At 34.1% G+C, this 144,179-nt stretch overlaps 4 protein-coding genes across 4 annotated transcripts; 1 reads left to right on the top strand and 3 right to left on the bottom strand.

The window, feature by feature from the left end:
* Positions 1-58,180: 58,180 nt before the first annotated feature.
* Positions 58,181-60,844, bottom strand: LOC147074946 (uncharacterized). Its single transcript, XM_085942922.1, has 2 exons — positions 60,156-60,844; positions 58,181-59,007 (listed from the first exon to the last, which is right to left on the bottom strand). Exons 1-2 carry the CDS (start codon positions 60,507-60,509, stop codon positions 58,624-58,626), a joined length of 738 nt encoding a protein of 245 aa, XP_085799048.1. The 5' UTR covers positions 60,510-60,844; the 3' UTR covers positions 58,181-58,623.
* Positions 60,845-63,205: 2,361 nt separating this feature from the next.
* On the bottom strand, positions 63,206-71,643 carry ATPsyngamma (ATP synthase, gamma subunit). The gene is made up of 6 exons (XM_085942896.1): positions 71,580-71,643; positions 71,097-71,261; positions 68,850-68,989; positions 67,096-67,259; positions 64,780-64,944; positions 63,206-63,923 (listed from the first exon to the last, which is right to left on the bottom strand). The coding sequence occupies exons 2-6, from the start codon at positions 71,258-71,260 to the stop codon at positions 63,657-63,659; spliced, it is 900 nt and encodes a 299-aa protein (XP_085799022.1). The 5' UTR covers position 71,261; positions 71,580-71,643; the 3' UTR covers positions 63,206-63,656.
* Positions 71,644-73,243: 1,600 nt separating this feature from the next.
* Aprt (adenine phosphoribosyltransferase) lies at positions 73,244-79,850 on the top strand. Its single transcript, XM_085942740.1, has 3 exons — positions 73,244-73,616; positions 77,415-77,652; positions 77,955-79,850. Exons 1-3 carry the CDS (start codon positions 73,522-73,524, stop codon positions 78,177-78,179), a joined length of 558 nt encoding a protein of 185 aa, XP_085798866.1. The 5' UTR covers positions 73,244-73,521; the 3' UTR covers positions 78,180-79,850.
* Positions 79,851-81,423: 1,573 nt separating this feature from the next.
* On the bottom strand, positions 81,424-113,860 carry Vps15 (vacuolar protein sorting 15). The gene is made up of 26 exons (XM_085942950.1): positions 113,618-113,860; positions 111,903-112,083; positions 110,223-110,393; positions 109,620-109,909; positions 103,619-103,825; positions 102,502-103,000; positions 101,417-101,609; positions 100,549-100,661; positions 99,971-100,079; positions 97,069-97,217; positions 96,840-96,983; positions 96,155-96,271; positions 95,503-95,637; positions 94,136-94,300; positions 92,908-93,062; positions 92,684-92,814; positions 91,734-91,943; positions 90,971-91,046; positions 90,433-90,528; positions 88,225-88,371; positions 87,165-87,275; positions 86,513-86,685; positions 85,493-85,648; positions 84,655-84,806; positions 83,870-84,051; positions 81,424-83,379 (listed from the first exon to the last, which is right to left on the bottom strand). Exons 1-26 carry the CDS (start codon positions 113,707-113,709, stop codon positions 83,157-83,159), a joined length of 4,377 nt encoding a protein of 1,458 aa, XP_085799076.1. The 5' UTR covers positions 113,710-113,860; the 3' UTR covers positions 81,424-83,156.
* Positions 113,861-144,179: the final 30,319 nt, after the last annotated feature.

The following is a 144,179-nucleotide window of genomic DNA, read 5'->3' as shown; positions in this document are numbered from 1 at the left end:
ACTGATGCTCATTCAATATTGGTGTATTGGAAGGTTGCACCACACACTATTGCACGTCTATAATGTGGGGTTCATTTTCATAGGACATTCACACATTCAAAACCCTGCGTCAAAATGTAGTGTATTGCCTATCGGAATTCTATGTATTAATCTGTTCTGTGATTGTAACTTATGAAATAGAGCTCAAGAATACAACATGCTCCAAAAATAAGCCTGGGAAGTTAAATTTTGAATAAAATTGAATGCTTACCAATACGGCTTAAGAAAATTTTCAATAGTTAATTAATACAATTTCACACAAAAATTAAGCTGACTGATTTGGTCAATTTGATCACGATTACAATAAAATTCACCTATTTACACTTCTTACCGATGTGTTATTTTATTACGATGGTAACAATAGTTCATTCTTTTATTTCCGCATTTTCGATAAATCGCTACCTCCTTATATATATAGAAGTGCCGTATATTACACCCAACACATATCCGATATCTCAATCTAATCTAGCTGTTATAATTGACTTGATCTGAAATCAAAACCACTTTAAAAAGTGGCGGGTTTGGCGTACCTACGATGTTTCAATCACTTGTATAACACATCAATATAATGGTTATTGATTTGAACGCGTACGTGACTTAAGACTAGTATTATATTTTACTAAGTAAACATTATTTATAGTAAGTAGACTACATACTCATTTTGAAAATGGATTTAATCTAAACTGATATTGTGTATTTCACTGTTATACAAACAAAATTATATAAGAACTACAAAGCAGGATAGTGGTAGTACCTGTCTCCGAGCCTGTGAACATAGGTTCGAATTACGCATCTAGAAAAAAATGTTTTTCAATGTCTGATACTGCCAATAAATTTACGCTAAAACAGTTTTCAATTAAAACTTCTTGGCTTTGGAGCGAACAAGATAATTTAATTTTTAAGATCGTCAAATATCTATATAATATAATTGTGTTATAAAATCAAGCGTTTGTCTACTTGAAACTCGTATTCTGACGGTGCTGCTTTACGGTGACAAGTGGTGATACCTTACTGACCCTTCAGATCAACTGTACACTGAGATTAGGGAACAAATGCTTGTGGCAGACATAGGGTGTGCGTATGACTTTAAGAATAATCAAGAGGGCGGACCATGAAACCTCCCATCATGTGAAACCTACCCTGTTCCCGAGGAGTATCAGTCCGGTAATTGAATGGCTTCCACAGGGTATTTACGGTGGAGCGGAATGCAACATTATGCGGCGTCATACTGCCAATGTGAAGATCTCTTCACTTAGATTTATCAGCAATTTTATAATAGCTTTTATTACAATTATAAGAGCTCCTCCCTCACCCATAAGCACCCTTAATTTAAAGTCATCTAAATTCAGTTAAATCCCACTTAAATACCTCACGACCTTGGTCTTTGGCAATTGCTCCTGAGAGATTTCTAGTTATAAAAATGATGCTTCACACTAAACGTAGCGTCCCGTGATACGCCCGATTAAGACCATGTGTAGTGAGGGCGGTTGTGGTTTGGTAAAGCCATTAAGGTCAGTGATGCAGCATGGCCTGCAAAGTTGCAAGAGCAACAGAAAGAAGAAATAAATGAACTTTCTTTTTTTCAAATTTAGTAGATTTATGAATGTTTGATTTTCCACGTCTCTTTTTGGCGGTTCATTAGGGTTGCTATTTTTGAATGGAATAATAAACTAACATCTGTTTTCGCTTTTTCTCTTGTTTATTATTTTTGTTTATTCATAAAACCGTTTGATTTGTAGAATTTCAATTGAATTAAGCTCTTATACTTCTGGGGTATCGTTTTGTTGGTAGAACCATTATTGAGTTATTACAATTTGTATGGTAATTGCAGAGCTTCCACTTTTGTTTATTTAATAATACATTTTTTTCTGAAAGCGCTGATTACTCAAATAGGCACGGATAAGGTATGGGGGGGTTTCAATTCAAAACTTTATTTATACTTCACTAGGATTTATTATAAAATAGTACCAGGACCGAACAAAGCAGGGTACATAGATGCTATTTCGTAGTATATATTATAGCCTAATAAAACCTATAAACATTACATCACATTACGTTCAAATATATTTGACAAAATTTCGTAGTGAAATTATGTTGCCAGCATTTATTTTGTCGCAAATAAAGACGCACTACATATTATTATCAACTATTTTTTGAATCGGTTGATTTATAATAATTTAGAATTTATAATCTTGTACACATTTAAGTAGTCTTCTGTGAAACAGGAACGATGTTTTGACGTAAAACGACTTAGGTAGGTACTACTATTATTCTACTTATGACTTCTTAAGTTTTTTTTTGATAATTTACATTAAAAGTTTTGTTATATTATAATTGAGTCGTTCTTTGTGATTCGGGATTCGTTTTCCGGCATCTTCAGGCACTATGCATACTCACCGATGATAAATGCACACTGACAACTAATAGAGATTTATACAATAAAAGAAGGTTAAAAACCTTATTACCTACCTGGTAAATGAACAATTAGTATATTACTAATATATATAATAATAGTATCAATTAGTATAAAAACAATTTTCAAATGTTTTGTAAAAACCCATAGTAGATAAATTAAATATATTTACTCATCATTAATATATTCAGTTAGTGCATTAAATTATCATTACCCATAAACAATGGAATCAAACATCGTGTGAAAAATTTAATAAAATTAGCTCATGAGAAATGTCACTAAATATATATATATATATATATATATAAATAATAAAAAAAAACAATGTTCATATTTATTTAATCTATAATCGGTTAACTGAATGCATTAATGGCGACACCAAACTGTCAGATTTTAATAAAGTATAAATATACGTATATCACACGCGTCTTCACATGCTTTGTATTTTTTTTAATTATTAGCATAATTTTATTATTATAGGTAGTAGGTACGCTAAGTAATATTACGGTTTAAAGTGTTTTAACTAATCAACATGAATTTTAAAAAAGTTTCATATGTATAATGTTATAAGTAAATATATAATAATAAATATTTAAAAAAAATATATTAATTTTTCGACCCACTCATTTCAAAATTCGAGAACAATTTTCGTGATATGACTTTTTTGAAATATTTCAAATTATGTATAATAATATAAGATTTAGAATATTATTAGCGTAATAATAATTTTAGCGAAATAATTAATAATTAATAACTTGACATTTAAAATTCTGCATGAATTTTTCACGTTTCAATGTAGTTAAATTCACTGGAATCGGGCATTAAGAATATAATTTGAATGCTAAAAACTCTCAGTCATTTCAAAAACTCCGTATACACAAAAAAAGCCAAACTGCATCCCAGGTCGGGTTTTAATAAAATGAACAAAATAAAAATCCAAGATAAAACATACTGTTAGTATAGCGTATTATTTTGTTCCACTTTTTAAAAAATACGTTTGTCTCCCTCGCCCGCGTTGGCCGGGTGATATTTTGTCGCGGTTTCGCTTCCTGTTTTCACTTATATACGTTGATAATTTTATAGCCGGACTTGGTGGAGAGGAATTTATATTGTGCGCAGGTCCTACGAGCCACAGTTTCCGAAACCTCCATAATCAAGTATTTACTATTTTTTTAAAAATAAACACAAGTCTTCAAAACATTTATTTTGTAAAAGGGAAATTTTTTATCCTGAATTCGACCGATTCTGACTCCTTTTCTATTAAGCTCTATTTTATTAAAAATATTTAGTAAAATAATTGACATAATATGTATTAAGTTTAAGACAAAATTGTTATTTGTTAAAAAAACAAATTAGGATTCTGAATTGGAGCCTGAGTGAAAGACTGTACCTATCGTTCTTTGTTGTATTAACAGTAAATTATTCGTAAAAAAAAATATTTTAACTAAAATAAAACAAAATATTTAGTGTTTAATACACACAATATAATAACAATATTTAAATTATAATTAATAGATGTTGATTTTTATGGATGATATATTGTGTACTTCAGTAGCGTGCGGTGACTTTTACATGTAGGGATTCTGTTGAAAAAAAAACAAATAATATGTACCTAACTACTATTTGTTTTTTTTTTAATAAATAATAAATCTTGAACGATGAAGTAGTACGGTGTGTATTATTGCAAAGTTATGCTTTGCGATACTCTAAAAATACTTACGTAATATTTTCTGAGCATGCTCCACATCTATAGCATCTGTTGACCGCACGCAACTGATGCATATACATAATATCTGTTATATTTTTAACGTCATTATCGAGGAAAGATGTTTAGTTAATTATATTTACATACAAACTAATCTCTTTATTCATACAATGCAAATAGAGTAGCGATTACCAAAATATACGAATTGACAGACGAATCTCCATTTTCATTTTATATCAATTATGCTTTATTCGGTATAAAGAAGATTCATAATCGAAATATAATTTCTACTGAGCATTGTTATTTTTCGTATAAAAAAGCACGAAGTTTGTACCATGTTTGTGATAATTTTATTTTCAAACCCTCGTTAGGATCCGGGGTTATCATTCAACTATCAATTATTATCAAAATTGATTTAGGGGTTTTCGTAGAAGTTTGTATAGCGTGCAAAATCATATAATATACTATTTTTATTTTAGTTGGTTGGCAACACTGCTCTACAGGAAGTGACGCCATTGTTCCTTCTAGCAATACTTACTCGGCACTCCCTTATCAGTGTTTAAAATTTACTCACGTAATAAATAAAAACACAAAAATAATCTAATAACAGCATTTTGATCACTAAGTCTCGATAGTATTATTTAATTTAACAGTTTCTTTGGAAAGTTGGGTAGTCGCAGCGTTGTACCGCAAGCACGGTTGAAATCCGGCGTAGCGGCGTAGAAGCGTAGAGGTTCGGCGTAGCACTGGCTTTGGGAATGCAATGAAAGGAAGGCACGGCGGGTGAGATTCGCGGAACGGCCTACTACAGCTGATAATCAGGCTGTTTTTGTCTGCCCACGAAGCCTAACTCGTCCTGGGTATTGCGTCGCTGGGAGATTTCCCTTCATTTCCTTTTTGACGATACAACGTTCAAACGACTGCAAAAATAAAATACCCTACTATACAAATATTTCATACAACTCACTCAATTGAATATGATCGACTGGTGCTGGTTATACATTAGATGACATTGTGCATTTTGCTACCTGAAAGGCAACAGTGAGATACAGTGAAAAAAGACGATTTTGAGATATGTATACCAATCGATTGCTGAAAGCAGTACATTTACAATGAATCACTGAGATTTAAAAAAAAATGTAATAAGTACTATATAATTATTTTAAAGTAAAAATGTCGCTGTTGCATTATTTATTAAATATGTTAAGTCTTTTCAAAGCAACAGTGAGATAACTGAGATACCACAATGTTAATATTTTTAACTATTTAATTTATGTAACACAAACATTAAAGTTTAATTATCCCTAAACTATTATTTTTGACTTCTCCCACTGTTGATTACGGGTAACGATTTGTAGATTATATAAAATGTAAATATTCTGTAGTTGGATTAAAATATGTTCTGTATTGTCTGTATAGCTGAAGGTAGCATAATTACATGGTCAAACATCGGGAACATCAGTTGTTTGTTCTCCCAAGGTGCAGAACTAACCTACCATTGGTGATGCCAATTGAGAGGGTAATAACTCTGATCAATAAAATTGCTTCGGATGTTGATATATTCCACCTACGTGAGGATTAGTGTAGGTGGGTGTTGTTTTATAAATTTTTAAAATAGGGTCCACTTAGCTCATTCGGTCTGCTGCCATGCTTTATAATTATTGTACCTTTTACTTTACTTCTCATACTGTTTTTTTGTGATACTGCTTATATTTATTTCTTCTTTAGACTGTTTTAATACTATTTATTTGTTTTTAAATGTCATATTGTCAACGTCTCAAAGACAACGAAATAAACAAGCACGTCGTTTTAATATTCTATGAGTGTAAAGAATATTTGCAACAAAAAAATACACACCTAGTAGATTATTTATAATATGGTTCCTACCTACTACCAACACGTAATTGTATCAGGATTAACATGAAATCCAAAAGAGCCGCCATTCATTTTCATTATATAAATTAGACAGTAGCGTGCGAATGTATTATTTTAATAATAACATTTACTATAATAAATAAAATTATAAATATAATGTAGAAGAGTAGTGGTAACTTTTCATTTCGCGAATTCATAATTGTGTAAAGATTTTTTACGGCACCCGGCACCCTAAAAACACCAACAATATCGGCAGTTATATTTCAAAAGACCGTTGTGGTGAGAATATTGTGTCAATCGGTGATTGGTCGTTCGGCTGACAAAGGAAAGTGAAGTCATATTATACGACTTCGACTTCGTGCGAAAAGTCGTAATTATTCTTTGCACGTGTTGGCAAAAGAATAATTTGAAAAGGTGCTATAACAAGGACACCTGATCTACTTACTAAAAATAACTTATGAAGACATTTACTACTATAGTATTCTTCAACGAAAAATTGAAAAATTCACTAGGTATACATGTTCATAATGATATTTACTGTTTATTTTTTCATTTTAAATAAAAATATTAAATATAAAACTGCCATAGAACGCTTATGATTGATTTTTCTTATATCTGGAACGGCCTCCATATTGGATTCAAAACATCATGTAGGCCATTTGTAATGGTTTCAAGCAGAATAATATAAGGATGGTAGCTATTCAATTTCTTTATTGGAAATCCAACGGAATAATATAATACGGCCCATGACTATAAGATAAATATGCTTCCAGGCGTCCAGTTGTTGGTATATAATTACGAGTCTAGGACGATTTGGCACAACTGGACGCCACGCAATTCGAAAATAAATAGACGTTGGTTACTTATACGTAAGTACTTAAAACTAAAAAATATAATTAATATTATTATTTATATTTAAATTATTATATTATGATTAGTTTGTGAGAATTTAAATACGCACACATAAATGATGATTTAATCGTGCATATGTTTAAGTTCCAACGAAAAAAGAGTTTTTTATTTTTATATAAAGCCTTAGGCATGGTAATTCTCAGTCAGCAATAAAAAACATTATGTTAAGAGTAAAATGAATTGAAACTACTAAGTAGTAGATAAAAACTTATTAAAATTCATCGTCTACGTTCTGTTTACGTGTCTACGACAGTGCGGCGTCCAATTGTCCTGGCGTCTAGTTGTCCCATTTCCATAATTACTTACATAGTATGAAGTCGAGCAGGATGCTAAACAGAAACTGAGTAAGGACGCAAGTCGTAAGACGCAAGTAAGTCGCAAGACGTACAAATATACTCCACGGTGAATTGTTCAACGAAGAACTCGTCATTTGATTAAATGCTACACGAACTCATGTTTCACGCACTGCGGCGCACGAATAAGTGTCCTGCGGTGAACTGTTTACGTACAAATTTTCAGATACGAGGTGAAGCTAGGAATTCTACACGGTGTTGCATGGATGACCCGGTGTCCATCGTCTTAACGTTAACCCTCCTAAAATATGGAGATCTGGGACTAAAGTTTGCTAAAATCTAAAAATAAAAACAGTTTAAAAATAAGTATAATAAAAAGAATAGGAATTTATTAATTACTAATATATCTATTTGTAATAACGCTAATTTCTAAAATCTGAAATATCAACAAATGTTTTATGATAATCGGTACCTTCATAATATAATAAATGGGATACTTATTGATTAACTCGGCTCCCGTTAATACCGAGCGGACGGTGATAGATGGGGATTGCTCTAGCTTTATCGATGTCTTTGAAAGAACCAAAGGGAAGGCTGATTCGTAGGAATCGTAGGTATACATATTGTATAAATAGTCACTATAATAATTATTGCTAACACTGTTTACACAGGTCCTTTCATCATCAAAGTAGTCTTTTTACACTATATTAATATAATATTATGTATCTACGCTATAAATATGTTAGTCTGTTACTAATAATTATTGTAAAAATGGATTCTATCAAAATGATAATAAGTATCATATTTTAGTCATATCATCATTAATCATAATTATTAATAAATTAATAATATAAAACTACTTACTTACTCATTTACTTAATTACTTCACCTTGCCACATCTCAGTACTGGGACATAGGACAAGTACAAGTTCGCGCTACTTCCGTCGGTCCATCGCCAACTCTCGCTCCTCCCGCGATGCCAGACCCGCAGCGCGTATATCGCTTTTGTAGCACCGTTGCAGGGTGAGGGAGGGCCTGCCATGGCGGTGGAACCCTTGAGATTGTGCCACAAGGGTATGAAGTGTTGCAATCTCTGGCAGCGACCGAAACTCGTGTTCCAGCCACGTGAAGCATTTCTTCGTGATTACTTCAATCACCGAGGGCTGCAATATACAATTAGGTTTTACAATTTCTCATTACAGTTCAACGTTAATTATATCAGAAACCGATGGCTGTATAGCATTGAGATCAAATTCGTGTCTAAATAAACTTAAAAAATCACCGAAATAGGTACAAGGGAAAGACAGAAGAAAATAGATAGGTAAGTAAATTAGAAATACAATCATTTCGTAAATATTTATATAACATAATTTTGAATGATTAAAGAGTAGCTTATCAAGTAGATGCTCGTGAAATACTCCACAAACATTGCATCATTTTTGTAATGCTATATTGTCATCTGTTTCTGATTTGTTTGATGTGTTTCTGACGACCGCTCATGGTGAAATGTGATACAGAAAATTGCCTACGTAAACTTACATGGAATTTTCTGTGCGGAATTAGCACTGAATCAAATTTAAAGTTACGCCACTGGCTATTGCAGTAACTTTACTATATTATATTTCCTCGTCTCGATCAAAATAACGGTTTAAGAAAGTTCTATTTAGAAGCTAAATGAGAAAGCTTTTCTTATAATAAAAGTTTGACATATTATTATTTTGTCCATTTCGGGCCATTTGCAGAAAATGTGAACACGGTCGGCTACACAATACGACTACATAATATTCGCGTTTGTACAGCCGCTGTGGAGTAGTCAGTTGTTAGTATGTACGCGATGGTAGATTGCCGCGTTGACACTTTAATTTCCGGGTTTGAATCCCCGCTGAGGTCGGATAGCATTAAAAGTTAAAAGTAGATGGCGCGAGCTGACAATTTGCTATTCGCACGCGGATCGAGGCGGCTTTATTTCTGTCAATTAAATTGCACAATAGGTAACCAAGATAATCACATCATTATACCAACCCCGACACCCAGATGCGTTGATTTGTACGCATTTCTAGGGAGTAGAGGATCAACGAACTCCAGATAAGTCAAGTCAGGAGTATCTTATCTAGAATAACATATGATTCGATAAATATTTTACATTTCATTCGTCATACTGGTAAAGTACAATCAGGATTAAAAATGAATTCTTACTTACCTACAAGTAAGGTAAAACATCATAGTAATAATAAATATTGTACTTTCATAAAGAACGCGTTTGGAAATTATGATTGCAACTATTGGACCAACACTTTTAGTTTATTAGTTAGTGTTATTAATTATGTGTCACAAATTCTTACCATTTGAAGCCGGTCCATTGGACATATTTTTTGTACCCGTTTGTTGTTAATTAACTTTATATAAAACGGTCTTCCTGTTTGCAATACACGTTGATTGTTGGATAATAATATTATACTACTAGCTGACCCGACAAACGTTGTTCTGCCATATAAATTATTTCTAGTGAATATTTTGGTTGTTAAATAAAAAATAACGAATGTATCGTAAGTGTGTGGGGATGGGATCTATGACAGAAAAAGGAATGGAGCGCTGTAGACAATGACCGCCATAAAAACAAAAAAACACCAACCATTCATTTTCTCAATTCAAAATGAGTAATGATGTTCATAATGAATGAATTACCTGTGACAGGATCTCGTTGTTTAATGTTTATGCAATATCCGTCTTGTCCCTATCAGAAAATTAGCGGATATTGGAGAGCGTCGTATGAACGGTGTGTGTCAACGATGAACTCCAGATTATTGTTTCTTCTTAGAATCACGAATTCTCGCGTCGATGTGCGGTCGCCAACCATGATTCCAGCAATGTCGTAAAAAACAGGTGCATTGAATCGACGCACGTGCTCTCCAGCTGATGTTTTATCAGGATTGATGACAATAGCGTGATTGTCACTTTGCAATTCGTGCATGTGCGCTTTGAAGAATTTCAATAATTCATTGTGCTCATTCAATAGGGCGTCCAGTTCGCCGACGATACGCCTGGCATTAGGCGAATTGAGGTTATTGTAGCCGCAACGTGCATCCACACGATTGATGTCCTCACCGCCCATGAAGTAGATTTGTACAAAAATATGTGGTTCGTTTGGCATTGGCAGCAATGAGCCTACTTTATGGTATACCTGGCCTTTGATTTTGAACGTAGAATGGAATTGTTGACCATTTGCCGGAGTCTTATGAACTATTTCTGTTGCTCCGAACGAAGTCATTTGGAAACATGAATTGAATGTGCGAATGGACTTCAGGAACAGGTTTGAATCTGGAACCATGTCAATGAGCAAGCCGTTCAATGGTTATGGTGCAGTGGCGCACCCAGGGGGTGGGCCAGGGGGCCCTGGTACCCCCCAAAAATGAAAATTATCATAATGATTTTAAACAATGGAATTGAAAGCCAATAAACTATAACCTTTGGGCTTAGAAAAATAAAAACACGGCATAAAAAATGATTTGTAATAATTCTCCAGCACCGTTTTTAGAAAAATTTCTTAGATTTTAATTTCTAACACAAAAATTTCGAAACATTAATGTCAGGTCTTTTTAGAAACCCAATCCCTAATGGAACTGTCAAAAAATTCTCGGTGTCCACCCGAATCCCGGAGTGGTGTAGGTCATGGCTGGGGAGGGCTGACAGGGCTCTAGTCTTGGGGGCCCGGGATGTGGGGGGCCCTGCGTGTTGGGTTGACCAGATAAGTGAGATAACCATACATCATAAATTAGCTTTAATAGTAAAAAAAAATCGCCTGCGGCGCTATCATACTTCATGACCATGAATATTTTCGATTACTCATATAATTGTGCAATATTTTTTTAATTTATTATGTGTCGATAGCTCCATTATTAAAGTAGATGTATTAAAAATCGCCAATAATTCACTGTAGAAGTACCCTTAATTTGAACTAAAACACAATTTGAAAAACGTTAATGTAGTGTTTCACACTGCCTTTAATCTTAGCGGTAGGTAAGGGGCCTACTAAATATTCTAGCCTGAGAGCCCGTTTCAGGATGTGGGGACCATGGTATAGGTACACCGAGTGCAATAGACAAAAGACCGATAAACGAGAAATTAGGCTGTGAAGAAGAAAAAGAGCCTATGGGAATAATTTACATTCTCCTCCTTGCCCCCCCCCAATATTAAGCCCTGGGTGCGCCACTGTTCTGGTGGTATCTCAATTTCTGGTAGTTGCACTTTTCCTGGTGTGCAACACATCCCGGCTGACTCATGTTTGAATTTGAGCGCATGACAATGGAGACATTCTTTGTCCATAGCACCAATCAGCACTTTCGGATGAGCGGAATATTCAATATCTGGCTCGTACTCGAATCCGAGACAAAGGAACGAAGCAGATGTAAATGCTTGATGTACTTGTTGGCGTTGTCAATCATTTGCTCTGCGTGTGTTGACTACGAACCGGCGCGCTTGGCTCCGTTCCAATTGTCGTTGTTGGTTTCGTTCAGCTCGTGCCTCTTGTGAATGAGATGCACGCAATTGCGACATGCTCACACACACGTTTTTGTTATCTTGTTGGATTTGTTCGTCTGTTCTTTCTGCTCTACTATTTCGCATGTTTGTGGCTTTATTCATTCGACGGCCCAAATGGCCCCCTTGCGTCTTGCTGGCATTGTGCACTGTAATACACGCACACAAAAATAGATAAATTAAAATAAATCGTACAAAATTTTGCACGCACTGCGTTGTGATATGCCGAATGAAATGTCAAAATGACGCGTTCTTTCTTTCTTGAATTTTCTTGATTTCTTCTCGGACGTAGCGCCATCTGTCATTCAACAACATAAATAATTTCGTTCTGTTTGAAATACGAACGACGGATAAATTTGTTCATACAAAAATAATAAAATCGCAATTAAAAAAATGGGAGGGTGAGGGTAGGAGGGTGAAAATTTGGGGTTATAGGTATTTTCTGATGCCAAATAATAAAAAAAATACAAAGAAAAATTTTTCTGGATAGAGATACCCTAATCACCTAGCGGTATGAAATATACTTGTTGAGCTATTCTCATACCTAACAAATATACATAAAAAAAATCATAAAAATCGGTCGAGCCATTTCGGAGGAGTGCCACCACAAACATCGTGACACGAGATTTTTATATATATAGAGATTATGTGTTTAAATTTACTAAGTAAACAGTTGATGGAATTATGTTAAATATTCGTTTTGACTACATTTTATAAAGTCAGTTACTGATGAATGAGTTTTCTAAATTTAATGTCATACTGAAACAATAATAACATGATAATTTTATATATATATTTTATGGTATGACGGCCACCTCTCTTTAACCTGATAGTGTAATAACTGATGTAGACGATATATCGTTCAGATTAGGCTACAAAATGGTGAAAAGGAAGGTTGAACCCTCGTCAATGGTAGGATCAGAAGACAACTGGAGCACGCTGGCAGAATTAGTATCTACTGAAAAGAAAAAATACCAAATATTTTCAAGAGTTTCAGCAAGGTGGCATCATTTAAAATACACCAATAAAACTGGTTAAACAATTCATTTATCTGGGATGGATGGAGTGACCGAAATCGTAACTGTCGAAATAAATCCAATGTATGTAAATTTGTACTGTCTCTCCCAGTGTCTACAAAACTTGCCTCAGACCAATTATGACATAATATAGGAGCAGAAACTAAATGAATGTTGCAAACCATATAACAGTGGGCACTCAGATACATCAGAGATCATTCAAGAAAATAAATGCACAAACCAAGATATTTGTAAAATTGTGGATGTACAATGGCGAAGATAAAGAAGACAAATAAAAAGTAATGCGTGTATAATAATTATATTATTCCTTATACACAGATACAACTATGCATTAACAGTTAATGAATAATAGGTATACCTACACTATACAGTAAAGTTACTGTATACCTACCTATTATACTATTTGTAAACAACTTTATTTTGATGTGGTTACTTATGCACCACTAAAAATCTATGTTTAACCTAATTTGAAGAAAACGGTAAATGAGAAATTGGACAATGGTTCACAAATAGCTTAGTAATATGAGTTAGTTAGTTAAACAACATGTGTATGTAATATAATACGTATAGGAATTATAAAAACATGCTGAAATTTCGTATTTCGTCGAATATCACATTACTGAGTTGTTGGCTTCTCTAAAATTTTAATAAATAGTATATTTCGAAATCAATCAAGTAGCATTTTCGTATATCATGAATTTGGCTTATGTGTGCTTAAGGGGGGACATGCTCGTCGAAGGTCAAAATTGAGTTTTTATTGTATATTCAAACCATGATCCTGGACACTCCTTAAACGTTGTAGATGATCTATTTATATAATTTTGAAGCCTTATTATCCTTTATAGTTATTTTAAACATTTAATGACTGCATGAAGTATTTTTGTTACATAAAATAGTATTCTTTTAAACCTCTCGCTCTAATGTTTTAGAATATAGTCATATTTCGGTACATAACTGTGCAGTGGTGTTAAGATTTTTTACATTTATTAATTTTTAAACGCATTTATAAAACCATTAGCATAATTTATTACGAGATAATTTTTGTAAAATATTCACGATAAAAAATTATATTGATAATCTCTGTGATCCCAAATTTGACAAGAATTAGGCATTTTATTATTCAAAAAATCGGCAAGATTAACACATTTCAAGATGATTCTAAAGATATTTATTATAAACTATGTCTTTGACCATTCAAGTGTGATAAACATCTTATGAATAATGATTGCTTTATAATAATTATTGACCTAAGAATAAGGTAGTGTTTTTTTGAAATACGCCATTTCTTTTGTCATTCCCTAGTGGTTAAGCTACAACATACGGCCGTAGCCATAAATTGACAAACTATAATTGAAGTAGAGAGTAAAATGATATTGACGCGCGTATTTGAACATGTACCGTTTAAAAAAAAATAAAAAAAAATTCGGTTAGGTACATGTTCAAACACGCGCGTTAACATAATTTTACTCCTTACTTTAATTATAGTTTGTCGTTTTATGGCTACGGCCGTATGTTGTAGCTTAACCACTAGGGAATGACAAAAGAAATGGCGTATTTCAAAAAAACACTACCTTATTCTTAGATCAATAATTCTTATAAAGCAATCATTATTCATAAGATTTTTATCACACTTGAATGGTCAAAGACATAGCTTATAATAAATATCTTTAGAATCATCTTCAAATGTGTTAATCTTGCCGATTTTTTGAATAATAAAATGCCTAATTCTTGTCAAATTTGGGATCACAGAGATTATCAAAATATTTTTTTATCGTGAATATTTTACAAAAATTATCTCGTAATAAATTATACTAATGGTTTTATAAATGCGTTTAAAAATTAATAAATGTAAAAAATCTTAACACCACTGCACAGTTTTGTACCGAAATATGACTATATTCTAAAACATTAGAGCGAGAGGTTTAAAAGAATACTATTTTATGTAACAAAAATACTTCATGCAGTCATCAAATGCTTAAAATAACTATAAAGGATAATAAGGCTTCAAAATTATATAAATAGATTATCTACAACGTTTAAGGAGTGTCCAGGATCATGGTTTGAAAATACAATAAAAACTCAATTTTGACCTTCGACGAGCATGTCCCCCCTTAATAGATGATTCAAAAAACAAGAAAAACGCTGACGGTGCGACACGCAGTCTCGAATCACCAATCTTTAGTTTGTTAGACAAACGCGATACCAAATTTACCATTGAGGCTATAGTAATTGTGAATTTAAAAAAAAACGCGAGGTGAACGAGATAAATAGCGTGGGTGGTTTTGATCACGGCCGGTCAACCGCGTAAATCGCTCGACACTCAAAGAAATGTTAACATTAACCAAACAGTAATCACCGCGTACCTTTAGGTATATATTACATCGAAGAACAAAAGACAAGCCATAATACCTACCCTACATATTATCACCTAGTTTGGTTATTATTATTTTTTTTAAATAATATTCCATATTGTGATACTGGGTTTATGTGAGTTTACAGGGAATGTAGTAAACTTCATAATATTATTTTGATTCGAGGGATAGGTAGTTTATAATAGGTACCTACTTCTTTTACGTTTAGGTCCAAACAAACACATTTATTATAATATATACACGGTTATGGATGACTATGAATGACAATGAACCGGCAAAGATAGTGATGTCCAGCAATCCAATAGGACGTAGAAGAAGAGGGAGGCCAAAGATTCGCTGGTTGGATGGAGCTGCCAGTGACTGCCGTATTCTGGGGATACCAAATTGGAATGGGGCTACAATGGATAGGGACAGGTGGAGGAATCTGTTGGAGGAGGCCAGGACCCACACCGGGTTGTCGCGCCCCTGATGTTGATGACACTGTTATGGAAATGACTTTTAACTTATTGGTGGTGCTCGAGGTTGTATCATGCTATCTCGCTAACTAACCTGTAGAAGCTACATTTTTAAATCGACTACTTATGAACAGCAACACGATGGAAGGTGGTGGAAGGACAACTTATAGAAGTATAAAAGAATTGGAGGAGCTAAACAACCGCTTTTGCTGGAAGACAGCGCATCTTGCTAAAATGGCGGCAATTTCAAACAAAAATTAAACTGCCTCTGCTTTGGTCAATAAATCTTTATCGTTGTTGAATAGCCATCTGAACGGGTTGCCCCACACCTATCGTCATTCTACGACACGCAAGGTCCATGGCTATTGAAAAATCCGTGGCATTGGGTGCTAATATGTGGGGCATCCAATTTTTGCTTTAATTTTTCTATGCGGCATATCTAAAATAAAAGACAGCGCGGTCGATACAACCGGACACTAACGATTCTCATAATTATGACCGTTAAGCCACGCGCAATCTATAACCACTTGTAAATGCGACAGGTCTTAATAACGTGTATGCGAGCACCCGTAGTTATATCTACAGGACAGGTGTTTATCACGAGGTATCTGGGTATTGGGAATGTACCTGTAAAAGTGCGATAGTATGCGGAGCAAATGTGAAAGTCAGTGGCACCTGCTAGATTTTGTTAACCCCGCCCCATTCTGCCGCCTTTGAAATCAATGAAAAATATTATGGATGTTTTTTCAAGATGGACCACCCCCCCAAACCTTTTTCCTGTATGCGGGCCTATTGTACATTCAAGTTTATCTTAATTTAGATTTTAATTACTCTGAGATCATAATCGTATCTATCGATTCAACGAGCAATTTTAATGTGTATCTTACATGTTATGAAGTATCAATTTCTATTTATTTCAATTTATTTATTTTTTAACATATTGCGGACATTACAAATTATAAGTTTAAGACGTTTACAACATGACATTTAGAAACAAAGATATATAAAACAGTATTACATAAAAAAGAGATAGATGAATTAGATAGGTACAAGGAAGTACACCGGATGAGTTAATCAGACCCTATTTTAAGAATTTATAAAACAACGTCCACCTAAACTCATTCTCACGTAGGTGGAATATATCAACACCCGAAGCAATTTTGTTGAACATAGTTATCACCCTCCCAATCGGCATTACCAGTGGCAGGTTGGTTCTGCACCTTGGGAGAATAAACAACTGATGGTCTCTATTTCGAAGATAGTTATCAGGGACACACAGGTCTCAACACTGCCCAGAATCATTCACTTTTATTATGCGGGAAACTTTAGTGGAAATGAAAAACGAAGAAGTGAAGTTGTATGGAAATTTTTTGCACAGTTGCCATACATTCGGCCCAATCGGCATTACCAGTGGCAGGTTGGTTCTGCACCTTGGGAGAATAAACAACTGATGGTCTCTATTTCGAAGATAGTTATCAGGGACACACAGGTCAACACTGCCCAGAATCATTCACTTTTATTATGCGGGAAACTTTAGTGGAAATGAAGTTGTATGGAAATTTTTTGCACAGTTGCCATACATTGACGACGACGCTGTTGAAGATTAAATAAATGGAGAGCAATACAAAAAGTTCCACTTTTGACACGTGTGTTTACCATACACACACTTTTGTTTTTATTTGTTTCGAAATGCATAACAAATTTATTAAATAAAAACAAAACCCTCTAAGGGATGTTAATCGAGGGAGCAAGAAAGAACAGGAAAACGGATATCTTGAAAGTTAAAATATTCATAGCAAAATACAACTTACTTTACTGAGTAGTATTAACATTGTTAAACATTGAAAACTTCTGTTTACATTACGTTGCGAAACTTCAAACCACTTTATAGACTTTATAGCTACTGCCCCTAACCAGCCTCTAAGCTACTAAATTCGAAGCACAATGGGCCTTAACCAGGCGGCGGTTAAGAAAGGTATTAAATCATAAGACACAGACCCTGGACGGTGAAACACTAATTTGCATATTTTCAAAAATATGGTAATTATTTCCGGGGGATATTAATCACACTTCATCGCCGGAAGCCTCTTTTGTTTGCCGACCGCCATTTTGGAGGGAAAGCAAACCGGAAACGGTCACCGTGCCTATCTACATCGCCATTTTGTGGCTGCGTCATACACGTGCACTTCACTAACTTTTCTATTCAGCAACGTCTAATCTAATCGACCTGTAAGATTAAATCAACGCCGATTACGTGAATTGTTTATAACATTAACTATAATAATATTAGAGGTTTTGTAATAACGTAGAATCCCAATAAGATTATTTTTTTCTAGTTTGAGAATGTTACATTGTCAAATCTTGTGAATTATTCGTTTAATAAAAATGGTTTATTAAATTATTTTAGTGCAAATACGTTATAACTAAAATTTGGAGAAATTTAAAGTTTATAATTAAGGTAATTGATACTTTGACTTAAAAACACAAAAGCCGACTGCCAAAATCAATGCAATTTGTGATTTTGAAAAATGTAATAAGTAACTCCTATTTAATTTCGTCGTAATTAGACAGGATGCCCATCATTGGTAAGCTTCATTGGCGAGCGGGTAAAAGATTTTTTCTTTTCTTATTGTATATATCTGAGGTGTTTTCAAATTATGTAAGTATGTTAAATAGTTAAATAGTAGAAATTTTGTATTTTTTAAAAGTTAACTTGTACCATACATAATTTATTGGCTCTTAATTTTAAATCCTAAGGTGTATACATTGCCTACTAAGGGCATCTAGCAACAGAATACGACGCATATACCTAACATGTAAAGATAACCCTTATAATTTAAAAACCGTTTAAAATATACGTTTGTTACAGGGTCTGATCTTATTATGACATATTATTTTATGGTTATGTTTTCCATACAAATTTAGTTTAACAAGTTCTTGGATACGGATGTATTGAAGATATTATTGAATAATTCATAATTTTCACATACTATTGTATATTACATTTAATTTAAAAACCACCGATTTATCAAAGAAAATGTGTTTTTCTTTGAATCTTTTTTATTTATATCGAAAATAGTTTTGATATGTTCAGAATATTAAAGATTGGCTTAATTTAAATATACTTACTAATTTTCACATAATATTATTATAAAAGTGGTCACAAGTTTCGGCCTTGACGCCAACTCAAAGAGACATTGAAAACTGTGTTTTATTGTTTATAACTGTGTTTATGTATGTGACCAATACCTCGTTGTCTTGATAAGATACTCTATTTTAACTAACACACTTGGTTCAGAACCGATAAGAATGAAAACACCAAGAAAAGCCTTTTATCTAGCAGTGGGTCGAGATTAGTTGAAATTGCATTGTTTCCATTCTATTAAAAAGCTATAATTTCTTAACATGAACCTATTTATGTTTATTTAATTATTAACAAGGTATCTAAATCTTTTTATATACTCTGCGATGGAGCGTAATATTATATAGATACCTACACCTTTATAATGCGAAGGACCCTTCTGTAGTATTTAAACTCATGACCTACCTATCACAAGCCTGTCGCACTTAACCATAACCCACGGCATATGTCTATAAAAATAATACTCATAAATTTAATAGCTTCTTTATTGTTTCAAAAAATTCAACTTCGACGGTACCAATTAATTAAGAAAAAGAAAACGGTATCTCTAACAAAATATATAAAAAACGCTTCGAAAATTCCTCCGATTATAAAAAAATCCGACGCAATTTAATTGGTATTTTTTGCAACTTTTTTATTGTAGGTAGAGGTTATAGTTAATTAAATGGTTTCAACCCTTTTCGGATAAATAAAAATAGCTGTTTGCAAAATTAATGAACGTTATTTTAAAACGAAAATGTAAACATAAAAGATACCTACGTGGAAGTTTTTGTACTACACTGAATCGGTGGCAAAAGATGGATGCAGGCTGTGAAGATCCGACATAAATAGTACATACTAAATACGTCAGTCATACTTCTTTGTTTTCATTTATATAGATTACAATTTGTAGATAGTTTTTTAAATTCAATTTAGCCCTGCATAATCCAAGCCACAATAGATATAAAGAAAATAAATTTGTTTATCTATCTATAAAATATCTGAAATGATAGATATTTTTTTATCGATTATGGTGTGGTTAGGCAGGGCTTAGTGAATTAAAAAAAAATAACCAACACCATCTATAATAATTATGTATTCTTAATTTAACAATAAGTATGACTAAAAAAGTGTGCACTGTTTCTGTCGGATCGCCTATTAATAGCATACCTACGTTTGGAATACGTAGGGTTTAATTGAATTTTAAAAACTAACCAGCACCAATCTGCAAATTGTATTCTTAATTGAATGAAAAAAAATAATTATAATTGACAAAGTTTAGTGTGCACTATTTATGTCGAATCTGCACTGAATAATTGAACGCATTTCGTTTACGAATAACCTATTGATATAGGTAATCTAGTATTAATGAATAATACATAAATTATATAATATACATTATATTCTTTTAAGTAGTATATGCTAAAAAGTCATACTAGTATAATTGAAAAAATTGCATAAAGACTCAGGTTTTGAGAAACTCAAATAAATATGTAAATGTATTGTGACCTTATCGGCAATCGAATCCGAAGCCTCCGAATAAAAACCCGGTGCCTAACACATTGTACCTACTAGGAGGGCCACCTGACGGATTGATGTTGTCGTAAATTACCATTTTTGCTCCTACAATGAACATAAGGACAGCAAAAAGAGGAGGTGACATTAACAGACTATATTTTACGGGGAATGGTTGCTGGTCATTCGTTTAATTATGCATTATTTGCAGTATTTACATGAATCACCATTTCTCTGGCTCGCTGCCCCTACCCTACCTACTCTACCATGGGCAATAAATTTTATCAGAAAGTCTCTGTAAACTCAGTTAAAGCACACTTAAGAAGTGGTAAACTTAGTCTTGGGTATTTGCGTCTGAGATATTCTAAGGCATAAAAAACTGCTGAGTTTCATAACCAAACATATGGCCTCGTGATACACTTGATTAAAACCGAGTATGGTGCGGGGCAAGTTGGTTTGGAGGGGTCTATGTTTGTGTTGCCCCTAGCGTTTGTCTCTCGCGCTATGAGTCTACACGTATAGATTGCTAAAATACGCCAATATATACGACAACCACAAAACAAATTAATAATGAATAATGTTAAATTCTTAAATCATGTGAATTCACTGAAAGATAAAAATGGCTTACAGACAATATGAAAATATGAGTAATACATGAAGTAGTGAGTGTATAAACAGCACACCTCTCATTCAGGCAGCATGCGGGGATCCGTCAAGTTATTTAGTATTAATTGGTCCTGTTTTATAAGACTTCATTTTACCCAAAAAATATCGTTAATAATTGATTGTGCAAACTATATCATAATTTTAGTCAGTGTGTTGCTATTTTACCAATTTTCGGAACATATTACCACATCCCTCCCATAGTTTGGCAGTTGAGTATCTTTGTTACAGGGTGTGATTGTTGGGTACTTCAATAGGGTGAAAATAGGGAGGTATAAAAGGACTTACGACTACGTACACCCTTGTCCTAGGTAGATAAACACAATATATTGATTTAAAAAATGTGATAGATACCTACTAACCTCATGAAAGAATAAACAGGGATATAATTTTATTATTATGAGGTAGGTATATTATACAATATCTATACCACTAACTTTGTATTTAGTAAATATTAACTAATACTCTGAGCATTAAATACATCTCACATACGTAACTACTTTATATAATAATTACAAGATAAAAAGAACTTTTTATATACAACGTTTTTAAATTTTCTGTTCAATTATTATGCTCAATATGCTCAAACTTGTACTTGATGTGAAGTAAATAAAAAACAAACAAACAAACAAACAGATATAGAAAACTGAAATGTCATTTTGACATTTCATTTTGATGTCCATAGTAACGCACGTATATATTAATAATTTAGTTGCTAGGACCACCGCCTTAGCAACCAATAATAGTCTTTTACTTTTGACTGATTTTTATGAAATAACTTTCCATACAAAACAGAATTAACTGAAAATGAATTCAATTCTGCTTAAAGATGGCATCGTGTTCTGATATATTCTAATAGTTTCAAAATGTCTAGCTAGTCGGGAAGTTAATTAAAAATCGATTGCAAGATTTGTACCGGACGAAAAACCACCGGAAAAATAAGAATACAAGCTAATAAAAACGTTGTAGAATTCAAAAGAAAAATAGACTAAAATATACTACTAATAATAATATTAAAAATAAAATGTTATAATCAGGTTGAATATAACAAGTAGATATGAAAATACATTTCATCAGTTAATTTGAAATAAGAATAGAAAAATTACAGTAAAATAAAATCAAAAACAAGTTAAGTATGTACACCTCAAACAAAATCATTTGATACAGTCCTTGAGTGCCTGTATTGAACATGTCAATAGAAATTCGAAAGACAATGTAGCATTGGTATTGGCGAAAAAATAGAGAAGGTGGCTTTTAAAAAAAATCATCGTGAAAAGGGTTACATTTTTTTTGTCTTTCTAGTGCGGACACGAAACTGGATTATGCTCAATAGTTTGAGGCAGTCAAAAATACATTATATTTACAACTTTAAATATAACTAAAAGGTCAACGGTTTGTCGCCTTGATTTTAACGTGGATAGATTATTAGTCAGTAACAAATTACTGTACACAATATCAAGTTTAAAGTGATAAAACGTAAAAATTTACGTTGATATCTTTCAATGATTTGATATGAAGTTTCTAATATTGTAGAAATGTATTCCAAAAGTGAACGCACAAAAGCAGTTTGTAGGCACATATTATAAATATAAGAGTTTAGATTTTTTTTAAATTAACAAAAGAACCACATGGTAGAACCAAGCATTTTATTAGCTATTATATTACCATAATTACATAATTTGAAGATTTCGACTTTGCCTGTCCTCCTAGAGGTACCATAAACGTTCATAAACATAAAGAAATTCCAATATGATTTCGTGGAATAGTAAAACAGAATCATTCGAGAATAAGGTTTCATTTACATAATGTTGAAAACAGTTATACAAAATTTACAATTGCATATTTAACTTAGAAATCGTTTTAATAAAATTGGATTCATTCAATCCTAAGCAAATTAATTATATGTGATGTAATTAACGTTGAGTCTCTTGAAAATCATAACTACATACTATCATATGACATAAAAATAATGGTTAATTTACTTTCCATGTCGTAAGCGCCATTATTTCAATAATGCTGTATCTCTTTCTACAAAATCAAACGTCCTACGTTTTCACACGTCTTTTTACCGTCCGATTTATTAAAAAAAGAGTTCAGATGTCACTGATTTACCCGTAATCTCTATATTGCTCAGCATCATTCTATTTTTACGTGTGTGACGAAAAGAGAACACATTCTAAGAGTAATAATCCTGCTCGTTGAGCATCGATCGATGAGCAAGAACCTGATATACTTTTTAGTGAAGTGATAGAGGCGATAAAGAGACTAAAAACCCACAAGTCACCAGGTGGCGATGGCATATCTGCAGAAGCCTTAAAAAAGGTCAATGATGACGGAAAAAGAATCATACATCAATTATGCAACATGATCTAGACAAGTGGTGTATGACCCAAGGACTGGACAGAGTCAATCTTGATCCCCCTGCACAAAAAAAGTTCCTCACGTAAATGTGAAAACTATCGAGCAATCTCACTTATTCCACATGCAAGCAAGATCCTATTACATATAATCAGCAGACGTCTGAAGCATTTCATCGACCGACAAATACCTAAGGAACAAGCAGGTTTTTTTATGGGCAAGGGAACTCGAGAGCAAATTCTAAACATCAGACAACTAATTGAAAAATGCAGAAAGTTTAATACCCCTATGATGTTATGCTTTATTGACTATCAGAAGGCATTCGACTGCGTAAGATGGAACTGTATGTGGAAGGTACTTCTGGAAATGGGAGTTCCATCACACCTTACCTGTCTCCTCAAAAACTTATATGGCAATAGTCACACAAAGGTAAGAGTAAATAGTGCGTTTTCTGAGAGTTTCCAAACCGAGAAGGGAGTTTGGCAGGGATGTGTTTTATCTCCCCAGTTATTCAATATATATGGAGAGCATATAATGCAAATAGCCCTAGATCATTGGCAATGCGGAATAACAATTGGTGGCCAGAAAATGAACAACTTAAGATTCGCAGATGAAACCACACTAATCGCTGCTGATGAAAGAGAACTCACAGAGCTGCTACACCGGGTAGAGGAAGAGAGTCGCAAGTACGGCCTCCTTATTAATAGGAATAAGACCAAGTTAATGGTTGTTGTTCGGGCCAACCTTCTACCAACACCAAGTACACTCCAAAACCTCGAAACAGTCGACGAGTTTGTATATCTTGGATCGACCATCAGTGGAAAGGGCGGATGCGAAGCAGAAATAAGAAGGCGCACACAGATTGCAAAAAATGCGATGACACGCCTTACCACCATATGGAAGGATCGGGGAATTTCGATTGCCACAAAAATGATGCTTGTGCAAACATTAGTGTTCTCGATATTCCTATACGGAGTCGAGTCGTGGACCCTGAAGGCAAGAGAACGGAAGGCAATTGATGCCTTTGAGATGTGGTGTTGGCACCGAATGCTTCGCATTTCTTGGACGGAGCACAGGACGAACCAGTCAATCATCCAGAGACTGAAGATAAAAGAACGGCTCTCGACGATATGTCTGAGAAGAATTCTGCAGTTTTTTGGACATATTGTCAGGCGCGGACCGGACAACCTGGAGAGACTGGTAGTTTTGGGTAGCCTCCAGGGAAGACGAAGCAAAGGAAGAGCGTCTGCGCGATGGAGCGACCAAGTGAAAGAGCTGACTGGGGGCATCATCCATTCTGCCCTGAGAGAAGCGGAAGATCGAGAAGGTTGGAAAGTCTTGGTCGCTCAAAGGATGGCGAAATTTAAATGTGGTCACGATCCTCAGCCATGAGTGCACGACCGAAAAGAAGAATCCTGCTCGATTTCTTGATTCTGACGTCTCAGGATTAAAAATGTTGGAATCCCGAGATTTTCGAAATATTTTAAATACTATGTGTTTGATAAAAAACAATAAGTCATATTATTGTGAATTAGATAAATGCAACTTTTAGAAAACTATTGGTTTATAAATTTAAAAAATATAATAATATGTATTGAAAACTTACTATAATTATAGTATATGACATATACCCTCATACCCTTCATTAAATGATGGGATTGGAAATAGCATGCATACCTATCTACCTACCTATTTATTGTATAAACATATCGTCATGAGAGTGCCACTTAATATGAGATGTATGGTATGTTATATAATATGTATTATAAATAAATTGGTATTGTTTCGACACCAAACACGAAAAAAAATCGAGCAAATTTAAGATTTTAGTAATAAATTACCTATTATTTATTATTAGGGATTAAAAATTCTGTGTAAAAGTTCTACAATCTCTAATCACAGTTAAACGCAATGTAAAAACTACACATTATCATTGTTATTGGCATATGGAATTTAGAGGCACCGCCGACTGAACGACGCATTCTGGACACCAAGACAACTGGACGACGGACTCCTGAGCACCAAATAGATTTATCAAAAGTGTAAATCAATACACGCACGTTACGATTTCTAATATAAAGATCTGCCTGTAATAAAGTGAGGTTTTTAGTTGTTGGAAAAAATCAAGTCCATTGTGAGCTTTTGCATTCTAAGCTTTCACATAATTAGTGATATTGTGTAATAATTTTGTAAATAATCAGTCAATATTCGGATAATTGGGTTATTCATTTTAACGAACCTTCTATCGGCAAAATATATTCCTACAGAAGTATATCCTGTGAAAATGAGTGAGTAGCATAAACGGTAAAGCACAACACCCGGAATATGATAGTTATGAGTTCAAGACCCATTCGGTGCCAACATTTTTTTTCTAGTGATATGTATGTTTCTTAAGTGTAATGTGATATTTTAATACCTATCTAATTTATAATTTTTCCTAAGTTAAGATGAGATACATATTTTGTCAAAAATGTGGATACGTATGTGCTTAGCGACCCTGCCTGACATAATATTGACAATAATTTTGCATGTTGTATATAAATTAGCATCTGCCCGTATCTGCCCATTTTAAATATAAAAATACTTCAAGACCATAAATATTTTTTTTAAATCTCCATACAACGTTCCGGAAAACTTTTTTTTTACCATGTCTAATCGTTAAGATCATAATATGGGCGACCACAGAGTGGAGGTTTGTATTAACATGTTTTGTTTTGACGAGATATGGATGTTAACCACTTGCTCAAATTGTAAAACAATATGAGTACTTGTTAGACCAAGGATTCAAACCTGGGACCCACGACGTTATAGGCCGATGCTTAAGCCACACGACCGACATGGGTGGAAAACTTATTGAACTAAATTGTAATAATAAAAATAGCCACAGATTATTTTTAGATACCTACGTATTCATTAGGTATTTAAAACGAAAAATATCAGTAAAATATATTCAATTGCAGTTTTTTCTAGAAGCATTACACTCATCCTAATACATCGTTTTTCAACCTTCTGAGTTAGCGGCACACTTTAAATCTTATTATAAATTCAAGACACCAAAATTTGCACCTATTTTCTTAAAAAAAAATGCGACACATCGGTTGGGAAATACTGCCTTCAGCAATGGTTGTGCAGTCAAAAAATAATATTTTATGTTGAGGAATGCAGACCTTTTCTCAAAACACGACATCTTCATCAGACGCCGCATTTTCGCTCTACTATTTTATTTTCCTCTGTGTTCCATCATTATGACAATGTCAGCAGAATTCTTTTTTAACCATCTATTATAATAATATTACAATATAGGCCATCTGTAGGCAATATAGTTAAATGAATACGTGAGGATACGTTAGCAGAATATAACAACAATGTCGTAAAGACAATAATGCGAATTTGGAATATGCACCCTTTTATATTAATTTATTAAAGAATCAATACAAATTCTGTTAGCACATCCAGTTTTCTGAGAAAGATGAAATCAATGCCCTAAATCACGTTAAACTAGTGATTTTTGTTATTGATATTTTGTTTTGATAAATTGAATATTTATTAAATATTTGTATAACTTGCTATTATACCTACTTAATAAATGCCACAACTTAAAATTGAACGCAGTCAACCTTGAGACGTGATGTTTTTGAAGTAGTGCCTATATCTTAAAAATCGGTCGACCACTACTCTACAAGAGACCTTGTCCCATTTTCATATCGAAATATTATATTATTAAATTTAGAATTAGGCTAAAAGTTTGCCCCATTACACAACGACAAGGCAACACACTAATGTTTACATGCAATAATAAAGGGGTGACCATATCAACCTTAAGTCACCAGAGCGTAGAGGCAGCGAATGAAACATCCTGCCTGATGGTGTAAACAGCTTCCGGTCACGTTACGCCACGTGTTTCCGCTTCCGGTGCACGCGAACTCCACTTCCGGTCCAGGATCGCGTTTATCATCGCTCCAACTTGAAGTTAGGCCAGATACGTTTGTGCAAACGGGTTCAAAATGGCCCCCAGAAAGGGCACGTAGCAATATCGGCATCTAAGTTTGTGATTTATTCGAGTATTATTTACCCGCACGGCACAATGAATTGCTTCCAATAATAATTATTGTGCCTATAGGTTATATCTCAGAGAAGATGTACAAACCGAAATTGCTTTATTGTCTACTCACAGGCTTACAAATATTTTCTTATGCATTTCAATTTAGAAATTTATAAACTCATCGAATAATTTACAAGATTGAAGAATGTAATAAGTATACACATTTCTTTTATTGTATTAACTGTCAATTTATGGTGGAACTACATTGTATTTTTGATTAATTTAATAAAACGCAAAATTTATATTCAATTAATCAATAAGTAATACCTATACACACTTCGAAAACACATCAGAAGCAGACAATACCATTAAAAAAAAAGACTAAGAAGCAATGAAATTACTATTAGTATTAGTACCTACTGATTAGTGGGATTCAAACAACAAAATCTGGTCGCCAATATTGACAAAATTTGACAAACACCTCAGTTGCAAATTAGTACTACCCCGTTTACACGTGCATGAATTTACTGCTGACAGTACGTATTATCGCGACTATAACAAGAAAATGCACGTGTAAACACGCATCATGCAAGTTGCAAGATTGCAAGCATGGATCAAAAAAGTTCAGCAGCTTCTGAATGTTCACGCGACATTTGAAATGTGTGCTATATATATTAGCCTGTGCAGTGACAAGAGATTTAGTACTTGGTATTTACCACATATGCCTAATGATGGTTTAGGACGCGTCATTATGCTTTTTCTACATTATGTAGCTTTTTTTTTCATTTCCACGACCATTGACGTCCTGTGGGGGCAGGTTGCTCTTGCGTTGTTTACTGGCGGAAAATTGAGGTGAAGATGCATACAAATGGAACAACTGTTTAGAGTAGACTCCACGAAATTGAGAATACCTGCAGCGTTGACAATTACTACTCGCTCCAGTCACTATGTAGACAAGATTTTCATTGGATTTATTCATTAAATACAGCCATTAATTAATAAGAAAATAACTTCGTATCTCTTGGACAACAATTAATGTCAACCGACGCCCTATTGATATATGTATGATGAAATTTTTCGCAGAGCCAAACTGGGATGGAGCTCATTTGGGCTCCTAAATAGTATCTTTAAAAGTGACTTCCCATTATGTTTAAAGTGTTCAACTAATGCGTACTACTAATAGCTACTCGCGTATGCATCTGAAACATAGATTCTTAATATACCTGATAGTAATCCGACAACTATATTGAGAACAACGCGAAAATACCATTATGGGCCGAAAATTTGCTTGGTGCATGTGCAACCGCTGGACTACAATAGTCATACAATGATAATATCTTCATACAATGATTTACATGGCAGTAAAAACTTGGAAGGAGCTAGATGATGCCTTTATACAGTGAATCGACACCCGCTGATTATGATGGTGATGATGAAGTAACAAAATGTAGTAAGGAAACAATAAAATTGACATGAGCATTGAAACAAAAAAAACTATATGGGGCGACTACGTTAAAGTTCCCACCACCACCCATCATATATGCACAGCCGTGGATATGCACGGCCGCTTTCCATGACGCTTTAAAAGTGTCTGAAAGAAGTGATTTTAAGTGCTCATTCCGTCCCGAGACGGAGCCGCACGGGACTGATACTGCAACCATGCACCGTAGTGCTTAAAGAAGAAAGTTAAGAAAGAAATGTTTTTGTTTTTTGGATTGGCTCTGCTGTCCGCTAACGTTAAGCGCCCTGTGTACCCGCATGCTGAGTCTCACGAATTGAAATGGATGAGTCAACAGAGGAGTCGGGACTGTCCCGCTCCCCATACGACGCTGCAAATTTCTCGAATGCCGCAAAGTTGGCCTCGGTTACTATCAGATCTTCATGTCCAATTGGGCCCATGTGAGGATGGACCCTGGCAAACAGCTCCGCTCGTTTGAGTTCCATAAGCGGGCAATCCCAGAGGATGTGTTCAACATCTTGGTGGTCATGCCCGCAGGTACAACCAGGCCCATTTACTATCAAGCCAAACTCGTGGAGTCTGGCGGCAAAGTTGCCATGGCCGGTGAGGAACTGGCTAATCCAGTGCGAAGGTTGGAGTCTTCTAGTTTGGTGCCTGCAGAATACGTCTGGAAAAAAACGGTAAGTGTGCCGCCCCTTGGGGGAGGCGGTCCACCTCGCCTGCCATGCCGCAAATGCGGTCTTGTACACAATGCCGCTTACAGTCTTCCTGTAAGGAACGTCCTCGGATGTCTGCGGTGGTGTCATATGGACACCGGCGAGTGTTGTGCTGATCCCCCTCAAGAGGAGGGTGATTGATCCTCTGACTTGGACGTGTAGATCAAGGGGTAGCACCCCCGCGAGTACGGCAAGCGCGTCAGTAGAAGTTGTGCGGTAGGCTTTGGTAAGCGAGATCAGCGCAAGTCACTGCCCGCTTAGTAGTGCGCGTCTCACGTGAGTTAAGGAGTTTACTCGGGAATGCCAAATACTGGAGGCGTAACCGGCAATTCCCATGAAAATTGCGCCGTATGCAACTTTAAGGGCTCTAGGCTTAAGTCCCCAATTGCTGCCTGCCATTCGGGCCATTCTCTGATAGGCCGAATTGGCCTTAGAGACGGCCGTCTTGGCGTGGTAAACGAAAGACAGCTTGTCATCAAGAATTACTCCCAGATACGTAACCCTTTCGGAGAAACGCACTAAGGTGAGGCACAAAATGAACCGTGGGCGGCCGTCAAGTTATGTTGACCCGAGAACTACCCCTGAGGAGGACAGCTTCCGTCTTTCTCGGGGCAAAGGTCAGCTTGTTCAGCAACTCCCAATTAAGGATTCTGCCCAAGGCGTCCGTGGCTGCACGCTCAAGTGCCGGTCGGCTCGTCGCCCCAACAAGCAAGAGCAAGTCGTAGGCGTACGCAACGAGCGTGCAGTGGCAGAGACAGAACGTCGTCAAACAGTATGTTCCACAAAAGGGGACCCAGGACGGAGCCCTGGGGACGCCCCATGGTGGTCTTCCTGTGAATCAGGCTGGGGCCGGAGTCGTATTTGAAGCTGCATAAGGGCAACACTTTATCTATGGATGTCATCGTCTACACTCTAAAACAGTGGTTCCCAACCTTTATATCGCCGCGGACCGGTCAACGTTTGATAATTTTACCGCGGCCCGCTGACGGGGGGACATTGATTGTTTATATTTTAGATTGTTTTGATTTAATAATTTTATTTTAATTGTATTTAAACATGCCTTCAAAATAAAATACAGTTACACCAAAAAATGAATATAAAGTGATTTAACATTTTAACTCACTAGAACGTTAAATCAACGAGAACCCTGAGCTTGTTTCTTTGCAACGAGACGGTTCCATCTTGGGGTAATAGGAGACAATGACACCCGATGTGTGTTGCTTATGTCCAGTTTATTCAGTTTGTTTTGGTTGTTGTAATTGCGGAAAACCCCGCTTCACAGAGATAATATGTCGGAAATAGCAATAGAGATTTAAGTGCTGTAGTGGCAATCTCCGGTTTACCTCTCGTCCATGGAAAGTCGCACAAACCCGAGAGAAATACACCACACTAAATAAAATGGAAATAATTTAATGTTCCTTGGGCGGCCCGGTACCATTTGATCCACGGACCGGGGGTTAGGGACCACTGCTCTACAACACAGTAGTGAGAAAAATTATTATAAAGTTATATAGACCCAAACGCAAATGTGTATACTCATCAACGCGTGTCGTTAAATTTAATAATGTTTATTATTTGTTAATATCGAGTGATAAACCCTGTTTATATAAAGGAATAACTATATTTGGACTTGTTGTCATCCCGGTTCTAATGTACGTATTCTAACTATTAGTTTGTTCTTAGTTCGGACAATCTCGACTAGTCTGAATGTGCAGTACATACCGAAACGGTCTCAGGCGACAGATGGACAAAACGCATTGTGGAGCAGATACTGCGTCACGTAAAGGCCTCTAGGTCATCTATTCTGCCAACAGGATGGATGGACGACACGAAATAATTTTCGGGGAGATGTAAAAGTATTTCCATCTTTTTAGGTTGTCTCAAGAAGTTGTAAAATTATAGTAAGTATAATAATAATGTTTTCGTTTGGACGACTTAAAAATAATTATTTTGACGATTACACAAATTTCAATTAAGTGAAGGCAAACCAACAGTACGATACTTATACTTAAATATTTATTTATATGTATATCTTTATACTGTTTTTTTTTAATACTGCATATATTTCTGTGTTTTTAAATGTTGTGAACGTCTTAAATTTATAATTTGTAAAGATCCTGTAAATGTGAAAATAAGTAAATTTGAAATACTAGTTTCATAACACACACTAGTTATCGGTTATCTTAGGGGTCGTCCATATATTAAATTATGTACCTAAAGAGAGTCTCTACCGAGAGAATATACCAATACCGGTATTCATCAAAACATATTATAGAAAAAAGAAGCACCTATCAATAATTATTATAACTATTAAAATCCATTTGAAACACTATTTTAAAGCAACCTTTGTGCGACCTTTGTAAATATGTAGGTAGGAAATCATAATATTTTAGAACTAATAATTTTTACAAATGCTGCAAGTCCGGGTACAGAAAAATCTGTTTAAAATTCAACGTTGGATCAATGTAAATTTATAGAATAATTTGAAATATTTGATAAGAATGTTTTCTTTTTCGAAATATGTTAATTAATCGCGACAATTCTATAAGTATATTATTGAGGGATTTTATTTAATATTATTTACCTTTTGTTGGTTTCAGTCAGATATATTATTTGCATTTGGCATGGTTTGGCAGCATAAAACTTATTTATATTGTTAATATTGCTATATGGTAATAACATTAAATTCATTTTTAAATAATTACAAGATAAAAAGAACTTTTTATATACAACGTTTTTAAAATTTCTGTTCAATTATCATGCTCAATATGTTCAAACTTGTACTTAAAACAAACAAACAAATATAGAATACTGAAATGTCATTTTGATATTTCATTTTGATTTCCATAGTAACGCACGTATATATTAATAATTTAGTTGCTAGGACTACCGCCTTAGCAACCAATAATATTCTTTTACTTTTGACTGATTTTTCTGAAATAACTTTCCATACAAAACAGAATTAACTGAAAATTCAATTCTGCTTAAAAATGGCTAAAAGTATTAAAAGAATGTATTGGCATCGTGTTCTGATAATATATTCTAAAAGTTTCAATTGTCTAGCTAGTCGGGAAGTTAGTTAAAAATCGATTGCAAGATTTATACTGGACTAACAACCACCGGACAAACAAGAATACGAGCTAATAAAAACGTTGTAAAAATACATGCTTTCTACAGAAAATACCGGAATTTAGTATTTTTGAAACCGGTATTTTGGTATCGATAAATAATTGAAAAGCAGTATTGCAATCCCTAATCTTAGTAGGATCAGTAAATATACGAATTTATTGATTTATTTATGTAAATATTTTAGAAACAGAGAAGTTGAAAGTATTGAATCTATCTTATGAGAGATCGGAATTATTCCGTCATCCAAATTCATTATAAATGGATATAATTTATTATTCGTGAGTTTACCTATTCAATAAAGTATAATAAGTTTTATAAGATAGGTACGTTATTATATTATTCTTTTATCCATTTTTGCCATAATATCTTTTCAATACGTTTATCACCGATGTGATGAAAGATAGATGAAAATATCTCTCAGTTTATGAAAATCTTTATGGCTGCATCGTTCAATACAGTCAATCCATTTCTTGGAGGTAAATAAAAATTGCCTGAAAGAGATTTTTCAAATACTGTTGATATTGTGCCGCGTATATTGACAAAAATATCGATATATTTATGAGCCGCGTAATCTTCCGCGAAGGAATATTATTCACTATACAGCTTGATTCATTTGACAGGCTCAAAAATCATGTATTAAGTAAGACAAAGAGAATGACATAAAAGGGATGATATTAGGAGACAGTATTATGTGTAAATACTATATACACGGTGCTTATAAACGAATTGAAGTTGTGTTATTTGAATTCTAAATGTTACGATTCGATTTGAATTATTTTTAAGCTACTATATTATACTTACATATAACATTTCGTCGCTGCACAGTTAACAATGACCGGGTCCAAGATTCGTATCCTGGGTCTGGCAAAAGTACACATATTATTTTTTTTAATTTATGTATGCGTCAGAGTATGGACCTAATAGGTTGAACAAGTGGCTGACATCAATTTTTCATAAAGACAAAGTCTGTTAATACAAACCTCCTCTTTGTGGAGGTCCATATGATCTTCTTAGGATCGGATATGGTCGGTAATAGAATAATAGCATTGTGATAAAGAATCACGTGTTGTTTCTTGAACATTGCTGACAGTAATCGTCGCTATAGGATTGGTTTGTCGAATATCCGTTTTTGTCGAAATCGGCCTATTAATGCAGAATGTTTTTTTGTATCTATATGGACTAAACCATTTTTTTCTTTAAATTACTTTGTAATGACAAAGAATACATCATTTATAATATGCTGTAAAAATAACAATTTAAATATCTCCATGTATTTAAATATAGGATTATGAAGTTTGTTTTTCGTCTCCTGAACATTTGGTCTATTCGACAAACCAATCCTACAGCGACGAGTTATGTTCCGATTCTATTAAATTAAATAACAACATTAATTTGATATTGATTAGTTTCAAAATATATCAGTTAAAAAGTCTGTCATTATTATCAGATTTTTGACTTGATTCTTACGAGAGTCTACCAGAATTTTATATAAATTATACGATAATATGATTGTATTTTCAATTTACATACCTACTCATATTATTTTCTTCTGTCCTTCTGTTGTATTCCCGTGGTTTTTATTGCGTATTTTTAAGTGTTTTATTTAGGCGTGAATTCGATCTCGATCTCAACACTATTTCATGCGCATAATAAGGAGGGGGGGTTACAGCCCTGGACCCTCCTCACAGAAACAAAAAAATAATACAAATTATATAGGTGTATAGAATGTTACTTCTTCTTCTACTTCGTTAGGACTGAGAATTTTCCCTGATGATTTGGTTTCTCAATATACTATTTCTACTCCTCATGGCATCCTATAACACGCAAAACCTGTGGAAGTGGATGACCCATAGTACTTATAATTTAGTGCAACCATCTGGGGCACCGTTTGCTTTAGTATTCTGAGGTAGCATGTTAAATATTATTTTTCACTTGAAGACATTAACTCTTGGAGAAGGCTTCTGCAATGAGCCCGAAATATTGAGGAAATAACGGGGAAGAACACGTGGAGACAACACAAAAGTCAATTAGGTTGGTAACAAACCACGTAAGTCTCGAAAAATATAAAATATTTTTAACAGTTCCACGATTTCTTCTACTCATGCAGGTAAAATTGGTGATTTTTCCGAATCATGACATCTGAACTTGACTATATTTTGAATACTAAACATTTCTTCCGATGACCAAGTTTTTGGATCCTGCACATTCATTCACCCAGGAACAGATGGTTCGTCTGCTCAACTTTTTTCCCTGATAATTTGGGGGGACCCTGGAACTGAGGTATTTCCAGCCCCGATCGAGTATAAAATAGAAATAGAGTTAGAAATATTTATTTATTAAATACAAATACAATTAAAATTTATCAATTTTAAATCACTATCGAACTTTTGAAATTTCACTGATTTCAGTTAAGTATCTATATTTTACCTTTCTGCTCTACAATAAATAATTCTAAATATTTATGCATCCTGTACGTGAAGAATTTTTCATATCACATCTTATCATTTTTGATAGGTATTCAACTTCTCTACGAGTCGCTTACATACGATTTTAAGTGACGTAACAGTATCTCATAAAAAGGATTTTCATTTCCATCAAAATGATATATACATCTGCCAGTCTCAGAAGATATACAAACGTTTAGTTAGTTATCAAATAGCAATGCAAACAGCTCTCATAATATGTTATTTCATTAGAAAATTCTACAGTTTTACGTCACATGATGAAAATTTAGAGAGATTGTTTTCCAGTGAAAAAATCGGGGGTCACCCGGGATGGTCCCCTACTCGATTATTCGATCAAGTGAAGAGCGTTATGAACTACTTGATACCTCTATAAGTATATTAGGTACGACAAAAAAGTACAACGGACAAACAGTTCACATTCTAATATGGAAGTCGTAGTTATTGCATTGTCTTTAAGCTATACATATTGATTCGGTAATAGTACTAGGACACGAAGCAGGGAACATATAATTAATGGGAACTGAAATACCTAACGGGTGTGGAGTAATTGGCCACCGATCTAAGCTGGTCCTTCGTTATGACAACTGCTTTCGGTTAATGCATTGACGATCATTCAGTATTGGTATATTCGAAGGTTGCAACACACACTATTGCATGTCTATAATGTGTTTCATTTTCGTAGGACACTTACACATTGAAAGCCCTGCTTCAAAATGTAGTGTATTGGGGTATAGCCTTTCTGAATTATATTTATTACTCTGTTCTGTGGTACGAAGTGTCGCACTCTCTGGCGGCACCGGAACAGAGCCACGTGAAGCGTCTCTTTGTGATTATTTCAATCACCGAGGGCTGCCGTGTCCGCTTATGAACTCGAATAAATGTTACATCTGTCACATAAGCTACATATACGATCACTACAACACTGCAGGACTGGCACGGCGGGAGGCGCGGGGACCGAGGGAAGTGGCGCAAACTTGTGCTTTCCCTATGACCCGATGCTAGGGAGTGACAGGGTAAAAGAAGAAAAAAAGAAGAATAGTAGTCTATCACTGTGCAAATTATAATTATTAGTCTATAAATTAATGAGAATTCCGGTTGAATTAATTATTCAATTATAAATGCATACAATGTATATTGAATTAAATTTTTGGGAACGTTGCAGAGGCCATTCTCTTGAGAATGGGTCTTGAGGCAAAGCATTAATTGGCTAATATTTTAAATGTCTACTGTTGGGGTAATTAAGAGCCTATTTATTCCCTGACAATTGGGTTGGATACGTCTACAAGTTGAAGAATTGAAATTTTCGAATTGCTTAACCCTCTTCAACAATAATATAATTATATAGTTACCTACATCGTTATATAATAAAACAGGATTAAACATAATAAAACAATTTAAAAAAAATTAAATATCATTTAAAAATAGGTAGAAATATACATGAAACAGCTTTGAACGAATGTAAAACAATCCGTAAAAATTAAGATATATTATCTGAAAACAGTCATATTTATTTAAATATATGTGGCAAAGAATTTTCTAGTCGAATAATAATTGTGGGGATGAATTATTGGCGAAGAATATCCTACCAAAGACTACGAAATTATAGCTACACACGTCAATCAGACAATAATGTAATATTGTGAATTATTGTGTTCGAATTGTCGTAAGTAGTGTTATGTATAATGGGGTGGACGAATTTAATACATCGCCTCGGAGGGTATGTATTTAAAAAAGGGTATGATACGGTTTAGTAAATTTTACAATAATAATAATTATTCTATAATAGTAATTAAAAAAGGGCCACCCATCCGACGAGCACCGTGGTGCTGGACTGCCAGGTATCAAAGCGCATTCAGCGTTGACGAAAAGAAAGCAAACTTACAGTTGAATTATTGGATTTCGGTTTAAGCCAGGTACGTAAAATATTTGTTACAACAATGTTATTCTAAAATATACAACTAAATCAAAATTCTGATCTGTGAAAATCCTCAACGACAAACTAGCGCCTCTACCGGGGAAGCATGTGAAAGTCAAAAGCCTCCGCTACTTGGATGCGGTTGTAAAACGCGAAGCAGAAATAAAATTTCTTATACAAAATCAAAGCAGGTTGCTTACATAGGTTAGATACCTACTGCTTGGTTAAAAAATTACCCTCCTGGATGTTTAATTTTGCAGGCAAATACTGCAGAAATAAGAAGTTGCTAATAAGAAAAATCGCGATGAAAATAAAATATAAAACCGGTGAAATAGATTTATTGTCTAGTGCTCAAGGCCAGTGTTAGTCTCATATCCTGCACTTATTTTTAATATTATTTTCCTTATAATAAATATTTCTTTCCTCTTTGATAGGGTTAATCTCAAAACAATTCCTTCTAGGACGGTCAACGGGGAATTTCATATAAAAATATCGGCCCCGGGCACTATTGGGCCTATTCCAGTGGCGTGGTTCATAAACGGGTGTAATAGCATAATATTTTTTTCAATATTGATTGCCACTAATGAAATATGTTGTTAACATAGTAATTAATATAAAATAGATGAATATCTAGATTTTTAAAAAGTTTACGAACTAAAACTCAACAGAACATTAGCTGTTTCTTGCGTCTGACCATTTTAAATTCATCTGAGAAAATACTCGTTCGGTATAGCAATTAGATGTATACCAACATTAAAATAAATAAAATTAGCTTGAAAATATGTTTAGCCTTTTTTTTTCCGGGAATAACTTTAATAACAATTGCCATATCTGTGCAGCTAGGGATTGCAATACCGAACGAAAATAATAATACCAGTATTTAGATATTTCCTATTGAATACCGGTATTCAATAGGAAATACCGATAATCCCAAATCCGAATATCCCTGATAATTCCACCTAATGTTTTATTAGTTTATTATACTTTTTAAATGTACCTACATGTATAATGATAACGGACGTAAATTATATATCGCGTAATTCAACAAAAATGTACAGTCCTGTTAAACCGGTTCTTCATGTTAGTTAATACATTTTGTTTCCACTTTCAATACCGAATATATCGGTATTGTCTGATTTTTAAAACCAGTTTTTCGGTTTCGAAAAATACTGAGATACCGGTTTTGAAATACCGGTATTGTAATCCCTATGTGCAGCTGAGTCTTTCGAATTTTTCGCAATCACATCAATACAAGGTTTTAATGAGCTAAATTCTTCATACATCAGGTCCATATCTACCTAATTCAGTCAAATTTAATACAGGTAGATACCGCATCCTCTATGTAGATATACTTTTGAAACTTATTTTGTTCTTCAAGGTTATGAAACAGCTCTGCAAAAATCTTTTTCACGGGAAAAGTCGTAGCGCTGATCTACATATTGTTTGTATTTTTTATGGAATGTTTTGAAATCGTTAATAATTCTGTTGAATAATCGTGAATTTAGCTGTCCCACGCAAGACAATGTAATTTTGTTTAAAAATCGGGATGTCCCGTAAAAAACGGGACGTCTGGCAACGCTGAGCTATACGCTATATATACTTTATTGGGGCGTTAAGATCACGCGGACTATGAAAATACGGAAACTGCGCTGGCTGGACCGTGCGTAGAATACTAGTAAGGCGACCTACGTATCCCCTGAGGGCAAGAGAAACCCTAAGCGGCCGAAAATGAGATGGTTGGATTGCATCGCATGTTATTAAAGAATGTTTGGCCAAAGCAACAGTAGGGTATCGGCACTGGATCGTCTAGGGTGGAAGAAATTTTTGAAGGAGGACAAGATCCGCTAAGGGTTATTGTACCAAAACGGTGATGATGATGGTTAGTAATGTAGAAAAATAATAAACAAGCACGTCACTGTAATCATATTTATATGTTTGAAAAGTTTCCTCTTTATATAATATAACGTAATGTAATAAAGGCAAAGAGATAAAAATTGTTTTAGAGAGTGAAGTTTGGCAAGTCTATCAAATAAGTAATATATTTTTGGGATGGGAATTTATATTACTCGTGTACGGTAATCAATGTATATTACGCCGGAGATAGGATAACACACAATATGCTCTGCAAGAAATACGCTCGGTATTTTAACTGAAAATTAAAACATAAAAACTTTGATCTAGCTGGGAATTAAACCCATCCAGAGCGTCTCGTATTCTTAGGTCGGCCGCCCAATACGACGGAATTTCAAATGGCAACTCAGTTTCACAATGTTAGAAATATTCAACCGGTTACTTGATTGATAAAGTTGCATATTACCCGCATTATAATGGAATATTTTAATAAAAAAATGTAACCTTTTCTTTTCAATCATAATGAGATCTGTAATTGTTAAAGTTATTTATTTCCGAATGTATGTTAAGTAAACATTAATTATTTTTTATTGGATTTAGAAACACAGCGACTTGTATTTTCTAACTTGTTTATTGTAAGTATGACTGTGTACTTAATTTAATAAAATAGTAAAATAATTTAATTTGATTAGCTTGTGAATTTTAAATAAATTTGGTAGTTTTACGTATTTTGCGGATGGTTACTGTGTGCTTCGAACTACTCCTAAGCATAGTTTAGATAATGCAAGTATTTTAGTCAGTGATGAGTAATTTAGTGACTGAAGGTGTATGACATAATTATTTAGTCGAATCAATTTTTTTCTCGATCGAGAAGCGGTCCACACCACGCCTCATTAATTACCAAATAAACCGCGAGATTCATCTGAACATGTTATCTTTAGTTAAACTCATTAGTTGTCAGAAAAATGTCGTTTCGTTGGAGCGATGATATAACCTTAAAAATAATTGTATTGAAATATTTAAACCTTGGGTTTTGAAATTTTAAATCTCCACTCTATAACAATAAACAAGCCAAGCAATCTACTTAAGGCTTAATTATACCAGCAGACTCGCAGACCCAACCAGAGTCAACGATCGTCAACTTTAAATAGCAACTAACCAGAACGATTCAGCTACCAACTTGTCTCTTAAAATCATGAATAAAGTCAGGCATCCTTCATTCCATGATGTAAACGTCAAATTTGTGTTGTTATGTCGAACGCAAGACAGTACTATGACAGAATACGCACGTGCGGACACTCTTAGAGCTCGAGGTCAATTTCGATATTTTTGTACGTTCCCGGTAATCGACGACATTATCGTACCCAAAAAATAAAAATTATTCCAATTCGGTCACGAGTCCAGCAGACTCCAGGGAACGACCCAAAAGCGATCGGGTGGGATCATGGCAAACGGTTGACCTGAGAATCTGTCAAAGTAATTTGAGCTTTACAATGATCATCAGCACATTTTTTCTCCTATTGCCTCATTTTCTTATCCACATTATCTTGATAATATAGCCATTACTAATAAAATTGTTTATTTTTACTTTACATTGTAGGTACCCTGTTCATATTGACATGCCACTGACTAACGTATTGTGTTCGAACACTTATCAGTTACTAAAACATGTAGTAGTAAGTAAATCACTCGCCTCTTGACTAAAATACTAGCCTAATTTGAACTAGGCTTTATATTGATTGTGTTCGAACACTTATCAGTTACTAAAACATGTAGTAGTAAGTAAATCACTCGCCTCTTGACTAAAATACTAGCCTAATTTGAACTAGGCTTTATATTGAGTGTGGTCGTACTTGTTCCATTGCTACTTATATTTTTTACTGCTTGAGGTCGATGTCTCTATAGATATACCAAACAAGCATCGGTTCAGCCAAATTACATATTATTATTGTTAATTGTAGCCGTGTCAGATATTTTAATTCCTAAATGCGATGTCTTGAAATCACACCGATAGATGGCGATGATAAATCTCCTTAAACAATGCCAAGGAATTACCATAACGTGAATAACGTTCTTAAGGAGGTCGCAGTTGTTCCGCTAGAGGGAAAATTAAAGATTTTAGCAGGTCACGCGTAAATGGTAGGTCGAATATCAAGTGAAAGATAATCAAAGAAAATTTACAAAAGACTTTTCCTCAACCCTGTAATTACGGGCGTACAATTAATATTAATTTGTTTATTATAAAATCTGAAGGTTTGCTAACTGGATTATTAAATAAATAAAACAAAAAAATATTTTATTAAGATTTAAATAATATATAGGTACATACATATAAAATACTGAGTATTAATATAAAAAATGGAGGGAAAAAAACAAACGCTTTATTGATAAAATCTTATATAAAATATGATAAAAAAATATGATACCGAGCGGGACTCAAGCCGGCCATCCATCGGATTTCGGTCGATGTGCTTAACCAATTTACCCACCTGCACCCTACCTAATTACGATGAAATTAACTAATAGTAATTCGACTGAAACGCTTCTCAAATCTTTCAAATTAATGCTCCAAAACTTACGACTAATTGTATCTGGACGACTGTGTTTTTATTGTATTATTCTTTTCTTATATTGCCTGTCTTCTGTTGGTAAGGGTTGATAACTCCAAGCCTTATCAGCGAAACGCTGCGAGATAGCAGCAATGCGACAGTTATTATATTACCCAATTGTTACCCACTCAATAATAGCTTGCCAAAAGTTATCGCATATTAATTCCAATAAATAGCGAATCACAGTTGGTGGGATACGTCACTCTACCAACACGCCTCGGATAATAGTACTCTCTATCGTAACGTCTCGGACTGAATGGAACTCACCGCGTACCTTACACAATTAATTTTACACCTGCCATTGTATGTATTTATCATTAAATAAACTCTCTCCTCCATTCGCTCGAGAAACCTACCACCGATCTTTCGTCTCCAACGCGTTCACCGCGCGTTACACAAACTACCGTATATGTATGTACCATTCACTTCTATTACCAAATACACTACTGTCATTGGACTTCTAAGCCTGTTGTTGTGTTAAAAAGAATGTATATATATATTTACAAATTTATAAAAATAAATAAATAATATTATTCTCTCTTTCCAGCTTCAAGATGTTAATGAATTCTTCGTGTTCACAAAATTGTCATTTAGGGGTTAATTCAAAGGGTATCCACTATCCACCCCTTATCTGTATAACCTTTCACCAAGAACACGAGTGCATCACAAACTTTCGATTCAGTTTCTTTGTTTTCGGCGTACCCGTGAAAAAGTCCTCTCGCAGATAAAGTCTTCAACTTTTCTCATTAAAGTGTTTATCGGGGTAAAGAATTGTACGGGACAGAAGGCTTTTTTAAAAATTTCATTAAATTACAGAAAGTTGGTGAAACATTGGTGATTATATTACTCTTGTAACTGTACTACTATTGTGGAACGGGGAGAGGGGCATTAAAAAAGGACAAAAAACTTCGTAAAAATGGTAATTATTTAATTTTCATGGATATAAAGTGTCGTCATATTTTATACATGAATAGGTTACTACTGATCTATATTAGTAGCATATTATAAAATCCAAATTACGTTTTTTTATTCGTTCCAATTTTGAATTTATATCACACAAGATAAAGTTTGGACACCGATTTTAATTTAGTGTTCTTTTGTTTGACTTTTACCCCTGTCAGATTTATTTTCATTTCCACACATTTTATGCCTAGCTACAGATACAGCTATCTTGTTTTTTTTTTTTTTTGAAATAAGATAAAATAATATAATACTTATACCAATCAACGAAGCGACTCGTACGAAGCCGTGTACTTCTGCTACCATACTAATAAATAAAATTGATTTAAGTGTTTGTGAATTCGAAGTATTTGCTTTTTGAACAGCGTTTTAAATAAAAGTTTCAATGAATGAATACCCAAGCACAAAATATAGTTTTTTTTTTAAATTTCGTAAGTTTTTTACGCTTTTTCCGTTATAACTCAAAAACCATTAGACCAATATTGATGAAATTTACCCAGATTATCATCAACTATATTGTTGGTAACAACTTATCAAAGTTAAATTAATATATCCGAATAGGTTCTGAAGTTACAATACAAAACGTATCGAACATGACGCACTTGCAACAATTCACTACGAGTAGGTAGAATGGTCATGTAGAAGCCGTGGATTGTTGAGGTAAAGTGTGTATAGAGGGGAGCACGGCTACATCCAACCGATATCAAATAACACACTTACAACAATTCATCACGAGGAGGATAGTTGGTCAGATATCAACGATGTAGCGGTGTGATTAAAAAGATGCGCCTCTAGTTCCAACCGTTGTCTATATATCTGGTTAAATTAGATTCAATTCGAATCAGTATTTTAATTATTCATACTGTCTGTTATCTTTTTATTTTAGTATGTCACACGGACGGAGTCGAAGCAATCATTGATTTTCTAGATAAAAATTTCATAATTTTTGGATGCAGCATAGAATGTGTGAAAATGAATTGCTTTGCATTATACCCGGTCACGCGAGCTAGTTTATTGTATACGCGGATAGATTCACAAACATAATATTGAAAAAATACCATTACCTACACACTATGATATTAAATAAAATTAACAATCACAATTTCATAACAATAATGATATTCCCAAGTTTGTTTTAAAGTAAGAAATATAGGTAACGTTTAATTTTCCAAATAAGTGTAGGTATCTAATTTAAAATAATGAATAGGTACCTACTTCTTGATTATAGACAAAGATTAAAAATATTTATTTTCTTTCTTTTTAAACACAGCTAAATAATGCAGCACTCATTAATTAATTGGTAATAAACACAAAATATTATATTTTATAGTGGCAGCAGATTTTCTGCGAACCATTTTTCGTTCAAGATGAAATAAGTAGCTTATGAAAGCATCTTGTATAATTCGTGGGGTTGCTGCCAAAAGTTGGTAAGCCGATAATTTAGATATTTAAAGTTAACAATAGATTATGTGTATAATGTTTGCTAAAAGAAAATTCAAGGTCATTCGTTATATAGATTATAGAACATGCACATAAAGTACAAGAAAATTAGCATAATGCCTGATTTTAGAGGGGATTTTAAACTTCAAAATTGTAATTAATCCTTAACATGATTTCGAGACTTAACAAATTTTAGCAGTAACCGCACTGGTGTAATGATTTACTAATAATTTTGTAAAATCATATAAAAAACTATTACATAATATTAATATAAGAAGATTCAATAAACAATGTATTTATTATTCGTAAGTATATTACCTACAAAATAAAATCGGCAAACAATGTAACATTTTACAACATATAATATATAATTAAAAATATTTTATATTTGATTTAACGTGAAGCACGTGGACCACCATGATGTAGATTTCTTATCAGATTTATAAAGATGATTGGTTGTGAGTCATCGCTTTAATTCGTCAGATCCATGCAATGATTCTGAATACGCGTAATCTTTGGGAAAACAACACGCTTTCCCTCATATTATTTCAAGGTACCTGCCTACCTATTTGGGTTATCACCCTGTACGCTCGTCTTCATCCTTTCTCGACATATCGGGGTCATTACAGATACTATCTTATGTACGTTAAAAAGAAGAGAGACATGATACCATACATACACGATAATAAACACATACGAGAAAACCTTTTTCTGTAGAAATTAAATACATAAAAGTGAAACTGAAAAAAGATTACCATCGGTAATGATTAAATTCATTAAAAGTCATTTCTTATGATTTTTCTCATTAATTTGTTAGAAACATCATACTGTAATGGATTGATTTTCCAGGGCTGCACTACGATAAAATACTAATGTTATATAATTGACCATCAATATATTGAATATATAGATGAGCAATCATTAATAAACGTAGATATATAAGACAACCTAATCAAAATGACAAACACATGCTGCAAACGCAAGAAATATATATTTTATATAATTATCGTCACAACTAAAAATAATTAAATTAATACAAGGGAATGGACATCAAAACTAAATTAGAAATGTAATTATGACGTATTTAAATTATAAAGATGGTAGCGATTTATTGACAATATTTAAAATACCTCAGACAGAATGACAGTTGGATCAGTAGCTTAATTGGCTAAGAGCTTTTCTCCGAAAAGTGAAAGATGTGTGCTTGAAAACACTCTAAATAGGTATGTATATTTCTGCGATCTTTCAAAATATTATGTATTTTCAAACAAAATAATATTACATTCTTAAATTTTGTCTCAGAGTATGTAGGTAATATATCTAAAAAAGTTTTGGTTAAAGAGTAACTAACTAAAATCCATCTATAATTGCTATAAAAAAAAATTTCATACAAAAAGTCCATATTATGATTCCTTGAGATATAGTCTACTCTGGAAATAATACTTTTGCGATTTAAAGCCCCTGCTTTAAAACTATCAAAGCTTTCATTATTTAAAAACTGACTGCAAGGTAGCGAAGCATTTCTAATTAAGACGTCATAATTCATAATTTACGACAATAGGGAGTTTATTTAAGAAAAACGTCATGCAAAAGCGTAATTGAAAATTATGAAGCCATTTTCTAGATTTTTCCCAACTGTAAACTCCGAATGTACTTATCACCAGGAATGCATTTGCTAAAAGATGCGCTTTGGACGAAAATAAATTATTTTAATCGGCATATTGTAGATTTTACGTTGAGATTAATTGAATATAATTGCCTTCTAACAGATTCTAACTTTTTTGTCATTAAGCCTAGTGATTCCCAACCAGTGCAGTGTACCGTAACACATAAAAAACATCGATATTTTTACGAAATAAAAATATGTATGACTTGAAATCCTATTTATTTACGAATATATCAAATCGAGCTTTGATGTGGTCATAATAATAAAGCTGGAATCGATATTATTAAAGATAATATCGTCTCTGTTCTGGCAGAATACACTAACTGGAGAATACTAGTTTTTAGTAATTTGACTTTGAAGTTGTTAAAATGGTCTATCACGTGAGTTTATTAAGTAATCGTAAAAAGGATGATTTTAAAATAAAGACTGTTTATTTATTAAGAAGGTTTCCAGACGGTAAAGTTTGAAATAAGGAACATTTTGGTATAACTAACTCAATATGTAATTTTTTCGAATTAGTGTATTCTGCCAGAACAGTGACGATATGTAGGTACCTATTATTAATTTTTATGAAACCCGATGTTTAAAAAAGTATACTAATAATATGAATTATTACACCTTATCCTCCCTATAACATTCGAGAGAATTCATAAACTACATTTGAATGATAAAAATAACTATAATAAGACAAATTGATTCAATCAACTAACATTTAGTATAACAGTTTTTTGCAAGTTTATTTATACAGTAGGTATGTGTATTTCTTGTATAAATTCATCTTGTTATAATAATCGAATGTGTTTGCAAAGATATGACCATTTTCATATTATCTACGTCTTCTGGGTCAGAGAATAAATAACCTTATGTGTAGTTGAAAATATTTATAACATGAAGGCAGAATGTACTAACTAGTACCAGTGTATAATAATATTATGTGCATGCGTATCAGTGGCGTGCGGTTTATAGATGCTGTAGATACGTAGCATCCCAAGAAATAATCGATACAGTACTATGTATTAATATCATGTAGGTTGTGTGACTGTAGGATGAATTAAAAAAAATGTAGAATATAATCGTCTATTCAATTCTAAACTATCCTAAACGCCAAAATCATAAAATGTGCAGGAAAGCGAAATTTAGAAATTATGAACCTATACTTAATTCGATTTAGTTCTGTAATATCGAAATATTAAAAAAATATTTTTTGTGTTTCAAATTACAATAAATTTTGGGGAATTTTTTCCAATTTAAATTTTATGAAAAGAATATGGGTATGGAAAGAATATGGTTGGAGAACTGTTTATATTTTAAAGATAAAGACAGCCAGCGCACAGTTTAGAATAAAAATATTCTATAAATAAGAAAATTAATAAGAAATGAACTGTCCGGCAAAGGGTAAATTCTCGACTGAGTTACCTACAATAATTCCCAGGTAACAGCAAGTGATGATGCTCTCAATTGTCGTCGTCTCTCGGTGCCATCTTCTCGGAAATGGCTCATTGGCAAGAACATTCAGGTATAGGTATTTTATCACATTACAGCTAATTTTAGAAATCTAAATAAAATGTATTATTAATATTATTGTCTTTGTTGCAACCAACTCATTGTTATAATATCGTCAGAATCCAGTATCGAAGGGAATCAGGCCGACACTGGATTCCGGAAGGGATACCTATATTATATATATATTTTTATTTTTTAACAGAATTCATATTAAGAGTGGTTACGATCCTCAGTCACGATGAAAACGACGAAGAGCGAGAAGTCATGAAGTATTCCAAATTAAACCTACTTAATTTAAAAGACGTTATCTTACATTTCAAACATTTTTACGGTCTCCTCTGTTTACAGGCAGCATATTTCTCTGCATATTTACTGCAGAACGATCTTTTCACGTTGATTTAGTGACGTCCTTTGTGTGGAATAAAGTTTATCTCGCACTGTAATTCATTACGCGGATAGGTACTACGCCTATGACTTTTAATTGCTACTTAATAGAATATAAAATAATATAAACAAAACTAATTTTGGTTATATCGGTCTAACTTTGGTTCACATTTTTTACTCTTTAATATTCTAACGATTGATAACTCTAACGATAACTGTGGCCAATCTAATAATGCATTAATTTATGTAAATTTTTAATAAACCATTTCTTTTATTCAACGAGCAATTCACATGATTTGAGAATGTAACATTCTATATAATGAAAATATATAACTTGAAAACATACCCATTAGAAAATATCACATTTGAAAAAAAATACGACGCCCGACGGGATTTGAACCCATATATCAACTGGTATTGCGCCAATATTCTTTAACCAATTACGCTACAGGCCTCTTACTTAATTACGATAATTTTAACGAGTAGGTTCTACATGAAATGCTTATCAAATTCCGTTATTCTTGACTATAAGTCTTTGTGATTTAAATCAAGGAATCATTAATTGCCTTAATTACTAAACGACGCCCGGCTCTCGCCAAATATTTAGTTATAACGTCTACGTGTGCGTGAACTTGCTCACAAATTTTAATAAACCATTTCATTTATTCAACGATTAATTCACAAGGTTTGAGAATGTAACATTCTATATATTGAACATATTATATAACTTGATAAACCTTGATATATCTGTATACTGTATAGAGTGTATAGCATATTGGCGCGATACCAGTGGATATATGGGTTCAAATCCCGTCGGGCGAAGTTTTTTTTTGAAATGCGATTTTTTCTAGTAGGAATAAGTATATCTGAGGTATTTTCAAGTTATGTATATTCAATTTATGTAAAATGTTAGTATTATTATTTATATTTGGAGATTAATTTAACATAAGTGTGTAAGGGTTTGTTTGTTGTTAGTTAGTTTTCAATACGTACTAATAGGATTGCGTAAGTTAATCAGAAGTTAGCCATGTGGTCAGTGAATCGACACCAGCATTAAAGCGCTCGAAAGATTTTTTTCAATTAAATGTCTACTTCATTATGACGTGTGTCATAGGTAACTTACCCACGGGGAAAAAATCATTAAAACAATATTTACGTTGCATATGTGTACACAAATATTCACAGGCAATGTATATCATATTATTACATGTGGCTGTATTTTCTTCATGATAAATATCGGGCATGGATCGCTAATGATTAAAAATATATTGCTAAATAAACAAATATCTAGTATCAACCAATGATATATTTTATTGCAGCCCTTATTATTTTCAACATTCAGAAAGGCGGCAATATTGTCTGGATTTACAAAAGCGCGGGAAAATGCCGTGTGGTAACGAGGAGAAAAGTCTCGATTTTATTGTTTAAAATCACCATTCTCACATCCCTACTTGGTGCGCGAATCGGTCGCAACCATAGACAGTGGGTATCACTTACGACTATATTATTATGTACTCTTTGGTCGCTTGCCTACTAACACACGCTGTGGTTTTTTGATAACGTATCATAAAATGTCTAGTGATGTCCTCAAGGTTTCGTGGTGATTCAAGTTAGATACTTACAATAAATTGAAGTTATTATATTTTGTTATGCAATTTCAGTGATCAAAATTCGAACTAAATGTGTTAAGGCGAAGTCTTCACTGAGCCTTTTTTAAAGAGGCACCTAGCGGAAAAATACGAAGCTTGCAATTTGAGATATTTTTTTGATAATTTACAATTTCAACTGTATTAATGAATAAATATGTATCTGAAAACATTAAAAATAAAAATATTTTTTATTTTAAGTCAAAGACAAACTTACAATTGTAAAAAATGTAATAAAATGTGAATTTGTTCTATCGATCCGCACCCTATTATTACATATATTTTATGGTCATATTTATTATTAAAATTTAGTTTATTAAGTTTTCTAAGCATCACCTAAGCGATTTTTGACAAATTCATAGTTTTAATATTTTTTATATCTATTTTAAAAAACATCGATTTTTATAAAAAAATATAAATGTGTATAACTTGAAATCCTTTTTATTTATATCAAATCAATTATTTTTATAAATATAAATAAAATATTTATATTAATATAAATAAAAAGAATTTCAAGTTTTACACATTTATATTTTTTATAAAAATCGATGTTTTTTAAAATAGATATAAAAAATATTAAAACTATGAATTTGTCAAAAATCGCTTAGGTGATGCTTAGAAAACTTAATAAACTAAATTTTAATAATAAATATGACCATAAAATATATGTAATAATAGGGTGCGGACCGATAGAACAAATTCACATTTTATTACATTTTTTACAATTGTAAGTTTGTCTTTGACTTAAAATAAAAAATATTTTTATTTTTAATGTTTTCAGATACATATTTATTCATTAATACAGTTGAAATTGTAAATTATCAAAAAAATGTCTCAAATTGCAAGCTTCGTATTTTTCCGCTAGGTGCCTCTTTAAAAAAGGCTCAGTGAAGACTTCGCCTTAAGAGGATACTTCAGTGAAACGGCAAATAATTTTCAGCAATAGGTGGGACGTAATTTCGCTTGCGTTGCCAGTCGGAGAGCAATAGTGGACCTGTGAGCACGTCAATTTGTTTTGTGATGGCGTCGGAGGAATTATTTCTTAAATCGTGTAAAGATTACTAAAAAACATTACGTATTTACTCGAAAAACCAAACATGTCAATGTTATTATTACTTAAATAACAATAAACATAACATTAAATGGACGCATGTTGAATTTTTATGACAAATTATGTTTTGTTCGTCACGCGTCGTTTGCAGAATCTGCGCGTCACGTAGTCACGATCGTTTTAGACCATGCCTCAGCTGAAGTATAGCCTTAAATTTCTAAACTGAGAATATTTAAACCACTCATCTAAAGGCGAAACAAAGGGTTGGCGAGAGAGGCATCAGCCTTGGGCGCAGAACTGGAGGCAAAAATAAAGATTTAGTATTTGATCAATGATAAAAATATTTTCAACTCCAGGGAGGTTATTCTTACACTCAGAAAGAGTAAATTATTTAGCTTTATATATTCAGGCAGTTAATTATTACAATAAGTTAGCCGTCTAAACTGTCAAAAAGCGCTATCTTTTACAGCCTATCTTGGCTGTGTTAAGTTTTAGAGCGATATAGAGTACATCAATTTTACAAATTATTGAGATGGAAGATCCGACTGTTTTTAAAAATAATACGTCACGGCGCCGGTTTAATTTATAGTTCCCAGCGACCTGTCAAATATTAAGTGGCTAGTAGCAGTTAGTAGTAACATAATATTTTGTTTTACTACTTGCTGCAATTGCAATGATATGACTAATAAAATTGTAGGTTACGTTGATATGTTTGACGTTTCAATAAAAAAAAAATGGGTTCGGGTGTATCCGCTAGCACGAACATACCCGAATTTGACCGACATGTCTACCAATCTAAATTTTCGCCATATTACAAATTACTGTAGATTACCGCCTTGTGTATGGAATGGATTCCGTGTTAATTTGGATCAATGAAAATAACGGACACGTGCTAAAGTGCTAACTGTTAAGAATAGCTGCGCAGATAGCAGTTTTATCAAATTTTAATTCATTAAAAACTACCCTAGATCAACAATGAAACAACAGTGCTTATATAATATATGTAATAAATAAAATTCTCAATCACTAAAACTGCTAATTTTTTATTTTGGCGCGCTGTCAGGTGCGTTCAAAATTATTTCGAAGTCTTGTTTCAATTAACCCCATTGTTGCTATTCACCCCATTTGACGGTATTGAAATTATTTAACCATTTTCGAATTTAAAAGTGAATTAGTAAAATAAAAATATGCCTATAATTTCGTATTTTGTAAGTGTTTTAGGTACAAGTCGGTTTACAGGAAGCCAGGCGGGAACCGCGCCATTTTTCATAGCCGATTTTGGCAAATTTCATGAATAATTCAAGAATGAAAACCTAACCTAACAAATAATCAAGTATATAGGCTATTTTCAAAATTTTGCCGTGAACCGTGTTTTATTTAGACATGAATTTTATCTCAGTACTATACGACCCAAAGAGGTTGTAAGATCTAATTATTTGTGCGCCAATTTATGTATTCACATTTTTTTTTTAAATATACGTAGGTTATACCTATTATCTAAAACCGAGCACTGTTAAACTTGACATTTGTAGTTATTATAGTTATATTAAATTTCAACATAATTTATATACGTTTAATTTAAAAATATGGCTATCAAAGATTTGTATTACGTAATGGACGCATTTTGTTTACTACCCCCGGTGCTAAACGTGTCCGGAAACTTCTATTCGAGTCTTCTATATGCGACTACAGCGACTTCCTGTTATCGCCGATTCATTGTTGTCGGACAGTATATTCATTCAGCGCAATGCAAATTGCGATACACTAACCCTTATATAGCATGGAAAATAAAACTACAGGTGTTTAATTAAATAATAAAAAAAATGAACCACCTTAAAAAGTACGTAATGTATTCCCTTATGGGATATAAAATACCTAAAAGGCATTAACCCTGTGTTACCTCTCATGAGATTTTTTACCGCTTACACACCTAAACGGATTATTTTGCAATAAAACTATTCTTGTGTTAGTGTTTTTATGGCAAACCAATAAACCCGCCGTTAAGTATTACTTTGCATAGGTCGATACAATATACGAGAGAGAAATAGCCGATGAAAAATATGATATATTATGACGTGTAATAAAATAGTGGTTATATACCCACTTATTTTATAGCATTTATATTACATATTATGAGGTACTATAATGCAACCAGTTCACGTTAATTTCGCACCGTGTTTATCTTGGTTTTATATATACAATGTTTGTATGAATTTTGTTAATAGTTGTTCATTAGGGTGTAAAATGATTCGGCGCCGTCGACTGGACGCTGCCTATTGGACGCTGCCTATTGGACGCCGCCGATTGAACAATTGGTCCAACTGGCATCCGAATGAAATAAGCGAAGAAATATACACGTACGTGTCACACATCTAATATTTACCTGTAATAAAGCAAGGTTTACGGTTTTTGTAGACTCATATCGATGATGTGCTTTTATATTTTAATCTAACACTGAACCGCAGCGATTTTATACAATATTTGCACATCGAGTGTTAGTCCGCAAATTGCGCAACGAGTTTCAATTAACTGTCTATAAATACTGGTACCAGGGCTCGAAATAGACCGGAACGCACCGGAGCGCCGTTCCTGTTCGTGACATTCTAAAAGATACCGTTCCGGCTCGTGGATTCTTTGAAAATTGCGTTCCGTTTCATGTTATTGAGATAATATTGCATGTAGGTATGTAGTTTTTAAAGTTGTAAGAACTGATTCGTGGGGGAAAAAATTCGCCTTATTTTAGTCCTACAAGGTCTATAATATAATATAGGCTGTTCGGATTTCAGATGTGTTTAAAAAAGGGCTAATGGGGCTACAGGTCCAGGACCTTAAATTAGTAGGTCTCCGGAACCTGAAAAATAATTTGAAATCACAAAAGAACCTTGCAGCGAAGGAATACACAAATGTACGAGCTTCTAGAATTTTGAAGATAAGAGCCCAATTCTAAGAAAATTTACGAAAAATAAGTGATTTTGCAAAAATGAGTAGTGTACCGATTTTAAAAAAACTACATTTTAATGTTGTATTGGGGGGGGGGGGGGGGTAATCTGTATTATCGCAGAGCCCCTTCAAGTAAAAATGAAACCCTGATTAGTAGGCATATCGCCCTTATGATATCCGAAAAATATTTAACATATTTTGATATTTTTGAATGATTATTCAGCGCTCCGGTTCGTAAGATTTTCTATTTCGAGCACTGACTGGTACAATATATTGCACAAACATTCAATACAACAACCAAACTACCAATAAAATTGCCCAATATTTGAGTAGATTGCACAATATTGTTAGTGGATATTGTTAATATCAACTATTTCATAACACTGTTGATTGGTTCAAGTGTCGTTTAAATTCATTATGGAACTTGTTGAATACCTCAATGTAATATTTTTTACGTGCCTTGCTTCATTAATGAGTTCGATTGTGATTATTTTTGATATTAACGGCCCAACGATGGCCGAGCGTCGTAGGTCTCAGGTTTTAATCCTAGGTACAAGCAAATACACACATTGTATCAGATTTCACCCATGGGAGGACTATTTAAATTTATGAAAGTTTGAGAAATACGGTAAATTTTCATAAAATTAGATGTATTTTACAATCATTCGATGGGAAACTATACTGTGTGCATTGTCAATAGTAGACGCGTTAAATACCTAGTTGGTTTTTCTTTTTTTTAATAAGCCTGAGTAGATAATCAACCGACAACCAATCTGTATAAAAATCTGTTGGAGCTTTTAAGGATTCAATACTTCAACATTAATAATATTAGCAGGGGCGGCTCTTCTTTAAGGTACCAAAGGGACAGACCCCGCTCCCCTCATCATTCTGTAGTCAATATTCAATCGAATATTCATATTATATGTGCCTATCACAATACATTGATTTTGTATAAATTAATTAAGTATATATTTTATTTGAACCGTTTGCCCGTCCTTGTTTCTTGGCCCAACCCTATTGCTCTATGTGACTTTTGGCTCTACCTACATAGTACATATACAACGATACTTCTGGGGTCCAAATTAGGTGGCCCCTTTAAAATCAAAGCAATGTTTATATTATGAGATGCTATATGCGATTGCCAGTTATGATTCTCAAGATTCATAATGAAGCTGCATAATAAGTACGTCTGTAGGCCGCTTTGCACGTGCGATCCACATTTTACCCACATGTACCGATGCTGGACCAGGGACACCGTAGAAAATACCTGGTCCTGCATAAGTGTGAGTAGTTAAAAGTGGGCGTATTATTATTATAATATATTATGAAGTTATCTTGTCGGTCGGCTGTAAATTCATGTCCCATAACCCACCGGTTTAGTTTATTAGTTAGTTTGCCAGTAAGTGATCAAATATGTTATCTATCTCCTTAAGTTTTACAATAAAATTGTTAATACATACTATAATAATTTAAATATATCTTGAATAATAATAACAAAGGGTATGTGCTATTTCAGTTAATTAAATCAATATTAATTTGTATTACCTAAATATTAATTGTATAGTACTAGTTGTGGATAGTTGAATTTCACGTTAGTAAAATAATTTTGATAAACAATATTAGGTATTATGATAAATGACGTAGTTTATTTTGACATTTGAAGACAAACTAGAAGTGAAACGATTAGGACCTCACCAACCTAGTGATTTAGTTATTGTGTATGAACTAATCTAAACAAAAAAAGCATTTAACTCCGAACGGTTTACCAAAAAAACATGATTGACGGCGAGTGTATCCTTGAAAAGACTATTTTGTTTTCCTTGTAACGATAAGATTCTTTCGAACGCAGGAGGCATATGAAGATGAAGTAATAGCTACAAAAGATATGTTTTCTACGCTTTGATTAATATTGATTAGGTAGGTACTTATTAGATATTTCACGCCATCTGACCCCACTTACTAAAAAATGCTAGAGCCGCCACTGAATATTAGTAAGTAATAAGTGAGTATCGCCAGTTAAGTACAGTTTGCCACCAAAACTCCAGTTTGGCGCTCTCAACCCGGTCGCCTCCTCGCACACCTCCTGTTCTGCCGTTGAGCACTCTGTATTTTGTTTTATTGTAATTATTAAAATTTCTTTCCACCACTAACTACGCAGAAAACCAAGATGCATTGTAACTTTCTTCAAATAACTGAAATCTTAGAACTTTCCGAAGTAAAAGGGTTAACATTATTGTGTCGCATATTTTTTCATTTGATATCAAGACGAAAATAGCGCAAGGCAAGAAAACACGTCAAGAAAATATGAAAACGATTGTTGGAACCCACGCGGTAGAAAAACACACTTCATTACCTCCGCAAAGCAAGATAATATTATTATTCATTTCAAATCGACGTATGTTTAATTCAAAAATATTATTCCCAAGGATAGGCAGTGTGTACTTACATAAAAAGCATTAAGTACTCTTAAATGGTTAAAATCACAATTTGAGAACGTTAAATTTCAAACAAGTTAATGGCTTAGTATGGCACAGTAGGTATACTGCAGATATCGTTTATTCAGGTCACAAGACAGATAAGTCAAAATTTTAATTTGAACGAAATATGCAATCGAAAATCGTCACATTGCGAACATGTTAGCGCTTTGCATTCGAACATTATCAATAACTAGCACTACCATCTTACTTATCAATTCAGTGCCACGGCTTAAATATAATTTACCATTCCATTTTATATTGTTTTTACTAAACAACAATGGAAAATGAAGAATTTGAAGCAATTTTCATTTGTATTATGGCAGTACGTAAGCAGGGACTCAAGTATCTGTATTTCAGAGGACTCGAGTGGTAATAATGTACCTATTTATTTTTTTCACAATCGCTTTAAAGCAAATCCACGTTTAATGATCAAAGATAGTAAAAAGTTGGGTTAATTCAAATTTTGCGTGTTGTTGCTGCATTGGTTCTCAAAATATTGTTTGAATATCTATAATAAATGTAGTCCGGCCGCCCGGCGGGGCGGTATAGCTCGGGTCGGAAATTATTTCAATGAGTAGTGCACTTTGATATAAAACCATGAACTTTAGCATATCCTAAGGATCATTAAGATATTGAGCCCTTAAAATCCAAAATAGCGGAGAAAAATTCAATTTTCTATCATTACCATCTGATCTCCAGTTTAGATATGTATTTTATGATGCTACATACCAATTTGAAGTTGAGCTTGATATTTTGCAATCAGGAGCCCATAAAATATAAAGATGGCGGCCAAAACTTAAATTTTTTATAATTACCATCACACTTTATATTTTGCAATAGGAAGCCCATGAAATGCCAAGATAGAGGCCAAATTCTGCATTTTTGATCTGCTCGATGATTCTATCGCGTAGGTCCACTTATCTACCTCGTTGTCCATTAGTTTTTTTTGTGACCCTTATGGCCATGCATTAGTTGAGGCACGGTATAAAAAGATCGTTGCTAGGCGATGCGCGGATTGCGGGTGGCGGGTGAAAATGACGCCTGTCAAACGAAATATTATTTGTCATATAAATCCAACATACGTCCATTTTATGTTCTGTTTATTGTTCTATTAGTAACAATAATAATATATTCATTGACACGTTTTCTTTTTAAAGTAAATGGGTAACGTTTTTAGTCATCTTTACACGATTTTAGAATTAATTGACCCGTCGCCATCACGCAGCAAATTGACGTGTTCCTGGGTCAACATTCTCTCACTGAATGGCAGCGAGTCCAAAATTTCGTCGCGCGTACAGTTGAAAATTATTTGGCGTTTCACTGATGCGTCACCTTATGCCCAACATGCGCCTTTCCATGCCACGTTGCGCTACTCGTAATTGTTTGATGTCTCATACATTAAGGGAACATGTTTCACATACATACCTACGTGAGCCCTGATAGCACAAATTGGTTGAATACAATGGGAGGTCACTATTGAAAATATTATTCAGGTCCCCAAATGCGGTCGAAACCAGTTTTGTTGAGTTATTTATTAGTTTCGAAATCATAAATACTTTTTTTGTTCTCGCGAAATCAATGTTTATAGCTATAAAATTTTTTGAAATGATTGTTTTTATTTTTGAAAAAATTTGCATTTTTTGCCCACTAGTTTATTTTCATACCCTATCTGGAATATTTGTGCATTTATACACTGTCTGTACATCTATTTTTTTTTTTAAATAAAAACGAACAATCCGCGCTCGAAATAGTTTGAGAACGTATTTCTTTGATCTTACCTGCTCTCTGAAGTGTTTCCCAAAGTAGGAAATTATAATTTCCAATCGGATGATCATTGATCACAAATCATAGCGTGAATATTCTGGGTACATATTTGATAAAAAGTGGAACATTACGAAACCACGTTTTCATCGAAATTCGTGCCTACGTACTTCTCACAGTTAAAATAAATTACCCTTTACATTTTGTAGTACTTACTTTTTATTTTGATATAATCACAGGGCCGGATTTATCAAATAGCTAATGGGGATGGTTCCCGAATACGTAAGAGACTGAGGTCCAAAATCAATATATTGAAGAAAGAAAACTATTAAAAAGACATGATCTTTTGACAAAAGGGATGAACCGGGAACTGAATTGTCCACACGTAATAAATAATTTAGGGTGCAAAAGTTTTAAGTAACAATTTATTGACTGCATGTGTCAGAAAATGAAAGGAAGAAGCTGTATACAATATAATCGCGATATTCGCGAGTTAAGTATACGGGATATACTGTTATTGTACTTAGCCGATATAACGCGTGCGCCATAAGTCCCATGTTGCCGAAAATGAGTTAACTAGGTACCTACCGATCTACCTACAGATTCTGTAACTAATTATCATATTTTGAGTCTATTCGTAATAGAAACACGAAATCTTTAAAACCGTAAGTACACATTAATGACTGGCTACACACATTAATTAATTAATATAATATATACAATAAAAACATACAAATTATATACCTTCGTAATAATAAATATATTTACATGATTATGTATTCTGTTTTTTTTTATATTATAATTAATATATTTTGAATCTTAGTATGTATATATTTATATTATAATAATTATGAAAATATAATATTTTTTTTACACTCTTAAGATTAACAATATTTTTCGTCTTTTAAACATAATCAGGCAAGTAGTATGTTGAATACAGATGCGCACATAGGATTTAAATGGCATTTTTTATAATTATTTATTTATTTATCACATTTTATACAATACCAATACTTCTAAATTTATATACAAATATCTTTCCTATGTGGGTAACGTCTGTTTCGATTATCAGCAATACCTATATTTATTTTTGATTTATGTGTAAGTGATAATAATTATACTTACATTATTTGATTTATGCAAAATTGACAGATGGTGCAGACAATTAAGGACAGAACAAAGGGTAAAAGAGAAACAGAGTAGGTAGTCTTTTTTTCAATGTCGAATTGTGAGTGATTCGGTAGGTAATGTTTTGTTGAATAAACTTGTGAATTTCTTCGCGCGGTTAATTGCCTTTCTACGATTTTATTGCGGCCTATTCAGAGCTCGGAGGTTCTTTGACTGACATACTCGCAGAGGTCGTTTGAACAGGATGTGGTGCAGAAATTAGAGCATACGTGGGTTGAGCATTAATCATAACTGAATTTTTGGTCAGTAATCCGAGCCGCCCTTCAAACAGTACGTCATCGATTGCCTTTTTAGCATACATCTGCTGTTCGGGTGTTAGTTTATTGTATTCATTTTCCCAACACCTTGCGATTATTTCACTTTCTGTATTAACAAAAGGGCTTTCTCCTAATCTTATGCGCGGCTCGGTGACAGTTGTAACTTTGTAAGGCTGCTCGTGGAAGATGAGTCGTTTTTTCAGCTTCTTTTTCGGAGGTTGTATGGGGATATTGACTTCTTCTATGGTATTGTTCTGAAATTAAATATATTTTTTGTTTTATGGCAATACTAAAAATGAAAGAAAATATTTGGACAGGTGAAAAACATTGTTGGGTTACAATAAAATCATTAAACACACGTGAAATAGGTATTGAAAATAACAATTCCCATCTCAAACTTAATTCAATAGGTAAGTACCCACACTGTTATTTATTTTCAATTTTAAAACGGACTGTCACGGATTACAAATTTTTGTTGTAATCTACGACACTCCGTTTTAAAATTGAAAATAAATAACAGATATTAGATGCGCACACAAAAAAATGGTATGGGGTGTTGGTAATAGTATGTAATATATTCATTTATTGTTGCTTTTTACAGAGGGGATTGAAGTTATTATATACAGCTCAAAATTCACAACTATCCGGTGTCACGGACTTTTGCTTTTGCCGCGCTTTATCGTTTTGTCGCAAAGGACTCCCCCTCACTTTTCCGGGTACATTACACATGCCCAGACACTCTGTGCGCTGATTCCGGTGATTAATACCTGGGCTGCAACTATAACTACTGGTGGGATTCTCACTTACGAGTTTCTGCGACCTGTCGTACCCACAAGTGACTGTCGTGTGACTATTTATTAGAACTATGTGTGTCCGTTTGTGTCTTCCGAGCCGCGCTGTCATCATTTATATTAATATCACCACGGTAAGTAATTAATATTCTATTCACGTAAATAGTTTGTGATTTTGTTTCATGGCTTCGGACTAATACCAAAAAGATGTAAGTACTTACCTACTTACACGATATTATCTAAGAATATGATATTTTTTTTTAAAAGACTTAAAAATCCTACCGCAGATGTGGGGTATTTCTCGCGTTGTTCGTCGTGGTAGGTATGTGACTATAATTTTTCTTGTAACTAAACTACGTTTTTGGCGCCCTTTTTTTGATTTCTACTTTCTACAAATTCGAATGTACTTCTATTGTTAACCTTATATTTGGCGCCCTAATTCAAACAACGCGTATGGTAAATTTTTCCACGGCAATATCGCACAATTGCAATGCCTCTGTGGCATTTGCGAGCAAATAAAATAATTTAACATTGCGCAAATTAAATGTGTAAAAAGATGACAATCGAGCGTGGAACATAATATTCGGTAAAAAGAAATTGAAAATGCTTACTGGATTTTCTTCCGTATCTGAATCGATTGTTGAGTTCTCCTGATTTCGTAAGAAATCGATCAATGAAAAATACCACAATGTAGGCATGTAACTATCTCCTTTATCCTCAGCCTTTTTTATTTTTACTAATTCTCTGCGATAACTCGTTCGCATAGCGTTAATTTTTTTCTTTACGTATTCCCTGTCTGCAGTAGGAAAAGCTTCCTGTAATTTTTCAACCATTTCCTCATATCCTTCATTTTTTAATGCTCTGCTTTTATAAAATTCACTTTTTACTTTCCATAGAGCTGGTAGAGATTTGTACATTTCAAGAAACTCAATCCAAAACTGCTTGCTTGGGTAGTCATTCATCATTTTGGCAGTTTTCAAACAGGCAGAATAAAATGCGCAAACAAGAACATCACAAACCAATGCGATTGTCAAATTAGTACACAACTAACATGGCGCGTATTAACGCAACACAAACGCCACTGTGTGACATTTGATCATACATTTCAAAGAACTGTTTGCTTCAAAATGTAACATGACACTTTACATGATTTCTTTAAAATACTGAAAAATGTTCGAGTAAGTCAACCTGTCGTACAGTTTCCAATCCATGAAAACAAATAATAATAATGTTTCACATAAACACTGAACGCCCAAAAATTTGACACTTATTTATTGCGCAACGTGAATTTGACTTGGACAAACATACACGTGTGTTGCCAGTATATAACATTTAAAATTCCTTAAACTGCATGGAAATATATTTTTATGACAATATAGAAATTTCGCTGTAATAGAAATAGGTTTTTTAATGAAATGTTATTTTTTAGGGTTTTGAATGATTTCAAAATATATCACTAATAATAACGTCATGTATTTAAAAACTTTGTTATACAAAATGAATTATCAAGATTTGTCATTTCTTTACAGTAAACGATTATTCAGAAAAACAATGAGACAAGAACCCTGTTCTCCACCAATATTAGAAACTGAAAGGTAGGTAAGTATTACAAATGATACTTCAGCCAATTCATGAAAATGGAGTATTGCAGTTCTAGCTTAATCTCAAAAGAACTGGATATCGTGAAATTTATAAATATCCAGACTTAAATGATACAATGCACGGACAACATAAAGTGGTTCGATGGAACATAAAAGATTTCAAAAGGAATATGTATCACTATAGTGTTCTGCTTAGATTCAAATTTTTTCCGTGCGCATTGTATATAATGCGGTTGCTATCATCAACAGTGTTAATCCTTCGGTCACAAACTGGGTGTGGAATTCATAATTTTTCTCTAAAATCCAATATTGAAGGCACTGAATAGTTCTGTGTAAGAAAGGAAAGCGGAGATAGGACTTGAAAATTAATTGAATATTCCCAAATTAACAATTACTAAATTCCACACATGAACATGAGTTCTGTACATACTTCTCCAAAACTTAAAGTTATCTTCTCCTGGCTCTTCTAACATGGTGATTCTAGACTTACCTCTCTTTTCTTCATTTTGTAAATCAATACATAGTAATAATTGTAGGTTTCTAATGCAAAAGTGACCATTTCCATTTTTGCACTTTTTCAGGAATCAACATTTTCTATGAGAGACCTTTAGAAATAAAATACACATTCAATTTAAAGACATTGTGATAGGTAGAGTAATTTTCTATATTTCCTAAAAAAACTAGACCAGTCCATCAAACGTATTAATAGTTATTAAAGAAAAACCATTTTTTTCATTTCGAATTTTTCCAAAACTGACTATTTCCACGAAATAGCCGGTTTTGGAATATAAGATTTCGCATGCTCATAGTATTTTAACATTTTGGAATTTAATAGAGACAGTTGTTAGTAAAATAAGAACACAAAAATTACAAGGGTAAGTTATATGGATTTATTAGGAAAAATACAAAAATTAAAAAATGGCTAAATTATGATGAAAATAAAATAATTAATCTTCGTCTTCTGTCTCAGGTAGTTCAATGTCATTTGGCGCAAGCCCCAAGATGTCATCATAAAATTAGTTCGCATTTGGAGGGTGGTGAAGAACTTCATTAGCTTTATGACATCATCTATTTTAACCTTCTTAACATGGCTTATTTTATTCAATATTTGAGTAGTATCGGTAGTCATATGTAGTTTTGTTTTTTTTTTTTAAATCGTAGCTCCAACAAAAGACCGAGCATACGTCTGTGAAACACCAACAGTTGACTTTTTCAGAAGAAACTTATTCAGAAGAGGTTTTATTGCAGATTTGTAGTCAAAAAAATTTAAATTTTTGCCATACACTTTCAATGTACAGTATTTTTTAAAAACTCCGATACACTCTTATTTGTATTTGATATTGGTGGCAGAATAACAATCGGTTCATTATTAGACGTAATTAATTGAGCACTGTCGAAAAGTAAGGTTATGTTCATATTTTATATTGTGTAACTTTCTCCAACCAAACATCCAATGCATTAATACGAAATGATTTCATCATTGTTAATACCTTGGTCACTATGGCTTGCCATTCTACTAAATTAAAAACACTTTTACTGACGAATGAACGAAGACAAATAAAATTTCGAACAATACTTTTATGAATCTGACGTTTCATAAACGAGGAATTAGTCAATTTTGAAGGAAATCTTTTTTCTTTGGAATTAGTGCACTATGGAATAAAACGCGCGCTCTTAGTGTTGTAGTTTAATGGAAAATAGTCAGTTTTGGCTACAAACACAAATAGTCAATTTTGAAATAAAACAGAATAATGTTCATACTAGAAATAGTTTGTTTTGAAAAAATTGTAAATGTAAATTTTGGAAATAGTCACTTTTGCATTAGAACCCTACAATTGATTGTCGAAGATTTAATCATATTCAACAATATTGACATCCTATGCCTATTGTAAATTTATCGATTTTTAAATGAAAAATAATGATTATTTGCATGTCTTTACTAATTAGATGTAGAATTTTCGAAATCCTGTTAGTCTATAAACTCCACCTAAGGACCGAAACGAGGATGATGGAGATGTTGGAAGGAAAGATACATTTTTAATAAATAAAAACAAATTACATTTATTTAAATTACTGTTTATCTAACATTCAAGACACAGTATATTTTCATATATTTATTAATGGTACCTATGATCACAGGCGGCCATAATATGATCTAATAATGCACATGAAAATAACCAACACTTCAACTTATCTGTCTGAATACACCAAATTAACTGGAAGTGCCGAGCCATTTCATAAAACCGTTAACATGATCTCAATTTAAATAATAATTTACAGTACTTCACACTAAAAACCAGCATTCTAGCCCCATGCATATTATATTATAATAAACAAAAATAATAACATATTAAATACATAATATTATCATACATATCTGAATAGACGGGCATTTAAAAAACATAGGAAAAATGCTTTATCTTATTGAGAAGTACAAAAGAAAGCGGCTGCCAAGATGGCTCAAGATGGCCGATCGTTGTTAAGACGATGGTCGGCAGAGTGTAGTCGTATTTACTGCAGGGCGGCGGCACCGGAGATAATTTCAATAAGTTCTCTAGTGATTACGGCTTGTCGGGTTCTGTTGAAGGTGAGAGTGAGCTTGTCAATCATCTCTCCGGCGTTCTTGCTGGCGTTGTCCATGGCGGACATCCTAGACGACTGCTCTGAGCAAGCGCCTTCCTTCATGGCGTAGAAGAACATGGAAGCCATGGAGAACTCCAAGTAACTCTTGATTACGTCAGCGTCAAGGGAGTCGTAGATTGAGAGCTTCGGTGCAGCCTGTAATGAGAAAAAAAAAATTAATTTCATTACAATAATCATTTAGCAGTGACGACATCACAGTAGCCGAGGCATGATTGGAAAGAGTGTAGGCAAATCTCTCGCACAGACTTCTTCAGAATCCTCAACGCAGCAGAGATAACCATCAACCATTTACTATACCTAAATAATTCTTTCGCCCTTTACTGTATATGCGTACTGGTCCACAGTTATTATTCTATTCGCACTGTAGAAAACATTATACATACATCAGCAATTAGTTGAATTATTCTTCATCATAATAATATTATATCATTCACTGTAATTTTGTTTATTGGATTTTTAGTGCGATAGAAATAATGACCTATTAATAAGCGAAAAGGGCCCTAATAAACGACCCTGCCCAGTTATCTGGGTCTGCTCATACAATTTTTTTCTTCATAAAACTAGTGGTTGAAAAATGAACTATACCTGCATTGTAATAAGGGTGCATATTGCAAGTTCGTATTTGGGTCTTTGACATATTTTGCTAATGCATCAAATTTAATACATTTTTATGTAAGCCTGTACAATGGGTAAAAATAGTGAACCCGTAACTACTCACAATAGTTTTAATTTGTTGTTGAAAATTCAATGTATATCAGTCACTGACAAACTAGCATGGGAAAGATACTGGGTTTGAATCCCACTACGATTACGGCCCCACGTTGACCACGCGGCTTAAGCGTCGTCGGTCCCAGGTACGAATCGATCTAATAGGTTGAGCAAGTGGCTGACATCCGTTTCTTATGAAAACAAAATTTGTTGATACAAACCTCCACCCTGTGGAGGCCCATATGATCTTATTAGAATCAGACATGGTCGGAATGATTATTACCTCAATAGCAGACTGACTGAAGAGGGGCATATCAGCCTGCATGTACGACACAACAGTCCTGAAGCGATTGTACACAATCTTTCCGGAGGAGAACTCATAGCCGGAGTTGAGGATGGCGTTGGTCAGCTTAGCTGCGTCCAGGAATGTAGGAGGAAGACGGCCGACCTGTAAATTCACGAAATATACAATATTAAATCTATTTCAATGAAAAGTGACATTTGAAACTATTTGTTGCTTGCAAGTGGCACACATTCTAAAATGTAACCGATGTCAGCTGGATTTAATATTTGCCTTGGTTTGAATCTCGCAAGCTGGGAATCAGAACATGCATATTGTCAGCCTACTATGCAAACATTCTATGTCGGTTTTATGTAAATGTTCAGCAGAGAGTTAAAATGTATTTTTTCTACGATATTATTTAAATTTAAAAAAAAATTTTGAATTTAAAAGTTTTTTATTTATAAAATAAATGTAATAAATAATACGTTTTAAATCTCTCCTGAACGTTTACATAAAACAGACCTAAAAGGTTTGCATAGTAAGATGACGATATTGAGATTTGGGGTCCCAATCTGGAGTGGCTAATAACCAGTCTAAAAATTCGGTTAAGTTACAAATAATGGTGATTTACTTTTTAAGTTATAACTGTTATATCGTCGCTATAGGATTGCTTTGTCGAAATCGACCTTTTAATGCAGAATAATTTTTTGTATCTAAATGGACCAGAACCGTCCCTTTCTTTAAATTACTTTGTAATGAATACAGCATTCATATGCCTCTATTATACCTCCATGTATTTAAATATAGGATAATGTTTTTCGTCTCCTGAACATTTGAGGTTTGTAATTACAAAAAGCGACAGGTCCACAATTCGATATTTGCGGGAAACAACGTTTTTATGTTTCAAGCTTCAATTATTTGTTTTCAGATGAGATTATTTCTTCCGTTGTATTCTATGTCGAAATTAGAACCAAATGGCAATTTGTTTCAGCCGATAAACTCTTGAATGTAATAAATATAGGCAAAATAAAATTGGACGTAGCGCTACTTGTACCTCATTTTTTAATTAATTCCGCATAAGGCACATATTTCCGTGGCACTGTCATAAGTTTACTGGATGCTACAGCATGGGAGACGCCATTTCCAATATTGAACTTCCCTTATTGGTTGACTTAAACATGCGCGAAATCAACCAAGATTTAAATAAAATGAAACACGGACTTGGCGCTTTTTGAAATAAATCGATAAAAATAATTTTTTCATAGGGTTTTGTCGCGTTTTGGAATTTATAGATCAATACATATTGTGTAAAATTATACAAAGAAGACGTGCATATTTTTTTCTCGATTTTGACCAAATGTGGACTTATCGCTTTTTGGAATTGGATTGGAATTTTGGAAGCCTCATTTAGTCTATTCGACAAACCAATCCTACAGCGATAATATGGTAACAATTATCTTTCGTAAGTGTTAATAACATAATATTTCAAAGCAGGCTTGAGAGCGGGTCAATTATTTGGGACCCTTATCAGTTGAAGTTCATTAGGGTGGAGTGTGTTAAGTTTAGAATATTTTTAGAATTTATTTTACTTAGGTTGTACGGATACTACCCATGGCTATATCTGACTGACTTTCTCTTGGGCATAAATGAATTAAAGACAAATTTTATGTTAAAAAGATGTTGTTTGATCATTGCCTATCCTCAAATTTCATAATATCAAAAGCGAGGTAAATAAAAATGATCAATCACTATGGCAGAAATTATGTCAAATTTACAATTGTGTTATAAACTTGAAAATATTATTACAATACTGCCAAAATAAGTATTATTTTATAACTTTCTGTTCTTATCAGTGGTAAGTTCTTACATAAAACATAGAAGGAATATTTTCACTCAAAAATTATAGTACATAATATTATATTTGCACAATTTAATTGGGCCTAGTAAATTCTATTAAATCAATAGATTAAGTGACATTTTCTTCACTTATTGTCATCTTTGGCAACGTTTCAGTATTACATATGCATGATATAAGATGTGATGTTTGTGATAAAGAAACCATAAAATTATTATTATATTAACCATTTACTTCAATTTATAATTTGCAGTTGTCCTACTTTTACTTTCACCGTTAGGTATATTCTTTTACAAAATATTTTTTTAATTTACAAAAAATCAAAATATTGAAAATGGCAGCACTTTTGATGAAAAAAGCGACATTGTCTTTTTATGTATCGTTTCAACATAACTGTCAAATATATAAATAGTTTATAATTAGTTAACATGTTTCAATTGGCCCTTGGCATTAGTGATTACCTCGTTGGCGACGAGCATGATGTTCTTTCCGTAGAGACGTTGAAGAATGTTACGAGACTTGTCTCCCACGCACACCACTTTGGTGTTGGGGATTGTCTCAGGGGACGCGGCAAAATCGTTTCGGATAATCTTTGACACACCAGTGTGGACAGCACCGCAGAGACCTACAATAAATTGGACAAATTGTAATCACAAATTAATATTAATTACATGCTTGCTGTCTCAGTTATGTCCTACATCTAATCCTAAGGTAAAATTTTATTTCGTCTCTTACAAAAAATGGTACTCAGGTTGTATTTTCGAGCTTTAGAATTTAGTATATCGAACTGATGTGGAATAATTTAATACATAGCGTTGTGTGTACAGTGACACAATGACCTAGTTGAATATAGTAGGCGTACATTATAAAACTACAAGTAATAGATAGAGCAGGGTACACACGCGATATGTACGTCACTAGGAGCAATATTCAATTCGATGCGGAATGTCTGCGATTCACGGCTGTACTCGGTTAAAACCAAATGCTGCCTATTCAATGCTTACATTCTGTCGGTGCTGCTTTACAGTAGTGAATCATGGCATCTTATGAAGACTCAGAACAACCGTATACATAGTTTCAAGAACAGATGTTTGCGAGGGATACACTGGGAGTGCGGTAGTATGATTTTAGAAGTAATGAGTCAAGCCAATCGGATTCCGGCGTCCTGGAAGGCCTCTATAGATCTCTACAGTATATACGCCGGAGCTACGGTATGTTGGTTACATGAACAAAGAAGAAGAATGCATTGTTTTAAAGTTGAAATGGTGTGATATGTCATCGTCCATTCAATCGTCAAAGGAAACAAGACACATACTTATTGTAAAACTTTGTTAATATTGTAATAATATTGTTAATCTTGGTAGAGTTTTTAACACCTATAAGTGGAAATGCCAATACTGTGTTGCCTAAACAGATTCATATTATAGCATAGTACAAAACTTCATCAATCAGAATTTAAACTCAATTCCATAAGTACCCAGTCGATAGGATGCATTATTTATGGTAATTCAAAAGTGATTTTACAATGAGACGATCTATAAAAAAAAATTCCTTAAATACAATTGTTTGATTATTGCCTATCCTCAGATTTCAGTGAATCGAAAAATAAGGTAAATAAAAATAATCTTTCAATATGGCACCGGGATTATTCTGAGTTCATTTGAATTTATAAACTCAACATACAGAAATCGAAGTGCATGAATTATTCTATAAAACTGAATTCACATATTTACTATTAATTACATGCCATCAAAGCAAATGATTAATATTGAACGAACATAACCAATAAGCGAAAAAATGATCGTTTAAAATGAACTACATACCCTGTCCTGTAGCTACATTTCGTTGAATATACAGAGAATATAGTTATAGTGACCGATTATTTTGCTTAAATTAAGCAACTGAACTCCTCCATAATGGTCATGTGTAACAAAAATAATCACTGAGGCGAGATGAGCATCGTGAGAATAGTCACAGCATAATATATATTCTTCAACTGATATGACAGCATAAAAGTGTATACTAATAGCTGATAACAATAACTTGAGGTGCAACTGTTTGGAATATTACTATATCACAATACCCACAGCGTGTCCAAGGCCGTGTCTCAAATATCCTGTGCTATATTCTTAAATCTTGCTAATTTATATTGAATATGGAATCTTATTGATTGAAATAGTATTGTACTTTTCTTGAACACAAAAATATAAATTACCCCTATCGGAGGTGATGGCAACAATGAGCCTTTGAGGAGTCTCGGGAACTGAAGCTGAGACCTCGGCCCTTTCATAAAACTGCTTGGATCCCTCGCCGTATGGCCGCGCTTGCTTCAGGTCACGTTCGGCACGGGTATATCTGAAATAAATATTTTCCATGTTACACTCATTTCTTTTTAAGGTATACCGATTGTGAGCTTATGTCCAGCGAGTTACACCTTTCATAGACATTATATCTGTCTATGAAGACTGTCAATTTTATCGTTAAAAATGAATTTATCGTTAAGTGTTGCCTCACCTAGAGAGCTAACACAAAGACAATTTGTTTATCCATTTTGAAATTTGTAGAATTAAAGCCTATCCTCAGATATGAAAATTATTACAAAATGAGGAAAATAAATTTATTCTGTATTTTATCTGGCAAACTTGTTTGTATCGATCCACAATCAATGGATAGACCGATATGAAAAAAACAATTTTTGCAAAAAAAATCACTGTTAATACCAGGGAACAAAAAATATTGTTACAACAGGCTACGAATCTCGAGTGTGGAGAAATTTAAACACAATATGTTATTTTCGATAGTTATGTCTGTATCATAACATGCATTTAAGTTTGTCACGTAAATACACTTTCAATATTTGAGGACCACAGAGCACTTTGATTTACTTAGGTTTTATGGCCTGACTGTCATAAAGTACCTACCCTGCTTCAAAACTTTGGTTCATGGTGATGGCTTTTACATTATTCTATCTTATTAATCTGTTTTGTGGTTAATACTATGAAAAGACACCTGAAGAGAAGCTTGGAGTTTGAGATTCTACAACCAAAATGTCATTGGTCATGGTCATGTCATGGTTACGATTTTACAGCAGTGTATAATGGTGTAAAGAGAGAAATCAGGGGTAGAGGATAGATATATACGTGAAACAGTGGAGGGTGATATGTTGTTTTGCAGATCACCATTACGATATCCGCACCCTTTATATTTATGTATGTAGGCATGGCTATAGTACAATATTACATTATTTTAATGAAGCGTTTCCCAAACTTGTAACATCGATCCTCTTGGAGATATTGATTTATCCGATCATCAGTAGTGGAGGTAGGCTGTAGAGATCTGACATAAATAGTGTACATAAAATTTTATCAGACATACCTATTTGTTTGTAACTCCATCTGCAATTTATATTCTTAGTTCAATGAAAACAAATAAGTATTGAAAAAGTTTAGTGTAAACTATTTGTGTCGGCTCTCCACAGCCTACCTTTGCTCTTTGCCGCTGCTGGTCATAGATTTACTCGACTTCTAACTAAAATAAATCGTGAGGGAAAAACTATTATTCATAATTGATATAACGTCGCTGTAGGATTGGTTTGTCGAATGGACCAAATGTCAAATGTTCAGGAGACAAAAAATAAATATATCATTATCCTATATTTAAATTGTTGTTTTTACAGCATTTGAATGCTGTATTCATTACAATGTAATTTAAATCATCATCAGCCGGGGTCAATCCACTGCTGGATGAAGGCCTCCCCAAGCTTTCTCCAACTCTCTCGGTCTTGTGTCGTTCGCTGCCACGTATTTCCGCCGAACTTTACCAGTTCGTCAATCCAGCGGCTTTTAGGGCGACCCTGTGGCCGTTTCGTACCCCTTGGGTACCATTGGATGACGGCATTTGTCCAGCGGCCGTCCTTTCTACATTTCAGCTGTTTGGCAACAAAAGGATGATTCTGGTCCATTTAGATACAAAAAATTATTCTGCATTAAAGGTCGATTTCGACAAACCACTCTTATAGCGAGGATAAGGAATAATATTCTATTATATAATGTGAATGAAATATAACAGGTCACTACTATCTTAAGTCCCTTTACGTACCATCAGAGGTACATATAACAAACTTTAGGTAGTAATGCTCTAATAAGAAAAGAATGATATACGAATCTACAATAATTGAAGAATTCAAAAAGCTCGAATTGAATCTTTAACTACCGGCATAAAGCCTGTAAGCTCGGCAGGTAACGGACTTTGAGCACTTTGAATAATAATAACATGTATTGTAGCAGTGTGATATCAGAGCAAGCAGTGTATTATTATATATGCCCAGTGTCAATTTTAACCTTGTGTGATTTTAAAGAATCAGTCAAATAGTGTAATATTCTATGTCAATGTTATCACGATATTTTCTGGGGCCACTTTTGTTCCGCTATAAGTCAGTGGGAAGCTTATCAAATTGTCTTACTTGGCAGCTGACACCATCTTCATGGACTGCGTGATCTTCTGAATGTTCTTGACGGACTTCAAACGCATAGAGATGTGTTTAAGAGTCGCCATTCCCCTGTTCTGCTGTTGGTTGACCAAGCCCGTGGCCTGGCCACATACTGCGGGTGCAACGCGGCCAAACATTCTACAAAATTAACACAGAATATGTTAAAAAAAAAAAACATACATACGACTTATAATTACTTTCAACACTGAAAAAGTATTAAAAACAGCAGTAGAATCTGTGCAAATCCATCGTTTTCATCGCGATTTTGTGACAAGTTTCAACGACAGCCGACTCGGTAGTTACTATTATGTAAGATTGATTTGTCAAATGAGTTAATTTTTACAATTAAACAAAACTTGTATTAAACTGTTATTCACACAAAAATATTAACGCGTATTCATGGAACGGAAGACAAGTTAAAGTAGTATTAATAAAAAACAATTAAAAATTTGTAACCTTATGATCTTGACGGAAAACTCGATCGAACGAAGCAGAACTAGAAAATAAATTTGTCTATGGCACGGAATTTGACATCAGCGCTATGGAAGTTGAACTAATTGGGTATGGGGCTGCCAGATGTTTTATTTGCTTGACGTTGCATAATAAAATAAAACATACAGATTTAATAATTAAATTATACATCAAAATGTTTTATAATTAGGAAAGGTTTTTAGGACAATTTTAAGAAGACGTGAAGTGTGACACAAAACAAAGGCACACTTACCCCGCGCGTTTACTTTCGTGGGGAAAGTGTGTCTACTCGATTAAAGCTTTAAAATGCTTATCAATAAGTAAATCGATAACAACACGTGAAGCAGGGTATCAAAACACATATACTCACCAAATTTTACAACCATAATGTGCAGATTTCCGTGTTTTAAAAAATAGTTTAGTAACAGCTACCATCTCACTCATCGATTGAAAATGTCGTCTTGAGAATAATCCATGTAGTCCATAGATAATACACCACAATAAGTCACCTCAAAAACCATGGTATCGACACCATTTCTGATTATTTTTATAAATCAGTGACTTTGCTATCACCTTTCCATAGAAGGCATCATCCAATTTGTAGTAGATACTGAGATATCTTAGTAGCTACAATTACCCCAAAGTTACACTTACCTCGATTCACCTTACCTATTTGTACTATAATTTTTGTTCGCGTACTGCTGTGTGCGATAGTGATTTTTAAGCTCTTTTGTTTGGTGCAACCCTTGGTTTGGTACATTTTATAAAATCGAGTCACACACATTAATGTCCAGGCTGATAAATTACAAAATAGCCATGTTAAGCAGTAGTATGCAATGATATACCAGGACAGAGAGTCAACCATAAACAGAAGGCCACTCCTAAGTATTTTAGTCCCAAATAATGTTCATTGCCTAGTAAGTATTACAATGACTGTTTTCTTATCTTCAACGAAATATGTGCATAACAGTAGGTAGTTTCAAATTCTGATTTACACCTACCCAAACATTTTATAGAATTCAAGAATGTTCTTTATAATTTTTACGGAATTCACCATCATACGTTATACCTAGTGAGTATTCGTGTTGTTATCTTCATTTGGCATTCCTTTAGAGCTTAGAATGCATTTCCTTAAGCAACGCATGACTTACCTACCGACGTGGGATGTAGTTGCTGCTAATAGGGTAGTAAACAGTACCTACTTGGGAGGTACGTACTACTAAATCTTAAATTTTTGTTTCTCCATTATTAGGTTCTACCAAAATTCTCTTCTCAAGTACTTAGCTATAACTATTCTTTCTACTTCTATAATAGTTCTGATGCGATGTGTACATAAACATAAAGCTCAACTTTCAAAATAGGCACTTTATTATTTAAATATAGGTCGCGTTAAACCTTATTTTTTGGCAAGCTTTTGAGAATTCCTGTAGAACTCATAAAGCTATCGGAACCGTGGATGGAAATCACTGGTACCTATACCTACTAACTGATAGAAAAATTAAGCAATAAAAAAAGTCTTTGACTTTTATTTTTTTCAGCCGTATACAACGTGTACCATAGCTTTTGTGGAAATACTATAACTTCTTTATATTGTCGGCGATAAAAAGATGGCAGCACTGAAACTGATCCAAAATTTAAATCTGACATATAATATTATCTATGAAATTGAATACAGGTTCTGTCCAACTATCCATCAACATTTTATAATAGTGAATAATACATAAGTTTCCTAGCCGGCAAAAGTTGTCTTCCGTCACATGGTTGATTACTGAATACGCTCAATAAAAATAGAATAAGCAGGCACTAAACTAAACCAAACTACAATACGTTCTTATCAGGTTACCACGGTCTCTTCTCTTCATTCGCAGTTTAGTGCAGTTAGAGCTTTGATTTAATTTGTTTTAGCTATTTAAGTCTTGGCAAAAAGATGACGTCTACACAATCAATAGAAGAAAGAATTAAATTAGTCGAAAAACATATCAAAAGTTATCCTGATTTTCCTAAAGAAGGTATACTTTTCAGGTGAGTTCTCAACATTTTTTTAAAAGTTTATATAAAAGCAGTAGTTTGAAAACTTCTAGCTTTATGAGAAGATAAAATATTCCTGAGAGTAACGTATCTTTTATTGCAGCGTCGCCCTTGATGAAAACGGTATTCCTCATCGTTGTCTACAGGAGATAAACTGTTTTGAACATATTCTGTGTTGAAGGCTCAATAGCAAACAATTATATATCATTTAACGTTCGCCCTGACTCGTTAACAAATGTGTGATTGCGCAAAAATAACAATTTATTCATTGACATATTTAAATTACACCTGGATGGGAATAGATAACAATAAGATTACAATTTAAAATAAAAATTGATTAGATGATGGCATAAGGAAATATTCAAGTCTTCATACAAAATGTAGGAAGATAGTGACCATGAATGAAAATATAAAAATAAGAGTACACTAAGAGGGGTTTTATTCTTCTGCCACAAATATTTAGTTTGAAACTTGTCTAAGTTTTTTTCAAAAACGTTTTTACTTCACAGCACTATAAGATTTGTTTTGGTTAAATTATTTGAAATGAAAAATAAAATTGATGAAGGTACCCAGTCACAGATGGCTAACTTGTGACCCATGCTACTCACATGAATGTTTAGAAAGTATGTTAAAAATTATAATAAATAATACATCTATGCATAAGAAAATAGTAAAACATTAACTTGTTTAATCGATACAAAATCATTCCAGTGAAAACTTGATATTTCTATAATTGATTTGAAAACAAATGATATTCTTCATTATCTCCATGTCCCCACTTACTAAGAAATCTCTAGTCGATGTCACTTATGCTTCAAATAAATTATCATCACGTTACGTGCTGTCACTGCGGGAAGAAATGTGTAATGTCATGTTTCTTGGTATTTAAAATGTTATCAGACTGATGCTCCCATCTCGTAGCACATTTTAAACCTTTAAACAAACATTGTCGCATATATACATACTATCGCAATTAATTTTATGTACGCACACGTAGAAACTGTTAAAATTACGTGAAATTAGCATGACTGATGAATAATATTTCAAAATACTAATAATTGGAGTTGGCACTCTCCATCATTGAATTTATAGAGATAGTGATCATTCAAAATATTCTACGGAATGACGAAACCTTTAACCGAAAATTTGTCGCCGTGATCATAATGTAATCGCCGCTTAAGCCTTTTGGTTACTTTTCTTTTTTCACACAACATGCAGTGCTCTGACGTGTCGGCCACATTATGTAAGTCGCACTGTAGAACGTAGTCAGGAAATAAAAATTATCTTATCAAAGGCTAAGAGGTTAAGTAATATCAAGACTATGTACATACCTACTAATTTAGATTATAATTATTTTATTAGTCTTTTTGAATAGGTACCATTAGGTACCTACCTACTCATTGTTCAATACAATTGCATAATATGTATTACGTTTATTTTGTAATTAGATTCTTTATTAACACATTGATCGCCAACTAGTTTTACATAAAATAGTTAAAAAATGATTATTTGTTTCTAAGGTATTATTTGATAGGTTATGAAAGAATATAATATTTTTTTTCATTTGGATGATTTTTATACGTAAATATTGGTTTTAATGATGTGCCGGCCACATGTGACCGTCGCGGCGCCAACAAGTTAATTTATTCTATTGCGCCGGGCCGGCCATTTCGCCGGTCACCTGTCCATATGTGTTGACGAGAGCATGGTGCCATTTCGCGGTCGAATTATATTTAGATTTAGATAGTATAATAAACAGAAAAGGCACAAATACGGAATAAAAGTTTTCAAATTGGGTAGAATACCTGTATACACATAAGCTGGAAATATACGTATACATACCTTATAATCATTTTTGTTATTCTATTTTTTTATTATTTACATATTTTTTATAACTTACATTTTTATAATCTATTTAATTTTTATGTTTATATCAATAAAAACACATTTACAATTTAAAAGGAAAACTTTTTTTTTCATTATGTACATTCTTTACATTAGTGAGCCTATATTTTGTGACTGGGAAGACATATTTTCAGGCCAAGTGGCAGTAATATACAGAAGGGCCATGCCGGTCACCGCGTATCGAAAAATGCACTGCGCGCGTGCCCGCCGGCGCTGTAGAACAACTCTAAGGCAGGTCTTCTTTGCCGGTCACCGGTGACCCCCATGGCCCCCTGAACGTAATCCAATGCCGGTCACCGGTGACCCCCATGGCGATCAACGTGTTAAGAAGTTTTTTTTTAAATATAAATCTAGAATTGTGGTATCATTTTAAAATCCACTAAATTTTGAAAGTTCTAAGGTCCACCAAAGTGGAATCTTATTTATCTACATTTGCTCCTTAGATGGATCATATGGACACCATGACGCCTGTTAAACTTGTTTCGCAAGTCGTTCCACCATCTTGAAGGTTCTTCAAATTCATTCCATAAATGTTACAATGTATCAGAGAATATTAAAAGTTTTGTCTTTAAAGACGTCGTTACATAAACAACATTACATACTTGCGGCGTCTAATAACAAAAACCGATAAGTCTATTATATCATATATTTGAGATCCCACTGGCAGCGGTGTTAGCTATTAATGTAAGGAAATAAAATGCGCAAAACAATGGCTAATGCAGCGAAACAATATATTTATTATGTATTTACTCCCCCAACGGGCGGTTGGATGGCACGGCTACCCAACATTACCTTAGATCACCCGACAAAATTATGTCAACCGACGCCTACAGAAAACCCAATACTAACTAAATCGGTTTGAACGCGTAACCAAATCGGACAGTCTGGAAAGTATGTAACAGTGATTTTGCGGAATTTAAGAATATTATTTATTTTACTATAAGATGATGTTAAAAAGTGGTTTTGAAGAAAATTGTTGTCTTAAACTCATTTAGTGCTAACACCGCGACTGGCGCGTTTGGAGTCGTTAGCCATTAAATATAATTAACGTCTTATTTAAATGTGGTAATTAAAAGGTTAGCAGTGATTGTGTTTTAATGAAGTCTCCATTTTACAACGTTTTTCTTAGCTCGTATTCTTATTTGTCTGGTACAAATTTTGCAATTGATTTTTAACTAACTTCCCGACTAGCTAGACATTTGAAATTTTTAGAATATATCGGAACACGATGCCAATGCATTTTTTTAATACTTTTAGCTATCTTTAAGTAGAATCGAATTCATTTTCAGTTAATTCTGATTTGTATGAATAGTTATTTCGACACCATTATTGGTTGCTAGGGGTCTGGGGTCCTAGCAACTAAATTATTAATATATACGTGCGTTACTATGGAAATCAATATGACATGTCAAAATGACATTTCAGTATTATTTCTATCAAGTACAATTTTTTTTGATCGTTTAAGCTAATCAAGTCAAGTTTATATGATTCAACAGAAAATTTAAAAACATTGTGTATAAAAAGTTCTTTTTATCTTGTAATTATTTAAAAATGATATCTACAATCCATTAAGGATTTTGGCATCCTCACAAAGAGGTTTCTTAACAGGTCTTTATTTAATGTTGAATATCATGGTTACCATTGGACAATCAGTGCAGAATCATCTTTTTTTTATTTTCTTAATCCTCTTGATGTGCATTAATTATTTTATAACTTATTAATTGACTACGGTAAAATTTGATTTAAATTAATTTCGCTCATCGCAACATCGACTTGATTTGATCAGTTCAGCGTATGGGTTAATGTTGTAATTTTCTCTTTAAACTGGTTTCTAGATGGTTTTTAGAAAATTTTGAAATCAACTTTGTCAATGTTATTTTATTTTAGAGACATCTTCTCGGCTATGTTGAATGGTTCTGTTTGCAAAACTCTTCAAGGGGTGATTGTTGAATATACCAAATTACACTTTCCTGACGTTGAAGTTGTGGTCGGCTTGGAGTCCAGAGGGTTCTTATTCTGTTTCTCTTTGGCCGCTGAATTGGGGCTAGCCTGCATGCCGGTGAGGAAGAAAGGAAAACTACCAGGGAAAGTCTTAGCTTATGACTATACTCTGGAATATGGCTCTGTAAGTATTTTTAATATGTGATATTTTTCTTTGATTGTCAGTGTCGATGATTGTGATGAAGGCGTTCATTCCTATAAAAGGGTCTATATGCAAGAGCAATATTTTAGAGGAGAAAGGGAAAACGTTTGGTGAACTAAATATGCAACATGAATTTTAATGTTTTATGATTATATTTTTAACTCCTCCAATTATTCTTGATCCCATTAGGAATCAAACATGGAGTCAGATGCGCCTTAGTCTCATGCATTTATAACGAAACTAGTAATTTAGGACGGTATTTAATTAATGTGTTTAATTTTCAGAATACATTTGAAATACAAATAGATGCCATAGAAAAAACCGGTTTGAAGTGCCTAATCATTGATGATTTACTTGCCACCGGTGGGTCAATGCTCGCCTCCATCAGACTACTCAGAATGGCTGGTGTTGAGGTCATCGGATGCTTGGCAATTATGGAATTGTTGGACTTGAAAGGGAAAGACAAAATACCTGAAGACATTCCTTTCCATTCCTTGATTAAATACTAAACAGCCTACAGTTATGCATACAAAATGGAGAATTTAGAATCTGATATTAAGTAATATAATATAACACTTGCAAAATTCAATGAAATTGAAAATTACAACCATTCAACAGTCATTATGAATTGGACTCTTTAAGAGTCATGGCAGACCGTGTTATAATTCAAAATCCATTGTGCTGTGGTTTTTTTCAAAAGCATTTACTTAATAATTTTAACTCCTGGACCCAAAACTAGATTGTAAGAATTAAAAATATAACCCTAACATAACTTATTCCTTTTATTAAAGTGTACCATGTAGCCTACATTCATGATCATATTCTTTGTGCCATCCCTTATCTAAGGTCGTCAACTATCAGGGGAATCTTCACTTTGTTGACTCCTACGTGGAATACTTCAGTGGAGCTGCAATCGTACTGATTACAGGTTTCTAAGCGGTGTCTCCCTCTGCTACGTATACCATTGATCTATAAATAACGAGCTGGGGAATGCTATACATTTGTCCTCTCGTAATGTAGTTGTGGTACTGTGGATTTCTATTTTTAATATCAGTTAGAATTTTTTAGTAATTTCCCATTCATTTGAGGATATCAACATTAGTCACTGTGTCAGTCCAAGGGATCTTCAGTATAAGTGTATTTATACTGCTAAATTTCTATGATAATAACTCTCTGTGGTATATATTATTTTGGTTCAGTGTCCATACTTCCATACCATAGAAAAGGATTGAGAAGATGTATAACACCGAATCATCAAGTCCAAGTAGAGGTCCCTATCGCTAAGAAGGCATTAGGAGTGCACTCCTTGCTATCTTGTTTCATGTTTTAATATCTGGAGACTGCTCTCATTTTCATTGGGTCCTCAATCTGGATCTGAATTTGTCAGACACAGTATACGAACCTGCAGCGTTCTAAGAGACATTTGTTGTTCTGTTATGTCCACTATTATACTGTGGAAGTAAATAATCATGTCACATAGTCTATGGGGACATCTTTATGACCACGACTGTAAGATATCATGGTGAACTTTTGAGTTGGTCGTGTTTATAATTGCATAATCTTGAATTGCAATAAAGTTTTATCATCTGCTATTGCGCTATCTCGTTACTAATTGAAATAATATAATATATAATATGAAGGATTATATTATTTGAAGAAACTAGAATGACATACATAATAAGCAAGGCGTTAACTGCATAGTTCTTTATCATTTTCTGTTATCAGCTCACTCTAAAATAAAAGACCACTTTGCTGATTTGATAAACGGTATTGTGTCAACAATAGAAATATCAAGCATTTGTTCAGTTAAATAAGAACTACGCTTATTTATAACATATTATGTATTATAATTTATTACCTTCTTATAAGGGGTCATCCATAAATGATATGATTAATGTCAAAATTGAGTCGCATTTTTTAACCATCATAAAAAACATGTTCAATATAATAAGCTAATGTAGTAAACAAATGAGTTCATAGAAAAACTTCAGAAACATAATTACATATTCGAAAATATCCTAGAAAAATAGTGCTCTCGCTATTATCCTTCTATAATTCATGCGAATTATTTCTTATGATTGCGTTTTAACTGAAGTGCTTCAAATTCCGCCAATGTAGGTTATATAATTCTATTAAGTTTTTCAAAAGACATTCTTAAATTTTGTGTATATTCCGTATTGAATAAAAAAAATAATAAATTAGTTTATTAGCTTTGTGACGATATGAATGGTTCTGCAAGCCGGGTCTCTACACTTTTGATGTGTACCCGATAATTGTATACATATATATTTGTTTTAAGAAATATAATATTATGCATAATATATTTTTTTTATATGCAACCATATTATAATGCATTCCATAAGTGGTATTTTTTGTTTTGATATTTCATAAAACTTTAAGCTGCAGATAAACATGCGTCGAACATCAAATACTCATGGCGCAACAAAAAACAAAGTGGAATCAAATCATCTTTTACTGTTTCATGTCTATCTGCAAATAATTAATCTAATTAATCTAATTAATTTATTAAAAAAATAATTAATCTAATTTCACTGCTCACAATTATTATATGAGATCTATTCCAATTTTTAAAAGACAGTAGAGAGACAACTAATTTTATGAGATGCTTGTAATCTGTGCATACATACAGATGTATGTTTTTATACTTTTCTAAATGTGTTTATTCAAGTATTCTTTGTGACAGTGTATACAAATTTTATAAAGATGTATGTATTGCTCAATATAGTTTATTTATGTTTTGATTTCTATTTCTGTATAAGTATAATATAATAACATGTTATTACATACATAATATTATGCTAAAAGCAATTTTATAAGTGGTAAATATAATGTCATTGTTACTTGTTAAATTATCATGAAATCTTTCCAATATTGTTGTATTGAATATTTTTTATAAAAGCTTTATTTTCAAATAAAATAACATTTAAATAATGTAATAAAACTTTTATTTCACTTGATTAGTGTATCCATAATATTAAAAAAATGTTCCTATTATAGATGGAGAGAGCCTAAACATATGAATATGAAGATCCCTGGTCAACTGATTAGGTTAGCTACAAGTGATTTCGCATTGAAAAGAGCGAAAACAACTTCACATTTATATGTATGAGATTTGTTTGCCAATTTGCAGGATTTAATAAAACAAGCTGTACAATGAGTGGATATTCAGTTAATAAAACAACACTTTGGCATTATTATTTTAGTGGAGAACTTAGCAATGTTAATATCTATGCATTTACCTACTTAATAATGCTTCACTTATTTGGTAAATGCATACAAATGTCATAGGTAATAGAAGTAACATATAAGACTCCTATATCTTTATTCTCGCTCTCATAGACTAATAATATACTTGTATATGCTCTTCTTTTCTTTTGACCATGTCCGATCCTAATAAGATCATAATATGGGCCGCCACGAAGTGTAGGTTTGTATAATAAATTTTTGTTTTTATGAGAAATGGATTTTAGCTACTTGTTCAACCTATTAGGTCCATACTCCAAACACAAATTGAAAAACAATTGCGTATTTGCCTGACCCAAGATTTGAATCTGAGACCCACGACATTATAAACCAACGCGAAAGCCGTTCAGTCATAGTGGTATATGTCATTTTTCATCTTTTCAATGTAGTCCAATTAATAATTTTTATCTTTTAAGGATTCGGTGTACTCGAAAGAAGTACATATTATCTCTATTTTTTTTTTATTATAAATAAAACAACATTTTTGTTAGAAATATTTATTTATTAAATAATTAATCAATTACAAAATACATTCCGCCTACAGCAAGAATTTATTTCTGTTACCTCATTATCGATTGTCAAATCAAATTTAACAAAAATCACAGACATTTTACACAAAAATAATGGAAAGGCAGTAAACAATTTTAACATTATAATATTACAAACGTATCAACTACAAACTAATATGTAATCTTTAATTACATAAACGAAGAATACAATATTGTCTTTATCTGCTAGGATGTAATTATTACAATTTATTGCTTCTACCTGTGATCAGTGGAGAACAATATAAATTGCCATACTAGAGACAACTGAAATCCAATTAGCTACACTTCTCGAAGTATCTTATAAATAACCCCAATTTTAAGTTGAGACAGGTATTAATTAATATGTCAATATTTCCATATCATACATAGCTATTTTATGAAAATTTCTTCACTGTGGCATATTACAATATCTATAAAATTGATATTTCCTTCAAATATCCTCAATCGATTGTAATAATATACAGTGTTGATCGAGATGGAATTATCAATGAACAATTGGAGATTATTTCTTGGGGAGATCAATTTATCTAAAGATGAATGAATGGAAAATGGCTACTCATTATTTATGGATCAGATACAAACATTATCAGAGATACTATGCGAGTTATATTGTAGGTATTGAACAATTTTGTACTATTAACAAATTAAACAATTCACGATGTGTAAAGTGAAGTGGAAAATGTTGCACAGTGTAGTCCTATTTGTAAATTGATGAAAGATAAAATACACTGCTTAATATTATATAATGTTTTCATTTGCTACTTTGATGATTTAATATGAACAGAATCATACACTAAAATTATAACCGTAATAGTTTCACGTGTCAGTTTAATTAGATTCGAAAAAAGACTTAATTATTTTTACTACATACCTATATGTAATTATAATTATAATGTATTTTGGTTTTGTAGTATTAGGATATACATGTTAAAAAGTAGATTAATAAAATAGGGCCAGTGAGTTGAGAATTTTAGTTATAGAATTCATTTTGACAGTAAAGGTACAATTTATATCTCTACAATGTTCATGAAGAGTGAAGACTTGTTTACATAGGCTTAGTACCTATTAATCATTACTACTTGCTAGTCACTCTAGCCACTAAGTTACTTAAAACACTGAGTACAGTTTACGCGAGTTGACAAGTAAAAGTGTATTTGTAGTACCATAGCAAATACAAAAAAAAATAGAATACGCATACTCTTGCTCATATTTTTATTTGTCACTAAATACTAGTTGGGCAAGAGTTGGGTAGTTTACACGTTGCGAGTGTGAGTGGAGTTATGGTGAGGATATGAACTAATGATTAGTAAATAGGATGGGTATCAATTCACTCGCGATCACATTTTTACTAATGATTAATAGTATTCGGCCTGTTTACACAAGTCGGTATTATACCTAGTATGATTAATACTAAGTCAGTGTAAATAAGTCTTAAAATATGCCATTATTGTTATCCCCTCACTCTGCCTTTCTGCCTCATTCATGCCACATCATCCGGCAGGTAATGGAGAGAATTTAATTTACAAAATGTTCTCTCCTGGCATACCTGCACAATTTCGAAGTTATAATGCATATTTTCAAAATCATAAATTTTTTGGGTTACTAAGATTCATATTATAATATATACATTTTTTAAAATTTGCTTCACACGTAATACCCCATATCAATGTCCTGCTATTTCCATACGTTGATAATACCGTCTGCAGATGAACTGAGCAGATAGCACTTGTTGGCCTGGACCATGGTTAGGTCTGTAATGGGTGCCGTGTGATGGATTCCTCGCGGTTCCGGTCCGCACCTGGAGGACGATTGGTCATCGGACACTGCGTTAGCGCCCTGGTTTACGTTCACAGTCGACGTTTCTTGGATTACGCACGTCCCATCTATGAGACGATTGCTGGAATCATATTTGAGAATTGATTACTTACGTCATATATCAAACCAGTAAATGATTTCCATTCATTCTGTTTTAGTAGAATTTGACTTCAAACGTGAAATACAGCTCATAAAATGATATAAAAGTAATATAATGTCTACATTATATTATCAAAAAAATCTTATAACTAACTCTTGTGCCTAAGCATTTAATATCCAGTTAACTTCGAAACTTTACCGGCCATATTAATTTGTGTATAAGTGGGAACGAAAAAGGGAGATAAGTCTCAAAATAGATAGATATTTTTGTTGAATTATGGTAATTTTACCATTAATGCATATTATATGCATAAAGGAGAAAAGGAATGAGTCGAATCAATACTGCAGAATATTTTACATTCACATTCGAAATTCACATACTCATTAGTCCAATGCTGTCCTAAATACATATTTGGCATGATATATCGCAAAAAATTATGCTTATACATACTAAGATTATAGAAATATATTACCTGTAAGAAACTGAAGCACTGTTGCACATAAGTGGATCGTTTGGAGCACCGACAAGAATGAACGATTCCTCGGGTTGATGCAGATCCCAGAAGCGAATTCGCTGATCTGATCCGGCCGTCAGAAGAAAAGGGCAGTCATTCATTGTGCCTCCATAAAGTGCGCCTATGTAGTGTGAACACGGCTGTAAGAAAATGTCAACATTAAAATTTGGATAGTATATATTACATAGTAACATTTCATGACAATCTCCATGGATATCACAGGCATTGTGATGATAATATGTTTGTACTTTCTAACATTTTTTCAAAATTGAGACATGGACTTCGGTACTCAGGTGCTAATGCGGTGAAAATACATTCCATTTAAATTTGGGAGCAGTCCGGTACTATTCCAAACATGTGTATCTATACAATTTTCTGAAGACAAATGTAACTTTTTTGTTAATGATACTATCGATCTGAAACCTCAGAAGTTCTCAACCTTTGGAAGCCTGGCATCTGCCAACGTAACATTCTCAACCTTTGGAGCCTTATGTTCGCTGCCACAGAAGTTCTCAACAATATGATTTTGGGATAACACTTCTTGAAAGTATAAAGGTGCATGAAAAATTCAGTCGTTCACATTAATGTTCTCCGATTGATTCATGTTCACTATTTTGTCCCGTTTAGTGACTTCGGTTAGTGTTTTATGTAGATTTTTCTGAATTTATTGGCACATGCCATTTCTGCTAATAGTGACATTTACGTCAAAATATTTGATGTAAAGTGCATTTTATAATACTTACTGCTGTGTAAGTGAGAGGTGGCCTATTGGAGGGCCATAAGACTGTTTGTCGTTGGGCACTTTCTAAATTCCAGATGGAGGCTTCACCACCTGCTGCACATACCGCCCAGCATGCTTGCGTTGGATGAGCCTTTATACTTCTTATTCTAATATCTGTCAAACAATGTACAAAATGATTAGTTTCAAAAGATCCTAATACTAAAATTATAAAATTTATGATTCTATATAAAGAAAAACAATATGTAATTATTATTTAGCTATATGTTATGATTACATGAGCATATTCAATGACTCACGAGCCATACTTGAACAGAAATTATACGTAAGGATTAAGATATCAATTCAATTGTCTTGAAGACAGGGGGGGTTCCCAACCTTACTTTCACCGAGAGCAGATTTACAGCCAAAATGGAATGGCAGGCACATTTTTTTTCCAACGAAATTTACATAGGTAACTTATAAAAATAAAAAAAAAACATTATCGTGCAAGTTGCAATATTGCATGCATGGATCAAAAAAGTTTTGACGTTTACCAATTTTCACAACACATCAAATAGTACCATACAGTGACAGCAACGCATCTAACTTACGCCTGAAGAATGGGATTAACGAGACAGTCAGCACTTTTGCGTGTAAACAGTTATTATCGCGATATTTTAATTTAAACACTATTGGTGCACAGTAAATACATGCACATGTCCAGGCGCTTATTGATATAAAGGACCACATCGACGGCATGCCATGCGCTATGCACGGTCTGACTATATTTTTTTTATTAAAAAATATATACATTATGATATCCACATGTAAAGGAAGTTGTAATTTGAAACTTTACTAACCGGGGTGTACTAAAGAGGTGATGGGAAGACTAAATCTCAAATCCCAGACTCTAATGGAACCGTTAGATGTTCCGATTGTGAGCCACCCTGTACCGCTCACATACATACACGTGTATACTCCTTTCATAAGATCACCCTGCAGTTTCCATGCATTGCCTGAAAAGAAATCATTAATTATATGAATACATAGCATGCTAAGCCTCTTTTCCAATAAAACTTGTGACTATAATATTATGGCTGACACGTCACCATAACCATCTGATGAACTAAAAATCCCCGTTCTTTCACACTGCGTGCGTTTCACGACGTGTAAGCCAGTACACGTAAAAGTCACACTGTAGTAGGTATTTATTATGCAGAAAAGATATAACAGTTTTTTTATGAGAAGTAATTCACTCAGCCTCCATAAAATCTATGACTGATTATCAAAACAGGCATATTGGTTGAAAAAAAAAACAGAAACTTTAAACCTACCACCCTCAAATCAATTTGCTATGACACGTGACAAATACATAGCAAAATTGAGGGGGCTGAATTAATAAATACAGTAAAACCTCGTTAATACGAATTCCTTGCGACCGAAAATCGAAAAAAAATTCGAATTACGAATTATGAAATGTATGGGGAAAAATATTAAAATTTTGAAAAAAAAAATTTGGTTTTCATTAATTTTGTTTCCGATCATAGATGTGCCTATCGAATTGGGTCATAAAATGTCAGGATTATTTTTATTACCTTCTTAAAATAAGTAATTTTTGATTTTTTAAGAAAAGTCTGTCACAATTTTCAATGACTGGCTCATGAAATAGTGTCCTTTATTACGATTTATTGATTATTTTTGTATGCCAGGGACTCTGAAATCATTTCGAATTACGAAATTCGAATTAAAGGTATGGTTTTATGTGAAAATAATGTTCAAGGGACTTTTTCTTCGGGAAAATTTCGAATTACGGCGAATTTCGAATTATCAGTGTTCTTACTAACGAGGTTTTACTGTAATGCATAATATAGATGTTATACCTGGTGCTCTCAAATCCCATCCAACAATTCCACCATAAAGAGTGGCGTATATGACAACGTTATCTCCGCCAGAGCACTGACTGTTGCAGGATACGTCAATCACTCCACCATCTTCTGCTGGATCCAGCTGCCGACACTGAGATAGCACCATTCTTGAGGAACCAGTGTCTAGCCTAATGGAAAACACAAGAATTATTTGATATTGGCAACACAATTATATTTCAATAGTATATGTATAAGTTCCCAGACTACCTCAATCTAGTAGAATCAATTACCAAATTAGCTACAGGGACTGACATTATTTATTAGTTCTAAGTAAAAAAAACCCACAATGGCCGCGTGGCTTAAGCGCCGGTCAATAGTGTCAAGGGTCCCAGGTTCGAATCCTGGGTCTGGCAAGTACACATATTGTTTTTCAATTTCTGTAAGAGTCAGACCTAGTAGGTCGAGCAAGTGGCTGACATCCATTTCTCGTAAAAATAAAATCTGTTAATAAAAACCTCCACTCTGTGGAGGGCCCATATGATCCTATTAGGATTGGACATGGTCGAAAGAAAGAAAAAGAAGTAAATTTAAAAATGGATTGATGATTGTGAATGTACTAAGTAATTTGTATGTAATAAAATAGTATTTGATGCATACTATTCCTTACCTTAAAACAAATACAGATCCATCCTGAGTGGCTGCTGCAAATGATTGGTTGCTCTCACATGGTGCTAATCCAATAACTGGTCCCGCTCCACGATTGTACATTGATTTTGACCTATAAAAGACATTACGTTATTGCAATAACAGGCAATCAAATTTGAATCTTTTTCATCAGGCCAAAAAGCAGTCAACATTTTCAGGTCTTTTAATATTCAAGCCACTGTGAACGGTCTTATTTAAATATTCTCTTTTATTATCTGGGACATAAATAAATCTATGAATTAATTTTATCTTTTCTTCTAACTATACCTACTATTGAAGAACAAGAACTTCTTGTCCACGAGTTAAAACTGTGAACTAACAATCTCCTCCAGTACAGCTAATCGCACTTCCGTTTTCAAAAGAAAACGCCTCAAAATGTATCATTTCATTACACACTCTCGTGGTATAGGGAAAAAATTAGGAGTGATGTTAGAATTATTATTAGTAAACTTTTGGTTCATTGTTAAAAAGAAAAAGAGTCGCATCTAAAAGGAGAGCCGATATATTATTTAAACACGCCTCTAGCACGCATTGCCGCCACGATAGGTACGTCACTGAGAAGTCTTCTATATGCGACTATAGCAACTTCCTGTTATCGTCGATTTCTTGTTGTCGGACAGTACACGATTCTATAAGTAACCTCATCAAAGCAAAATAAAATCTGTCGGGATATGTTTTAATAAAATAATAACCCTATATCCGACAAAAGACATGCCACATCGTCGCTGTAGGATTGGTTTGTCGAATAGACCAAATGTTCAGGAGACGAAAAACAAATATCATAATCCTATATTTAAATTGTTATTTTTACAGCATATGAATGATGTATTCATTACCATTACAAAGTAATTTACAGAATAGGATGGTTCTGGTCCATTTAGATACAAAAAAACATTCTGCATTAAAAGGACGATTTTGACAAAAACGGATATTCGACAAACCAATCCTATAGCGACGACATGCCATGAAGCACATATGTATAATGATAAAATATACTGGTTAAATACTCAGGAATACTTTACTTATTAACTATGCTAATGCCTTCCATCTTGGCCAGGTCCCACAATCTGACGGTGCCGTCATTGGAACAGGAACCGAAGAATCCTTTGGTGTTGGAGCCGGAGAGGTGCGGACCAGTTGACAGGTTAACTAATTTATTCACAGATGACCTAAAAAGGATAATATCGAGGGTATACTGACAGAAAGCATTAACTCATTAAAACAAGTTCTGAGATAATGGCAAAAAGGACTTAAAAATTTTTTTCAAAGCGTTCTCCCACGTAGATTTTTTTATGATTTAAAAACATTTTTTCTACATTATAAAGACTAACTTTTATGGCAAACACAATATACGACATGTTACAAGTCCTGTATTTTGTATACGCAGAACGCATTAGGTCATTATCATGCTTTCTATCAGAATAAAAAAAATAACAATATGATTTAATAATGTTTCTATTTTCTCACCATTATATCCTATGCCTTTGTGCGTTTTACCAGGATGTAGAGCATAAAATTGTATACATTTTGGCATTTAAAACAGAAAAACAGCAAAAACTGAAATAATGCGTTCTGTCAGTATACCCTCGATATATAGTTATAAACTGCTTAATTGAAAAAGTGACCATAATGGTATAAGTCATCATTTGATGACAGTGTACTGGTTATTTGAGAGCTTTTGTTAAATGAAGACCATATTTTGTATTGCGATATCTTTTAAACTAATCGGCCCTGCACGTTTCAATTTTCACTACACCACACCAGCCATTTAGCTTCATAATAGTGATCTGACTATATTATATCAAATTAAACAGAATCTCAAATCCTTATTGCAATTAAAAAAAATATATATATATATTGTCCGGCAACTTCATCTTGGCTACGTGGCAAATCTGTGAACTACGTACAGCTAATCGAACTTCCGGTTTCAAATTAGGAACGCCCCCAAATTTTTCATTACATTTTTGACACTTCGTATTGGACGCATCTATCAATTTACGTAATTTGAAGCTTTTTATATTCAAAAGATGTCTAACACAATACGAAATGATGTTCGAATTATTATCAGTAAACTTTTGATTTATTGCGAAGAAGAAAAAGAGTCGTATTTAAAAGGTGAGCCTATACAATACTTTCAACAAGCCCATTTTACGGGTTCCTGTCATGTCAGGTATGTCAAAATTCAGTGTTGTAATACTAGAAATATTTCCCCAAATACTGGAAATTATGTTTGTATATTATAAAGTTATGTGTATCGTAATCTATTTCATTAATATTTTTAGACGTATAATAATTAAGTATAAATGATCATTAGTTAGTTAATGAATTGTCCTATTTTTTCCTAATTTTTAAACCGATAAGTAGGTACATATTGTTTTAAAATTTATGTAAGGTGGATATAATTTAATTTATAGAAAATTATTTTCACAGTATGTGTTTCTACAACAATTTTACTAAAAATACGATATAAAGACATCATTTTGTAAATTATAAAACATGTGATTGGGTCATCAATATAATATTGAATATGTTATATCTTTCACTTCTACTTTTTTACTCATAATTTGTGTTCTAGTTATTTAATTAATAAATACCTGCAGCAATATTATCAGTTAATGTGGGTTCAATGATACATTTCCTTCCAAATTCAATAATTACGCTGTAATAATTAACCTAATATAATAGTAATAATTAAGAGGTGAAATTATTTGAAAAAAAAATTCTATTGATATTTATTGAACAATAATTAGACTTATAAATTAATGTACTTATAAACTTACTGAGAATAGAATTGATATAAACTTAAAACCTAATTTCGCGGGATATGTTTTCTCAAAAAATGACAACACTGTGAAATATTCTATACGCGATAAGAGCGACTTCCTGTTGTTGCCTAAATAATGTTGTCGTACAGTAGTAGGTGCATGACCCACATGATTTAATTATTAGAACTGGCTTCATAAGCTTAGAAAAGTATTATTAACTGTCAAGTAAAGAGTTCTATGTCCATTTTGGGATTTACAAGCAAAAATATCCACTAGGTACTTAACTGACAGATAAATGCAAGGGTGATTTGTCCGTAGCAGTAATTTTTCTGTGATAAGAGATATGACCCTTTGGCTCAAAAATAAAGTATATTACATTTAAATAAAAATTATCATCATAATGTCTTTCATCCAAGAACTGACAGGACACTGGTATAAATTATGCATGTATTAATTGAACTGTACCTATGCTCATGCAGTTGAGCCATTAGAGATGACCCTGGCTTCCAATTCGTTGGAGGAAGGCTAATTCCACAACTCTCCATTGCACATTCACGGGATCTGAAAAATATTTTTTATTACAAATTGGTAGATAACTAAACGGAAGTCATTCATATTAAAACAGCGTCTTACAAATTGTGGTATATAATATCGTCTCTGTTCTGGCAGAACACACTAACTGGAGAATACTAGTTTTGAGTAATTTGACTTTGAAGTTGTTAAAATGTTTGAAATGGTCTAAAAATTTAAAAGTTAAAATAAAGACTGTTTATTTATTAAAAAGGTTTCCAGAAGGTAAAGTTTGAAATAAGGAACATTTTGGTATAACTAACTCAGTATGTGATTTTTTCGAATTAGTGTCTTCTGCCAGAACAGTGACGATATGACCTTTTCTATCAAAATATGTATGATGAAATATTCATTAGATACATATTATGGGGTTCTCCAACTGTTACAAAAGGGTAGATATATCGAACATGATAATCTAAAATTTTATAATTACCTCAAGGCCTTAGAAAATTTCATTTGTTGTCTTGTAGTAAGATCTCGCAGTTCTAACCGGCATGGAGCCATACTATCTGCAACACAAAAAGCAAAGAAACATAATATCACGTTAATTATGTTATTATGAAAGAGAGACCATATTATTTATTATACGAATGTAATATAGCGGTGGCGGAGCTATGGCATGTGGGCCACGTTTCTACTATTATTATCATTGGACTGCATGGCCTATTGTAGTGTTAAAAAAAAAGCTGATGGAAATCGTTAATCTAAAAAAAAGTTATAATCAATTGACAAAAATCTCTGAGAATCATCCTTACTGCAATGTACCTAGAGTTTAGTTTTATAGATACGTTATGTATATACATGTCAATGATGGCAATCAAAAAAAGTAATTTTTCCTTTATGGCAAGTATTTGAAAGGGGATCATGGATATGTGTAAATTAGGTTTACATCCAGCAGCATTGGACGACATATTGTACTTTTTGCTATAACTTAGAAAATCACCTATTCTCTAATAAAATCATTTCTTTCTTTTGTTTCTATTTGGCTATATGATTGTCTCGCGGGCTAGAGCTTTACATCATTTGATTCGGACCGGCAGTAAATACCAGTTCAATTCACAAGAAATTCTTAATAATATTTAGTTAAAGGTTGCCTAAGCAAGGTTTCCGCAATAGCATGAAGATGCCGAAAGACAAAACCTGGTTTACTAAAACCAATCTTTATAAAAAAAGAAGTAATTTAACTTGTCACTCACATTGGACATAACTCCTTTCCTGAAGCAAGCTCTGCTCGGCCAGCGAGGATAGATGCGTTACGTTGGAGTCTAGAGAATTGGGGGAGGCGCCTCTCTGGCTGTACTGACTGGTGGTAGTTGAGCCGGTGAATGGAGTGCTAGAGGCGTGGGCCACCGCACTGTTGTTGCTCGGAGGACTGTAGTTCCAGTTGCTTTGCTCACCAGTGCCATCTGACGGGATAATTATGTATTACTAGTAAATTAATATCTGAAAGGTCTGAGATAGAACAGTTTCATAAGCGTTGGACTATCACGCTGTGGGTCTCAGGTTCGAATCCTGGGTATGGCAAGTACACATATTGTTTTTCAGTTTGTGTGTGAGTCAGGGTATGGACCTAATAGGTTGAGCAAGTGGCTGACAAACAAAATTTGTTAATACAAACCTCTACTCTGTGGAGGTCCATATGATTCTATTAGGATCGGACATGGTCAAAAAAAAAAAAAAAATATAATTTTAAATGTGTTGGCAGGCGTTTACTGTTATGTCATTAAGCTCACGTTGCAAGGTGATATATTTTTCAAGGTCAGTCGTAAATAATTGCGTGACAGTGTGTATGAAAGATTGATCATAAATACCCATAAAAATGTCTTTTTTTCTGGGCAAACATTTATTTTGAAACATTTTGTATTTCGTTTTATTTTATCATTCTGATATATAGTGGATAAAAACCTTTTCAAATGTTTAAATTTAAATAACCTCATTTAAATTACAAAATTCATTTACTAGACTATTGGAATTTTGTCTTATTTGTATTTTAAAATATTTGATTGATATTATATATCGGTAGGTTCAAAGCTTATATATACATATATATAAATATATATACATAATTTAACTATTGAAATTTGCTAAACGCTAGCTACTCAGCATGATTTTTGCGGTAGGTTATTAAGCTTGTTAAAATGGCTACCTTTCCCAAGAATCGTTGACTGCTGCACATCGGCAAGATTTTTATTATCACCAAACATATGCTGCCATTCCGAGTTCATATGGCTGTGATTCTCTGGCGTTGGATTAGTATTAGTGGACTTTTGTAGTTTTCTGTAACAAAGGGCAGATACACAAGTAAAAATGTATTCACATTCAAAACTTTCAATATTTAATATTTGCATGTTTCCAAGTTTGCCTACTTACTTATAGGTGGAAGCACTGTTGCCATATAAGCTTTTTGATGCGTTTTGATGATGTATTTCACCGCTGCCTTCGGGTGGCGTTACCTCCAGGGGCACCATCTTTGAGCAACAATCCACACTAGATAGACACAATTTTCCAGGAGCTTCATTCGGAACCTACAGATAAATTTACAAAAATAAAATCATAGATATTTACGAATAGTTACAATTTTGTAGTGCCATAAATTAAAGAAGTTTGGTCCACCTCTAGAAGCATAAATTGGAGCAGAGTTCAAGTAAAAATTGTTTTTTTTAGCTATATCAAACAATGAAATTCTCTCATTTAAAATGCATTCATAATTGTATATGTATTCATACTTTGCTATACAGCAGTGTATGTACATGTCTGCCTTGAAGTAGTAGATTTATCCAGTATTAAAACTGGCAGTGATCTACATACTACACTCTCCTATTGTCATTTTTAAACTTGAACAAATATATTGTATTTTGCTGAGTACACTAAGGTGTTACAAATTAAACAACAACGCAATATGTATTCCATCATCACAAAGAAATATTCAATTTCCCATTTGTTAATAAAATGTAAATAATCAGTTTTGGTTTTCTTTTAGGCATTCATCCTCAAAATATTCTTCTACTGTGCAAAGAAAGAAACTAAAAACTAAAAGAAACTACGACTCAGTTTGAAACGCAGGCTTCACATCATCTCTTTCTCTAACTCCTGCGACAGGCCGTGAGTGATGCAATACAAATCAAGTGATACGACAAGGTCACGCAGGCTTCCTCATGGTTAATTTGAAAACGACTTTCAATTAAGTTGGTTAAAGAAATAAAAAAATATTGTTGAAGCTTCCTTTCAAAATCTCAATGAAATCATATTATATTACAACTGAATGTACACACTTTTTACATTTTCACGGCTTCTTCAACCAAAATCCATCCCATGATACGTTGGATATGCCTGCTATACAGTACCTAACAACCTAAAACCATGACAGGAATTCATTTCATGTTGTGACCGAAAAAGATACATTCTTCACGTCCGACACAAATTGCACTTTCAGGATCAAAAATATAATGTGAGTATCTTCTACATATTGTCACACGATATTATACTATCACTCTAAAGTGTGAATCTTGGAATAAATCAACGCATAGTCTGGGGGTCAATTTTAAGTAATATACAATATCAAGGAGTCTGATAATAGGTAAAAAAAACTGTGACAAACCTGGTTTCCTTGAACTCCTACTCTTTGAATCTCAATAAGATGGGCGCTCATGGCCAATATCTGTGACTCCATTTGGTCGGTCAATCCGTCGCACATGAGCCTTTGAAAAAGGTTTTTCAAGGACTTCTCCATCTCACAATACTGAGGCATAGTTCCACGCTTCACCTGTTAAACATACAATTAAATTTAGCAAATTATTATTGATACAATAAGCAGTTGACTTCAAAACAAACTAAAGGAATCCTACAGTATGTAAAAACTCTTTCTAGATATAAAACTTGCAATAAATTTAATAATGATGGCCATATAGAACATATTGTGTGACGATCATCACTAAAGTTTCTTTTTGACCGATTTCATGCTATGTAATTTATTTGATAAGAGACATATCAATAAACAATAATATAACCCCAATAATTAAAAATTTCCAACCCTCCTACTGAATTGTAAATCGAAAATTGTATCAGCTGTGCGTTTTACCTACACACAGTTTTGATAATGGTTGTCGTATTCCGTAAACCCAAGCGTTAATTTTAGCACTCATATTAAATTTAATGAATCTCACCAGCGAGGCAAGGCGAGGTTATTCTAACATATCACCTAACATCCAAAAAGAGCTAAATTTGATAAATACATCAGATGTATCACTTTATGTATTCAGACAGTTAATTATTACAATAAGTTAACTGTCTATACTGTCAGAAAGTGTTATCTTTTAACAGCTCCTCTCTTGGCTGTGTTAACTTTTAGAGCGAGATAGAGTACATCAATTTTACATATTGAGAATTGAGATGCAAGATCCGACTGTTTTGAAATATTATTACGTCACGGCCGCTGTCTTAATTGATAGTTCCCCCCGAGCTTGTCAAATATCGAGTGGCCAGTAGCAGCTAGTAGTAACATAATATTTGTTTTACTGCAATTACATTTGTGCCACAATCGCAATGATATAACTAATAAAATTGTAGGTTATGTTGATATGTCTGACGTTTCAATACAAAATTCTTGGGTTCAGGCGTATCCACCAGCAAAAACATGCCCGAATTTGACCGACATGTCTACCAACCTAAATTTTTGCCATATTACGCATTTACCAATTATTGTAGATAACCACCGATAGCCGTCGATAATCGCCTTGCGTATGGAATGCCTTCCGTGTTAATTTGGACCAATGAAAATAACAGAAACGTGCAAAAGTGATAACAGTTAAGAATAGCGCTGGTGAGCGAAACATACTATGTTATACAATAATGTTATATGTGATTACTACCTTGGTAGAAATATACTTTATGTATTATCATAAAATACAACTAAGTAAATACAGTCTCTATGAATATTATGATATTTACGGAAAAGCATGAACTCACAGTGTACCGCACAATTCTTCTAACACGGAGTGTATGAATCAGTTGGTTGATATCCTTGTAACGAATCACCGAGTCGAAGATAGCACGAGGAATAGGATCCGACAGGGTTTCGAGCAATAGTTCCGGTTTGTCCACCTGCAATGACAGCAACGAGATGAATTGTTTCATATTTGAATTATTACACCTTTATAATGAATCATATTATATGAATGAATTTCTAATTAAAGAAATTTCAAATAAATATCGTCACCATAATATTATGAAGATAACATTTTGCCACCTGTGAATAGTTTGAGTATTCTCAAGTTCAAGTAACTAAAAATGTTGTCTGTTAACATGGTGCAGTGTGTATAAATGAGACCCGAAGTCTTGGTGTGCTTTCTCTTTTTACCATAATAACTCATCTTTGTCTCCGATTTCCTTTTAAGATTCGGACAATTCTTTACCACCGTCGAGACGTATTTATCTAGCTGTGGTAATAATTAAAATATTCACCGCTTCGTTATAAGGACATTCTTATAGATACCAATTTAAATCATCCGCTGTTCGAATTTGGAACTAGGCTAATCACAGTATAAAAAATACTGAATGATATGTAGACAACTTATACTGGTAAATCAATAGTACCATTAAATTTTTAATTGAATGTTACCTGTGTAAGCTTATGACGGAGATGTGGCCAGACTAATGGTAGAATTTTACAGTTCACGTCAATTGGATTTAGAAGTGTGGCAACACATGATATTAATCCGCATGTTTCATGACGAATCTGAAATCAGATACAAATACATTGCGATTGGCCTCTAAAACATTCATAATATATCAAACGAATATTCACAAAAAGTCATGACATCTAAATTAGTTGCAAGTTGTTTCCCGAAATTTGCATTTGTTATGTATGGATGTTATCATTTAGACAGGACTTGTATTGGATATAAAGGCAACTAAATACACTGAACTATAATTATTTAGAATAAAACTGCCAAAGATAAGGATAAGGATGGTAGCTAAGAATAATGTTGTCATGTTTCAGTGTGCCAACTTACAGGCTATTAATTTTGTGTGATCAACAGTTGTGTTACACCAAAAACATTCTAGGAATGCCATCAAATGTTTTAATACCAACATTTCATACGGTTCCCTCAGATTACAGAAAATCTTGGGTAACAAATATGTTATTAATTCAAACTTTTGAAATTAGAATTATTTATTCTTTTATTTTAGTATCTTCTATTTTTAATTAAAACAGTTTTTCTGAAAGTGACAAGACATTACAAATGTTTGTTTAATTATATATGTACATATTACTTATATTTATGTATTATTTTACAACTTACCCATAAATTTGGATGTGCCAAGTAATAAACAGTCTCTGAAACCAGTTCACACAATGATAGCTTTTGAATTAAACCTAATTCAGCCAGAGACGTAGTGGCCCTTAATGACTTCGCTATAATGAATTCTGATGGATCAGTCAAACCCTGAAAATGCAAAAAAAAATATATTTTATAAACTGAAGTAAGTAGTTATTGGGTTTACATTAAAAGAAATATTATTTTTAATTACCTGCTGCAGTAAAGGAACTAGTATTTGTGAACAATGCCATCCAACGTAAGCCGCTACGCCGACAATGCAGTCAAAGAAACTTCCTCGTAGGGCAGTATCCTCTTTGTCATTTAGGAACGTTATCATGTGAGATAGTAAGACATCGTTGGCTGAAACAGAATAGATTATCAGTGTTTTAAGAACCAATCTATTTACCCAGACACACTGTCATTATTTATGCATTGTTACTTTACGATTTTTGGTTACAATCCAATAGAAATCAGGAATTTCCGAGTCGTGATTTCATTTCAGGGGAGAGAGTGGTAAATGATAATAAATCATTTTATAAGGTCGAATTCTTGTAATAAGTGTTTACTGTAATATTAAAATTAATTGCAGATGGGGGTCTAGGAGGATGGGAACTAAAAAAGTTTCAGCAAGGTTGCTGCCAATGATAAAGTCAACCTTCTGCGATTGGGCAATGCATGTTAATTCTCTTTCGAGCATATGATTATTTAAAATTATTCCAAATATCGGTTTATAAGCCTTAACGATGCATTATAACGATGGTGATCAGCGGCGGCTCCTCTAATACCATGCAAGTGCAACGCACTGCCTGCATTTTTGAAGACATCGTTCAACTTTTCATTGTTATTCATATGTGTATCACTTCGCGAAGTAGAACATGTAGCAGTATTATTAACAATACTCCATTCATGAGCGCAAAGCGATTGCGATCCAAATAGATTTCCAGTTTGCACAGGATTACAATGAGGTCATTGTACACTGCTTAAACGGTGGCCGAATGTTCCTGTAATGGCGTTTTGTCTAGAATTTTTTGCATACTTTCAGATCGGCGCACGAATTGAAGGACTCTAGAAACAAAAACGCCAGTTTCTGTTTTATAACAATGTTGGGAAGTTAATTTTTAATAATTTTACAGTTAACATATTTAATGAATCGCCAATATTTTACGAAAATACAAACCTTTTATTTCTGAACCACTCAAATTCATTCAAAATAATAAAAAAACACATCAGCGGTTATTTATTTGCCTAACGCATTGTTCGCTCAGAGCGTAAAGCCATAAACTGACATTTATATTTCTTTATTGATATTAAATCATTCCAGCTGTTCAAATCTTTTTTGAGAAATACGAGGGTGGGTCAATAATTCCTTAGAAAAAAGCATTAAAACAGTTTTTATTTTTGTATTTTTTTTTTATTTCTCAACATAATCTCCTTGGAGCTCAATACACTTGGTTAGACGTTTCTCAATTTTTTTTAAACCGTAAGAAAAATAAGTTTTCGGAAGGTCCTCAAAATAAGCATTTGTCCGATCGATGACTTCTTCATTTGAAAAAAAACGTTGTCCACTTAGCCATTTTTTTAAGTTTGGGAAAAGGAAAAAGTCACTGGGGGCTAAATCTGGCGAATACGGTGGGTGGTCGACCAATTTGAACTTCAATTCTTCAATTTTAGCCATTGATCGTAAACATGTGTGAACACGGGCATTGTCCTGATGAAAGAGGATTTTTTTCCTGTTTAAATGAGGCCGTTTTTCTTCAATTTCGTTTTTTAGCTGGTCCAATAAAGATGCATAATAATCCCCTGTTATTGTTTGTCCTTTTTCCAAATAGTCAACGAAAATAATTCCACGTGCATCCCAAAATACAGTAGCCATAACCTTACCAGCTGATTTTACGGTTTTCGCCTTCTTTGGACATGGTTCGCCTTTCGCAATCCACTGCTTTGACTGTTCTTTCGTCTCGGGAGTATAGTGGTGTATCCATGTTTCATCTACAGTCACAAAGCGATGAAAAAATTCATCCGGATTGCGTTGCATGAGCGACAACAGGGCTTTAGAGGCCACCACCCTATTGCGTTTATTGTCGACTGTGAGCAAACGCGGCACCCATCTTGCAGAAACTTTTTTCATGCCCAATTTGTCATGTAAAATAGAAATGACGCTACCTTTTGAGATCCCTGTAACCTCAATTATCTCACTCAACTTTAATCTTCGGTCACTTAACACCATATCGTGGATTTTATTGATCATTTCTGGTGTAGTCACCTCTACAGGACGTCCTGAGCGTGGTTCATCCTTTGTTGATGTACGACCACGTTTAAATTCATTTAACCAGTTATAAATAGTTGCAAGTGAAGGAGCAGATATGCCGTGAACTAAATCCAACTCATTTTTTATTTCCTTTGCTGTTAACCCTTTTATATTAAAATGTTTAATAACAGCTCTAAACTCAATTTTCTCCATTTTTGTAAACAAGCAAATTTTTTTTTTTAATGTACGAAAATAAAAAACAACAACCCGACCAATCTGATTGAAACTTCGCAGCATACTGAATCGGTAGTGCCGCTGCATGAAAACAAACCGCTTACAGTACTAGTCGCGCCACCTGTCGGCTTTTCTAAGGACTTATTGACCCACCCTCGTAGTATAAATAAACAAAGACATATTTAATTTACCTTCTGAGAAGTCGGTAAGAGAACACGGTAGCCTTCGGTGATTGAGGTAATCATGAAAAGACGCTTTACGACCTTACGTGGCTAGGACACGCGCTCCGGATGCTGCCAAAAAGTGTGACACGTCGTACCCTTATGGCACAGCCTCAAGGGTTCCGTCGCCATGGCCGGCCCTCCCTCACCCTGCAGCGGTGCCACAAAAGCGACCTATGTGCTGCAGGTCTGACATGGCGGGAGGCGCAAGAGTTGGCGATGGACCAAGGGAAGTGGCGCGAACTTGTGCTTGCCCTATGCCCCAATGCTGGGTCGTGACAGGGTGAAAGAAAAAGATCTTCTCTTTATAGAAGGTAAAGCATTGAGCACTATCAGAAAATGCTAGTCTGAAGACCACCGGCCGCCACTGATGGTGATATGTACCTTTTTGAGAAAATATGTTTACAAACCTTTTTGTTTTCCGAAAAATACGCACAGTTTGGTGATTCCACTTTCCATAAATATTCTTCGTACCAGAGTTTGAGTATCTGTCAATAAATTTGATACAGTCTGCCTTACCTAAAATTACAAATTTTAATTCTTTAATTTTTGATGATGACAAATACCTATTAATGTCTTTGATTGGCTCGCCACAAAATCGGCCATGGTAAAAAGTATCCCATAGCCATGAATGGATTTACTCTTATGAAGGGGTCCTGCACATCTATTCTATACACAAGACTGCTTTCGGCCGCTACAGCAGCTAAATAGTGGAGGTTTGTATTGAATTATTAGCACTTATTGTAACAATTATACAATTAACAAAAATATTTGATGTTGACCAATAGTGATGGGAAAATGATTGTTAATGAGTGGTAAAAAGACTTTTCCATCAATTTGGGAGGCCTGGGCTATATTATTATCATTAACCTTATGGTAAATTCATGTGTGTCCTGAGCAATGCTCATTACACCAAAAGACTACCATATTGCTTTTACATTAATACAACAATCTCAAATAACTGAAATATAAAATTATGTGTTTTTACCATTTCATGAAGAGCAGACAGTTCCGATTCATAATTGATTTTTGCTGATTCCTTAGGATTTTCCATGTTCTGGGTTTGATCTAAGAACCTCAGAGCAGTTTCAGCAAGGACAGCTAGAAATATATACAATGAGATCAATTAAAAAAAAATTAAAACCAGATACAAACACATAGTCAAAATCGACTGCTTAAGTGCAAACACCGTGACACTTGTTGACCGCGGAGCATTTAATTGTAATATAAATAACATGCTAATTATATCGAATGGCCAACTAATGAGGGCACAACAGGTGTGCCATCTGCGTTGAAAGGATTAATGGAAAAATTGAGGAACAAAGTGACAAATGTCAAAACCCTGTGTCCTGGCGGTGGGTAAGACGGAAGAGCTAGGCAAAATTGTAAAGTTATTTAACAGAATAGGAGTGAGGACCTGATCGACGGATCCCCTTCTAGAAGAGAAGAGGCGATATTAGTTATTCAAAAACATAAACAGGTATACCACCATAATCAACCAAAATATACTGTTTGGACGGATAATTCGAAATTCGCCTTGTAGGTTTTACTGTAGCGGGTTTTGAAATTTAGTGACACATATGTACTTGTATATATAATTATTGAATTTATATTCTAGTTTGGTTAATTTTGAAAATGCATTTATATTTTTAAAAAAGTAATGATGTTGCAGAAAAAAGGTATTTCAAATATGGCAGTAGTTTCGATCGCAGAAAATGAAGTTGTCGTCTTAAATATTGTAAAACCAACTCATGCGTAACTTTTGACAGGTTATTTTAGCGGCGACAGCTATGCATCCGGGTATAAGTCTGTGATTTAAGATGTCTTGCAATAATCAGAAGAGAAATTTTGCTCACCGATATTGTTGGCATATGCCGCCCTTACGGAGACAGCAGAGTCCAGGGCCAGTGGAGCAATTTCCGGGAAGATGTATTCAGGAAAAACATTTGTGTCCGATTTGGGCAGAACGTCTATCATACAAAGGCATTTGGTGAGAGTGTTCAAGGCGGTCACTCTCACACGGGGTAAGGCATCGTGAGTTAGATGAATCTGAAAAATATCAGAGGGAAATGTTTCTGTTCATTTAATTACATATAGCAGTTTTTACCAATTCAAAATCAATTATTCAAAGTCCTTAGGATTTAGAATTTACGAGATTATACTACATATAATTTTGTAACAAGACAATTGACACACAGACAATTTTATTGATTTTATTGAAAAAAGTATTTAGGGAAGCCTTAGAAACATACCTACCTACGAGACAATTTCTGACACCATCTATGAATCATGTTGGTAGTATTGATTACCTTGATTTAAATTGTAAATAATTACAAGATAAAAAGAACTTTTTATATACGTTTTTAAATTTTCTGTTGAATCATATACACTTGACTTGACTAACTTAAACGATCAAAAGAATTTGTACTTGATAGAAATAATGCTGAAATGTCATTTTGACATGTCATATTGATTTCCATAGTAACGCACGAATATATTAATAATTTAGTTGCTAGGACTCCAGACCCCTAGCAACCAATAATGGTGTCGAAATAACTTTTCATACAAAACAGAATTAACTGGAAATGAATTCAATTCTACTTAAAGATGGCGAAAAGTATTAAAAAAATGCATTGGCATCGTGTTCTGATATACTCTAAAAGTTTCAAATGTCTAGCTAGTCGGGAAGTTAGTTAAAAATCGATTGCAAGATTTGTACCGGACAAAGAACCACCTGACAAATAAGAATACGAGCTAAGAAAAACGTTGTAAAATTGTCATTCTTGACAAAATTTAATTATCATTGAAATAGCATAGTTATTAAGCTGGTAATGACTGCAAGCTTAGTACTTCAGCCGCAAGCGAAAGACGTGTGTTCAAATATCTAAGACAAATTAAACGATGAAATTAGCCATTTTATTAATCAAATCAGGCAACTTACAATGTACGGTATAATCCTATCCAATATATTCTCCGCGCTGACGTTTTCAGCCAACTGAAACAATATTTCCAAACAGTGCAACTTGGAAGTGCAGTGATGGAGACCTCTGATGCATGAAGTCACCAGAGACGTTATAATAATCAACCCCTCACTGTCCGGACACGCCTGCTTCTTATGCTTTAGTGTCCCCATATTCTGTTTGTGCTCGTCATTCTTGATTCCTTTCGAGACGTCTATGGTCTTGAATTGTACACCGGAATTGATACTTGGCGTTACGGGCACGTTGATGTATTCATTGTCTTTGGACGGCATTTCGCTTCTGTTTTCAACTCTGTCTTTGTAGTTGTTTTTGTCGTTGGGGTTCTCCGTGAATATGTTTATTATGTTGGCAATGTCCTGGTGGATTCGGGATATTTTTTCATCAGGCGGTAGAATGGGGTGTGCGGAGAATATCAGCATGTACGATTGGAGGAAGGAGTAGAAGTATTCCGGGAACAGCCTTAAAGAAAATAAAAATGAAATGAGAAATAACAATTACACGTGTTTCTGAACTATGTATAACAGACATTAATATCTAAATTTCTTATATAGATTATAGTCTAAATATAAAGAACATTGACTTTCTAATAGATACAGTATGTGAAGAATAAAAGATCTTTGTAAATGATCCTGCTCATAGAAATCTTATTCTTTCGTCAACAGACCACATAAATGAATGTGGATATTCATGTTCGCGAAGTGACAAGCTATGTTGTGGGAATATTAACTGAAATATTCAATATTTAAGAACCTATGTAACATGACTTACATCACAGAATCAGAAATGTTAATGGTGAAACCTGTATATTTTTCGTGATAAGACATTAATTAAAATATATGGTAAGTACATAATTCACATAATAAGTTGAAATGTCCCTCCAACTGAATCAAATCGTCCTGATCGTTGTTACATTATGTGCATTGAATATGTATACATTTTGATATTTTTAATTGAATATGTCTTGAATTTGCAAACAGCTTTAGCTTGTCCTGCATATTTTTAGAAAATTCAGTATTCGATTTTGGACTGGTTATCTAATGTATATCATACTGTTTAATGAAATTGTTAATATCTTACTTTCCTCTCTCATTGTCCAGGTAGACCTCAGCAGAGAGTCTTGTGGAGGGGTTTTTCTGCGTCATGGAGATGAGTAGGTCGGCGAGTCTTTTGTCGCAGTGCTTTGGCAGCTTGATGTTGGTGGGTCCATCGCTGGACCTGAACGCCAGTAGGCCAGACAGGTCCCATGCTGGTGTTCCGTCGTTCCATAGCTCCAATAGGGCGCAACTGTAAAAGCATCTCGGTATTGTATGAAACTGTTGAGTAGATTCTGATGAATAGGAAATTCTCATTATTTTATGCATCCCCATACATATATTTAAAATATGTATGAATACTAACTAACTGTAGTGTGTATAAAAAAGGTATAGTCGTCTATCAGTGGCGTGCGGTGACTTGCTTGTAGGGATTACGGTTTTGCCACTAATTGAATTTTGGCGAGCGGTTGATGAAGGAGTGTGGTGTGTGGGGAAACTCTTCAAACTTCGGGAACTTCTTCTTGCCGTAAAAATGGCAGTAAGTAGAATAGTGTCTGATTTTTCTGCCAGTGTAGGCGACTCATTTAGGTGTTTGTATCGTTACTTTCAAATGACACTGATACCGTTCCAAAGTGATTTCGTCGTAGTTGCAATACCAGAAGAATCTGTCCTTTCTCTACATTTCACGCCGAATATAATTTTCCAAAATATTGATTATTCTTTTAATTACATTAACAATAAATCATAATTAACTAACCAATTAATATTTGTTGTATGTGATAAACAGTATTTCTTAAAAAAAAATGGATTTAGGGTAGATTGGAAGGTAGAAGTGTCAGTATGTGTTCTATTTTAAAATTGGTTGATTAAACAGAATAATCAGGTACTAACAAGATATCTCGTTTCTAGCAGTGATCTAGTTAATATATAATTGTTCGACCATGACGACTAAAAGGATCAAAAAAAAAAAAATTGTTCACTAAATATATAGTATTACTAGCTGACCCGGCGAACTTCGTACCGCCTCAGAATCAATAATCTTGTGTTAACTTATTAGCTGAATTAAATTCAGTTTTTTATTAAGTTAAAATGAATACTCAAAATGAATAAGTTCAATAAATGTGCAAAAACCAAATCAAAATGATAAGTATTTTAATTACATTGAACTGTACACACTGTATACCAACGATGAGCGCGTGGATTAAGCGCCAGTGTATAGTGTCGAGGGTCCCAGGTTCGAATCCTGGGTCTGGCAAGTTCACATATTGTTTTTCAATTTGTGCATGAGTCAGAATATTGTCCTAATACATTGAGCAAGTGGCTGACATCCATTTCTCGTAAAAATAAAATCTGTTAATACAAACCTCTACTCTGTGGAGGCCCATATGATCCTATTAGGATCGGACATGGTCAAAAGAAAAAAAAAATGAAATTCACGTGGCAGCAAGGCATTTGCTTTATTGAAGCGAATCGAAATAATTTGCGTAGCATTGTTGCACTACTTTCTGTTAAACTATTTGCTGGATGGGTTGCACTCGGGTAGATTCCCTTCATTGAAGTACCTTGTGATATACGACATTTTTTGTCAGGTGCGAAAACGAACAAAGCAGATGGTTTACCGACACATGAACATGCTACGTACAATTGACCGTGATAGAAACATTCATTTTATAGATTCAGGCCATAAACACTCAAGAATTGGCCTTGTAATTTGTTGATCGTCATGCCGAATGCAAGACGAATTGGAAATTGAATTAGTTTAATGGCATATCGGTTGGGATCATCGAAATTCTCGGAATGAGAACTACCTCACCTTTGAACATTCCTTTGATTATCGTCGCGTGAATCACATTGCTCATGAGTTTTCTCACCACCAAAAGCGTTCCGTTACATAGTTTTGGTTGGTTCAGATTTCAAAGCATGATGACTACCGAGCCAACCTTCAGTTGTTAATTGTGCGGTGGCAAGCCAGGCAGATCCAATGAGTTTAAAAATTCAGTTGGATAGTTGGTTGCTTCGTCTTCGTTTGTTACCCAGTCGATAGATTTTAAGGAATGCAGTGGACCAACAATTTCATTTTGAATTATGAAGTTTAAGTGATCCACATCTTTGTTCTTTGCCGCAAGACTGCTCGTTCACTCAACCAATTGTAATGTTTGTGGTTAGCAATGATGTTTCGGTAACACTTTGTTGATGAGTTCGTCCTTAGTTGAGACGAAATTGCAAAAATTCAGCGGAAACGAAATCAATCCGTTCGATTCATCAACAGGAACACGGCCGTTACCGATAGTCAGCAATTACTTGGAGAAATCTTCGGCAGATGGATCGTTTAGCAATACAACTTGCATGTTTGTCGTCAGCTAAAGTTTCTTCACATAGCACCACAGAGTCGATGATTTGAGGCAAGCATTTATTTCATCGGCAGCGGTCGATCTTGGAATGACTGGTAGTGTTTGGCGGAAATCGCCAGATAGTAGAATCACTGCGCCTCCAAAACTTCTTGAGTCATTGCGCAGATCTTTCATAGTTCGATTGAGTGCTTTCAATGCGCGTTTGCGCGCTATTTTGCATTTATCCCAGGTGATGATTTTACTTGCTAACAAAACTTTGGCCATTACTGAGTGTTTCGCAATGTTGCATGTCGGTTTTTCAGTCGTTGGCAGGTTTAAGGGCAATTTCATCTTTGAATGAGGCATTCGGCATCCTTCTAGCAACGTGGCCGCTATTTCAGAAGAAGCAACTGCTACAGCATTTTCGGATCTCGCACGCCAAAATCAATGACATGAGGAATGTCTTCCCAGTTCCACCGAGCGCGTCGAGGAAAAATAAGCCACCATTTCCATCATTAATTGCCTTCATTAATGTATCGTACACTTCTTTCTGTTGGGGGTTCAATAGTGGTACATTCGTTCGAACTGATTGGTTCAATGCATCTCGATCATATTCACGTTCACGTTCCAATTCTCGATTGAAAGCGTCGTTCATTCCACGATGTGGCGTTGGCATCCCTAACTTGACTAACAAACTGCCGCACATGAGGTAACACATATTATATTCGATCAAAAGCAAAGCCTGGTTATGTATTTCCTCATTCACCTTGAGATCGGGATTCCCTGAACTGACACGAATTCGATGTAAAATGTCTTCTGACATGTCATCCTTGTACTTGGCTCACAGTTCAGGTGGATTCGATGGGAAGCATGTCGAAATAATGATAGCAAATAATGTGCGTATCTGATTTGGAGTTGTAGAAATAATTGCTTCAGCGATTGTCATATCCCAATGAGTATCGTTTTCAAGCAAATTGAGCTGTTGACATGAAGCACGAAATGTTGGGCATACTACACCATTGACAGTTAGACATTTCGGTTATCATTCTTTCATTTGTTTGATTGTTTCTTGTTTATTCTTTCTGTCATGTATCGTTGTATATGGATTTTTTTTTTTTGTGATTTTCTTTTATTTTCGAATGCGCGAGATTCATTGTTCAAAATGTCAAAATGTATGAGAAAATTAATTTTCTTCATAATTTTCTTTTCCGTGAATTTTTCCGATGTTTTAATAGTTATTCTGCTATTCGGGGCTTAGACAAATCCAACAAATCAAAGATCGTAGAAATCGGTCCAGCCGTTCTCGAGTTATAAATGGTGTAACTAACCCGACTTTCTTTTATATATATAGACTAGCTGACCCGGCAAACTTCGTTCCGCCTCAGAATCAATAATCTTGTGTTAACTTATTAGCTGAATTAAGTTAAATGAATATTCAAAATGAATTAAGTTCAATAAATGTGCAAAAATCAAACCAAAATGAAATGGATTACATAGTTTTGGTTGGTTCAGATTTCGAAGCATGATGACTACCGAGCCAACCTTCAGTTGTAAATTGTGCGGTGGCAAGCCAGGAAGATCTAATGAGTTTAAAAATTCAGTTGGCTAGTTGGTTGCTTCGTCTTCGTTTGTTAGTGCAAGAACGTAGTGGTCGCGCGGGGGTGGCGCGCCGGCATCTTGCGAAACTCAAAAGTATAACCGTGTGTAAAATGTTCTTAGACAGTGTCTTTTTTCGGACATAATACACATGGCTATTCGTTTGAGTTTCGCAAGACGCCGCCGCACCACGCCCGCCAAATTACTACGGCCGAGCACTTACACAGTCGATAGATTTGAAGGAATGCAGTAGACCAACGATTTGATTTTGAATTGTGAAGCTTAAGTGATCCACATCTTTGTTCTTTGCCGCAAGAATTGCTCGTTCACTCAACCAATTGTTGACACGAAATTGCAAAAATTCAGCGGAAACGAAATCAATCCGTTTGATTCGTCGACAGGAACACGGCCGTTACCGATAGTCAGAAATTGCTTAGAGAAATCTTCGGCAGACGGATCGTTTAGCAATGTAACTCGCATGTTTGTCGTCAGCTGAAGGTTCTTCACATAGCGCCACAGAGTCAATGATTTGAGGCAAGCATTTATTTCATCGGCAGCGGTCGATCTTGGAATGAATGGTAGTGTTTGGCAGAAATCGCCAGATAGTAGAGTCATTGCGCCTCCAAAACATCTTGATTCATTGCGCAGATCTTTCATAGTTCGATTGAGAGCTTCCACGCTTGTGCGCCATTGTGCATTCATCCCAGGTGATGATTTTACTTGCTACCAAAACTGTGGCCATTGCTGAATGTTTCGCAATATTGCATATCGGTTTTTCAGTCGTTTGAAGGTTTAACGGCAATTTCAACGCTGAATGAACCGTTCGGCATCCTTTTAGCAACGGGGCCGCTATCCCGGAAGAAGCAACTGCTACAGCAATTTCGGATCTTGCACGGACAGTGGCCAAAATCAATGACATGAGGAATGTCTTCCCAGTTCCACTGGGTGCATCGAGGAAAAATAAGCCACCATTTCCATCATCAATTGCCTTCATTAACGTATCGTGCACTACCTTCTGTTGGGGGCTCAACATTAGTACATTCGTTCGAACTAATTAGTTCAATGCATCTCGATCATTTTCACGTTCACGTTCCAGTTCTAGATTGAAAGCGTAATTCATTCCACGATGTGGCATTGGCATTCCTAACTTGACTAACAAACTGCCGCACGTGAGGTAACACATGTCTTCGATCAAAAGGAAAACCTGGTTATGTATCTCCTTATTCACCTCGAGATCAGGATTCCCTGAAATGACACGAATTCAATGTAAAATGTCTTCTGACATGTCATCCTTGTAGTTTTTCTACAGTTCAGGTGGATTTGATGGTAAGCATGTCGAAATAATGATAGCAAATAATGTGCGTATCTGACTTGGAGATGCAGAAACAAATGCTTTAGCGATTGTCATGTCCCAATGAGTATTATTTTCAAACAAATTGAGCTTTTGACACGCAGCACGAAATGTTGGGCACACTACACCATTGACAGTTCGAAGTGATTCAAATGATGTCGGCCCACGAACATTTACCAGCAACAACCGCAAGTAGAATCATTCGCCATTCTTCGGATGAACTGTGTAAATGCGACCAAGAGCATCAGTAGAATGCACATCCGGAAGATCAGAAACCGCAGAGAATACGCCAAATTGCTTCATTGCAGCTCACATATCGACCAACTTGATAGTGCGTGATTTCATCGTTGGTATTGGGAGCTTGAACGCCAAAAACTACAATATCGATATCGACAATACAATATCAATAAACGCCTTTGCTGACATATTTGCAGATGTATTTGATTATGTAGTAAGTATTATAATGATTATTTTGAGGGGATGCTTTGTATCGCAGTATCAATGGACTGTACACCACTGCCGTTTAGATTAAATGAATAGGGAAATTTCACGATATAAGGTTTTGATAACCGCGAAGAAGGAGAAGATAGTGGAATTTGACATAGTCAGATGTCGTATTTGAGCGATTCAAACTTCAATTTACATAAAATATGCATATGAAAAGTACACACGGTGTAATATAAATTATGAGGGTTCTTTTAATATTATAATAGATCAGAAGTGTACTATCAAAATTAAAAGAATTTATGATTTGCATGTTAATTTACCCTGCGGAAAATATATCCATACTGGGCACCAGATCTCCCGCCTTGCACGGTGACTCGTTGAGCAGTAACCCCCCTCCGAGTTTGTCGTCGGGTGCCTGCACCTTTGCGAGGCTGTCCATGCCGAGGGTCTTCACAAATCTCTCCGGTGCTACGTAGCACAGCCTCCTCCTGGATGTGTCGAAGAAGTAACTATAGTCTGCTGGATTGTCCTCAGGGAGAAAAGTGGGCTTGAACGATGCAAAGTCGGCCAGCAGGACCCAATTCCATGATGTCAGCATGATGTTCTCTAACTGGAAACAGACATAACATATTGGTCGATTGACCAAATCAAATCGAATCAGTCTATTTCTTCATTCTGTAAATTTGTTAAATCTATATTTTCATATTTCATGGATACCCAGAAGGCCAGAGCATTCTTTCTATATTTTTATTGTAATTTACCGGGTAAAAGAATCATGGAAGACAGTTTAATTATAGACCTTATTACTTTGTTTTTCCTATAAAATGGCGGTTTAGCTTCTTCTTCTCGGAATGTACAATAGATTTAACTGGAATATCTTTATTTTATTTTGAATACGTTTAATATTATATTAAAGTAATTACCTTTATATCTCCGTGACAAATTCCCAGTTTATGGCATTGGTGAAGAGCATACAGAACTTGGAAGCTGATCCATTTCTTCTCTAGGTGGCTAAGGAAAGGTCGAGTTGAGATGCGATCATACAAACTATATTTGACATACTCTCGCATTATAAGCCCTGCCTTCTCAGTGAGCTAGAACAAGGACAATAATCATAACGCATATGACTATAAACAGAGACTTTGGACTAGAATTGGAGCAAGACTTGTGAACTCTTTCTCATATAACATTTTAATGATGATAGGTACTTCCAAGATTTATAGTGTGGCTGAATTGGTAGTCATAGAAAAAAAAAATATTCAATACGTTGCATATTGAAAAATTGTGGCTATAAAATCTTTTTTATAACAACCATCTTTGAAACTTGGATGTTACTTTGATATGTACGTATGACATTCACAATTTTTATTTAAATATTTTAAGGTTGTATTTGATTTGGCTGCTTATATAAATGTATAATAATTGACACAGTCAGTCCTTTCACAGACAGTTGTAAGCTACATTATTGTATTATGATGTGAATGCTTTAGTTCAGGTATAAGTCAAACATGGTTCATATTCAAAATGGTCAATGTTTATAGTTAACAATATGAATGACTCAAAACAAATTCAAGTTTCAGGTTTTATTATGGATATATTTACTAATTAATGAAATTGACTGAATGTGTAACGTCAATGTTTTTAAATGAGCGAGCACGGATTCCCGATGATTCAATTGGCCGGAGGACATCACATGATTAACACACGTAATACAGCATGACCAAAAGGCATATGTACTTGTTTTGAATCGTCAATTTGGAAATCGTACAATGCTGTAGCACATTGGTTGATTAATTAACCGTTCATGCGCGTTATAATTAATCGGCTGATAGAAAAACAGTTATGCTACTATTGTCTGAGTATGATCATATGATTAATTAATCGTTCATGCGCGCATAGTTTAACTGTAAAAAATTCAACCCAGATAAACGTCATTGTACAAAATTGTCATCAAACGCCGACTATTATATATTGGTACATAAAAAAGTGGAAATATTGGGGTCATCCGTTAATCAGGCATATAATATCAATGCATCGATTGTCGTGGCTGATATCATCCAGCAACCGAATGTTTTGATGTGGGTAGCTGTAGCGAGTTTGACAACTGAATAAGATAAGGCTAACTGTGAGAAGTTAATTGATAAGAAAATTGTGAGAAGAGCGTCTAAGCATGCATAGTGACAAAATTATATTCGTAATGCTGTCTTCGTTGAGCTGAATTTGTCTCATGCATCATCAGCTGCTTTTTTTAAATTAAAAATATATATTGACGCAGTGTGCAGCAGTATGTAAAATTATGTGTGGATGCCAACAAAATCACAACGATAAATTCAACGTGTTTGTAATGTGACATGGCTTAGTAGGTTTTTTCAGCTTCAGTCTCACATATTTATGCGTTTATTTCTAGAGAATGTTTTCTTCATTGTCTTTTATTATATGTATATTTAATTTTTTTGATTTATTGGTTAACTTGTACCGTTGTAAAATAAAATCATCAATCAAGTACTTCTAATGCTGTATTTTGTTAGGGAGTTGATATACATTATTAACTAAAGTTTCGTTGCGGCGTACATTTAGTATAATCAAATCAATAAATGACTTACCAAAACTTTCTGAAATGGTAAACAGTTAAATGCAGATGCTAAGTGTGTTCGTATGTATTCAAGCCTTTCCCTGTGCACGCCCAGCGGTAAAGACGGGTCTTGTATAGCAAAGACTTTAACGACAACCAGCCCTTCTTGTGATTTTGCACGGGCAACTTTGAAAAATCTGGTGGAGCCCAGACTGAAACAGACAAATACAAGAAAGTTAGGTTAAATAGTCTTCAACAATAGCAATATGAAATAATTAAATTTATAAAAATGATATGGAAAAATAAATATATTAATTTTAATCGTATGTGTTTACTTAAATGTACTTTATTAAATTTGTTGACCTTAGGATCAATAATGGGATGTTGTTCGGTTTGATAAATAGGTAAGTAGTTAATAGTCAATGAAATATGAAAAGGTTGCCTTTTGGGCGAGGATGTAACAAGGTTTAAATCTCAAGTGTAGTGGGATAAACTTAAACACGTGTTAAAGAATAAATTTAATAGCTAATCTGTACCATAATAATATGCATTATTGTCTATCACTAAACGAAACCGTATTAAATATTGGTAATATTTGAGGACACTTGGCGCACTTTGTGTGTCTTGCGATTTATGACCTAAGCGGCATAAAGTAACAAACCGAATCTGGCTTCTAAACCTTGGATCATGACGACTGACTTTCACAATACTGTCATATTAATCGGTTCTTTGGTATTAGGTGTGTATAATTTGTTTTTTTTATTATTATTGCTGTACTTTTACTCTACTTTTGAATACTGATTACTGAATAGTTTTGTATGAGGGTATAGTCAAGGCCGGTTACATACGGCCCGTGGCATTGAATTGCAAATTATGATGGTATATTCGAACAACATCTTCTTGGCTACGTGTTAAAACTGTGAACTAACAAGCTCCTCCCATTTTTAACCGCAGTTCCATTATAAACTAACGAGCTCCTCCCATTTAGTCGACAACAGCGCCTTCCGGCTTTTGCCTAAATCTTTTTGTTGGAGAGTAGTGATAGTTATTGATTATCATCGAATTTAATGCGGTGACCTGTTCGCAATAAATCAAGATTTTCGAATGCACATTCAATACAACAATTATAAATTTCTAACAAAACAGTTTACCATATTACTGTATTCAAAGTATGAGCAAAAACCAGCACTACCATTGAGGTTTACAGTTTTGTGTCGCAGCCTGACTATTTATAGTGGGCCTTGGGGTATAGTAAACAATATTTTTGTTGTTGTTAATAAATTTAATACATTTTATAAGTGTATGATATATAGATGCATTCAAAACTTCTGTGTTATGAAAATCAAACTTACTTACAACTTACTTAAACAATTGATTTATGAAAAGTGTTTGAAAAAAACAAAATGATGGTGCAACACAATATACCTACTAAATTTTTTGTGTTAATAATTGAGATCTTGAAGTAAACCGAATTAAATGCTCATTTATTCTAAGCCATTGATGTAATGTAATATCCACTATAACTTGTGTACATTTGTACCAAAACACTGCTGTCAATATTATAACAGTGACAACTGGCAGTATTTTTTGTAAAAACTTTCTATTATTTAACATAACATGTGGCAATATGATGAACGAGAAACGTAGATAGTATAATAAATTATATATATAGTAAATAGCTCCAAAACAAGAGAATAAAGCCAATTATGACAAAATTTTAAAGCGGAAAAGAATACACGAAGTTACCTTTGATCGAAAAGTAAGTCATGATGATCCGTCAAATAATGTTCAACGGGTAAAATTTGTGACGGAGCAACACCGACAAGTTGATTGCCCATTGTTTCACTTGTAGTTTTCCTGGTTTACATATAATAGTACAATAACATAATAATCCGTAAGTTCAGAAATGTTTTAAATAGTATTTCCATCGCAGTTATCCAGCTGCTGTCAAAATGACATTTCTTTATTTTCTTCGGTCAGTCAGCTTGTGAGACGAAGTTGGCAGAATATTAAAAAATATATTCCCTGCACGTTAAAATAATATTATTAAATTTCATTACCATACTCTAACCATAAAATGAATACTCAAAATGAATTAAGTTCAATAAATGTGCAAAAACCAAATCAAAATAAAAAGTATTTTAATTACATTGAAATAAATGTAATTCGTACACTGTACACCCATGATGGCCACGTGGCTTAAGCGCCGGTATATAGTGTCGAGCAGTGGCGCAACCCAGGATTTAATATTGGAGGGGGCCCAAGGAGGAGAATGTAAATTAATCCCATAGGCTCTTTTTCTTCTTCACAGCCTAATTTATCGTTTATCGGTCTTTTGTTTATTGCACTCGGTGTACCTACATCATGGTCCCCACATCCTGAAACGAGCCCTCAGGCTAGGATGTTTGGCGGGCTCCCTACCTACCGCTATGATTAAAAGTAGTGTGAAACACTACATGAACGTTTTTCAAATTGTGTTTTAGTTCAAATTAAGGGTACTTACACAGTGAATTATTGGCGATTTTTAATACATCTAGTTTAATAATGGAGCTGTCGAGTATCGACACATAATAATCAAAAAATATATTGCACAATTATATACTTAATTGAAAATGTTCATGGCCATGATGTATAATAGCGCCGCAGGCGACTTTTTTACTGTTAAAGCTTATTTATGATGTGTGTTTATCTCACTTATATGGTTAACCCGACACAGGCTAGAGCCCTGCCAGCCCTCCCCAGCCATGACCCACACCACTTCGGAATTCGGGTGGACGCCGAAATTTTTTGACAGTTCCATTAGGGATTGGGTTTCTAAAAAAACCTGACATTAGTGTTTCGAAATTTTTGTGTTAGAAATTAAAATCTAAGAAATTTTTCTAAAAAGGGTGCTGGAGAATTACAAAACATTTTTTTGCCGTGTTTTTATTTGTCTAAGCCCAAAGGTATAGTTTATTGGCTTTCAATTTCAATGTTTTCATATGTTGTTGATAATTTTCATGTTTTGGGGAGTGCCAGAACCCCTTGCCCCCCCCCTGGGTGCGCCACTGGTGTCGAGGGTCCCAGGTTCAAATCCTGGGTCAGAGTATGGACCTAATAGGTTGAGCGAGTGGCTGACATCCATTTCTCGTAAAAATAAAATCTGTTAATACAAACCTCCACTCTGTGGAGGCCCATATGATCCTGTTAGGATCGGACGTGGTCAAAAGAATGTAATTCACGTGGCAGCAAGGCATTTGCTTTATTGAACCACTTTCTGTTAAACTATTTGCTGGATGGGTTGCACTCGGGACAATTCCCTTCATTGAAGCACCTTGTGATATACGACATTTTTCGTTTTGTTGTCAGGTGCGAAAACGAACAAAGCAAATGGTTTGCCGACACAATATGAACATGCTACGTACAATAATTGACCGTGAGAGAAACATAAATTTTATAGATTCAGGCCACACACACTCAAGGATTGGCCTTGTGATTTGTTGATCGTCATGGCGAATGCAAGACAAATCGGAAATTGAATTTGTTTAAATTCAAATGGCATATCGGTTGGGATCATCGGAATTCTTGGAATGAGAACTTCCTCACCTTTGAACATTCCTTTCATTATCGTCGCCGTGAATCACATTGCTCATGAGTTTTCTCACCACCAAACGCGTTCCGTTACATAGTTTTGGTTGGTTCAGATTTAAAAGCATGATGACTACCGAGCCAATCTTCGGTTGTAAATTGTGCGGTGGCAAGCCAGGCAGATCCAATGAGTTTAAAAATTCAGTTGGATAGGTAGTTGGTTGCTTCATCTTCGTTTGTTACACAGTCGATAGATTTGAAGGAATGCAGTGGATCAACGATTTGATTTTGAATTGCGAAGTTTAAGTGATCCGCATCTTTGTTCTTTGCCGCAAGAATTGCTCGTTCAATCAACCAATTGTGATTTTTGTGGTAAGCAATGATGTTTGGGAACACTTTGTTGATGAGGTCGTCCTTCGTTGAGACAAAATTGCAAAAATTCAGCGGAAACGAAATCAATCCATTCAATTCATCGACAGGAACACGGCCGTTACCGATAGTCAGCAATTGCTTGGAGAAATCTTCGACAGATGGATCGTTTAGCAATGCAACTCGCATGTTTGTCGTCAGCTGAAGTTTCTTTACATAGCGCCACAGAGTCGATAATTTGAGGCAAGCGTTTATTTCATCGGCAGCGGTCGATCTTGGAATGACTGGTAGTATTTGGCGAAAATCGCTAGATAGTAGAGTCATTGCGCCTCCAAAACATCTTGATTCATTGCGCAGATCTTTCATAGTTCGATTGAGAGCTTCCACGCTTGTGCGCCATTGTGCATTCATCCCAGGTGATGATGTTACTTGCTACCAACACTTTGGCTATTGGTGAGTGTTTAGCAATGTATCATGTCGGTTTTTCAGTCGTTTGAAGGTTTAACGGAAATTTCAACGTTGAATGAGCCGTTCGGCATCCTTCTAGCAAGGTGGCCGCTATCCCAGAAGAAGCAACTGCTACAGCAATTTCGGATCTCGCACGAACAGTGGCCAAAATCAATGACATGAGGAATGTCTTCCCAGTTCCACCGGGCGCATCGAGGAAAATAAGCCACCATTTCAACCATCAATTGCCTTCATTAACGTATCGTACACTTCCTTCTGTCGGGGGTTCAACAGTGGTACATTTGTTCGAATTGATTGGTTCAGTGCATCTCGAGCATAATATTTTCGTTCACGTTCCAATTCTCGATTGAAAAAGTCGCACATTCCACGACGTGGCGTTGGCATTCCTAACTTGACTAACAAACTGCCGCACACGAGGTAACACATGTATTCGATCAAAAGCAAAGGCTGGTTATGTATCTCCTCATTCACCTCGAGATCGGGATTCCGAACTGACACGAATTCGATGTCAAATGTCTTCTGACATGTCATCCTTGTACTTGTTCCACAGTTCATGTGGATTCGATGGGAAGCATGTCGAAATAATGATAGCAAATAATGTGCGTATCTGACTTGGAGATGCAGAAACAATTGATTCAGCGATTGTCATGTTCCAATGAGTATCGTTTTCAAGCAAATTGAGCTATTGACATTGTTGACACAACTGTTGACCATTGACAGTTCGAAGAGATTCAAATGATGTCGGCCCACGAACATTCACACAGCAACAACCGCAAGTAGAAGCATTCGTCATTCTTTGGATGAACTGTGTAAATGCGACAAAGAGCATCAGTATAACGCACACCCGGATGATCAGGAACGGCATCGCCTTGCTTCCGACGTTGAAATTTCTTCGATGAAGCGTTCCAAGTGTAATAACGTGGCATCTCCGAGTAGAGCAACGTTCGTGCAAACGGATCGATTTGGCAAATCGAAAAGAAACTGGTCAATGTTGTCGCTGGAGGTGTTTCAGCACGGTGAGCAACATTCGATGCGTTGAAATAAACTCGTTGACCATTCTCCAGATGCACCGCCAAATGTACAACAGTGGGATAACGTTCATGAATGGGGAATGAGAAAATACGCCAAATCGCTTGATTGCAGCTCACATATCGACCAACTTGATAGTGCGTGATTTCATCGTTGGTATTGAGAGTTCGAACGCCAAAAACCGCCATATCGCTGCCTTTGGTGACATATTATTTGCAGATGTAGGTATTTGATGAACGTCACTGGATTGCAATATACTCCACGTTGCAATGCGCCTTGAATATTTTGGAAGGAAGTGGCGAATACGAAACAATCCAAGTGTTGTCGACCACGATATCGTTTCCCTTCACTTTCGTTGTGATAGTTCTACCGTTATCATCGGGTGATCGACGTCGATACAGTGGATAACCATCGTTGGGAGTGATAGTCGCCGCCGTCAAATTTCGTGGATAACGCTTGGAACACTTGCCGTCGACCATGCACGGTGATTGGTGGTTGATGGCGCCACACAGTCCGTAGATCATGTTAGTAATTATAACATTATGCAGGTCTGGATCGGTTTCGGGATCAGGAATCTCGGCACATATGATATCATCTATTTGGTCTGGTCAAATTCTTTCGAATAACCAAATAAGAATGTGTGCATGCGGCAAGCCTCGTTTTTGCCATTCAATAGAATACATCCAGCATCGAGTATCCCCAAAGACACGATGCTTAAAAATGTAGTTCATCAGCGACAGGATTTTTTGTTTGAAGACACGTGCGGTGATGTCGTGCCGATCACTTGATGTTGGTCCGGGGGCAGCAGTTGAACAATTTCTATCCATTTCAGATTGTACGTAAAGGTGGTGAATAGATCTGGAGGACCGTAATGACGAACATAATATGTCATCGCATCTTGCGCATATTCATGCATATGACGCGGGTTGCCAATGTACGTCACCAGTAGAATTATTGGGATTATCTGACGCATGAGCAACTGAATCAACTGTCAAAGGATAATGCACACAACGTCATCCACTGGCATTACCGGAACCAGGCCGAGGCCGACCATATCGAGAACGAGACGAACAAAAAAAAATCATCGAAATCAGTGAAAAGCCGTTCCATACAAAATGTATGAGAAAATGAATTTTCTTCATAATTTTTTTCCGTGATTTTATCCGATGTTAGTTAGGTATTCTGCTATTCGGGGCGGAGACAAATCCAACAAATCAAAGATCATAAAAATTGGTCCAGCCGTTCTTGAGTTATAAATGGTGTAACTAACCCGACTTTGTTTTATATAATATAATATATAGATTATAACCTACGACTGTAAATAAATACTGTAAAATACAATGTGTGATTAAATTATTTATTATACAATCAACGGTTAGGTTTTCATTTTCTACCATGTTATGACTTCTTCTTCTTCTTTCTTCTTTCACCCTGTCACGTCCCAACATTGGGGCATAGGCATGGGCAAGGGCATACAAATGGGAGAGATCTACTAGAAAATATTTAAGTCGTTTTGGTAAAAAAATTGCTTTACCAATAATTGGTTGCAGTCTCAACACAATTAGCATTTTTTGCCATTGATATTCTCCTTTTTGATACCTAATATTATCAATTTTGCATCCATATTTTTTAGATATTATGCTCAACCCGGGATAAACATATTCGCCGTCACATCTTTCAGCAGCAGACAGGGTTGCGGCATAGCTAGCTGGTAGTATTATTACGATTATTTATAACCATCAATTTCGTCTTTAATATAATTACGATTATCTGCCCATCAGTTACCGGTTGAACTTGATAGCCAATGGGAGCGCACTCCGGTAGGTCGTTCCTACTACATCCACTTCGATTTTTTCTGATTTTACATCTTACACAGTCCTCTATTATGGCATATCATTTTAAATGTTTGTAAATGTTCGCGTCGAGCTGGCCAACGGTGACAGTCTTTCCAGTGAACATGGAATCCACATGGGTAAGTGCGATGCATTCAGCCAACTTGGAGTCGTTAGGCAGTCAATGCTGTATTACTGTATGGCTATGAGATGTGGCACCTTACTAAGGTTCAAAGGTCTTTACTTTTGATCTACGAAACTCGATGTCTCCGCCGAATCTCAGGGGTTGACCATGTTACAAATACTAAATTTCGTGAACATACACGAAAGCCCTCAGGGATTGAAGTAATCACGAAGAGACGTTTGATGTGGCTGGGTCATGTGTTCCAGATGCCACCAGAGAGAGCGACACTTTGTACCTTTGTGGCATAATCATAAGGGTTCCGTCACCTCTCACATCCTGCAGTGGTGCTACGAAAGTGATCTACTTGCTGCAAGTTTCGCATGGAAGGAGGCGCTACCCTGTATTTGCCCAACTTCCCAATATTGGGACGTCACAGGTGAAGTAAATTTTCGCTAAACATCGCGGTAGTAGTTGTATTCGATGTCATAGCATCAGTGGTTGGGGGTTGTCGTAGAATTACACCTGTTGGGAGTTGGGAGGATTGTATTTTGGTCTCATAATAATATAAATGTCGACAGTGTTAGGAAATCCAAACTTCTGAGTATTATTTACCTGTATAATGTCCAAAACCTACAAATACTAAATTATACACGTAATGCTAGTTTGGCATAATATTACCTACTTTTTTTTGCGACATACGGTACGGGTGCTACGCGCGGTGATTTTTGGGCGACTAGCGATATTCATGTCCTCGGCTGTGTTGACGTGATGCGTACATTATCACAATAATGAAACAATAATAATTTACACCCTTGTGGGGAATTAAGATACTGTGACGGAATTACGATATGTTATGCAAATTAATACAATGTTATTAAACATGTTTATTAGGTACACCGAAAACCATTAGAAAGACAAATAATTATTATTTTAAAATTAAAGATAACACTAAAAGATGTTAAAAAAGAAACTTTCAATGAAGACTTTCAAATAATTATTATAAAATATTTATCATGATTATGTTTAAATAAATTATTCATGTATGAATGAGGGGCCTAGTCGAAAAACTGGATAACCCATAGCATGTGACATTTTCAGTTAATTATTACTTTATTCTTTAAATACTTCAATCATTTTAGTTACAAAGTACATTACACACATAGTCTAAGATTACACCAAGACAAACCACACAAGAAGGCCGCCGTTAGAGATTCTTGGGAGCAGTGACGTCTCTAGACAAAATGCCGCCCCTAGGCAGCGCCAAAATGCCACCCCATATTTTTTTATCACCCTTTCATGACTCCAATATCTAAGAAATGTGTTGTATCGATACATTACTAACAAAATATAAGCCATTAAAACATACACAAAATTAAATTTAGATGTAAAAATCCAATAAATATAATATCGGAAATTAAGTTAGACTTCCAAATCACCAGGTCTGAGGCCTTATTTGGTTGATATTTCTGACACATTTTGTTTGCACCACTTATCAATACACAGAGTTATTATTTTCATAGCATTTTTACTATGCTATTATTGTACAACTTAAACAAAATAATTTTCGCTATTTCTATATATCGGAAAAATACGAGTCTTGCAATTTGAGACATTTATATTTATTCAGATACAAATATGTATCTGAAAACATTAAAAAGAAAAATATTTTTTACTTGACGTCAAAGATAAACTTACAATTATTGTAAAAAAAATGTGAATTTGTTACATATTTATGTAGACAGTTACTTTATTAATACATTAAGTATATTATTTTATGGTCATATTTATTATTAAAATTTACTTGTCAATTTTTCCTCGTACTGATTATTGACCAATTCATAGTTTTAATATTTTTTATATTTATTTAAAAAAATATCGATTTTTATAAAAATATAAATACGAGTATGTATAACTTGATATCATTTTTATTTATCAAAATCCATACATTTTCATATATTGAAAAACTGGATAAGCCACATTAAAAACTGTAATTTATAATAAAAATGTACAAAAATTTGATGTGTGCTATTTATATAAAAACACCACACGCCTTAGATTTAATTAAAATATCACTCAGTAGGTAATTGAATGCAATTACCATTCCAATTGGTAAATGAACTCAATTTTTAAAACTTTGATGTTGATTATCTCCAAAACACAATTTTGTGGGTTAGCAAGTTTTTAGACCACACCCCTCAATAATTAATAATACAAAATCGTAACTATAAAGTAGGATTATAGGAATCAAATTGCATTATAATAATAAATAATATAGTCATAAGTCATAATATATTATGTACTTAAAGTAGTTTAAAACTTTCAACAGTCCCATATTTTCATTAAAGTTAATAAATAATATATTTTTTTATTAAAAATATATTAAGTAGTCTTTCTTTTAATTCCGTTACGTATCTTCACATATTATAGACTTTGTATCTTTACCTGTAAAATTAATTAATTTCCTGTTAATTTGTATTAAATTTCATGTTTCGTAAATCCGTTAAACCGTCACTAGATGTCGCTTGATACTACATCCTCCCCCCACACCCTTAAGGGTTTTGTGCGGAAAAAAATGTTTGTGCCAATGAAACCTGTGTGGGGGTAGGTGGGTAGGCATTTGAGACCATAGTAATCTGTTTGAAAACGTATCCGCTCTAAAAATGTTCATCGTCATCAAAAAACAAAAGGTTTTCGAATAAAGTGGATGCGAAGTAGGTGGCCATAGTAAAAAATCGCCACGAGCGTATGGAGATTACGTTATTTCCGTGTGTCAGTCAGTAATCTTTATGTCATAGGGCAGATAAAGTCATAAAAACATTCAAGATTGATGGCTCAAATATCAAAAGCATATATCAGGGGATCCAAACACCCTCCAAACGCCCCTAAAGCTAAAACTAGGGGGCGTCAAATCGTTCTCAGCAATTTTATTGTGACGTTTTTCCATTTTTTGTGGTTATGTAAATATTTTTTCTCATATTCTTTTGTAGCGCTGACTTTTAGAAGATATGCCTATTTATAGCAGGCGTATTTTTTAGCCGTCATGGCATATCTTTACTATGTATTATTTCGAAAACGAAAGTACCTATTCACCCTAGAACCGTTACTTATGTACTTACTTCACCGTATCACGCTCCAGCATCGGAACATAATATGGTAGGCACAATGTCGCGCCACATACATACGTGAGACATATTGCAGTGTGTAGATCGTTTTTGTAGCACTATTGCATGAGGAATGACGGTTTACCACGGCAACGGAATCTGTGCTACAATGTTATGAAGTGTTTCTCTCTGGCGGTATCCGGAACATTATTGTGTCCAAGTCACGTGAAGCGTCTCTTCATGGTGCCATGACCATAGTTCACTGGAAAGACAGGTATCATTGGCAAACATGGTATCTAAATATTTAAAAATGGGTCACCTAGCTCAATCGCTATACCGCAGAGGAGTGTCAGATTACTATTGTCTCATATTACAAATAATATCCAAAGCACTAATGAAGTACTATGTAGGTACATAGTACCTACCTACCTACCTACAAATATTTTAATACGTATTTCAGATTAAGTGCTTCCAATAAGCTTGAAAGTAATAATAATAATAAATGCTACATTCTCAAGTCTTCTTCTTCTTATTGTGCCATCCCCTCGCGGAGGTCGGCCACCGTCAAGGCAATCTTATCTTTATCGTCTGCTACCCAGAACAGTTCAGTGGAGCTGCACTCGTACCAATCACGGAGGTTCTTAAGCCACGAAATGCGGCGCCGTCCTCTGCTACGCTTACCGTTGATCTTTCCTTGAATGACAAGTTGGGGAATGCTGTACTTTTATCCTCTCAGTGTGGCCGAGGTACTTTAGTTTCCTGGTTTTGATACTACGTAGAACTTCTCGGTCCTTACCCATTCAATTGAGAACTTCAACATTTGTCATCCGGTCAGTCCAAGGAATTTTGACGATGCCACATCTCGAACGCTTCAAGTCTCCGTGACATCTCTTGGTCTCAAGTCTTATATAAATATTATTCATTGAATAAAAAACATGTAAATTAAAAAAAAATAGCATGATTACTAAAAGAGAATATTAGAATATATAAAATATTAGAAGAGATCCTGCCACCATCTAAAAATCAAGGAAAGCACTTACATGTATTATGTTTAACACCTTTATTGAAAATTACATAAAATGTTCGAAAAGATTAACGGAATTTTAGACAACACTTCGGACACTTAATTTTGACAAAGAAAGTGTTATTATTTAAAAAAAATTCAGCGTTATGAGGATTGTATCGTTTATTATTAATTGGTAAACCAGACTTACCGGAATCAGATGGATGCAGGTTTTAGTTCCGTACGGTACAAAATTTCTAATCGTAGATTTGTTTATGATGTGTTTCAAGGTTACATGTAAATAACTGTACATTATTATTACTCATAATGTGGCCGAGGTACTGTAGTAGTTTTCTGGTTTTCATACGATGCAGAACTTATCGGTCCTTTCCAATGACATTAATATGGACGAATCATCTGGAAAAGAAAATGACACTCACTTTATTGTCGGGTCTGCCGAATGGCATAATCTGTTCTAACGCCATTGCAATAAAGGTGATATTGCTATAAACTCCTGATGCTTTTTGTTGGGTCTGCCGAATGGTTCGGTTCGAACGGGTTCGCTCAAATGAACATTGACATTAGAAACACTGCTCTAACGCCATTACAATAAAAGTCATATTGCTATAATTTCCCGATGCGTGATATCGCATAATGGAAATTGCGTGACGTCTACCTATACATGCGAATTTACTTGCTAGCTACTGTATTCAGTGCGTCGTCCATTAATAATGTCATTGGTCCTTTCCCATTCGATTGAGAACTTCAACATTTGTCACCCGGTTAGTCCAAGGAGTTTTGAGGATGCGTCTAAATTATAGACACATCTCGAAAGCTTCAACTCTCCGTGGCATCTTTTGGTTTAGCGTCCATACTTCCATACCATAGACATACACAGTCTCAGACCCAGCTTATGGTCCCTGCTAAGGAGGCGTCTCATTTAAAGAAAGGCACTCCTTACGAACTCGATAATTCTAATTTTTATTTACTTAAACTGGTCCCATTTCTCATTGACTTATGTTCCTAAATATTTATAATGGGTTACACGTTCAATTGGTTCGCTGTTAATAACAAAACTTGGTGTCGCTATTTTTGATTCCAAAAAAACTAATCGCAAAATTAGCGACATCTCGTAATTGCAAACCCTATTCATAAGTGGGAATTATAATATTATTTAACTAATGTATTGTTTGTCTTGAAAGTCTCTGGCTGGAGTAGAATCGGAGCCCTTGGGATTTGCGAATGGAAAAGTATAATGATATTTTAGATTTCAGATAGCCGATTGGAATGCAAAGAAGCTTTCCTGTGATATATTTTGAAGAAGACAAAGTATCCAAGAAGAATATATCTATGGATTTTGCATCTTTTGATATACGTAGATTAAGAAGTAGAGCGGAGAAATATATTTCAAGTGTCGGTTGGGGGGGGGGGGGGTTAAACGATGTAGAAATATAATAATATATATATATGTATATATCTCAGCAGGTTTAGGGTGGCGCAATAATGTTCTCATCCCATTTGAAGGTGCTGTCATTTTTTTGAGATGTCATTTGTCATTACATTGTTGAGGGACGTGTAGCCGTTGACTTGTACAAGGATACACAGTCTCGTAGAAAATACACATTAAAGTGGACACGTTAATAAAATAGTTTAAAATACAGAACGCAAAATGAAGTGTATCGCATCATGGTATGGACAAGTACATGATGGGCATAACGCGAAAAAGCAAAACATGGAATTAACTATTTTTTTTATTCAACAAATAATTCACAAGATTTAAGAATGTTTTTATTGAACATACACTTTTTCAAAAAAAAAAGATTTTTTCTATAGGTTGTATATTTTTTAAGAAGTGTTTTCAAATTATGTATGTTTAATAAAAATAATGTTACATTCTTAAATCTTGTGAATTATTCGCTGAATAAAAAAAAAGTTTGAGTAAGTTACAACAAAAAATCTTGGAGTGATCCGTGACGCTGATTAGTAATTAGGGTAATTGATGTCTACTTTGATTTAAAATACAAAAGCCGATTGCCAATAGTATCTCAATTTAGAAAGAGCTTCAGAGAGTTTTGTAAGAGCCATTAGTTGAAATTTGTCGCAATTTGATAAGATGCCTATAGCATTGTGTTCGATGTGCGTGGGCGCGAATCCTGAGAGAAGCAGGTTCGATTTCTGCTGGGTGTCATATTTTTTTTGGAAAAAGGATTTTTTCTATTGGTTATATATTTCTTCAAATGTTTTCAAATTATGTATGTTCAAAAAGTGGAATGATTATAAAAGGAAACAAATAAAAGGAGGTACGGGATATACTAAAACACGGAAATGGGGTGGATATATAGCATTGAAGGGTTGATCGATAGATGTAGAAAACTGTTGTCCTAGGACTGAGAAGAGTGAAAAGCTTGAATGGCTTAGATTCAAGCTAACGATGATGACAGTTTTATTATCTAGTATATTATTACATAATAAATAAAACATACCAATTTTAGTGGCGTTTTTAATTTCATATCTCTAATAAATTACCTAATAATTGATTGGTACCTACTTCAATGTAACACCTGACAAGTATCTATGCTAATTAAACAAGTTCATTATTTTACACCACGCCGTAATTAATGACTTCTTGTCGACCATTATAAAATACAGGTGAGATACCTACATCGCGAAGTGTCTCTAAAAGGGTTGCAAACTTTTAATAAGCGTGGGTAATCAGTAATATACCTAGCGACGTGACGCCAGGGAGTGTAATCAGGGTTGTCAGCTGTCCCGGAATACAACTGGACTGCAAAATACAAAATAAACCTTCGTATCACGAAACCAAAAACTTGTGGTAATATTAGTCAAGAACTGATAAAAAGTTAAATATAAATCAAAAATACCAACCATCATAAAAATGTCGATGTATCTCTTTTCTAGGATCACGTCATCCTGTGGGGCCTTTTGATTTTGTAGGGATTTTTTTGGGTAATATTTCATATTCAATTTGTGAGAAATACGTATCTTCTTAAGATTTTTGTATAATTTGATAATATTGTGTGACTGGTTCGAATGGTTTCGAGGCTCCCTTAGTAGTTTCGGTGGATAAGCGGTGACCGGGAAAAGTACCTGTGCGTCTATTTTATACTTATCGACCGCTAAAGTGATAATGTGATAAATATTATCAAACTTAGGGTAGGTTTGTATCAAAGTATTAGCACTTATTGTAACAATTACAATAAGTTGGTTGTAATTGTTGCAATCAGTGCTATTTTTTAACAGCACCTCTTTTGGCTGTGATAATTTAGAGCGAGTTAGACAGTTTTGACTGCTGAGACGGCTAACTTATTGTAAAAATTATAATAACCTCAATACAAATATGTAATAAATTCCATCACTTTATCACTTTAGCGGTCGATAGTTTCCCTGTGTATAGAATAGACCCGCTGAAATAGTTTGTTTCAATAGCTACATACGTATTGTTTTAGATTTCTATTTCCGCACCATAATATATCTTATTACGTAGGTATGTTTAATAATGAATGCGATATATAGCTATATAATAGCCATAGATCAAGGAATTGAATTCGGATTCGGTTTATTACTTTGTGACGGTCACAACACGGTCGAAAATACAAAACGCGCCTTCTCCCTCTAATTTTTAGACAGCTGCCATTTTAGACGCCATGTTGGATATCTCGTTCTCTGGACTCTCAACTATATTTTAGAGCCTTTTTTGAATTATGTTTCTTCAACAACATATGATTTGATACAGGAACTTGCAAATCTTAAAATAATTAAAATTTTATGGGAAGAGAAGGATTTGGGAAACGTGGCCGCCATTTTGTTGGGGGTATAAATTTTCTGTGTAAAAAAATCGCAATATATCCATTATTTACAAGGGATGAAGCGATCTTAACATAACATTACTAAGCTGTAATATGCCGAAAGATCACTGAACGGGCGCCTATTTCCGAAAATACCCGAATGCTTTGTTTAAAAAATACACCTCTAACCCTGGGCGTGTGACGTAGCGTTACGGAGCAGTGTCGCGTCGTCACAAATGACTTAACCCTTTGAATGTAATGAATAATGCGTCGTCACGCCAACTTCACTGACGTTTCATAATTTCCACGGCTTTTCTCTGTAGGTAGAAGTTAGCTGTTCGCGTTATCGCCGGGAAATATATTATGTTTATTTTTTGCCTGGCACCACTTGCAGCTGACGATTGCTCACATAATTTATTAGTTATACTATAATCCAGATGGATTAATGCCTTCTCCAGCTTCTTCCATTCTTCTCAGCCATTAGCACGTTATTTAACTTTATAAATTTTATTCGCAGCGGTGATTTTCTTTGACGCGGATGATGCAATCGATTCAAATGTAATATTATGTAGGTACCTACCCATTTCTCACAAATCGAGTAGAAAATATTCTCTAAACTCTAAAGCATAGCTTAGGTCTATAACGTAACTACTCAAAAAGAAAAAATAAATCACTAATAATATTATTATAATATGTTACAATAATAAAAAATAATATTTTGAGTTAAAGGAGGTGATTCTAGAAAAGAGATGACATTGATATATTTTTTTACTACGTTTTGAAAACTTATTAAGAATATTTTTTTACTTATTGACTTTTAAGGCCGAGGGAGAGGGCGGAGTTAACATGATCTAGCTGACCTCCGCATTTACCCCGCGAATCCCCCCACTTTTCCAGCTACATACCCCGTACCCAGACACTCCGCACTTTGAGTTACGCGATAAACACCTGGTCTGCAGCTATAACTAAGGGTGCTCACCTATGAGTTATTGTGACATCTCGCATTCACAAGTAGAGATCGAATGCGCCTGACCTAACGGTGATAATTATTATGATCGTTAGTGTTCGTTCATGTTTTAGATATGCCGCGTGATAATTTCAAAACAAGATGAATGCATTAAAAAAGCGATGGGTCTTCCACTGATATAGGCCTTGCGTGGCGTAGAATGCCGAAAAGAGTCGGGCCAACCATTTTAGAAGGCTTTTCGACAGCCTAGTCACCCGGGTCTCGACTCTCAGTCATAAAGTACTGACGATGATGAAGAAGTAATATTACATTCACTTGAATAATTCAATTTTTTTTTGCTCCTGAGGGTGGGGAAGGTACGGACCCAAAAACCTCCCTCTTGAGTACACGCCTATTGAGAACATGAACAGAATTACATTATATATTTACCTTGGTTTTTCTGTCTGTCTGTAACGCATAAGCAGTCAGAACGCACGTAAATTTACATGCGAAATAGTTTCCGTTTTTGTTGCGCGATCGTTTAAATAAAACAATCATGTTACATCCCTCTGTGTAGCGCTACACTTAATCGCTTACTCACATAATATATGCATTTAGCATACATGCTTCTTAACCAATACCAATCAAACTGACATGAAGTGCACCGGCTTCATCGAAATAGATATCAAGCAATCTATATTGGTATTAAAATCGACGCGTTCTTTAGCTATGAATATTGTTAACTTATATTGCTTTGTTTGTGTTATAAAAAAAAGTGTTATTATTAGCTAAATGGTATTATGAAGAGCCTGGAGCACAAGAACTTTGACAGGCAATACTGCCACCTTGTATTTTTTTCTAATGCTGAAAATAGTTCTCCAACATTGAGAATCACATAATAATTATTTAAATATGAAGTCGATAAACCTACTCAACTTGGTTACATTATACACTTGAATCTTTTTAATCGTCAGGTCCCCAAGTAATTAAATTAAGTATATGAAAATGCAGTAAATTTGAGCATGCAATTTTAATATAATTTATAAATATTTTTTTTAATATAAACACAAACCTACTCAAGCGGTTACTTATTTATACTAAAAGCATGCTTTTAAAACGTCCATACACCAACTTGAGCACATTACTGCTGAGGAAAATAAAATTATAATAATATTATATACCTACTGCAAGCCACTTTATCAAAATGCACGCTGCAAAAATAATATCGTGCAGCCACTGTGTACATAATGATAATATAATTGAGACATGCCATTCAACTCCGCTGTAGGTACTAATTATGTTTTCAAGAAAATAAAACTTCCACTTAGTTATAAATTAAAATTTATTTATTTATTAGTATGTAGTATATTATATTAAAATAGTACTTATTTACAAAGCGCAAATGACGATGTCCTATTTGACATTTAAAATGAAGACATTCAAAAAACAATCGACAGGCTACACCTACACAATTATTGTTATCGCATAGATTTGAAAACCAACGTTTTGTGTAACAGCTTCTGTCCTATTTCAGAGGCTCTACGTTTGGATTTGAAGCAACAAAAATTCGCACCGTGAGTGTAAAACCAAGACATCTGCAAAAGACACATTTTGGAGATATTAGGGTTTGAAGTCTTTGTTTTGTCAGGACAAATAGAAATTCTAAAAAATGCCATAATATTTGGTTTATATCTATCTACATTATATTGCATGTTCTTTCAGTTAATTCACTATTACATTATCAAGTTCACGACTTTTGCAGTAATTGTTTAGTATTTAATCTTGAAATTGAAAAATTTGCACATGTCTTGGGTTTACACTCACGGTGCGATTATTGTTTACGCCTGGGAATGTCTCAGGAGCAGATGCCCAAGACTGAGGTCTCCGTGTACTCAAGTGTGCTTTGGCTGAATTTACTGAGATTTATTTATTTGAAAAAGACACGTTGAGTACATAACAAATTATTAATTCAGGACGTTCACAACATGACATTTAGAATAAAAATTACAAGTAATCAGTTCGGAAAATCAGAAAGAACAAAGTGGAGGAAAAAAAGAACACAAAAATATTTTTATACAAAAGAAATAAAATTTAAAAAAAAAACAACAATGATTCAAAAAGTACAAATTAAACAATAAAATAGAATTTAAAAAACAGAATATATAATGGATCGCCAAAAATATCTACATCTCTAGGGAGTGCATTGACCAACCGCACAGCCCTCGCTATTGGTGCCTGGTGAGCCTGACATGAGGAAACAGCTTTCACCCAAAATAGGTCATGGCTGCGACCACGCATGTAATTGACGGGCGTGTAAAAATTTAAATTTTCTAGAATATCGGGATTGAAAATGATACCACGTGAGAGCAGGGAAAAAAGCTTTAAGAGCAGAAGTGACCTACGAGCTTCAAGAGAATGAAAGGCGAGCATGCCTTGAAGAAAGTTAGTCGGAAAATGCTCGTTTGAGAAGGTGTCAACAGGAAAATAATTATAAACTTTAAAATAGAGATGACGAAGAAATTTTTTCTGAACACGCTCTAAAACAAGCTTATATGAAACTTCATAAGGACTCCAGATGATGGAGCCATACTCAAGAATACTCCGTACTAACGACACATAGAGTGTACGTAAAACAGTTGGATTATTGAATGACTTGGCTTGTCTCATGACGAATCCTAGAAGCTTGCTCGCACGCAATGCCGTAGAAGTGATGTGCGAGCGAAATTATAAACGTGAGTCAAACAATATGCCAAGGTCTTTAATTTCTGATTGACGCTTCAGTAATCTATTTGACATATTGTAGTTGAAAATAATTGGAGATCTTGATTTCGAAAAGCTAATACACACACATTTATCAGTATTAAATTCGAGTTTATTTTTTTTCGCCCAAATTTCAATTGAGTTAAGATTATTTTGTAATATGTGACAATCTAATTCACTGTGAATTGACGCATATAATTTTAAATCGTCTGCAAAGAGTAAAAACTGGATTCCATTTATAACCATAACCATTAGATTTGATCCTTGGGGAACACCTGAATAAGTTTGAAAGACGTCGGATCTACACCTTGCATACTCCACATATTGACAGCGATGCGAAAAGTAAGATTTGAAAAAGTTGATAAAATTTATAGATCCACCTACTGCACTTAATTTGTTAATGAGAATATCATGATCTACATATCTGTATAAATTGCGTCCACTTGACAATTTACGTTCAGCGAATGAGATATGTACTCAGTATACGTCATAAGGTTTGTAACTGTTGACCGAGCTGATCGAAATCCATGCTGAGCGTCAGTCAGTTGACCGTCTACATGTTTATAAATATACCTATGCAAAATAGACTCAAATAATTTAGCTGGTGCAGATAGAACAGCCACCGGGCGAAAATTTATTGTTTCAGAGCGCGAGCCTTTTTTGTGCACCGGACGAATACGGGTTAGGCTCCAACAATCTGGGAAGACAGAAGTACTTAGGCTGAGATTAAATAAATATAGTAGGGGGTCAGTTAACAACTTATGACAGTCCTTTAAAATCCAAGGGGGGATACCATCAGGACCTACTGAGGATTTTGGATATAGTCGAGAGAAAGCATACACCATGTCAGTCTCATCCAGAAGACCAATACCTAGTACTGGCCAGGAAGATGAAATACTATCCGGGTGAGGTGTGGGCAATATCGAAGGAGCTTTAGAATATACAGACATAAAATATTGAGCGAAACCGTTAGCAATGGACTGGGAGCCACTCAAAACACTCCCTTCCAGAGACATAGATGATAGTTGAGCAGTTTTAATTTAATAAAAAATGTCCATGGGAAACAGGAGGACGGAGATTAACATAAATAAATGATTTTAATTAGTTTACATTGAAGATTGAAAAATAAAACATTGTAATAAAAACAGCACTGAAAAAACAATATAAAAAGTCTATTGATATTCATTGCGATACTTAAGAATATTCACTATTGTAATAATGATAAAATAAATATGCGTTGATAATTAAAAAAGAAATAAAGAAATTTTACTTTATATCTAAAACTGCAATCATACAAAGAAATTATTTAAAAACTTGGAAATAAAAATATACTCAACTTTATTTTATGTCTGCGGTCAATTTGCTGTGAAAAATAAATTTTATGAAATATGTAACCAACTGTATAAATAAACATTCTTTGTTTACAAGGTTTAGCTTTTACCATTAGCGAAAAGTTCTCTTTAATCAAAACATAATGTACCTACGAGTTCGTAATATATACGAGGGTGGGTCAATAAGTCCTTAGAAAAGCCGACAGGTGGCGCGACTAGTACTGTAAGCGGTTTGTTTTCATGCAGCGGCACTACCGATTCAGTATGCTGCGAAGTTTCAATCAGATTGGTCGGGTTGTTGTGTGTTTCTCGTACATTTAAAAAAAAATTTGCTTGTTTACAAAAATGGAGAAAAAATTGAGTTTAGAGCTGTTATTTAACATTTTAATATAAAATGGTTAACAGCAAAGGAAATAAAAAATGAGTTGGATTTAGTTCACGGAATATCTGCTCCTTCACTTGCAACTATTTATAACTGGTTAAATGAATTTAAACGTGGTCGTACATCAACAAAGGATGAACCACGCTCAGGAAGTCCTGTAGAGGTGACTACACCAGAAATGATCAATAAAATCCACGATATGGTGTTAAGTGACCGAAGATTAAAGTTGAGTGAGATAATTGAGGTTACAGGGATCTCAAAAGGTAGCGTCATTTCTATTTTACATGACAAATTGGGCATGAAAAAAATTTCTGCAAGATGGGTGCCGCGTTTGCTCACAGTCGACAATAAACGCAATAGGGTGGTGGCCTCTAAAGCCCTGTTATCGCTCATGCAACGCAATCCGGATGAATTTTTTCGTCGCTTTGTGACTGTAGATGAAACATGGATACACCACTATACTCCCGAGACGAAAGAACAGTCAAAGCAGTGGATTGCAAAAGGCGAACCATGTCCAAAGAAGGCGAAAACCGTAAAATCAGCTGGTAAGGTTATGGCTACTGTATTTTGGGATGCACGTGGAATTATTTTCGTTGACTATTTGGAAAAAGGAAAAACAATAACAGGGGATTATTATGCATCTTTATTGGACCAGCTAAAAACAAAATTGAAGAAAAACGGCCTCATTTAAACAGGAAAAAAATCCTCTTTCATCAAGACAATGCCCGTGTTCACACATGTTTACGATCAATGGCTAAAATTGAAGAATTGAAGTTCGAATTGGTCGACCACCCACCGTATTCGCCAGATTTAGCCCCCAGTGACTTTTTCCTTTTCCCAAACTTAAAAAAATGGCTAAGTGGACAACGTTTTTTTTCAAATGAAGAAGTCATCGATCGGACAAATGCTTATTTTGAGGACCTTCCGAAAACTTATTTTTCTGACGGTTTAAAAAAAATTGAGAAACGTCTAACCAAGTGTATTGAGCTCCAAGGAGATTATGTTGAGAAATAAAAAAAAAATACAAAAATAAAAACTGTTTTAATGCTTTCTTCTAAGGAATTATTGACCCACCCTCGTAGGACGGTTATAATGAAATGCAGTACAGAATGTTGCTCATGATGTCTTATTATGAACATCGTTTCGTGTTAAAGTAAAACGAATTATTTCCACTTTGTTGAGTATTTGAATGACTCTCGTAACAGACAAAGGAAAACAACTTATTTCCATGAAAGTTTTCCTGGCATTTGAGCTTTGCTGAGTGCATTTTTATAAGGCGTGGAATGAACGGGATCTATATTGCGTCAAATTGACAAATTTAAATAATCTAGTTTATTTTGTTTTCAGAGTTACTATAGTTTTCCTAAAGAATTCACAATATGTAATAGATTAAATAATATATTTTGTCATTTAACACAATCACTGTTAACCTTTTAATTACCACATTTAAATAACAGGTTAATTATATATAATGGCCAACGACTCCAAACGCGCCAGTCGTGGTGTTAGTACTAAATGAGTTTTAAAAGGTGCAAAGATGCCTCGAGGCGACGTCGTGCGCGTCTTATTTTTCTAACGCGTGATCACTCATCCAAAAAATAATGTGCCTACCATAGACAAATATACATACCATACTTTGAGTGCCTACAAAAGTATATTAGTGCCTGCTAACCCCCGTTTCAAAAGTAGCGAATTTTATTCTGCCGATTGTGACGGATCAGGCGCTTTCGCATTGAGTGGTTTTTACTAATGTTGGCATGTTAACGAACAATCACGATAGATAAACAAAATAAACAAGAGAGAAACATCACACACATTGTTTATATGGAAACTACGACAATATTCGCTGCATGTGAAATAATGCATTCACGTGTCCGTGACAGGGTAGCAGCACTGTCGAGATTTGCACGGTTGATAAGCTTGTCTGCGTCGAAGAAACCGTTTCAGTATTATTGCTGGGATGCAGTTATACGTTGACCGTTACAGTTGACCGGTGGGTGAAAATAATCACGCCGATTTTTATCGCGCGGAAAATTCCGCTCCGGAAAAGTTTTGCCGGTTACTCAGTTTACGTCGATAGAGGCTTGGTTCAGTGACGACACCACACACGCCACTCATCTATTATTTTGTTATTGGTCAAAGCCATATGAAATATTCGCCAATTGATTATTCCACTTTTTTTATTTCATCATAACTTATAACCCGGTTTCACTAAAATAGTCTCGACTGAGACATGGCCGTGCTACGAGACCAGGCAATGGCACAGTGACGTCACGCGGCTAGCCAAAACGAATGAAAAAGCAGCTTCTGCATATGCGCCGATGCTACATTTTACTAGTCTACCTGCACCCTAGGTCGAGTAAAATTTGTTACACGCGACAAGCAAATTTTTTTTTTCTACAAAAAAATTGCACTGATGCTATATGTGGCAGTGTATTAAGTTACGTGTGTTTTATGAATGGCAATAAATTCAACGTATTCCAGTCGAAACGAGTTTTTTTGTGCAACCTGGCTAAAAAAATATACCCAGAATCCACGGTAAACATATTCTGTTCTCGAAACTTACATTTAAAAAAATGGGTAGGTACTACGTCATTGTTAACATTAACATTTAGCTACATTATAAGACAATACCCAATCGATTATTTCACTTTATTTAAGCTGTGACTTCAACATTTTTTGGTATCTTGCAGTTTATCCCATTTCTTGTAAGATGTGCAACATATTGTTGACGACATTTTATTCGTCCAGACATGAACTGTCCGTTATTTAGTAGAGGCAAAAAATAATTGAAACAACTGACATCTCTCATAAGATAGCTACACTACATAAATAGGAGGGCAGTCGGTAGCTGAAATGAATAACGACATCCACATTAAATGTGACATATTAGGCCTTTTAAAATATCGTCTCTGTTCTGGCAGAACACACTAACTGGAGAATACTAGTTTTGAGTAATTTGACTTTGAAGTTGTTAAAATGTTTGAAATGGTCTATCATGTGAGTTTATTAAGTAATCGTAAAAAGTATGACTTTAAAATAAAAACTGTTTATTTATTAAGAAGGTTTCCAGACGGTAAAGTTTGAAATAAGGAACATTTTGGTATAACTAACTCAATATGTCAATTTCTCGAATTAGTGTCTTCTGCCAGAACAGTGACGATATTATATAATAATACCTATTATAATGACAGTATTCTTATTATTATACTTATTATGAACTTGTTAGATATTTATAATCATCTACAAGTAAAAAACAAATAAACGTCAAAAGTTAAAAATCCTCCTCCTGTAAAGTAGCATTTTGGTTAATTAATTCGCCCTTTTTACAAAACACCGACGATTTGGTTACTTATAATATATAATGATACTTCAGCTGATATAATAAGACGATTATTGTACTTATACGAGTTTATTAAATTCGAATTCATGTTAAAATAGGTATCAAATTTAATTAATCATTTTATATTGGAGTGAAATTATAAATTAAAGACATTCATAATACGACATAAAAAAAAGACAAAACGGTTTGGGGATTAATGCAAAATAGCGCCACGAGAATATAGCTGTGCTGGAAAGTAACTAGTATAGTGGAACAACTGACTACTACCTACTGATCAGTTGGACTTTTTCAATTTGAATGTGAAATGGACTTCGTAATAGTTCTGATGTCGATTATGCGATGATCGCATATGCAGATAGGTACATTCGTTCAAGGCCATTCAAATCTCTGCCATTTTAATTCATTCAATTCGGTTAAGATTTAAGATAAGAGGTTGCGATCTTCACATAAGTAAAATTACAGCATTTAACCTATATTATACCTACATCAGGTGAGAATACATCTTAGCAGACGAAACTCGTCATGCTCTTAATTAAATAATGTGTAATAAATATCTAGTATATTCCAATTAATACCATATTACATTGGCACAACGCTTCATTTGAAAATTTTAATTTCTTTCAACAATTGACTACAAGTACAATTACTACTAATATTGAAATTATGGACAATGCGGTTTCTTCTATTGCACACGAATAATAGCGCATGTACTTACCTATATTTACTTGCACCAATAGTATTGTCTACTGTACTAGTACTGTCGCTCCAATCTCATTCTTCAAGCGTAAGCGAGACGTGATGTTGTCATTATATGGTTTGCATGGCATCTATTTGACAAACAGAGGTTAGGACAGGTTCGTAGTTAATCGGTAAACGTAAAATTTTCTGTGCGGTGTGGTTTGTATTTCTTCCAAAAGGTTCGCCACTATCGTTTTACTGCGCATGCGTACCGCCATGCAAGTACCTATTATTACGTGAAACTTCAAAATCTTCTGAACGTTTTTGATCCATCCATGCATGCAATCTTGCAACTTGCACGATAATACGCACTGTCATCAGTAAATCCATGCATGTGTAAACGGGGTATAACATAGGGTAAATTTAATTACTGTCAGTGTTATTATTACCGACTGCTCTTACGTGCAGGCAATTACATCGTTTTATCTCACTCGGTGTCGCTCTAATTACGTCATATTTTCTGTCAAAACTATCGAACTTCATGGTTATGTGGTATGCTTATATCTAGTGTTGCGTAGTTGGGATGTTTTATATTATTTAAGTCACATTTTTTTATCATTCATTTTACACTGCCATATTTACAACGATATAGTTTCGCGAAGTAACGTATCAGATATATATGAAGCGACAGTGAATCACGATATCTAAGGCGAAACACCCACAGGAGGCGGCATAGCGAGGGGCATACGTTATATTTCTCAATACATATTAGAGAAGGCGACACCACACTGCCAAATTTGTAGCAAATTAGCAAAACGTTTGCCATAATTTTTTTTTCTGAAAACAATAAAATTTATCGAATAATGATATGACCAATTACAAAAAATGGGGCGGGGCGGTTGTACAAAAATAAATAAATAATAAAAAGTATTCTATCAAAGTGTCAATAGAATGAGTCTAAGCAAATTAATATAATCCGAAGTTTAATTAATTTATAGAGTACCCTACTATTGATACTGTATATTATTTATATTGTTTACTACGGTTTTTTCGAAATTAGTGTATTGTTACGTAGTTGTTAATATTTAAGTTCCTTAGTACGCACTCTTCTTCCTATAAAACTCTATAAAACTATATAAAAAAACCCTATAAAATTCTACATTATTTATTATACATACAATTTTGTATGTTAGTCGAATGGACACCTCGCTCGCAAAATTGACACTCGCACCGTCACTCCTGTAGATGTTCGCCAAAAGTTTAATAAATACGTGAAACTTGCTGTATTTAGTTCTAATATTATATTCGTTCAGCTACGACGCAGCAGTGTTAATCCGCTTGAAAGTTAACTCATTATTATAATGAATAATGAAAGTTTATCAGCAAGCTTTCATGGCCACAGTTCACACCATTGACTTACTTATAAACGGAAGATTCAAGAGAGACAACAAGAACAATATTTAATAATATTATTACTTTGGTTAACTACTTGACTGTGACTTTTTGGCGGTAAGCCATCATGTTTAAAAACAATACAAACGTTTTGTGTATAAACTTTATTCATATATTCCTAGATCAGTTTTATCGTTTAAGACATTTCTAACTTCATTATACTGAGTTTTCAGTCTTAAATTGGTGATCGCCCATAGATGACACATGCCATTTGTTTGATAATATTATATAATAATATGTTTTTAGCGAAGAAGTCAGGGGAATTATATAAATAATTGTGTCAATTTATTTTTCAACGAATGAGGGGGAGGGGTGAGTTTAGCACGTAAACCTCTCAGTGGTTGTGGATTTAACATTCTTCTCACTCGTTCTTTCATCACTGAAGATCGTAATTTGTCTTGATCAGTCTCTATTCTGAGGGAATTTTTAGCAAATATACCTAAATTTCAATAGTAATATTATGATCTTTAACACTGAGAAACTAAAGTTATTCTATGGATAAATTATGTACAACTAAACTGCTTTGAATATCAATATTTTCACTGTAATGTACCCACCTTCAACAACAACAATTATTATAATATTAAAGAAAACGTTATATTTTACACATAATATCGTCTCTGTTCTGGCAGATCACACTAACTGGAGAATACTAGTTTTGAGTAATTTGACTTTGAAGTTGTTAAAATGTTTGAAATGGTCTATCATGTGAGTTTATTAAGTAATCATAAATAGGATGACTTTAAAATAAAGACTGTTTATTTATTAAGAAGGTTTCCAGACGGTAAAGTTTGAAATAAGGAACATTTTGGTATAATTAACTCAATATGTCATTTTTTCGAATTAGTGTCTTCTGCCAGAACAGTGACGATATATTTTTTAGACACATCGTTCTGAATTATTTATTTCCACAATATCCTAAGGATTCTTTGCAAAAATCATATTTTGAAAGCTTTTATTTTATTACTCACTCGTGAACTGAGAATTCATGGTGATATTTCAGAGAATAGAGAAGATATAGCAGTGCTCACAATCAATAAATATGGAAACAATAATGATATAATACTATCTTATTCATTGATTTATTACTTTCCTTTTCAAATTTTCTTTTAGACAATTCTAGTAGAATTCTGATACTTTAATAAACACAATACGTGCGTTATATTGTCTATATTTAACCTTGTTTTTATCCATTCTATATGAAACCATATAATAATCTAGACGCTTTCTTTTGTAGATCATAAAATAATGAACTAAAAAATATCTACGTAGGTACATTTTTTTTCTGTTCCACGGAGAATAAAATACACGAGATAATTTCTGAAATTAGAGCTATATTTTCAACATTGAAACCTTAATACTAATAGTGAAAATTTTAATATTTAATATAAATAATACGTAAGTTGAAAGATGTGAAAATAAATTCATAGTAATACTGTATTGAAGTTAGAATATTCGAATTGAATTTAAAATCAAATAATATCATTAGTATAAGCCATATAATATCGCGTTCTTTATTACAACAAAAAAAACAGATTAATAAATTTGAAAGTATGTCGCCATAGATCAAGAATTTTCCATAAAGTTCGTTTTATGACATAAAACTTAAGAAATATGAACAACGCCTCCAAAATGCGCAATTCGTTTCGATCCGTGACAAAATAATGCATGATAATTAATAATATATATTATATTTTAACACTACAATAGGCAATGAAGCTCAATGACAGTAGTGTAATTAGTAATAGAAGAAAAACAATCACAAATAACCAGGATTTGAGTAAATCATATAAATATATTGTGATCTCACCGAGATCGAGCTTGGGGCACCCAGATGAAAGGCCAGCCTTACGTGCTCGACTACGAAGACCGTACCGTACAAACGTAAGCGTTGCAAATAAATTCTTTACAACGTATTAAAGTTTATCCCATATTTCTACACAATCAAGAATAATTATTGTACATTCTTACTACCATACACCCAGAAGGTAACGTATTTCCCATCATTTTTGTGTTCCTTGATTACAACACAATACAAGCTGCCCCCTCAACACAATTTTTTGCTTCATAGAAATATACATGACTCGGATATCATACATCAATTATGCATTCGAGTAAGGAGCACAGATCCATTGAAAACTAAGTAACTTTTAGTATGCCATTTGCATTTACTGGCAGAGTCGTATGATACATTATGGTTCACTATGAAAACTCTGTCGTCTAAAAAAATCTATCGAGCTCTGCATTTATCATTCTCGGAATCTTAATTTTTATGGAAAACTAAATTATAGAAACATTTTTGTATAGAAGCACTACATCTGTTTATTTAACTTAATCTAAGTGTGCATCTCAGATTCAGTACAATTCTATTTTTTTTGCTTTTTCCCAAGCCAGAAGCTCTATTTTTTTTTAAAGAATTATTGATTACTATGTCCTTGCTTTTTCGTAGAAGGTGGTTTTAAACAATCACACACACCCAGGTTTTGAAAAAATCATCTAAATATTGTGTTTTCACCGGAAATCGAACCCAGAAATCTTGGGTGGAAGGCCAGCGCCTTACGCACTGCGACACGAGAGCCGCCCCAAGCTCTGTTGAATAGGTGTTATAGATTAAGTGGTAATTTTAGGGACGTCGAACCTCGAGACATTCCCAGGTTGGACGCCCATTTACGAATTTAAATACCTACAGCAATAATTTTACACTTTGGATAATTTGTTATCTCACAGTCTGGATGAAAACGAAGCAACCCTTAGTTTAGCTATTGCACTGAGTCGGAGTATGAGTTGTCTGTTATGAAAAAATACAATAGTAGTTAAACCGATGTGCTGACTCTTAAAATTGACCTAAATTTTTTGGCAAACTATTTTTTAGGATTTCTGTACGGAAACACGACATCTATTTATTTAATTTAATCTAAGAAACTCAGTTTGTGAAAAATACTCCTCTTTTAATTTGTACATACTTTATGACGAAGCGACTGTCGCATCTGTTTCATAAAAAAACTGTCACTGAGAATCCTGGGTCTGGCAAATACACATATTGTCTTTCAATTTGAGTTTGGAATAAGAGTATGGACCTAATAGGTTGAGAAAGTGACTAACATCCATTTCTCAAAAAAACAAATCTCCAGTCTGTGAAGGCCCATAATATGAATTTATTAGGGTCGGACATGGTCAAAAGAAGAAGAAAAAGAGGATGCCTATTTGGGATTCCAGAACAATAATTTATTAAGTCAAGCTATATTACTAAATAACCAGAAACTGATATTTTCAGTAAATTCAGTAGTTTGTGGTAAATAACTCATGTTAATTTATAAAATATATATATCAAAGCTGTGGAATTCTTGATTTAATTAAGTCCATATCGACGGAACTCTTCCTCGGAGAGAACTCCGATCCTCGACATGACTAAATATATTTTTAAAGAGTTTTTCCAAATTGAGGAATTCCGATGAAGGCATATTTTCAAGAGTCTGTCTTGAATCTCTCAACATCCGACTCCATCAGTATATTTCAAATTTGTCTAGCCTCTGTCACCGTCCAAATCTCAAAGGCATACATACATTCAAATTGGCAAATTTTAAATAATCTTACTAGACGTATTTTTGTCACTTTTTGGGATGTTTTATTACCTCAATGGTGGTACATAAATGATCTAATAATAGCATTTATATGAGTTATTTGAATGACATAGTGATATAAACGAATTCAAGATACTTAACTCTAAAAAATACTTAACAAAATGAAAAGGTTAGTCGAACAAACAATGAATGGCAATAACCTTAAAGTGAACTTTAAAAAAATATAAAACGGGCGGTCATCAACAAATAAACACAGACGCAATCAGACCGCAACACCATAAATCTTTTCCACCATCATAGAAAAGAGGGATATTTTTATATTTTTATTTATCATTATAAATACATCTTATTGCAGACGGTAAATTGCACTTATTTTTTACATAAAAATAACAGTTTTTCCATTTGTTTATCCATAACTAACTGTCCTCTTTATGATTCAATTTCAATTTTTTTTAACATATTGTGGACATTACAAATTATAAGTTTAAGACGTTCACAATATGACATTTAGAAACAAGGAAATATAAAACAGTATTATATAAAAAAGAGATAGATCAGTATAGAGATAGATAGTATGTTATTAAGGCTATACATCAGTTGAGGCATGGTCTAAAAAGATCGTGGCTAGGCGATGCGCGGATTGCGGGTCGCTGGTGCAAATGACGAATGCCGACCGAAATATAATTTGTCACAAAAATCCAACATGCGTCCATTTAATGTTCTATTAGTAATAATAATAATAATAATAATATATTCATTGACATGTTTTCTTTTTAAAGTAAATGGGTAACGTTTTTAGTCATCTTTATACGATTTAAGAATTAATACCCCCGTCGCCTCCACGAAACAAAATGACGTATTGACACCTCGACGTTCGCTCTCAGACTGCCAGCGAGTCCAAAATTTCGTCGCGTTAATAGTTGAAAATTATTTTCCGTTTCACTGAAGTATCGCCTTAATTTGAAAATACCATAAAAATGAAACTAATATTAAAACCAAACAGTAAGGTTTGACACACAAAGATATTGTTTACCATAATATATTATAGTATTACACATTTACATAATTATATTCGATTGTAGACTATTCGTTTATTTTAATTACGTCTCGTATAAAAAATGTTTTTGAGTATTAAAAAGTGTTTCTAACATAGTATAAGTTCGCGACGTTAGCACATATACATATGCCTAATAAGGAAGTAGGTACATACATCGAATGAACTAAACAAAACCTGTCTTAAGAATTTCACTACCTAATAGGTAATCCTTTCTCAAAGAAACACCTTCCACATAAAACTCACCTCACCCAAGTGGAATATATCGATATCCGAATTAATTTCGTCAAACGTAGCTATGACCTCAAAATTGACATCACCAATGACAGATTCAGGCACCTGATGCTCCCGCGTTCTTATAGGTAGGTACTATCTACTATCTATAGCTACCTACTACTATAGTAATTGGGTAACATTTTTAGTCATCTTTACACGATTTAAGAATTAATACCCCCGTCGCCATCACGAAACAAATTGACGTATTCACACCTCGACGTTCGCTCTTCGAATGCCAGCGAGTACAAAATTTGCCGTTTCACTGATGTATCGTCTTAAACAGTAGAAATGTGTAAATACAAAAAATATAAATTAGATAGGTACAAGAAAGTACACCGGATGAGTAAAGTAGACCCCATTTTAAGAATTTATGAAACAACGTCCACCTATACTCATCCTCACGTAGGTGGAATATATAGACACCCGAAGCAATTTCGTTGAACATAGTTATCGCCCTCCCAATTGGCATTACCAGTGGCAGGTTGGTTCTGCACCTGATATCTCCCCGATGACAATAAATTGTCTTTTATTTAATTTATTGATAACCTAAGTACCTAACTAATTAAGTGAATATTGTTAAGAATATTCGATCGGTATGATTTCGACTAATTGCAATGTAGGTGAGAATCAATGAACACACACAATTTTCTCCTCTATTATCATGATTATTGGAACAGTAAAGCTTGTGAAGTCCTTCAACTGATCACTCCAGACAGTCTTTTTCCTTCGTCAAACTACTTTATAGAAAAACAAGTAATATTAGACATCACTCACACGTCGAGTTTTTAAAAGAAGCACTTGAAATTAAAAACAGTATTTTAAATCCTCGCATAACCACTAAGATTTGTTTGCGGCAATTTATAACTAAGTTATTAAATTTCAGACACAATCTTTTCGTGGGATTTAATATAATATACATAAATGGGGTATTTTTGTTATAAAACAAGACGCTAACAGCGAGCTGCCATTTTCATTTACATTTACAAGCAATGCACGCAATGCTGCTGACGTAGATAATATACTTTTTCATGTTCCTGGTTTAAATATGTTTTTCCAAAATGATAATATAAATCAATGGTGTTTAAACAAAGTTATTTTCGAATTTTACTTTAAACGAGTCATTTATGTTGACAGCTGTTTCGAACAATTAACCCGTCTACGGACCAGTTAACAATAACTGAAATTGAAGATTTAGAGAGCCTCTTT

This window comes from Rhyacophila brunnea, unplaced genomic scaffold, assembly GCF_057557595.1.
Source record: "Rhyacophila brunnea isolate RB1 unplaced genomic scaffold, BYU_Rbru_1.0 scaffold_15, whole genome shotgun sequence".
Classification (NCBI taxonomy): domain Eukaryota; kingdom Metazoa; phylum Arthropoda; class Insecta; order Trichoptera; family Rhyacophilidae; genus Rhyacophila; species Rhyacophila brunnea.
Note: the sequence above shows the minus strand (reverse complement) of the source record. Positions and strands in the feature narration are given on the sequence as shown.

Bases quoted from the DNA above. Each gene is read 5' to 3' on its own strand.
- LOC147074946 (XM_085942922.1), bottom strand. From the start codon at position 60,509: ATGATGAATGACTACCCAAGCAAGCAGTTTTGGATTGAGTTTCTTGAA. The intron at 59,008-60,155 runs GTAAGCATTTTC...ATTTAATTTCAG, and splicing joins CAGATACGGAAGAAAATCCA to AACAATACCATAGAAGAAGT.
- Vps15 (XM_085942950.1), bottom strand. From the start codon at position 113,709: ATGGGCAATCAACTTGTCGGTGTTGCTCCGTCACAAATTTTACCCGTT. The intron at 103,826-109,619 runs GTAAATTAACAT...ATGCTTTTACAG, and splicing joins ATGGATATATTTTCCGCAGG to TTGCGCCCTATTGGAGCTAT. The intron at 91,047-91,733 runs GTGAGTGACAAG...TTTGTGTTGCAG, and splicing joins GGAAAGGAGTTATGTCCAAT to ATAGTATGGCTCCATGCCGG.
- ATPsyngamma (XM_085942896.1), bottom strand. From the start codon at position 71,260: ATGTTTGGCCGCGTTGCACCCGCAGTATGTGGCCAGGCCACGGGCTTG. The intron at 68,990-71,096 runs GTAAGACAATTT...TATTTATTTCAG, and splicing joins AAGATGGTGTCAGCTGCCAA to ATATACCCGTGCCGAACGTG. The intron at 64,945-67,095 runs GTAATCACTAAT...GTGAATTTACAG, and splicing joins TCATGCTCGTCGCCAACGAG to GTCGGCCGTCTTCCTCCTAC.
- Aprt (XM_085942740.1), top strand. From the start codon at position 73,522: ATGACGTCTACACAATCAATAGAAGAAAGAATTAAATTAGTCGAAAAA. The intron at 73,617-77,414 runs GTGAGTTCTCAA...ATTTTATTTTAG, and splicing joins AAAGAAGGTATACTTTTCAG to AGACATCTTCTCGGCTATGT. The intron at 77,653-77,954 runs GTAAGTATTTTT...TTTAATTTTCAG, and splicing joins ATACTCTGGAATATGGCTCT to AATACATTTGAAATACAAAT.